We start from the raw sequence: 144,179 nt of genomic DNA on the forward strand, positions 1-144,179 counted from the left end.
TAAGGCGGAATGTCAGACGCTGTACATTTGTAGGAGTCTTTGCTGGCCTCTGAGGAGACTTTGCAGAAGTTTATATTTAGAGTCATGGGTACTTTGCGCTTGGTAACTCTGCCGCCTGTGTCTTGGAGACTGGGTGTCCAGCTGCAGAAACACCCCAGAGCCGTGAGCGCAGAGCACTGCAGCCTGGCCGCAGCGGGCTCCCGTAGTTCTCGCGAGGCCCCTGAGGCCTTGTCCTCCCGGACACTCACTCGGCAGGGACAGGTTCCTGTGGTTACTGTGGGCGTCCTTTCCTCGAGAAGAGGGAGCCGGGAGGGGAAGCTGGGCTCCAGCAAAGGCTGCTGTGACCCCAGGCTTTTCTGTGGGAGCTGTGCCCGCCGCAGAAGCAGGCCGGGCTACTAGAGGGCGGGTGGGAGAGCGGTGGAGGAGCGAGGCCGTCCCCGCTGGGGCGCCGGGGTGCGCGCTGCGGCAGCCCAGCGGGGAACAACCCCAGGAGCCTCCTTACTGTGCGTTTCAGGACCTCAGGGGACGTGATAAAATATTTAAGGGCGGACGAAGGAGCCGCAGGGGCAGGCCCGACATGACTCTGGAGGCCCTGTTTCAGCACATCATCCTAACGGAGCACCAGGCGGAGGAGAGCCGCAGAGTGATGCGGCAAGGTCAGGGGGCCCAGCCGAGGGGCATTCTGTCTCTGGGAGCTGTCTCGGAGCTGGGTGTTTGGACCAGAGAAGGGAGAGGGAGGGGAGGATTGTGAGCGGAGTTGGCGACCTGGAGGGAAAGACAGCTGAAAACTCACCGACTGCTTCTGAGGTGGAGGCTTGAGGAAGATGGATGCGAGTGAAGGCTTTGTGTTACAGTGAGGGCAGAAATAACCAGATACCGTGGAAAAATTAAGAAAGCAACAGAGGATCTGGATGAAGAGAAAATCAAGTTGGAATCCAAGGTATTGATGCATAGCGCATGCTAACTTACTTGAGAAAGTGTCTGAACTTGGCTCCGGGGAGTAACTTACTGTTTATCCTTCAGCTAGGAAACTCAAGACTTCTATACCGTAGTTCTGTGTTGTCTAATATTTAACGTTCTGAATCCAGTGATATTTTTAGCTTTTAATATGAGGTGGCCCCAAGGAATCCAGACTTAAATAACAAATTCATTGTCCATTTTGTGGGATGGTTAATGTTGATAAAACAATACAATATCATTGAAAGAGTAATTGTTCAGTAAGTAGTTTGTGCGGCATATAAAATTTAAATACTAAATAATTTAAGCGTGCTGTGTGGATGTAATGGATTGAATGCATCTTTCAAACGAGTCTTGGCTTTCTGCTTTTCAATTCACTACCACACTTTAGGACATACCTCATTCAAATGTGTCTTTTACCCACTCTCATTTCTCTCTTCTGCTAATGTGTAAAGTTCTGCATTTAAAAAGTAAGAGGGAGGGTAGGATCGGCAAGGGAGGAGGGAAGGGCTTATGGGGGGATACAAAGTGAATAAAGTGTAATTAATAAAAATAAAAAAATTAAAAAAAAATAAGACCAAGGGAGTCTGATGGCTTCAATGAAGATTTTGAACTATGGATAGAATTTTGAAGAAGAAAAGAAATTTAGTAGGTGAAATTTAGAGGGAGCAGATCTGCCCCAGGCACATTGAGAAGAGGCCCCCAGACCCCAGCAGAGGGCTGGTGAGTGGAGTAGGAGGTAAATGTTGCTAGATTTGATCCAGGAGGGGCAATAAAAGTGCTTTTAGGAGTCACTCTGCACTCTGATCACAAAGGTGGGGACAGATGGTGAGACCACATTGGAGACCTCATTCTGTTTCAGAAGACACAGGTGTCCAAGAATAACAATGAGCTAAGTAGGCAGTGTGCATAGGTAGCCTCTTTACTTGATTGCTTATATTTTTGTTTATGAATTTTCCATTTTATTATATATTAAATATAAATGACAACTTATTTATAAACTATTGTTCTATTAATTTAGCTTATACTTGTGAGGACATTTCAGTTTCCTATGGATAAAACAATTCATGATCGTCACAAGCTGGTGACCAGTCTTTCCACATCTTGTACATCATAAAGCCTTCCCTAAATAGCTCTGTAAATTTTCTTTACTAAATGTCAGCACATACTCATGTTTGTAGCCCCTACTGCTTTGAGAAGAACGTACTTAGAATTTTCTGTTCATCTTTATTCTCTTGTGTTTGTTGCTTAGCAAACATTTACATGCGTGTGTTTACCATGAAGAGTAGAAAACAAGGAAAGAGCTATGTTGATAACTTGACCAGTAAAAATTGTGCATGTGTTGTAAGTGACAATTAATATTTACTATTGATCTATCTTTTAAAAAGCTGCTGTTAATCCTAAACAGCTGTATAACCAAATTACCACACAGAGACTGGGATTTATTTAATTAACCTAGAACACAATGCTGGGCAAAGTTACTCCATCCTAAACCTCCAAGCCCTCATAGTTTCCTAACATTTAGATTTCCCACATTATACTTGCTTTTAGTGATATGTTAGGTCCAGTCCATCTCACCACCTCGTTCCAAGATCTCTTCTCCTGCTTCTGTTCTCCCAGCCTCTGCCTCCCACTGCTTCCTGTCCTCTGGCTCCTCCCTCTCTTCCTGCTTCCTTTCCCTTGCTCAACATTGTGGCTAGTTGCTTTATTTTGGCACATTTACACAAAGTTGAGACAGGTGATGCTTAGAATAAGTATCACAATGCAATGTCCAGATTGAAACCAGGTAGTGAGAGAGAGAAATCAGTATTTGAATGAACAAGAGTAAGGTGTATACATTCCAAAAGAACATTATACCAACATGCATATTTGTGAATTCCATGTTATTTTTCATACATTTTGTAATGCTAAAATCCAGGTTAATGTATTTGAGCCAACATCCTGTCTTTGTGGTGAGAATATCACAAATCTTTGAAGTTTTAGTATATGCTCTTAACTATAGTCACTGTGCTGTGCAGTAGAGTGCGGCAGCATTTACTCCTCCTGCACACCCACCAACCAGCCTTTCCTATCTGCCCCTTTCAGTGAAAGATACTGGCTACCTTTTAAAGCAGAATTTGGGCTAGTATAATCTTTCCTAGAGTAAAAGAAAAAGTAGCCCCTACTGACAGTGCAGAACACTAGTGGGATGGTCAGAGAGACCAGTGGCATGATACTTTGAAAGTTGGCAAATAGAAGCCAACAGAAGAAAAGACACACACACACACACGTGCATGAGAAAAAGAGATAGAGACAGACATAGACATCAGCCCCTCCCCCTCCCAGGGTCTCCACAGCTAACAGTGCTCTGAAGCTGGGTGCTTTTCAAAGGCTGGATTAACTCCTTTAGTTCTGGCAGGAACTCTGAGAGGAGCCATCATTCCTCATTTACAGGCAGAGAGATGAGAGTTTAAATGACTTGCTCATGGTGTATAATATAAAACCAAATAACTACTGTAATAAAAGTAACAATTGATTGAGAAAAACAACTCTATTAAAACGATTCTTGGGCTCATCTGGAACACTTTTCTCATGACATGCAATAATGCCTGTGAAGCTTTGCATCTGGGTAATAGTCCTTAAAGGTCAAATACAGGTAAGTTTTTACTTGTGTCAAGTGCATTTTTCTGGGATTGGTGAAGATACTGATCTGAGATATAATGTTTTCTTTTAAGTGAAATACTTTTTCTCTGTCATGTTTTCTAAGACAAATCATTCTTTGTAATAGTTTTTGTTAGCCTGTTTTACCTGCAGATAGAAATGTTCTGTTGATATCTATACATACATATGTTATATCTGCACATATATAAAGAAAATATTGATTTAATTGTTTGTGCTAGAGAAAACCAGCAAATCTTGAATAGTGTTTAAAAGCATTCATTAAAATTACTAATTAATATAGGCTCATAAATGTGCGTTGTTTTTAATCAGCTCATATGCATGGGTAATAATATAATTGTATCTTACTAATAAAACCAGCATATGAGGGTCACAGTGCATACAACACTAATTTGTAATTGAGGTAATTTGATTTATAATGAGAGTCAAGATGGTATGTGTGTATAAAGATTTAAAAGTGGAACTAAGATTATAATGTAAATGAGTAATGGGAAGAGCAAAAGAAGTAATCATAAATTGATTCTCTGTTTCTTTTGTCTCAGAGTTAATTATATGTCTGCCAATAACAATGAAAATATATTTACTTGAATATTTGACTTGGTGTTTATTGACCCATTTATCAAACAGAAGCAGCATGGAGGGAAGCTAGCACATAATTTGAATAGAGCAGTACTTGAGCTATTGTATATTCACATGGTCAAAATATATTTGGGCATATATTTAGGAAATTGCTTGTGGTCAAAAACAAGCAATTTAGGAAGCACAGTATTCTTTTTCTCCCTAGTCTATAGAACCTAGGTAGCATGTGATTAGATCTTGAATGATAACAATTCTGTTTCAAGACTGGATGAGTCCTTTAAAATAGATGGTTGCAAAAAGTCTCTGATGGCCAGAGTGCTCTGCCTGCCTGGTTAAGCGCGTCGTGTGACAGCAGAAGGGGGGGAGTGTGTGGTGTGCATAGGCTCACTGGAACACAGAGTGCCTAAAGCCGCCAGTTCTCCCTGTGAGGCTGTGTGATACTGCTTTCAGAGAGATCAACGTGAAGCCTTAGAGAATTATTATAGTTTCTTGGAAGGAACCCATTGAGTTTCTTATATGTAAAAATGGGCATGTAATTATAATTTGGGTAGTTTTTATAAATATGTAAAAACCAGTACTGGGCCATATTTCTGTAAGAGGGATAAATGGAGGAAAAGATTAGGCTAGAGTAGCATATTTTACATATTTTCCCCATTTAAGCTTATTGGATAAATATCTTTTACCTTTTAAATTTGTAGATTATAATATAATTACAACATTCCCCTTCCTCTTTCTTCCTCTGAACAATCCAATGTACCCCTCCCTGTTCTCCTCAAAGTCACGGCCTACTTTTCTATTACATGCTTGTGTGTATATGTATATGCATTTTTGTGTTCCTAAATAAACCTGCTCAGTCTGATTAATGTTGCTTTATGTATGCAGAAGTATCTTAAGAACAATAAAATGTTCTATGATTTTAAAAGAAAATGTTAGAATGAAGTAACAAAATGGCTCCATTTACATTTTTAAAAATGTAGACGTTCTGCTTTCTAATTGATAATGTCAGCCACACTCTCGGGACTTGAGAAGCCATCTTTTGGTACTAAATTACTAAGTCAAGGAGGTACTAAATTACTAAGTCAAGGAGAGAATAAGACCATGAATTATTATTATTTATAATATTAAAATGGAAGCTTTAGCAGAGGTGTTTGTTTGTTTTAAAATTTATTTATTAAAGAAAAATTTCTATCCTGCTTACACTTAGTTAAAATTTACTTAAAAACAGAAGACTGTCAGCTTATGTCACAACAAAATTCTGCATAAATAGCATTGGGATGTTGCTGACTCACAGCATGAAACCCAACACTTGATTCATGGCTTTATCCGTCATTATAGGAAAAACCTTGCCTTTGTGGCCTCATTGAATAATTGTTAGGGTTTTTTGTTTGTTTGTTTGTTTGCTTTTGCTTTTTGTTTTTTTCTTCTCATGTAATACAAAGCTGAAAGAAGAGTTACCGGGGGCCGTGTATTAAAGTGGCTCAAGGAAGTCCTAGAACCTGAGCTCATACTGTGTTTGTTGTCACTGTGGCTGGCTGGCTCCGTCCAGCCTCCCTGAGCGCTGTTCAGTTCCTAGGCAGCTGGTAAACCCAGCTTGGAAGGGGGAAGACTGAGGCTGAAAGTCAGTTCTCCATCATGTAGCCTGGGATTTCGCTGTATCAGGAAGGAAAGTCCTCAGAAACGTGAACCTGCAGCTCCCCAATTACAGTTCTGTAGTAGGCATTGGCCGGTGAGTCTAGGATTTTGTTGCTGTTGTTTGGCTGGTTCCTTTTTGGAGATAGGCTTTTAATCTGTAGTAGAGGCTGGCCTTAAAATCGGCATCTGTCCTAGGCTGAACTTGAGCCCTTGACAGTCCACTTGTCTCGGCCTCCTGGGTTCCGACATGAACTCCCAGAATACCTGGTTCAGGAGTGAATTGTTGGCACCAAGCAGAACTGGACATGTTTTAGTCAGGTAGAACAGTAGAATCTGTGACTGCCCTTGAGTCCCCACGTAAGTACAAGTAACCTTAAGCTCATGTGCTTCTCTGCTCAGAATCAAAGGGAAAAGGTCTGTTCCCACCGTCCATCAACCAGTAATGGTCTTCAGGGTCAGTGAGGATGGCCCAGCTTTCAGGAAAATATTAACCATTTAGTAAGAAAATGAAGAATGTGTGTCAGGGAGGCAGCGTCATATCTGCAGAAAAGGTTTTAGTAGTAAAGTCAGAATGGCCCTGCAGAAACCCCTGCAGCTGTCTGAAATGGTCCAGCTTAATTATGGATAATATTTATCAGTAATAATTTGTATGTAGTGAAACATTCTGCAAGATTCTCCCCTGCCCCGAATTACCTGTTGGCTGAGAATGGATTACTCTGTGCTCACACCTTCAAGAGACTTTCAAGGTCTAAAATGCTCTTTCGTTCTGAATAAATATTAATGGCAGTTTGGGATACCCACAGAAAGCCCACAAGTGAACTGGTGAACTGAGGGCGGAGACCAGCTTAGTTTCTGTTACAGAGATTATGGCCTTAGAGCCCCAGGTGTCAGGTGCTGCTTTAGAAAGCCACCTAGTGACGTGAGACGGTTCATCTCCAGAACATAATGTGCTAGAAAGCGACCTGGAGAAGCTGTGCAGGAGTGAAAGCACCAGCTCTACACAGCTAAGTTTGTCCTGTGAGAGTATGCAAACTTAGCCAAGGTGTAATGATGCTCATGGGATGATAAGTATTAAAGCACAGTCGTGCTGTCTCTCTGTAGGGGCAGCAGATGACGGTAATCAGGGGAGGGGGAACAGGGCTCAGGAGCTAGATGTAAAGTTGTTGTTTGTTTGCTTGTTTGTATTTCTTAAGATGAGGATGGAGCACCTAGGTCACTTTGCCAAAAAAACAAAACACATTTTTAAAGGTTAGAAAGCAGTGATTCATAATTTTTCCACAAGGTTGTGTTGTGATCATTAATTTTAGAACATCATCTTCCCATGAAGAAAAACCGTATCCACTAGCAGTCACTCCGCATCCACTAGCAGTCACTCCGCATTCCCTAGGCCCCAAGCTCCGCCGGGTCCGAGCCCCAGGCAGTGCTCTTCTTTCGCAGCTGGTCGTGCTGTGAAGGTGGAGGCGCACAGTACGAGCATTTGTGTCTCGTCTCTGTCTTATCCATGTCCTGCCTCTTCCCCACTGCAGCATCGTAGCCATGTTTGGTTTCCTCTCTTGGTTGCACAAAAGCCCTTTTTTTTTTTTTTTTTGAGTTCCTAGTATCCATGAACTGTGTCTTGTGTCAGTTGGACCACTCAGAATATTTAGTTGTTTTGAATACCATTGCCATGAATATTTGTACACAACTGTTTGTACAAACATACTTTCAGATCTTTTGAGTACTCATAAGAATGGAATTGTAGGTCATGTGGGTTGTTTGTTTTTTCTTTTCAGAAAATGTCAGATGGTTTTTCACAGTGATTGCACACTTTTGTGTTTGCACCAGTGTGTGTGTGTGTGTGTGTGTGTGTGTGTGTGTGAGGCTTTGTGCTTTGTCCTTGCCAACACTTGCTACTTTGTGTTTCATGGGTGTGTAGTAGTGCCATATTGTGGATTGTATTTCTGATTCCTTAATGACATTTACTGAAAACTCTTCCAGATGCTTTTTGACATTTGGCACACTCACTCTTAATATTGGTTCCTGATAAATGTATTCTTGTGACTGGTTCTTTTGTGAGAAGGCCTGCTCTCTACGGAGTTGCACCTTTTCTTCGTGGTCACAGAGCTAAAAAGATTACCTCCAAATTAAATAAAATACCTCCACAGCCTTTATTGGACTCTCTTACCTCAGTGCTCTCTTCATGACTATTGGAAAATCCAAACCTTGTTTGAAATAACATTTAGATCTGACTGTAACAATACACACAGTGGCCCTTCCGATGCAGGGGATTGTACATCACTCAGGTGCAGAGCTTCATGGCTTGTATCCACAGAGTAGAAACCCACTCAGCTCTTCCTAATTATACAACTCAGGATTCCACTTTCCTTTCTGTTTTCAAGAGAGGTCATCTAAGTAAATTGTAAACCACAAAACTTCAGAAACGCTTACACAGAAAAAACGATCTCCTGGAACCAAGAAGAAAATACTTTTAGAGACAATGAGTTTTACCTTAATTTACAGAAAGTGTGAGACTTGATTGCAGTTTTCAGCCCCATAAGCTACAGCTTAGAAGAAAACTGTTACAGGTTTGCTGTGTGATACATATACATACATACATATAAATATATATATAGACACACATACATATACATATATACATATGTATATATATGGAAATCAGTTAATTATGATTCTCACTTCTCCTAAATGCCTCTAGTCCTTCAGTAAATGTTCACTGTACAACATCTAAGTTACACTATAATAAATATATTAATTACCTTTAAAATAATAGTAGGGTTTTTTCCTACACCTGTTGTAGCTCCCAGATAATGACATGGAAACGTATTACATTTGTTATAAGCTTTAAAGCACTAACATGGCAGATTCATCTATTCTTAGCTGTGCACACTGGTCTGGACTGTTTCCCAGCCATGTGCCCCATTATCTGCCATCTGGTCTTTCCCTGGCTGCTCCCACTCCATCTTTGTCCTCATAGCGACTCCCCTCCTTCTCCTACATCTTCCTCTAGTCCCTCTGAGGTCCCCTCTCTGGGAGCAGAAGTCCCAGCCCTAACTCTCCTGCCCAACTATTGGCTGTTCAGCTCTTTATTAACCAATCAGAGATGATGGTGAACAATTTTTACACAACCTTGAGACAGGTGATTCTTCATAGAAATGACAATGCCCCTGTCCTTGGAGCTGCAGCTAAGTCTCAGGGCACATCAGTCAGCACCTGAACACACAGTGCCTGCCTGCCTTCCTCCTTCTTCCCCCCTCTTGCTACTGTGTGTAGACATGTGCTGTGGAAGCCAGGGGCACGAGGTGGAGCTGGAGTTACAAGTATATGTGACCAACCCGAGTTGGGTCCTGATAAAGAAGCTGGTCCTCTTAAAGAGCAGCAAGTGCTCTTACCAGTCATCTCTCCATTCCTGTGATACCTTTCTTAGTACAGGAACTGACACCAGACAGCTTCAGCTATATAACACTAAATGTAAATTCAAGATTTCTGAGGTTCTCAAGAAATGTAACTCATAATTTTAAATCTTCCTATAAGTCTTTAAAGAAAGCTTTATCCTGCTCATCAAGAGAATTATACAAGACTTGGGAATAGGCAAGAGAAGTGGGTTCTGAACTGAAATCAGATCTAAAACAGATCTACTGTTCTACTAAAAGAACAGTATTTAGTTTTAGCTTCTGACATTGCTCTATCCTCCTGCATTTATTTTTTTCCAATTTTTTTAATTCCTCCTTATTTTTTCCTCAAATAATTTGCATTTTTATTATACTTAGGGTCTCTCCATGAATATAGATCTAAAGCAATTTTTTATAGCTGCATAGTGTTCTAATAAATACTTTGCCATATTTTAGTTAGATAATTTCCTAGGGACAAGTATTCAGTCTTACATCATTTATTACTGCCATTACATAGCTATGAAGGTAGTCCTACACATACATTAGTCTTTTGCACACATTCTGGCTGTTTTCATAGGATAACACAACTCAAATTATTGTAACAGTGGGGACATATTTTTAAGGGTTTTAAGAATTTCTCCCAGAAGGATTATTTCAGTGTAAACTGTTAAAACATCATCATTTATACTCTAGAAATTCATAAGTATTTACAGATGAAGGAATATTTTTAAGACTCCGGTGTTTTATGCTACCTTTTTTCATTCATTACAAATTTTATTATTTAAATCTTGATTTATGATCTATTTTCTCAATCAAAATGTAATTTGTATGCTGTTAGACTTTTTGATAGTACTTATGTATTTGCTTAATTATTTATTTGCTTCTGAGCTCATTTCAGTCTCTCTACAGGATTTTAAACTTATTTTTTTCTGGTACCCTGAAGGACCTTGGAGAAGACTGTAGAGGTGTAGAGGGAGGGGCTGTGCAAAGGAGAGTGGAGGGAGTGGTTCTGTGGAACAGCCAGGAGAGCCGTGGGGTGGGGCAGGGACAGTGAAGAGGTGGGGAAGGAGGAGTGTGCAGACACACTAAAGACTAAGACGTGGCAAGGACTATGGCTGCCTGTGTTGAACCTGTCTTGCTTTCCACGTGAGGGTTACTGTGCTATAAAGGGACAACTGTGGTGCAGAAACACACTAGTACCTGTTTTTTAAAAAGCTAAAGCTTGCTGGGTATAGGAATACACACCTTTACTCTCAGCACTGGGGAGACAGAGGCAGGTGGATCTCTATAAGTTTGAGGCCAGCCTGGTCTACACAGGGAGATGCTGGTCAGCCCAGGCTGCATCTCAGGACCTTCTCTCTAAATAACTAAATGAATAGAAAGCTAAGGCCTTCCTGTCTTCTGCAGACTACTCACTGATGCACTCTGGTGCTGAAGTCTCTCTTGTCATGGTTGCCATCGCCTAGACTTTCTCCTTAGTCCTTAGTCTGATGTTAGGAATGTGAAATCTCTGTATCTCCCGTGGCTCTTGAGGAACGTTGCCTCGTGTGTGGTCGGCAGTCATCTGACCAGCAAAGTGCTGCTGTCTGAGGCTGAGCTGTCTTTAATAGCGTTGGCTGCGGGAAGGGTGACTGCTCTCTTGGACCGAGGGTTAGTCTGCAGCGTGCTGGTCAGTTTCTGAGAATCTGAAGGCTTGTAGGCAGCAAGGACAGTGAAGAGCCACAGACCACAGCTCTGGTGAACACAGACTAGCCCCCAGATACCTCAGCACAGTGCCCAACAGGAATGAGCAGGAAAGAGGGGGAACCTTAGTGCTGAGAGAGGCAGAGTTAACGGGGATGGCAGTACTCTAAGTTAACTTCACCAAACCAGGGGCATCTTCCCACAGAGCTTGGCCATTTGAGTCTAGAATGTAACAGCAAAGCTTTAGGTAAATTTTCCACTTTCAGTCAGAAGACAGAGATGAGAAAGAGCACTTGGCACTGCTGCCGTCAGGAACCTCCCGCCTCTTTCTTTGTATTGTGTGTTGTCTTTTGAGATGGTGGGCAATTTAGGAATCAGTCAGTAATGTCTTCAGTTTCTGTTTACTGTAAATTAAGTGGTTCAAGCTGCCAAGGGCATATCAGTGACTCAGTTCAGACCTGGTGTGTTTGGAAGCATTTGTGACAGCCCAGTCTGTTTTTTACGTCTTCCCATCAGATCCCTCCCTGTCAGTTACGCTGTAACGGAAGTGAGGAGTCTCCACAGCAGCCTCACCTTTTATCCCATCAGTGTAGTCATGTGTATGTGGAGAAGAGCAACTAAGGTTGTACCAATGGAAGGCCTGATTTGCAAGCGCAGCTTAAGAAAGTAGTTGGGATAACAGAAAACAGAAGGAATAATCGATGGCTTCCTGCAGAGAGGCAGTGAGAGCTGTTCCTCTGAAGACAAGCCTTAGCCACGGTAAAGAGCCGGGCAGAGCTGGCCACTAGTCCCCTCAGTTCTGGTAACGTGTGGGAAAGGCCACCAGGCTTCAGTCTCAGCTGCATCTGCAACCTTGGCCAACTGATGACTTCAGCACTGTGAGGCAGTGACCTTCCACCCTCTCCCTCTTTCTCTATTGAACTTTTTCTCACTTGCTGTGAGCATTTAAAAATTGTGTGTTTGTGTGTGTGTGAAAGAGAGAGAGAGAGAAGTGAGGGAAAGGGAGGGAGAGAGAGTGCGTGTAGGGGTGAGTGTGAGTATGTGGAGGTCCATTGGTTCTCTCCTTCCACTCTGTGGATTCTGGGAATCAACGTCAGAAAGAGAAGTCCGGAATCTCGATTTTGGAGGGAATACTGTCCAAAGTGTGTTAGCGCACTGAGGCAGAGCTTACTGGCCAGCCTGTGGCCTGGGGCTACATGCAAGCCCTAGGGTACTTAGTGAAACATGGTATTCATCTGCAGGGTTTCTTAAAGTAACACAGTTGCATGGTTTTTAAATGTGATCTCTGTAAGGGATACACTATGTCCCTGTGTCACAGGCTGGACATACTGATGACTGTGTCTGAAGCATTTTGTGGGCGACCGTGTTCCTGTCCACAGTGGAGTTCTAAGCGCTTGGTGTGCATTGAATGCAGGTACACCTAGTGTGTGATACTATTTCTAACCGTCTCTAGAACCTACGTGCTTTTAACTATTACTACTGTGGCACTGAAGTTCTTTTTTATTGCCAGAATTGCTTTGAAATAGCTTCAGCATTTCCATTTTGATGCCATGGTTTAGCAAGGAGGATCTCAGGAGATGAGGATTTTAACCCATGCTTACCCCTAACTAAGTACCCGTTCTTTATAATGTCTTAAACTGCTACACTTTCTTTTATTCTCATCTGTACAATAATGAGTTAGTCCTAAGTATCATGTTTTTACACCAAACGTGGAGAAGTTATGCACCTACCCTAGCCTGCCCTGTGGCTTCCTCAAGATGCTCAAGTCTGGGAAATGCATTTTCTGATTCTGTATCACAGACGCGAGATAGTCTCTCATCGTAGTCCTAACGACCTTCATACCGTTAGTCGTGCAAAGTAGACAGCTCCGTCTTTCTCTCTTGATGGCTTTCTTAAATGACAGTTGGTGAAAACTGTGCCTAGGACTGTAGATTGGGTCATGTGTGCTGCAGCCTTATAAAAATGGCAGATAGTGTTTATATTTTACTTCAGCCATTTTTCTCTAAATGCCAGTATTCCTAGGACTTAGTAGCCGTAATATTTCAAAATGTCTCTGAAGCCAACCCTTTGCCTCTGGAATGCACCATTCCCAGGCTCTTCACTATTCAATATCTTCTGGGACACAGATTTCACAGTCTGTCTCTCACCTTGAGGAAGTTCTTATAACTAACATAAATCTTGCTTTCTGCAGTTTAAGTTGAATTTTATCATTTTTCTTTTCTCTGTAGAGATGAGAACAGCCTCAGACTGGAGGTGATACATTTCTCATGAGGACCAGTACTGAACGCTGTAGAAAAATTGTTTCAGCCCAGCTTCCATTTCTCTGACTTTGATTCTGATACTTGTGTCTCAGAAAGTGCTGTTTCTAAAGTCTAAGTGAATTAATGGTTTCTACCTAATCATTTGCTCTTTAGAATAAAATGGGGTACAAAAATTAAAAAGTGAGTTCTTACAGGGAGAAGGGGAAATGTCGGTCTCTGATCCTGTTGGTAGAAATGTGTTGGGGGAGTGGCTGGAAGAGCACGGGTGGGACCTGCTCTGTGTCCTTCAGCGACTGCCAGTGCTGGCCCTGTCATCCAGCTGCTGAGGTCCTGAAAGCATGAGAGTCCCCCAGAGGGGATAACTAAAACTTCAAGACTATGTTCTCAAAATGATTTGGGATATTTAACTAAATTTATGTCTTCATGTAGTTACATCATAAGCCTGTGTCTGGGCTGTAGATTTTATCCCATTGTTTAGTGGTTAGAGTAAGTGATTCCTTCATTATAAATCATGAGAGTAGAAGCCAGTTCCTTGAAGCAAGGTGTCCAGAAGTGGATTTCAATGTGTGTGGTCAGATGGTTTCACTACTCAGCTAAGAATTGTGCTGAATGAGCTGAGGAAAAATAACCGTGCCATGAGGAGCCCGTGGTTCTGGGTGGAAGGACACTGTGATCTTATGCTGGGAGTCCCTGTAACAGTGCATACAGGAAAACGGTGAGTGGAAATTTGATTGTGTCTTAAAGATTTTACAGGAAGAGCCTTATACATGTGATTGCTACCTGTTCAGTTTACTGAACCCCTAAAATTTGTATTCATTTGCTTCATTCTGATGCCTTTATTTTTCTTTTGAAGGTTCAGCAATTTTCTGAAAAGTATTTCCTCTCGGAGCTTTTGAAAACCCATGAAAATGCATTACAGAGACAGTGCAGTGAGATGATGAACCAAAGGGATACCCTGCTCCAAGCCTTCGTAAGTCTCCTGCCACCTAGAAACATCTCAGTCAGGAACCGTGTCAAAGGCGTTTAAGCACACGCAGCTTCACTTTGAGAAGATTATCTGTATGCATATCGCTGACAGAACTACTCAAATAAAAAGTATTACAAGCTGTTTAAAGCTGACTGGGAGAGGAATACAGGTGGAAAGCGTTGTGCCAGCAAGGATGTAGTGCAGGAATTACTTGCAGTTGTGAGCCTAAGAGGAAGGAGGCCTCTGCTGTGAGCTGCTGTGGTGCTGAGACCAGTGTTAATGCTGCTGATAATCAGAGGGTGTTTTCCTGTCAGGTGTTTATTTTTGTGGGCCCGGGTGAAGAGGTACTGTTTTCCTTCACCTTTTACCATACTCAGAGCACACAAGCTGAGCAGGAGTTATGATTACAGGCCAGCTTGAAGATGTGACTAGTCATGAGTTGACATTTCAAAGAAAATACACTTGGGCCAGCAAAGGCCTCAGTGGGTAAAGGTGCTTTGCACCAAGTCTGGTGACCTTTCAATCCTTGGGACCAAAATGGTGGAAGGAGAAAACTGACTCCCACAGATTGTCCTCTGACCTTGGCACGTATTCCATGGCTCATGCACACCCACTCCACCCCACCCCCACACTGAATAAATAAATGGAAAAATTACATAAAACATATTTAATAATAAAAATACAGCTTATGACATGACCTGCTTTTGAATGTGAGTTCACATAGTTGGCATGCAGCCAATAATAAAATCTAAATTTAAAAAAAAGAGGAAGTCTAGTGCTGTAAGGAAATTAGATTTTTGCACCATCCAGAGATTTTTTTTTTAATTCATACTTTAATGTTCTGTGGATATTTCATTCACAACATAAAAGCTTACTTAGGACTAACTTTGAAATGATTGCATAATTTGGCTTCAGATTGTCCTTTTTTCCCCCCCTGCAAAGCAGCCATTGTTTTTTTTCTTTTTTTTTTTTTTTTGAGTAAAGGTTATAATTTTCACATTTTGTTATTACACCTCCATCAAATTATACATTATATTGACAAAGTATTATATACTACTATGAAGTAAATTCAAATACAAGCATAATGGTAAATGTCAGAGTTTCTGTTTCACTGATTCCTCCCAAGCTGTGAGGATAAAACTTCATATGAAGGTTTATCTGAAGGCTAACGCATGTGCTTGGGCAGCATGGCGTGCTTGTGCTGATTCAGAAAACGGCTGCTGACACTTTCTGCTCATCACTGGAGGATAGTATAGCCAGTGTGTACATTGGAGATTTATTTCTGTTTTTCAGGAGGCTACAAAGAAAAAAGCCACAGAGGAAGCGGAAAAATTTATTAAGGAAATTACAGACTTTAATGATAATTATGGAATAACCAAGAAAAGAGATATTTTGATGAAAGAAGATATCAAGATGGAAATTGCTGACTTAGAAAACCAGGCAAATGTTTTGAGAGGAGGTATGAATGCAGAGTTGGCTCATTAGTCTGTTGCTAATGAAAGTAAAGTATTGTTTGCTTGTTTGTTTTTCAGACAGTGCCTCACTGGGTAGCACAAACTAGCTTGGAACTTCATAGATAGCCAGGCTGGCCTCAGACTTGTGATCCTCCTGTCTCAGCTCTCCAAGTGCTGAGGTTTACAAGCATGCACCCAGTTAAAGTGAGTTATTTTGAATGAATGTGTTTTGTATGAAGGTAAAAACCATGAGTTGTTTTTAACAAAGTCTCAGTCGTTAGGTTTTACCAATTAAGGCTCAGGAGCCAGATGCTGGGTTGGAAGAGAAAACACCCAGCTGACCTTCCTTCTCAGCCGATGTCCCGGGAGGAACGAGGTCTCTCTCCTCCACGCTGTCTCAAAACTCTCAAATGCAGGGACCCTCCCTTCCACTTCCTGTGCATCTCTCTATCCTTTCTCCTGACTTCCTGTTACTTGCTCTTGTTTTTTTTTTTTTTTCTGTGTTCACTTCCTATCAGCTGGTTTCTTGCTCTGCCTCTTGACCTGTGGTTGACTTTATTTAATCCTGTTTACAGTACTCACACATGAAGCTCTTGGATTAAAGGTCTGTGCTAGGGCTGAGCCACACCACAACTAGAAACAGGTTTTTCCAGTAAACAACACAATCATGGGGCTCACAGTGTGATCAAATATCCTGCAACATTTCCCAGTTTTTGTCTATAAAAAGGAAATGTTCTAACTGTAACACTGTATGACTATTTACAATAATGAAGCTATTTCTGCCAACATTTCCAGAATGTCCAGCTTGGTTGTATTTGGCAGTCTTACGATTAACTGTTTTTTATTTCAAAGTTCTGTTCATATCAGTCTCCTGTGAACTCAGGAGTTTGAATGTCATGAGTAGTTTGTAGTCTGAAGCTGATCTTTGGGTGGTGTTTGTCAGCTTAGTGGAAATCCTGGCTAGGTAGAACACAGCTGTCAACCCAAAGGTGTCCACTGTTGGCGTAGAACCTGGTGGTAGAAGAGGCCTGGGGCAGTTTTTCCCAGTGGTTAGCGTTACCACAATACAGATTGATTCATTGTTGCAGGACTCCATCATCTTGGAGATCTCAGAGGTAATGTTAGGAATGATGATGGTTTATTGTTTTAAATGCCATATTCAGCAGATCTCTGAAAGATTGGAGGACAGCAATCTATTAATTACATCCAAGGGATACAAATGTTCCTAGTTACCTGATTCAGACTCAAACCTGAAATCACATACAGGAAGCTAGATGAAGCTTATTTCTAGAATTAGTACTTTCTATGACTACTAGTATCATAACAGAAAGTTTATATATACATAATAATCTTATAGATTTTGAGATATTTAAAGAGTCAAATGAAAACCAAAAGATTATGAGATTAGCAGCAATAGAAGAGTCGAGTCCCTTATTTTTTATTCTTCTCTGTCCCATACCAGGTGGCTCTTCTGATAGGAGACAGAGATTTTGGATTTTTCTTTAACAAGCATGTGTGGTTTAGAGAAGGAGACAGCCATGTTCTAACCCCAAAACCTGCTTTATTTTTATTTAAGATTTATTTATTTATTATTTATACAGCATTGTGCCTGCATTTCAGAAGAAGGCACTAAATCTCACTGTGAATGGTTGTGAGCCACCATGTGGTTGCTGGGAATTGAACTCAGGACCTTTGCAAGAGCAGCCAATATTCTTAACCTTTGAGCCACCCCTCCAGCCCTCCAGCTTTACTTTTTAATTGAATTGGGACCACAAGAAGACCATGTACGACTTACTTATATCTGCAGAGGGCCACAGGGCGGCCATGCCACTTGGCCAATTTACTCTTTTTTTTGGGATATATTCTTTTGATGATCCATCCTTTTTCTTCACATGTTTCACTTGTCCAGTGGTCTCTGGACAAGTTTTTGTGCTTTTATTCTCCTGGAAAGATAGAAACAAAACCCTGCCCCAACCCTAACTCTGGGGGGTTCCTTTTTGGGCAGGCTTTATCTTTCCTAGGGAAAAATGGTTTTTGGTGACAGAAAAAGTGTTATCTTTTGATTGAAATTAAAAAAATTACTTTGAAAATTTGAAAGGAACTATACCTTAGTATGTGTGGATAACATGCCTATCCTCCCCTTTCTCTAAATATAGAAATAGAAGGTTTAGGTGTGTTTACCTTTAGATCACAAAGGACATTGAGTTGGAGTTTCAGCTGCCTTCTATGAGCAGCTTTTAAAGTTAAGCCCCTGTAGTTCTGTGTGCCTGCCTTTGCCTCCCAAGTGCTGGGCCTGCACGTGTGAACCTGGGCCTGGCTACGGGGTCCTCATAATAGTATTCTCACAGGGTTGTCCTGGTTTAATTTGCTTTTCATTTACCCATGGTTTCCAGTGTTAGGAATAAACTTTCCAGTTTTTCACACGGGTAACCCATCATTCTTGCTGATTTATTCTGAATTTGTTCCCTGGCAAAATTTAATATTATAGTCTGAATTAAATCTGATGCAGATTTGTCCACTATTTCATTATTTTTCAGGTGCTTTGTCTGTCTTGCCTGTATGAACTACATAAAATTTGATGTCTTTGCCATTTATCTGCCAGCTAGTGTTTTTTGTTTGTTTGTTTGTTTTTTGGAAGACCAAAGCTCTACCATTGTAAACGCACCACGAATTGGAGAAAATACTTTCCTGTGGCTTTCCTCATTGTCTGTTGTATAGGCGACAGTGCTGTGCTGATTTTGTGGTCTCTTCCTCAGTATTGGCCATTCCATCCCCTGGTCTATAGGCAGCCATTTTCCCCTTAGTTTGTGTACTATCAGTAAACCATGCACTAGCCAAATGTTGTGACCATTTTGTTGGTTCCAGAGTTTAATAGGTGTCTTTTGGGGGAGGGGTGAGTAATTTAGGGAAGGGAATTATAGGCAGCTGAGCTATTTCCTCAGCATGGGAAGGCACAAGCCCCTTTGCTACCACGTCCTGTTCCTAGATGAAGTCACAAAGGTGCCAGTTCCACTCTTAAGACCTTTCCTTTTGTGGCTAAGCTGCCAAGGGTTCTGCCTTCCAGTGGATCCAGTCCATCACGGCGAGGGCCGCCCATATGACCATAGCGTGGTTGCAGTGACTATAAAGTTCTCCATGCAGTAGAAGCCAATACAAGTACAGGCAGATGTTAGCGGGCTCCTCTTTGCTCTATGAAAAGCCCTCAGTTGCCAGTTCACCAATAAATATGATATCCATAATTAGGGAATCATCTGGAAATTCTGGTCGGGTTTGCATGAACAGAGGAGTTCACCGGCAGGCACAGAAGCTGCTCTTACTTCCTGTTTCCATTGGAAATCAGCTGCTTTCTAGGAACCATGTAGAGGGTTTTTATAATAATCTATAAATATAGTATGTGGTTTCTCCAGCTTGCAAACATACTAATTAGGAGCTGTATCTGAGATTTTTGTCCCTGGGTGAGGATTCAAGGCATGCACCACCACCTCCTTGTTCACTGTAACTCTGTGTTACTCTGTGTTTTCCATCATATCCCCATAAATTCATGGCTCTCTTAACCACATATGGCTTTAATTTTTCTATTTGTCCTTCTGGCTCTATATGCTTGACCCATCTTGCACTTTGTTTTACCTGAGATAAAGTTCTGATCCCTAGAAGCTGAGTATTCATCCCCTGAAGACACCAATCTGGATGTCAAGATTTTGGTGACATTATTATAATCATGTGTCTACTAAACTTCAATTTCAGTGCCATTTCTTTGAATTTTTAGCTTTGATCTGTGATGGTTTATAGCAGTTTGCCAAAATACTTGCTGTCTGGTCTCCCCTGATTTTTTTTTTTTTTTTTTTTATCTACTGAAGCTGTTCTGTCCTTGATTCCATCCAGAGCAGTGTTGTTTTTAACAACGGGCATTAAATCTTTTAATTGTTCTGTGGATGAGTCTCTCTGACACTGATGTGGAATGATTGAATCAAATAAGATATTGGGGCCTTCGGTAGGTGTCATAGGGTATCCCCAATGGCAAAGGGTTTCCCTACCTGTCCCTTGTCGATTTTGCCTCTAGAGACTCAGGAACCAGATGCTGGGCTGAAAGCCTGCCATTTTGGTGAGGCAGAGAAAGCACTCAGCTCACCTTCCTCCACAGCCAAAGTCCCAGAAGGAAAAGGGCCTCTCTGCTTCTCCACGCTGTCTCAAAACCCCTCCAACTCACTGTCTGCCCTTCTACTTCCTATGTGTCTTTCTATCCTCCTGACTTTCTCTTACTCTGTTTTTTTCCCTTTGTTCACTTCCTGTCAACGAGTTGCTTGCCCTGCCTTTTTGACTTAGAGCTGACGTTATTTAATCCTGTTTACAGTTCTCAAGTAGAATGGTCTTGGACTAATGGTGTGCGCTAGGGCTGCGCCACACGGCGACTGGAAACGGGCCTTTCCAGTAAAGAGAGGGTTCACAGTGACTGCTAACCTGCGCCACCCATCACTGCAGGGTGAATGTACACTGTCCTTAGGAAAGATGATTTGGTTATGAGCAGGCTCAGATTCTACAGAAGTGCACTTGAACATGTGATTATAAATACAGTGTAAATAACTGTTCAGTATGTTATGTGAAAAATAGGCATGGTTCTGGGCCCCAGCGATAGGAAACACCGCTGTTCCCAGGCTCCAGAGGCTCTATTCCAGCATGAAGTTTGGTGTCTTCCTCTGAAGCAGGCCCATTTGCAGTTGGGACTCCTTGGTTACCACCCTTTCTCTTTGCAGTGTGTCCTCTTCATCTGAAAACCTCACAGTAAAGCAGTGAGTAGCTTTGCAGAGGTCAGTGTGCTGGGATGAGAACGGGAAGGAGGAGGGAAACCACGGTGCCACTGCCCCAGAGCAGTGCGGAAGTGCAGTACCGACATGGCCACTCCTGATCGGGACGAGGTCCTCCTCTGCGATTGTGGGGACCATGCTGTTTGTTGGTTCCTCCCTGCTTTCCTGCTTCCGTCTGAGTCACTCCTTTTCTGTGAACAAGGTCTTGGGCTTGCAACTACTCCTTGTAAAGGCTTGCTGCTGTTCTACAGGAGTTTGGGCATTCAAGGGCTTTCTTGACAGGTTACCATCACTGGGCTTTTGGAAATACAGTTCTCTTACAGACTTTGTGACTCTCACATGAATCATACTGAGCTTTTCTACTGGGAAAAACATCTGTAGCTACAAATCTTTCCGAGATCAGACTTTTTGTTTTGGCTTTTGCCGAAACACTGAAAAACAATATTCGTAAGTGCCCCCCTCATTGAAACTAGATTCTTTTCTTATACACTATATCTTGATTACATTTTCCTTCCCTGCTGCTCCTGGCCCACAGCTTGACTGAGTGATATTCTGAGACATCTTGGTGGATTTATATCGGATCGAAACCAGCAGTCTGAAATGTATGCACTGTGTTTCATCTGTAGATGGAGATTTCCCAGCGGTGCTGTCGGTGCATCGTCATAGAGGGGTTATTCTAACTCCTGAAACAACTAGGAAGGAAATGCAAAGATGCACTGCTAGAACAGCATATAAATTAAAGGTAATCTGAAAGTATAGTGTAGTTAGTCTAAATAAAATTCGAAAGGAGCAAACCAAAAAACAGTCACACAAGACTTAGGTTTATCTGTATTAATAATTAACACTAAATGTTAGTGAGCTCATCACTGCAGTTACGAGACAGAGCTGATCAGAGCGATTCACGTACTCCTATGTACCATGTAGGAGAGAGGGCAAAGAAAATCTCAAATGCAGCATGACTAAAAACTAGTGGAGGGGCCAGGAGAGACGGCTCAGCAGTGACAGGCATGCAGCATTCTTGATGAACACCTGAGTTCCAATCCCAGCCCCACATGAGGCAGATCCCAATTGCTTGTAACTCCAGCTCTGTGGGGCCTGTGATGCCTCTGGCCTTGACCATAGGCACATATGCAGACACACACATACGTACATAAGTAAACAGTAAGTATCTTTAAAAGAAAGCTAATGAGTACAGATTAACTTGTGTATAACAACCATAAGTTAACAGTTGTATTGTTATCAGATACAAATTTAATAAAAGATGTCACTGATGGTAGAGGAGAATTTTATATTAAAAAGTTTAATTTTCAGTCGGTTAAGAATATTGAAATAATACATAGTGTATTTCTTCAGCATAAGTTAATAATTAAAAAAATTAACAAGCAAAATAAAAGATAACTAGCAAAACCTAAACATTTGGAATTTAAATGGCACACTTAGAAATAACTCACTGAATAAAATAACTAATTGGGTTATAATATAAATAAATAAAATAAATAATTTTATAATATAAATTTATAATATAATAAATTTATAATATAAATAAATAAAAATAACTAATTGGGTTATAATATAAATCCAACATGCTAAATTTTGTAGTTCAGGTGGTATTTATTTGGAGGTATATAAGTAACTTTAATGCTTATATTAGTGTAACTATAAGAGCGTCCTAAGATTGGCAGGTTTTACTTGGTGAAGATGCCCAAATGAAGTGCATAAACCCATATGAAGAGGGAAGCATGCATTTGAAAATTAGGGCAGAAATGAAGGAAAAACTGAAAAAGAAGAAGAAAGTATGTCTTCCCGCATGCTGTGACACACCAAGCCTTAGGAAGCATGTGGTCAGCTTACCAGCGTCCACTGGGAAATGGTTCTTGGCGCGATGGGCTGGTAGTTCCACACGGGAAACAATGGCTCCTCGCTGTGTGTGCACAGCATGTGGAAAGCTGCTGTGGCAGTGGCCCGCTGGCCTGCTCCACACCACCTTACAAACTGACTTGCGGGCGGAAGCAGTGTCCACGCACGGGCAGCGCCGGTTTCCAGAGGCGAGATGTAGCGAACAGCACCGTGCTGGGCAGCTGGCAGCGACGGTGACCCAGCCCCAGGCGCCTCACCCTGGTCGGGCCTCCCGGAGAAAACAGGGGAGAATGTGAGGGCTGGAGGGAGGGCTGCGCAGGCAGGACCCGAGTTTGGTTCTCAGCACCACGTCGGGTGGTTCCCAGCTGCCTGTCGCTCAGGTTCAGCTGACCTGTGCCCTGTCTTGGTCTCTGTGCGCCTATAGCATGCAGTGCTCATAGCACGCACAGGCACAGAGACACATAATAGATAAATACCTAAACTATTTTCACTGTTTTCAAATACACGGATTTCTTTGAAGGAAATAAGAAATGTGAATCGTAAAAGGAAAGATACTCAGTGGGAGTAGCCAAATTGAAAAGAAAACCCTGGCAAGATGAAGACTGGCTAGCCTTGGAGAAAACGTGTGTGATACATGTACGTGAGCTGCTCCTCAGAAAATAGTGAACTCTAGGAAATTGAAAAGAGAAGGCAGCCAGGCCAGTTACAGCAGAGGAGACTGAAACGTCACAGCTCAGTACCGATGAGCTGCGCACATGTGGGAAAGCTGTCATTAAGAAGACTTAAGTTAAAATACAGCAAGCAATCATTAATAAAACACACTGACCAAATCAAGTGTTTCCAAGAAACGAAGCATATTTGAAACCCATGCAGTAGTAATAAAAAGGAAAATAAATGGTAAAATCGCTTTGGAGAATTGCTTGGCAATTTCTTTTTTTTAATATTTATTTTTTATTGATTTTTTATTTTTTTACTATTAATTACTCTTTATTCATTTTGTATTCCCCTATAAGCCGCTCCCTCCTCCACCCCCGATCCCACCCTCCCTCTCCCTTCCTCATGCATGCCCCTCCCCAAGTCCACTGATAGGGGAGGTCCTCCTCTCCTTCCTTCTGATCTTAGTCTATCAGATCACATCAGGAGTGGCTGCATTGTCATCTTCTGTGGCCTGGTAAGGCTGCTCCCCCCTCAGGGGGAGGTGATCAAAGAGCAGGCCAGTCAGATTGTGTTGGAGGCAGTCCCTCTTCCCATTACTATGTAACCCATAGTTATAGACTATGTAGACACTAAACTGCCATGGATTACATCTGTGCAGGGGTTCTAGGTTGTCTCCATGCCTGGTACTTGGTTGGAGTATGGGTCTCTGGGAAGACCCCTGTGTTCAAATTTTCTGGTTCTGTTGCTCTCCTTGTGGGGTTCCTGTTCTCTCCATAAGCTACTATTTCCCACTTCTTACATAAGATACCATTCACTCTGCCCAACCGTTGGCCATAAAGTCTCAGCATCTGCTTTGATAGTCTGAAGGGCAGAGTCTTTCAGAGGCCCTCTGTGGCAGGTTCCTAGGTTGTTTCCTGCTTTCTTCTTCTTCTGATGTCCATCCTGTTTGCCTTTCGGGATGGGGATTGAGCGTTTTAGCCAGGGTACTCTCTCTTGATTAGTTTCTTTAGATGTACAGATTTTAGTAGGTTTATCCTATAAGTCTATATGAGTGAGTATATACCATGTGTGTCATTCTGCTTCTGGGACAGCTCACTCAGGATGATCCTTTCTAGGTCCCACCATTTACCTACAAATTTCATGATTTCCTTATTTTTCATTGCTGAGAAATACTCCATTGTGTAGATGTACCACAATTTCTGCATCCATTTTTCAGTTGAGGGGCATCTGGGCTGTTTCCAGCTTCTGGCTATTACAAATAAAGTTGCTACAAACATGGTTGAGCAAATGTCCTTATTGTGTACTTGAGGCTCTTTTGGATATATGCCTTGAGGAAGCGCTATTCCTAGTTGTCTGAGAAAACACCAGATTGCTTTCCAGAGTGGTTGTACCAGTTTACATTCCCACCAGCAGTGGAGGAGGGTTCCCCTTTCTCCACAACCTCACTAGCCTGTGTTGTCACTTGAGTTTTTCATCTTGGCCATTCTGATGGGTGTAAGGTGAAATCTCAGGGTCGTTTTGATTTGCATTTCCCTAATGGCTAATGAGGTTGAGCAGTTCTTTAAGTGTTTCTCTGCCATTTGATATTCCTCTACAGAGAGTTGTCTGTTTATCTCTGTTCCGCATTTTTTAATTGGATTACTTGGTTTGCTGCTTTTCAGCTTCTTTAGTTCTTTATATATACTGGATATTAGTCCTTTATCAGATAGAGGGTTGGTGAAGATTCTTTCCCAATCTGTAGGCAGTCGTTTTGTTTTGATGACATTATACTTTGATTTACAGAAGCTTTTCAGCTTCATGAGGTCCCATTTATTGATTGTTGCTCTTAGAGCCTGTGCTGTTGGTGTTCTGTTCAGGAAGTTGTCTCCTGTGCCAATGAGTTCAAGGGCATTCCCCACTTTTTTTTCTAACCGATTTAATGTGTCTGGTTTTATGCTGAGGTCTTTGATCCACTTGGACTTTAGTTTTGTGCAGGGTGATAAGTATGGATCTATTTTCATTTTTCTACATGTAGACATCCAGTTAGACCAGCACCATTTGTTGACGATGCTGTCTTTTCTCCATTGTATGGTTTTGGCATCTTTGTCAAAGATCAGGTGTCCAAAAGTGTGTGGATTCATTTCTGGGTCCTCTGATTGGTTCCCTTGATCCACCATTCTGTTTCTATGCCAGTACCATGCAGTTTTTATTACTGTTGCTCTATAGAACAGCTTAAGGTCAGGGATGGAGATACCCCCAGAAGATCTTTTATTGTAGAGGATTGTTTTAGCAATTCTGGGTTTCTTGTTATTCCATATGAAGTTGAGAATTTTTCTTTCTAGGTCTGTAAAGAATTGTGTTGGTAATTTTATGGGAATTGCATTGAATCTGTAGATTGCTTTTGGTAAGATGGCCATTTTTACTATGTTAATCCTGCCAAGCCATGAGCATGGGAGATCTTTCCATCTTCTGATATCTTCTTCTAATTCTTTCTTCAGAGACTTGAAATTTTTTTCAAGTCTTTGATTTGCTTGGTTAGGGTTACTCCAAGGTACTTTATGTCCTTTGTGGCTATTGTAAAGGGTGTTGTTTCCCTAATTTCTCTCTCAGCCCTTTTGTCTTTTGTATATAGGAGGGCTACTGATTGTTTTGAATTAATTTTATATCGGACACATTGCTGAAGGTGTTTATCAGCTGTAGGAGTTCCCTGGTAGAGTTTTTGGGGTCACTCACGTATACTATCATATCATCTGCAAATAGTGATAATTTGACTTCTTCTTTTCCAATTTGAAGAAGATCCCTTGATCTTCTTCAACTGTCTTATTGCTCTAGCCAGGACTTCCAGAACTATGTTGAAGAGATATGAAGAGAGTGGGCATATCTTGTCCCTGATTTCAGTGGGATTGCTTTAAGTTTCTTTCCGTTCAGTTTGATGTTGGCTATCAGCTTGCTGTTTATCGCCTTTACTATGTTTAGATATGTGCCTTGTATCCCTGATCTCTCCAATACTTTAAACATGAATGGATGTTGGATTTTGTGAAATGCTTTTTCAGCATCTAGGGAGATTATCATGTGGTTTTTTTTTTTCTTTCAGTTTGTTAATATGGTGGATTACATTGATGGATTTCCATATATTGACCCACCCCTGCATACCTGGGATGAAGCCTACTTGGTCATAGTGGATGATACCTTTGATGTATTCTTGTATTCGGTTTGCAAGTATTTTGTTGAGTATTTTTACATCAATGTTCATAAGGGAGATTGGCCTGAAATTCTCTTTCTTTGTTGAGTCTTTGTGTGGTTTAGGTACCAAGGTGACTGTGGCTTCATAGAATGAGTTTGGTAATGTTCCTTCTGTTTCTATTTTGTAGAATAGTTTGAAGAGAAATGGAGTTAGCTCTTCTTTGAAGGTCTGGTAAAATTCTGCACTGAAACCATCTGGTCCTGGGCTTTTTTTGGAAGGGAGACTTTTGATGACCGCTTCTATTTCTTTGGAGGATATAGGACTATTTAGTTGATTTACCTGGTCCTGATTCAGCTTTGGTAAGTCGAATCGATCAAGAAAATTGTCCATTTCATTTAGGTTTTCAAATTTTGTGGCATATAGACTTTTGAAGTAAGTCCTAATGATTGTTTGGATTTTCTCAGTGTCTGTAGTTATGTCCCCCTTTTCATTTCTGATTTTGTTGATTTGGGTGGTGTCTCTCTGCCTTTTAGTTAGCCTGGCTAAGGGTTTGTCGATCTTGTTGATTTTCTCAAAGAACCAGCTCTTGGTTTCATTGATTCTTTGAATTGTTTTATTTGTTTCCAATTGATTGATTTCAGCCCTGAGTTTGATTATTTCCAGCCGTCTACTCCTTCTTGGTGTGTCTGCTTCTTCTTTTTCTAGGGTTTTTAGGTGAGCCATTAAGTTGCTTGAATGCGCTGTCTCGAATTTCTTCTTGAAGGCACTTAGTGCTATAAACTTTCCTCTTAGCACTGCTTTCATTGTGTCCCACAAGTTTGGGTATGTTGTGTCTTCATTTTCATTGAGTTCTAGGAAGACTTTAATTTCTTTCTTTATTTCTTCCCTGGCCCAGCTGTCATTTAGTAGCAAGTTGTTCAGTTTCCATGTGTGTGTAGGCTTTTTGCTATTTCTGTTGTTGTTGAGGTCCAGCTTTATTCCATGGTGATCAGACAGGATACAGGGGATCATTTCAATCTTCTTATATCTGTTGAGGCTCTCTTTATGACCAACTATATGGTCTATTTTGGAAAAGGTTCCATGAGGTGCTGAGAAGAAGGTAAATTCTTTTGTGTTTGGGTGTAAGGTTCAGTAAATGTCTGTCAGGTCCATTTGATTCATGACCTCAGTTAGAGACATTGTTTCTTTGTTTAATTTCTGTTTTGTTGACCTGTCCTTTGTTTGGAGTGGGGTGTTGAAGTCTCCTACTATTAAAGTGTGGGGATCTATGTGTGGTTTAAATTTTATCAATGTCTTATTTTACAAATGTGGATGCCCTTGTATTTGGGGCATAGATGTTCAGGATTGTGATGTCTTCTTGTTGGAGTTTTCCCTTGATGAGTATGAAGTGTCCTTCCCCATCTCTTTTGATTAATTTTGGTTGAAAGTCTATTTTATCAGCTATTAGAATGGCTACTCCTGCTTGCTTCTTGGGTCCATTTGCTTGGAAAAAAAAAAGATTTATTTTTTATTTATACAGTGTTCGGCCTGCATGTGTGACAGCAGGCCAGAAGAGGGCATCAGATCTCATTCTAGATGGTCATGAGCCACTATGTGGTTGGTGGGAATTGAACTCCAGAACTTTGGAAGAGCCATCGGTACTCTTTAACCTCTGAGCCATCTCTCCAGCCCTGGCAATTTCTTAAAAGTTAAATATACATTTATCATATAACTCACCACAACTATATTGTTCAGAAAAATTAACCCTGTGTCTACAACAGATGTTTTTCAGAAGTCTGATTCACAGTAGCCAAAGGCCGCTCATAATTTTCACGTCTATTATGAGGTGACTTGCTAGACAGCAGCTGCTGCACACATGTGATAGGTCGCTCAGCAGTGGAAGTGCTGAGGCGGGTAGTAGACAGCACGGAGAGGCCTCCTGAGACGGGAGCATGCGTCACGGTGAGGCCAGGTGCAGCCCGTGTGTGCACACCTGTCATCCGTGTGCATCGGGCGGAGGAAGGGCAGACATGCTCACATGATCCTGTGCTGTTGATGGAAACTGGGTTCCTGTTTCTGGGGTGGCCTCACAGGGTGAAGACTCCCACAGCGTCTGGGGACGCTCCCTGAAACAAACTGAAAAGAAGTTCATGGAGCCCCAGATCCTGGCAGAACCCTCCCCCGGTGTCTTCTCCCAGAAACGCAGATTGGCTTGGTGTGCCTGGCGATGCCGATACTCTCGCTTCTGCTCTCAGAGTGTCTGTGATCTGGTCTTGCAGGTTATGCTGAGGATCTGCTCCGTACCGGCAGGAACTCTGTTCTGCTCACACTGCTCTATCTCCAGCAGCATTCCAGGCCTTGTCTAAGGCAAGGCTGCCATGCATCACACTGTCTCTTGCTTTACTGTAACTACTTTGTGTAACTACGTAATTGGGAGGGGGTTGGGAACAGGCAGAAACTAGTTTTACAGTAACCGGAGCCCATCCTTTCCTGGCTGCCTTCTTCCTTCTTTCCCGCTTAGACACTGAATTTATCACTTAGGCTATTTTCTGTTCATTTTTTTATTTTAAAAGTTATAATTGTAGCTGGGCGTGGTGGCGTATGTGTATAATCCCAGCACTCAGGAAGGCAGGCACAGGCAGATCACTGTGAGTTTGAGGCCATCCTGGTCTACAAAGCGAGTCCAGGACAGCCAGGGCTACACAGAGAAACCCTGTCTTGAAAAACTAAACACAAGGTGATAATTCTACTTTATTTTATGTGGTGTGTATGTGTGTGCAGTGTGTCTGTAAACGGGCATGCGCAGAGCAGGGCGTGTACAGGTCAGAGGACAGTTGGCAGGAGCTGGATCTCTCCACTGTGCTCAGCTTGCCTGCCACCATCTTGCTGGTCCTTTTTCATTTTTACTGTTTGTCCTTTACATATATCTAGAACTTACTTTGCTGCAAGAAGTGAGGGATTCAACTTCAACCTTTTCCAAATGACTGGGTAACTGGCTAACGCTGTTTGTTATATGGTGCATCTGTTTCCAGACATTTTAAATGTTACATTTGTTACACTTTAAATGGGTATTATTTATGTATTTGTGTATTGTGACTCTTTCCTTATTTGTTTTTGTCTATTTTACTTTCATATTATAATTTAATAGCTAGTGAAACAATCCTCTCTTCCTGTGTTTCATATTGATTATTTTGTACATATTTTCTTAGGTAAGAGTTAAGTTTTATAAAGTTCAAAGGTGTCTTGTATTTTAACTTGAGTTGCATTAAGTTTATTAATGAACTGGGAGGAACTGATATCTTCCTGAGCTTGAGTCTTCCTATCAAAGATAAACATGGGCAGCAGGACGCCTCAGCACCTGAGGTGCTTGTTGCTAAGCCTGAGGGCCTGGCTTTGATGTCGGGGACCTGCATGGCAGCAGTAAGAACTAACTCCTGCCAGGGTCTTCTGACTACCGTGTGCATGCACCTGTGCACACGGGCACTCACGCACGCAATGTAAAAGGTGTTTGAGTTGTAGTGACTCGTTGATACCCTTTCAAGTGTATTTTAAGTAGGTTTCCCCATTGAATACCTTCTTCTACATTCAGATTTCCTAACATAATTGAACTTGACTTGGTTGTTTCTAGTATGTAACTGTGTGGCTCTAATGATAGCTCTCTTGGTTTTCTAGTATTCGTTCCATCTTTAAAATATGGTTTTATTGTTGGGTGTGTAATGCTGTTGAGTGCTAGAGGCTTCCTTCGAGAGCTTTATTACAAATCATGATGCCAGACTAAAGTGTTTGCTCTTTTGCGTTCTCCTTCTCTGTATTTCCTCCCCACATGTATTAGAGTAATGACTTTTTTTCCCCCCAGGCTCCAATTACTATTACTTTTTTTTTTTTGAGACAGCTCTGGCTAGCTTAGAACTCACTGCATTGAAAAATGAAAATAGATCTATATTTATCACCCTGCACAAAACAGAAGTCCAAGTGGATCAAAGACCTCAGAATAAAACCAGATACTCTAAATCTGTTAGAAGAAAAAGTGGGGAACAGCCTAGAACTCATTGGCACAGGAGACAACTTCCTGAACAGAACACCAACAGCACAGGCTCTAAAAGCAACAATCAATAAATGGGACCTCATGAAACTGAAAAGCTTCTGTAAAGCAAAGGACACCATCATCAAAACAAAACGACTGCCTACAGATTGGGAAAGAATCTTCACCAACCCTTTATCTGACAGAGGACTAATATCCAATATATACAAAGAACTAAAGAAGCTGAAAAGCAGCAAACCAAGTAACCCAATTAAAAAATGCGGAACAGAGATAAACAGAGAATTCTTGACAGAGGAATATTGAATGGCAGAGAAACACTTAAAGAACTGCTCAACCTCATTAGCCATCAGGGAAATGCAAATCAAAATGACTCTGAAATATCACCCTACACCCATAAGAATGGCCAAGATGAAAAACTCAAGTGACAACACAGGCTAGTGAGGTTGTGGAGAAAGGGGAACCCTCCTCCACTGCTGGTGGGAATGTAAACTGGTACAACCACTCTGGAAAGCTATCTGGCGCTTTCTAAGACAATTAGGAATAGTGCTTCCTCAAGACCCAGCTATACCACTGCTAGGTATATACCCAAAGCTTGCCCAAGTACACAAAAGGGATACTTGCTCAACCATGTTTATAGCAGCTTTATTTGTAATAGCCAGAACCTGGAAACAACCCAGATGTCCTTCAATGGAGGAATGGGTACAGAAATTGTGGTATTTTTACACAATGGAATACTACTCAGCAATCAAAAAGGAGGAAATCATGAAATTTGCAGGCAAATGGTGGGATCTAGAAAAGATCATTCTGAGTGAAATATCCCAGAAGGAGAAAGACAAACACGGTATATACTCACTTATATAGACCTATAAGATATGATAAACATAATGAAATCTATACACCTAAAAAAGATAATCAAGAGAGCAGACATGGGGTAAGATGATCAATCCTCGTTTAGAAAGACAGATGGGATGTGCATTGAACATATGACAGGAGTCTACTGAGCGCATCTGAAAGACTCTAACTAGCATTGTTTTCAAAGCAAAGACTCATGACCAAACCTTCGGGAGAGTACAGGGAATCATATGAAAGAAGGGGAGTTAGTCTGATGGGGAAAGGATAGGAGCTCCACAAGGACCAAATATATCTAGGCACAGGGTCTTTTCTGAGACTGAAACTCAACCAAAGACCATGTATGGATATAACCTAGAACCTCCACTCAGATGTAGCCTGTGGTAGCTCAGTAACCAATTGGTTTCCCAAAGTGAGGGGAACAAGGATTATTTCTAACAGGAACTGAATGACTGGCTCTTTGGCCTCCCCACCCCCCAAGGGAGGAGCAGTCCTGTTAGGCCACAGAGGAGGGCTTTGCAGCCAGTCCTGAAGATACCTGATAAAACAGGATCAGATGGAAGGGGAGGAGGTCCTCCCCTATCAGTGGACTTGGAAAGGGGCAGGGAGGAGATGAGGGAGGGAGGGTGGGATTGGGAGGGAATGAGGGAGCGGGACACAGCTGGGATACAGAGTTAACAAAATGTAACTGATAAGAAAAAATTAAAATTAAAAAAAAAAAAAAAGAAGAACTCACTGCATTGACCAGGCTGGTCCAGAACACACAGAGAACCGCCTACTTCTGTCTCCCAAGAGCTGGTGTTGACAGTGTGTGCTACCACACCTGGCCCGAGTAATGACTTAATAATAAATCTCTTGTCATTAGCCTTGCTACAATCTCTCGTAGTCTTCTGTCTATTCTATCCGGCATTATTTTACTTAAACTTTTTGAATCTTTATAAGTGAGATTAATGCGTGTGTGTGCCTGTAAACACTACCCTGATTCATCAGAAGCTGTGGACAGTACTTTTTCCAGTTGTTCTCTGGTCTCAATGCACATCACACATACGTGGACACACATATCTGTGTGCATATACAGAGAATAATAAACCAGGGAAGATGTCGGCAGAGAAAGGAGACATTGACTGCTAACAGCCGGGAAGAGTGAAAACTGGTTTATTCAAAACACAGTGCACTTATCTGGCTCATCACTGTTAGAGGATAAAAGTAAGATGAAGAGGGGAAGCCAGGGTGGAGAGAAGGGGACACAGTGTCAGGGGATAACAGATGTGGTGGCACAGATGAAAAGCAGGAGTGGTGGAGCGAGCCCTGACAGGCGCAAAGACGAGGCACAAAGATGAGAGCAGCTGCCACCAGGGTGTCCTGCTCAGAGTTGGGCTGCTCCCTCCTGTTTCCACTGCCTCATCACAGTCTCTGGAAACATCCTCTCCTTGAGTCTGTCTAAATCTGGAAGGACGTAACCACCGTCACTCTAGTTCCAGCCTCTGAGGACATGTGTGCATACACATACATATTTGTGAAGTAGCAAGAATGCTTACTGCAAATATTTGGGAATTGGTAGATTGAAGGTTTGTCATTTGGCTTCAGAAGAATAACTTCCTTGGTTGTCATACATTTTCTCAGAGTATTTCTTGTGTTAATTTCTCTCAGTTGTGAATCAGTTCTTTCTGGGTAGGAAATGAAATATATTTTACTTTCACTTCACTTAATAATTAATTCATTATTAATTAGTGTACTAATGATTTGCAGTGAATAGGAAAACTCTCTCATTAAGAGATGAGAATGAGTTTTACTTATCTTAGTTTGGTTTAATATTTATAGCTATAAAGCCTAATTATTAGCCTGGCCTGGTGGTATACATTTTTAACTCCAGTACTCAGCAGACAGAGGCAGGCAGAACTTTGTGTGTTTGAGTTTGAGACCGGCTTGGTCTACACAGCTAGTTTCAGGCTAGCCAATACTGCATAACGAGAATCTGTTTCAAACAAACAAACAGCCAGAACCAGGAAAACGAAAAATATCATAATTATTGATGGAAGCCTAGGAAGAAACGAAAAGCAATTACTTTGTCATTGGTAGCCCAGCAAATCTGTAAATTAAAACATAAACAAGGCAGTGGAAAAATAGAAGTGCTTACCCTAAAACAGTCAGTCTTCAAGAGAGGAGCCATGGCTAAGTGTAGTTGGGAGCTGTCAGGATGGCCAGGTTTTTCCTTACCCTTCTGAACGGAGACTGAAGCCAAGCAGGCTTTTCCTCCTCACATTGGTTCCCCGCCTGTGGACCTGGTGGACACGTTTACAGCAAAGTGGACCTATCGTCCACTCTGTTTGCTTTCAAAGCGACCCACCCAGAATGTGGGGGGAACCTTCTCAAGGACCATTAAAATCCCCATCAGTCAAGGAAAGTCTGGGTTTCAGCCTGTCAAGGTCTCCTGCATTATACCAGATCTTTTTTCTCTTTTCTTCTGTGTGCCTTGTTGTGTATATTTCTCTACACCTAATTCTTTTACTGGGAAATAAGATAGATACATTGATTGATAGATACATAGATACATAAATAGGTAGATGATAGATACATAGGTAGATGATAGGTAGATAGATGATAGATACATAGATACATAGATGATTGATAGATTGATGATACATCTATAGATAAATCTTCAAATTATTTAGCCTAGAGAGCAAGGACTTGCAAACCTGTACCTACATGGAAAAGTGGTAGGGAATGAGGTGAGTAGTTCTGAGAAGTGGCTTGGAATAAGGAGGTGCTGATGTGCCAGGTTCATCATAGGACATTTCTGTTAAATAGAAGAGCACTGCCTTAACCAAGTCAGATGATGTTAGCTGGTGATGGCTCAGTGGTTACAAGCTCTTCCTTCAGTTCCTAATACCTACATGGTGCCCTACAATGAAAAATGATTCAAACTTCCAAGTTACAAACTTCCCAAGAGAACTAATAAAGATAATATGGCATTGGTTAAAAAAAAAAATGTTTATGTGGATCAATTAAATGTACTTAAGGCCAAGAAACAATTTCATCTCTGGTCAGTTGATTGGTGATGATAATGTTAACATAATTCAGCAGGTAAGAATGTTTTCTCAGTGTTGGCACTGGCAGCCACGTGCTAAACAGTGAACAGTAGCTGCTGATTCTGCCTACAGGGTCCCTCCTGATGGACCAAGGCCTAAACATGGAACACTTAGAGCACAGCACAGGTGTAGCTCCATAGCCTTGCGTGAGGGCACTCTTACAATATATGCACCAAGGATAGATAATTTAGACTTCTTCAAAGGATGCTGTACACAGGGAAAAGACCCACAAAGTAGGAGAAATTATTTATTAATCATACAGCTGATGAGACTAGTAGCCAGAATATGGTAACTCTTACCAATATTGGAAAAAATAACCTAATTTTTAAAAGGGCAAAATATTCCCCCCCCAAAAAAAAACAAAAAACCGGAACAGCCAAATGAAAGTCAACATCATGAGTCATCAAGGAAGTGCAAACAGGAACTAATGAACCAGCCCAGGTGTGGCTGTCACAGACCACGGCAGTGCTGGCAATGATACAAAGGTCCTGAAAACATGATGCGTTGCTAGAGGAAGGTGGTGTGGGCAAACTGCTTCAGGAAACAGGTGATTCCTCAAAACATGCATCCTAAAATAGATGAACTCACAATTTTACATGTAGGTAATCAAACAGGAGCCACTTAAGAACTTGTACAAATGTGTCCACAGGAACAGCAATCCAAGTGGCCCCAAGCTAAAAGCTGTAATGTCAGCTACTGAATGCCAGACAAGGTAGACCTACGGAATAGATCTGAGAGGCGCCTTAAAAAGAGAATTAAAACAGACACGTGAACAGCACTGACCTTAAAACTACTGTGTGTGAAATGACCCAGACACAGAAGTGTGCGTATTGTGATTCTTCTTCGGTTCAGTGACCAGGACAGGCAAACCCATACAAACAGAAAATGCAGACATGGAGGAAGAACATCTGGGGAAACTGAGGTGCAGGCTAATAGAAACAGGATGACAGTAGTCCAAGATAATGGGAGCAGATTCAGGATCTGTTAATACCCTACACTGCTAAATAATGTGTTAAAGGGTTAATTATACAGTAGTTGAGATATCTCAATAAAAGATGTTTTATGAAAGCGAAAAAGAACACTGGGAATTCACAGTATGTGATGAGGACAGTATCCTAGAAGGTATTAACAGCCAACCAGAGAGCACAGAAGCAGGGGAAATAAGACTTAAAAATTCAGAGACCTATACATATGTGATTGGGGCCCCCAGATCTATGGCCGAAAAAGAAAATTGGAAAACCAGGAGTCAAGTCTTAAGGATGATTGGTGGGGTAAAAAGGGCGGTAGGCAGGGGCCCCAGCAGAACTGCGGAAGCTCTTCGTCATGTCCTGGCACTCTGTGGCTGTCACCCTGAATAAGCTTCAGTCAGAGTGCGCCTTTCTTACCATGTAAGACATTGTGAAGTTTGTCTTTGACTTGGTATTTTCGTTCCTTTTTGTTAGCCTGCCATAGTGCTAATCAGTACGTGCTCGTATTTTACTGAAGACAGCTCCTTAGGTGATCATGGGAGGCTAAGTTGAGACTTAAAATTGACCACATGCTGCCTAGATTTTTATTGAAGGACAAAAGATTAATCATGATGACATATTTAAATACACCAAATCCTAAATGCTTTCTTCTGCTTGTTTCTTTGCATTTTTTGTGTTTTCTGTTTCTGTGAACAGTGAATGGCGTTAGAGTTTTAGAGGGATGGCCCTGCATGTGTACTTCGCTTTGGTCGAACAGTATCCGTTCTAACTCCTGAGTAGGGGCTGTTTATATTTAGTCCTGTCTTTATTGTTTTTTTATCAGTGATAGTTTTCAGTGTGTAGATTGTTCACCTCTCTGATTACATGTATTCCTAGGTAACGTTTTGACGGTGACTGTCTTTTTTTCTAGAAATGAAGTCGGTGGAATATAACAGTGGCCAGTTACTGGAACTTCAAACACTGAAGAGCCAACTGCTGCAAGAATTACTGACTCTCCAGGAAAAGCTCAAAGGTACCAGCTTCACAAGGCCTTTCACTCTGCTGACGGATACGGTGTTTTTGTGTTCTGTCAGTGTCTAAAACTCCGCTGTCATGGTGAAGGTGCTTCTGTCTTTCTATAGGTAACAGTTGAATTGGCCAGTGTTGGAGCTGTTTGCTTTGTGTCTATTGTGTATTGTTTTTCCAGATGTGAGGATGGGCCTCTGGCCTTACACAAGCTGCACAGCCACTGTACCACTGAGCTACACCCTCAACTCTCTACTGTTGTTTTTGTTTCAAGAAAGGCTTAGGTTGCCCATGCTAGCCTTGAACTTGCACCTTCTGTGCCTTGGCTTCTTAAATAGCGGGGATTACAGGCCTGCACCACCAGGCAGGTGAGAGCTGTCCAAATCCCGTGACGACCTTTTATGCCTTTAACTGCTATGTTAGATTAGAAAATAAAATGATCCTTATGTATGTTTGATATACCACACAAAAAACAGTTTCATAAGTGACTAAACCTCTGTTGAATTCCTAAATGATTATAGGAATGTTCTTAATTGTTTAGTTCTTAAAGATGAAGAGACTGAAGCCATTTGTACCACAAAATACCTACAAGAAGAAAAAGTAAAAATCAAAGAAAAGCCTCAACATGATGCTGAATGCTTGCGGTAAGTGTCTGCTATAATGTTAATACATAAAATCTAACAGTGTTTTAAAGTTGACTTCACATTTTAGTGTATGTTAACTTAGATTTCAGTGTAAAGCTGAGAGTATGTTTTAAAGCCCCAGATAGAGACGTCTGTGTAGAGCCTGAAACGTGCTGATAGGCGGCTCTCCCCTGGCCAGAACATTCTGTGTGCCAGTTCACAGTGCACAGGGGTGAGAGTGGGATCAGCCTCATTCTCTGTCTCGGGACTGTTACTCATCTCAGTAGACAATGCGACTCCCCTTCCCGTCATATTTACCATTATATTTAATGCTTCCACAGTCAGAATAAAGTCACAGCTTACTGTTTGCCTTAGGATGTGTCACTCTGGTACGGTTCCTAAAAACAGCAGTGTTTTCTGTGAGGAGTACATTCATGGTTTTTACCCTTTCCGTACAGGGTAATAGTGACTGGTGTTGGAAAGTACAGTGTCATCAATGCAAGGAGAAAAGACCTTAATTTTTTTTTATTTGGTGATTATTTATTGACATTCCATGGTCATGTTTGCTGGTGTTGTTTAAAAGAAGCTCCCACACTTCCCCGGGTTTACAGAGAAGACAACCACATTACTGAATCTATAGAGAAGTCAATGGAGCTTGCTTCCACGTAAATCACACAGGAAATATGTCCACCAGAGCTGAACAAACGCTTCCTGTTAGCAGATTGTTGCCCCTGGCCACCATTGTGAGACCGTGAGAAAATATTTGCAATTTAATTTTGTGTTAAGTTTTATAAGCATAAACTATTAGGCTCTTGGGGCAGTGTGTGTGATGGGTGAGTTTCTGTGGTGACAGATGCTCACTAGTTTCTTCCGCTTGTTAAGTGGCAGAGCCCACTGCTGTCATTGCTCCTGACTGTGGACTGGCTTCCAGTATGAACCCCAGCTTTGTCCCTTGGTTACAAGAACTTCTTCTCAGTCAACACAAGCCCCGGAATCTGCGAAAGAATGTTTTTTTCTTCGCAAATTATAACAGGAAGTTTGGAAAAGAAACAGCCTCTTCCATTTCTTATCTTAGTACTTATAATGATATGTTAATCTTCATCAGTTTACATTTTAAATCTTTTCGTATGTATACTTACTTTCTCTATTATTGTATTTCATAAAAAAGCTCTAAGTGTAAATAAAATAAAAGTGTTGAACATTAGGATTTTGGGGAAAAAAAGACTGATATTTCATTAGTAAGCAAGGAGCTAATGACAAATGATATTAGACTTATTGAACTTCATCAGTAATTTATCAATCATCCAAAACTAAGCTAATTATATTTTAATTTGGATTATAACACTTTTTGTGTATGTTTAAAAGCATATTGAATTCTGTATTAGTTGTGTTTTTCTTAAATTTTCAGATTTGCCCTCTTTTTGGGGTAGATGTGCTGTTGACAGCAGGATTTCGGAGATTTGACACTATTTAAAATTTAGGCCAGATTATTTTTGTTTGAGGTGTTTGTCCTGTGCACTGTAAGGTGGTAGCTGCTGTGTGCCCAGAGCACTCCTCAGTTCTGACCACACAAATGAGCTTCCTGTGTCAGGGATAGGAGTGTAGAAAAATTACTCCTTGCTGTAATTATGATTTTAGTATTACTAGAGCGCACTAATAAGTTTGTCTATTTCTTCAGTAGTCCCCTCCTTACCTACTTTAATTTCTTTGGTTCCAGGTGCCTATGGCAACTGTTAATCTGAAACTTTTTTACAAGTAGCTTTGCATAGCCGGTGACGTGTGTACCCTCTTCATGCACTCGAGGAGACATTCCAAGATCCCAGTGGCCGCCTGGAGCCACAGTCCTAAATTTGTAAGACTGTTGTTTTAGAAACATACATTCCTGTGAGTGCTCAACCCATAAGCTAGGCACAGTAAGTGATAATAACTAATAAGTGGAACAATTATCGGGGCTGGAAAGTGGCTCAGCAGTTAAGAGCACTATTTGCTCTTCCAAACGATCCGGGTTCATATCCCCAGCACCCACATGGCAGCTCACAGCTGTCTATAACTGTTCCTGGGGACCCCACCCCCTTGCACCAGTGTACATAAAAATAAAAATTAAAAAATAGAACAATTATCATGAGGTTCAACAATACCTTTATTTATTTCTGAAATTTTCTATTTGATATTTTCATACTGAGGTTGAATGAGAAGTTTTGACTCTAGTTAACTAAAACCCTAGACAAAGAGGCAGGGGGTGTGTGTGTGTGTGTACGTGTATGTAAAACTTGTAAGTATTATGGTTTCTGTTTTTGGGAGTTACTCTGTTTTTCAGGGGGTTTGATGCCGTCTTTATTATCAGCCTTATTATCTTGCAATAGCAATAGCATAACGGAACCTTCTGTGGGAATATTTTCCTACGTAGAAATACCACAATACTTACTTATTTCAGAGGTCCTGTTTTGAATAGGGTGGGATGAGTTAACACGTGGAGACAGAGCCGAGGCATCCTTGAGTGACCTGCGAAGGTGGGTTAGGTCCCGAGTGAGTGTGGGTCGTTGACATGGGCAAGGCCCTGTCAGGACACAGTGTCCAGACCCATGGGGACTGGCAGAGCGTCCTCCTGGCGAGGCTCAGAGGCCGTGACAGAGCCTTCCCCTGGGCCATGTACAGTGGTTGATTTATGAACGTTTGACCAGTGTGTGCAAGAACGAACACCTGCAGCTTCTTCTTCCTCCCTGAGGACCACGGGCTGCACTGCAAAGACCTCCCACTGGGACCCGAGACCGGCTCGCCCTCCTGTGCTTTGCCTGGAGGTTTTGCTTACGTAGTTTGTGTTGTTCAGCAGAGGAGGTACAACCCACCCAGTGCCATCGTCTCTGGAGGTGTGTCTGTCTGTCCATCAGTCCTCTCTTTATTCCTCGTTGCCCAGTCAGCTCTCTAGGACCAAGCTGTGCAGGACAACGTGGTTGGAGAAGGTTGCTGGGTTTGTCATGTAACCCAGAAACTGGGCTACTCCAGAAGCTGCTCGAAGGTTTGTGTGCATGAGAAGGTACTCTGGATGCAGCAGGTCTTGGGGGCCAGAATTTAGCATTTGTACGTACAGCATTAGACCAACCCCCCTTTTGTCTAAATAAAAGGCTCTTTCTCCTACAATAATGAACTACAAACAGTAAGAACAATTATGAAAGAGTTATGAAAACTATCACGTGATAATTACACGCACAGTGTCCAGTCCATTCGTATTTGACAATGTAGGAGAAAGTGCTCTACTATCTCTCCTATCTTGGGGAGTTCAAACTTCTATATCCAAATCATTTTATATCATAGTCTGAATTTGACAACATAAAAATTCTACTTAGACCTAAAATAACTTTTTTTTTAACAAATAGATCATTTTTTATTTTGTCTTTTTTATTTTTCCAGGGCTGAGGACTGCCGAACCCAGGGCCTTGTGCTTGCTAGGCAAGCGCTCTACCACTGAGCTAAATCCCCAACCCCTAAAAATAACTTTTAAAAGCATTTTTAATTCTAAAGAACCTAAGCTCGATTGTGACACTATAACTATCTCGTCCTCAACCCCATCTAGACCTGAGAAGGAGTGACTAGTGCCAAAGTTTGTAGGAAGCACAGAGCAGGCAGCTTCCAAAATTATAGAAAGGACAGAGGCAGCTGGCTACCTGACCACCCAAGTTTCCCAGCAGCTGTTAAGCATCGTCTTCAGCCCTTTGGCTCAGACTACCTGACAGACATTCCTGTGAAGCAGGAACTGGGAAGGGCCACCTGCCTTGTCCTCATAAGCGTGGCAGGAGTTGTGTGTTGTTCTTTGTATCCTCTTTGAGAAGGGTCAGAATGGAGCTCTCCTCACTTTTCAGCTAGGTAGATGGCGTTTCTTTGTTTGTTTTTGTACAGTGGAGGTTGGAGGGCATTTTTCACAAACCATTCTCCCTTTCCCTCTTCACAAAGGTTCCTGAATGTGGGTTGTCAGATTCTACCGAAAGATATCCACAGTTCTTCCTCCTTCTTTCCTTCCTTTCTCCTCCTTCCTTTCTCCTTCTTCCTTCCTCTTTCCTTCCTTTCTCCCTCTTTCTTTTCTCCTTCCTTCCTTCCTTCCTTCCTTTCCTTCCTTCCTTCCTTCCTTCCTTCCTTCCTTCCTTCCTTTCCTTCCTTCCTTCCCTCCCTCCCTCCCTCCCTCCCTCCCTCCTTCCTTCCTTCCTTCCTTCCTTCCTTCCTTCCTGTTTTTTGTGACAGGGTCTTATTATATTGCCAAAGTTGACTGTAAACTCATGATTCTCCTGCCTCCACCTCCCAATTATTTGGGGTTATATGTGTACTGCTGGGCCAGTGTTTTGTTTTGTTTCTTCTTATTCAGTCTAATTAGTACAAGTAACAAAACAGACCATTTAAAATTTTTCGGGTGTGACCCTATCTGTGAGGACAGATATAAAAAACGGCAAGCAAGCAATGACCTTCACTCAGCAAAAAAAAGGACCAGACCCTTGTCTTTGAGATAGCATTTCTTAGCAATGAACCCAGACTTCTTCTGACTAGCTTTTGACCTCCAGCCAAAAGTCTGTAGCCCCTAATCTTCAAGGATGAGCTAATCACCCCCACCTTAAATTGCAGCTGCATCCACACTTGGCAGGACTGGCCAAGCTTGAGCACCTAAGACTAACCAATTATCTTACTTTATAGCTTCCTCATCCAATCCTAAATTGCCAAGACTGCAACTTCAAATCTCCCGCAATTTTTCTTTTAAAAACCTAAAGGCCTTTGTCTCCCGGTGCCACTGTTTGCTGACCGGCAGGGATAACCCCATTGCGCAATGGTTAATAAACCTCTTGCTTTTGCAACAAGTCTTGGTCTGGGGGAGTTTCTGGGAAGGGTGCGATCTTAAACCCCTGAGCTGTGAGACCCCAGGTCTTACATCGGGCATTTTTCTTTTACTAATAAAACTTCTTTCCTGGGTGACTGTACATTTTGTGTAACCAGTTTTTGCATGTTTGATACAACAAGAAGCTTATGTTAAACATCTAGAAAGTCAACATGAGATGTTTTACTCTGAACATTTAAAAGATAATGTCTATTTCTGAAGAGTGTTTGCAATGGAAAATACAAAAAAACTAATCTGCATCTGCTAAAGATGTAGGCCCATTTCCAGGCAGTAGTAAAGGCATTCAGTAGCCCCTTCTAGGAAAGTCATCCAGCTCAACCGGTCGGAGAGGGCGCAGTGATGGTCCTGGGCTTCTAAGACACACAAACAATACTCGCAACCTTTCTAACAGATGCACTGGTACGTATTCATTTTACATATATGTTTTACCCACATACGTACCCATATTTAAATTACGAGAGCAGGCTATTTTGGCTGAATGAGAGCTCAGGCACTGCTGGAATGTGAAGGGTCACTCCGATGCAGAAGGCATGACAACTTTCAAAAGTTTTCTGAGCATGGTGTTGGGGTTATGAGTTTTTCTGTCTGCGTGCACGTGTGTAAGTATGGATGTGTGTGTTCGTGTGTAGTTAGGGCAGTACATGGTGGGGTCACATCTCCTGCATGGTAGCTTGTTTCACTGTTTGAAAAGGTGCTGTAGGCCTTCTCTGCACTCAATTGAATTGATGAGCCTCATTGTTTTTAAATGGCATTGTCTGTTTTTAAACTGTCATGGCTATGTTTGTTTATGAACGTCTTTAACTGCTTGCAGGAATATTCCCGACAGTACTTAGAGTAAGTAGCACTGTAATGGGAAGTATTATTTAGCTGTGCTGGCTAATTTTATGTCAGCTTGACTCAGGCTAGACTCATCTACAGAGGGAGCCCCAATTGAGAAGATGCCTCTGTAAGACTGGGCTGTAGACAAGCCTGTAGAGCATTTTCTTAATTAGTGGTTGATGGGGGAGGGCCAGCACATTGTGAGTGAATCCATCCCTGGGTGGTGGTCCTGCCTGCTACAAGAAGATAAGATGAGCAGGACTGGAAGGCAGGCCAGGAAGCAGGCCTCTCTGCCGCCCTCAGTGCAGGGTCCTGCCCTGCTGAGTCCTGGCCCTGATGCTTTTGATGACGAGCCCTTTCTTGACAAGCTGCTTTTGGTCATGGTCTTTCATAACAGCAGAAGTAACCCTGACTAAGACCTCCGCCTTCGTTTAGAAATACAGTGCGTGTTCACTGTTGCTTGTTTATAATAAGAATCAGCTCAGAGGTGGCAAGTGCAAAAGAAAGTCTGTGCTCAGATGTTTCTGTAGAATTCTAGCCAAATAGTTATATCCTAACCCAGGCCACATTGTCTTTTAAAAACGTGTAATAGATGAAAATTTTCCTTTAATTCCAGGGTCATTTGTAGCTGTTTTTAAAAATATTTCTGCCAACTCTGCGCCCTTTCTGGTAGTTTCATTATTTATTCACTAACAGAAGTGTCTCCACAGCACGGCGAAGTCACGGCACCTGCTGTAGTTACTAAGGCTGCTGCTTAAGGACAGGGGAAGTTTGGTGTAGACTCATTTGACTTCACAATTACGTTCTGATATAAATGTACCCATTTACCCATGAAATTAAAAAAGTAGTATTTACAAGGGATATGGAACATTGCAGTGATCTTGTGTTCATATACTTATTGTTAAGTAAATCAAAGGATTTGTGTTTTGGTGTGTGGTTGGGGACGATGAAAGAAAAATACGTATTAGCCATTAATTCCAGTGCTCAGGAGGCAGAGGCAGATGGATCTCTTGAGTTCAAGGACAACCTGGTCTGCAGAGTGAGTTTCAGGCCAGCCAGAGCTATCTACCAACACCCTGTTTCAAAAAACACAGGAAGGTGCTATGGAGGCCACCCCAGGGCCAAGAGGAAGAGAAAGCCTGGCTAGCTCAGCTCCTCAGCAGGCTTCCATGGCCTGAGTGAGGGGACCCCACCCGTCAGTGCAGCCCAGACTAATCGAAGCACAGATGGCTGACCGTACCTCTTTCATGCACTTAGCTTTCTATGCCCACTTTCATAAGTAAGTCACATAGGAAATAGGAACCCCTTCTTTAGCATTTAAAAGTAAAAGGGCACTAGAATAGTCTCCAAATGAATAAATACAAAGAAATATATTAAGAAAGTCAGGCCACAGAAGACTCATAGAAAGTAGAAAAGTCACCCTGGGGCCTGGGAGATGGCTCAGTAATTGCCCCACAGCATTAGGACCTGAGCTGGGGCCTCTGGCTCAGTGTAGGGAGCTGGCATGGCGGCTCACATCTAACCCCGGTGTTGTGCAGACTGACGCCAGGGCTGTCCAGTCTTGAAGTGTGGAAATCAACAGAGAAACACATGGTTCTGTTCTCATCTCAGTACTGTGATAAAACACTGATGGAAAGCAGCTTAGGGAGGAAAAGACTTACGTCCTGGTAACAGTCTGTCTTTGAGGGGAGGAGGGGCAGGAACTTGAGGCAGAAAGCATGGAGGAGGGCTGCTTGCCAGGCTCATGCCCAGCCAGGACCATCTCCTCTGCTCAGCACTGCCTCTGCTCTCGAGGGCTGGAATTAAGGGTATGCACTACCATGCACTGTGTAGGCACTGGCCTGCAGTGAATTTTAAAATTTGATTTATGGAGGTTTGCCGTACTAAATGGTTTTCTTCAGAACCTCTGTTTGTACTGAATTTTTGCCCATGTCTTGAACTAGTTTCTTTGCTTTATTAATCTGTCTCGGGTCTTGTTTGTCTTCTCAGTAGGGCTTAGGGTATAGGACAGGGCCCTGCTTGTACCAGGTGTGTGCTCCACCGCTGAGCCACAGCCTCTAATCAGGTGTGATCCTAGGTGGAGCACCAGTGGCTCTTCGCCTTAGCTGTGTTGGTTGAACTTTACGTGATGGATATTGAAAACATCAGCCTACTTCAAAAGTTAAAGCAGTGTGAAAAGAGACAGAGGGTCTCCTTCATTCCCTTCTTTCCATCCATTCTGCTCACTGTTACATACCACCATTTTCATGAGCTTCTGGTTTATCCTTCTGTGTTTCCTTTACAGGCATAAATGGGTAAACAAAGACTACCACAGTTTCGTAATCTTTTCCATCTCACTGCCTGTCGTTTAATACTGCATGCTAGAATTTCATGTTTGTTGAAAGAGCTCGTCTTCATTCTTTGGCTGTGTAATACTCAGTTGTCACAAATGCTGTGGCTTCTTTAACCAGTGCATATGAACGGACAGGAAGAGTGTGTTTTGATTTGGTATTCAAATCGAAGAACTTGATTTGGCTTGTACTTTGTATTATTAGATGGGAACAAGCCAGGCTAAAGGGAATAGACAAATGAGTTGCATTAGATACTGCTTCATTCTTCCCCTCTACGTTTGTATCATTTTGAATCCTATTAGCTGATATTTAAGCACATTGATTCTTGATGACCTCACCAAAAGTAGTTGTAGTCAAGCGTGTAAAGCTCCGTCCAACCAAAGGGCGCCGGCACCCCTGGGTGGAGCACGTGCGAGTTTGCCCTGGATCAACACTGGGTGGTGTTGCATGAACAGCCTCTTCAGCAACCCCACCTTTCTCCTGAGGGTTGGCCTCCCTAGTTTAGAACATGTCTTGTCTTTAGAGAGAGCTGGTCTTTATTTGTGATGTATGCATACAGATACTTCTCGACTGCCATCTCCTTTTAGTCCTTGTAATATGGTTTCTGCTGTAGAAAATTTTAAACAGTTTAATTGTTCTTTTCTTTTAAATTAAATTTGAACCAGAGTAGAAGCTGTATCCACACCTGTCACATAAAGCAGTTTACCCACACCTTTCCCCAGTCTTACATGGTTTTATTTTTGTTTACACGTAAATATTTGAACCATTTAAAATGAATATGCTGCGAAATATAGATCCAGGTCTGCCTCTGAGATCCATTTAGTTTTGCATCCGTTTGCAAGTTGTTGTCCAGTTGTCCCGACGTGATTTATTGAAAAGCGTCTTCTTCCCCAGGGCCCTGAGATGCCGCCGCATCACACTAACTGTCCACTTGCTCAGTCCCTGTCTGTCCAGCGTGCGTAATCACCAAAGGTTAACAGGAGGATACAAGAGTTGGCATTTGTTTTTAAGACTTCAAGAGAATTTTGAATATTTACTTTTTTCTACATGAACCTAAAGATCAATTTGCTTCATACCAAGAGGGATAAAACATGTTTGTGTTTTTATTGTGATTGCATACAGTGGATTTAACTTAGGATTATTAACATTTTTATGACTTCCTATCTGAGAAAAAGTCATCTTCACCATTGTTGATGATAATAAAGTCTATTTATTTGGATATGCTTATTTTATATTTTGCCAACTTCCTAAATTATTTTTGAGCTTATTTTCATTGACTCTGCATATATACGGTTGTATCATCTGAAAATTGAAGTTTTTTCTATTTTCTTCCATCTCTTATGCCTTTAGTTATTTTTTAGATAATTTTTTAATATTTTAGTACATACAATTAAAATTACTATAGAAAACATAACTAAAGGCATAGGATCTGGAAGTGAAAATGAAGAAATATTAAAAACTAAAGTTGATCAACAAATGTCTCTCTCCCTGACCTCAGCCAGCAAGTAAGGTTCTTAGGGCTGGACATAGATGCCTGCTGTATGAAAATGTGTCTGTCAACTTCAGTATCCTAATGTCTTTATGAGGAGTAAATTTGTGTATTTCAGACGTGGTTGCAGCACCTTAAAAATAATAATATTTGTTTCAAATAATTAAAGTTTTCTCCAGGTTCAGTAGAGACATGCACTGAGGATCTCACATGAAATACAGTTTAATAGTGGACACTGGCACTGCGGGAAACTGGCATTGGAGATCCCACAACCCAAGGACTCAAGGGGCTTTCTTACACTGGGATGCTGTCTGGATGAGTAGGACAGGGTGTCCTGTGTCTCAGGTTAGTGAGTGTCTGAAGTAGGAAAGGGCCGTAACTGAGGAAGCAAATCTGCGGACTCACAGCCTGAAGGAAGGACTGGTGGACACAGTGTGTGCGCCAGCAGAAGCGGCTCTGTGCTCTCCATGTGTTCTTGCTCTTTGGAACTCGCTCCTGGAATAAGTGAACTAAGTGATGCCAGGAAGTAAAAATAAAAACACCTTTCCACTCGTGGCAATAAACAAGCCATCGACTCTTAGCGCCTCTTTCAACTCTGCGGAGTTGGTCTGTCCAGCTGTGAGGCCCAGAACTGTGGAGAGTGTTCCCACACAGGGTGGGGGAGGGTACCTTCCTTCACATCCTGGGGGACTTGTGGCCTGTGTTTCATCTTCTCTGCTCCTTTGTCATCTTCCTGACTGTTACTCAACTTCCCACTGAGGCAGGCCTACAGGCTGAGTGTATGTGTTTGTATGTGACACTACACATGTAACTTTTTGTTCCATCCTTAGTGTGTTGTACTGAAGTCTAGTTGTAGTTAGCAAAATCCCCCTTTTTATTACATGTGTCTGTGAGTGGGAAAACAGCCATGTCACTAGCGCAAAACTCAAGATACAGAATCCTTGTTTGATCAGCCTCAGATGTTCTCTTTTGCTCCTTTATGGTTAGTGCCTGCTTCCACCACTCTGTTTTCTAATACAGTATGTAAACAGGATGATAATGCCATGTAGCCTCCAGGGTCTGCTTTTTAAAGTTAAGCATGCTGCATTTGAAATTTCTTCATAATGTTGCATATGTGAGAGACGATAGCAGAACATTTTATAAAAACAATGAAATACTTCTAAACATAATACAAAGAGCTCAGACAGCACCAAGGAGCATCGTAAGAAATCCAACTTCTATACATATATTTTAATCTCTGGAAAACAGACATAAAGAGAAAATGATGCAGGAAAAAAGAGACAAAAAGACACAATGGCTAAAAGAAGAAAGAATGAGACCTGTTATCCAAAATGATGTAACCAGAAACAAGCAATGACATCTCACACTGAAGGGGAGAGCTACTGAATTGATACAGTGTCAGACTAAATGAGTTCACCCAGTCCTTGCCAGTACAAATCACACTGAAAAAGAAGGCTGCAGTAAAGTTTCCAAGAGGAAGGGAGGGATTTCAAATGGAAGGTGGAGTTAGTCCAGAAACAACTGGGCTTAGGTAAGTTTAAAAGCCTGTTGTGATTGTGGGTCACTTATAAAAGAAATAGCAAAGAAAAGTATTAGCACTATATTTTAGATTCATAATATATGGGAAATGTGTGATGATGATAATAAAATACAAATATTTGAAGGAAAGCTTGAGAGTACATTGCTGTGACATTGTTCCCGTAAGAGCAGCGGTGTTGTATCACTTCCCCCTGGGAAGTGTTAGAAAGGCCAGCCTAAGCTGTGTACACATTTTTCAAGTGGTATAATTTTAAAAAGTGGGTAGAGGAGATAATAACCCCATTATAGACTGAAAGGAATGGAGACCCTACAAGATAAACAGAAAGCAACCAGAAAAAAAACCTGTATTCTGATTTCCACCATCTAAGGAACTACACACCAGCCAAAAAATAAGAGATTTTCCTATTAAAGAGTAATACAGCAGTTTATTATGGTTCCTACCAACACCCCCCATCGCCCCAAACATTAAGTGTGAAGATGAGTTAAAAATAAAAGAAAGGAGTGACCCATTCTGCACCAGGACACTAGAATTCCACTGCTCTTCTCCCCTTCCTCCCCACCTCTCCTTTTTCTTCCTCTCCCCTCTTCCTCCCTTCTCTTCTTTCCCCTTCTGTGTTGAGCTGGCATCACTGTGTAGCCAGTCTAGCATGGCACTCTTGAGAGCTCCACCTGTCCCTGCCTCCCAAGGGTCATGGCCTTTAGCCTCCCTTCTGCCTGTCCCTTGTGTTTTCCTTGCTGTGTCCCTAGTCACTGATGCAGGTGACACTATTTCGTATCTATTTTTTTAATTCACTTTACATCCTGGTTGTAGCCCCTTCCCTACTTCCCTCTCAGTCCCACTCCCCCTTCTTCCCTATCCCTCTCCCTCCCTCTTCCCCCTTTCCTCAGCAAAGGGGAGCTCCCATCCACCCCAGCTCATCAAGTTGCATCAGGTCTGAGCATGTCCTCTTCCCCTGTGTCCTGTCAAGGCAGTCCTGGCAGGGGAAAGTGATCATAAAGTTTGGAAGTGAGTCCGTGTTTGATGCAGTCCCCATTTCCCTTACCAGAGGACCCATATGAGGCCTACACTGCCCATCTGCTACATCTTTGTAGGACCTAGGTCTGGTTCATGCATGGTCCCTGTTTGATGCTTCAGGCTCAGCAAGTCCCTCTGGGCCCTGGTTAGTTGGCACTGTTGGTCTTGTGGGGCTCCTGTCACCTCCAGGTCCTTTTCTCTTCCCTCCCACTTTTCCACAAGATTCCCTGTGCATCTCCCAGTGTTTGGCTGTGTGTCTTGGCATCTGTTTTGAGGCGCTTCTGGGTAGAGCTTCTCAGAGGAGCACTGTGTGCCTTTCCAGAGGTCCTGAGTTCAGTTCCCAGCAACCACATGGTAGCTCACAACCATCTATACTGGGATCTGATGCCTCTTCTGGCCTGCAGGTGTACATTCAGATAGAGCACTCATAATAATAAAAGTAATAAAAAGTATTTCATATCTTTATTAGACACTGGACAGGTTTTATAAATCTATAAAGAGTTTGAAGTTTCGTTATGCTTGTTTTGTGCTTGTTTTTCATGTTTTCCTGTAGATTTGTACTTCTGTGAGATGTGGCTATCATCTGATTCTTACTCTGCTGACTTGTACTGAGTTTTCTTGCTGGTGTGCTTGGTGGTGTTTATTGCTAGCTTGTTATTTTCTCTCCATCTGTGGAAGGCCTGTGCGTCTGACAGTGGAGATGCTGCCCTCAAAGAGGACTTTCTGTGGCTGTTGTTGGCCTGCAGAGAGGAGAGCTGATTTAAGCCCTTTCCCCTTTGGGGCTCAGCCCAGGGTAAGGGGACATGCCTGTCATCTTGCTGCTGCTGTGTTGCTTAGTTCGTGAGGTGACCCTTGCTTGTCCTCAGCTTGTCCTCATCCTTGCTGCTGCCCTCAGCGTCACACAAGCCTGGCTGGGCAGGTCCTTGTGTCCTACCTCTTGCCACAACACAGGGCATATACCATTAGTCATTATTCTTAAGATGGAAGAGAGCTTCATCCCTATTTTCCAAACTGAGTTCAGGTAAAAAAAAATAATAATAATAATCTTTTTAAATAAATTATTCAAAAATTTAAGGGCACAGTTGGTAAAAATACTTTCATTTCAGTCTCATATCTTCATCATGTATGTGTTATGTTCTCCTTAATTTGAGAGCAAAAACGTGTCACAAGTAATTTTTTAACTTAAATTTTGGGTTAGGATCAGTGTTGCCAAATGGCTTGCCCATGAGGTCAGCCTCTCGGGGGAGAAATGAGCAGAAGTCCCTAGGCAGAGTCCTGCACTCGGCATGTTGACCCACCAGGACTTTTAAATCATTGTGATTTATTTGTCACTTTTTAAGTTTATCTGTAATTTATTTTCTACTTTACTTTTTCTATGGAAGTTTTTCTCTCAATTTTCATGTACTTCATATAGAGTCACAGAGTTAAATTTTCTAAATACTTTCCGTTTTTAACTTGAAATTCTGATATTTTCTAGGCTACATACCTGCCATTCTGTATGTAATAAAATTATTGCAAAAGCTTAATATCAAACTAATGAAGTGATTTTTTCTTACAGACTTAAAAAGGAGCTAGACCTTTATAAAGAAGAGGATATGGAAAGCATCTGCAAAGCACTCCAAACAGAAATAGAACTTCTGGAGACGGTAAGCCCAGGCTGCTCATTCGATTCTGTCCAGCGCTCTCTTACGTGGTGTGAAGCCGAGCTCTGCTGACTTGCATAGCCGGGAACTAGGGCTTTGCAGCTCTGCAAAACCCCATAAGCAAATGAGCGAAGGGAATGTCAGGATATAAGCCACGAGGTGTTCTAAGCTCCTATAGGGCTGGCTCCATCAGGCCTGTCACCAGTGGGAGCAGGACAGCTGCACAGCGCACTGCAATCTTCCATCCTTCACTGAAGCAGTTCTGCTGGTGCAGGGTGGCAGCTGTCCTGGAGTCTGTCTAAAGTGTGGCCACCTAGGCTACTATCAGGCATGAGCCGCACTGACTCCCTGTAATGCTGTGCTCCATACTGCAGACCCTCCATTTCAGGCTGTGAGAGCACTGCCTCAGCTAACTTAGACCTGAGCACAGTATTTGCTACAGTGAACCTTTTTAAACCAATTAATGTTTTTATTAATTAAAGTTTATTCACTTTGTATTCCAGCTGTAGCCCCCTCCCTCAGCTGTACCCTCCCTCATCTTCTCCTCCCTTGCCCCTCCCTCAGCCCACTGATAGGGGAGGTCCTCCTCCTCTTCCCTCTGACCCTAGCCTATCTGGTCTCATCAGGACTGTCTGCATTGTCTTCCTCTGTAGCCCGATAAGTCTGCTTCCTCTTCAGGGGGACGTGACCAAAGAGCCAGCCCCTGAGTTCATGTCAGAGACAGCCCCTGTTCCCATTACTAGGGAACCCACTTGGATACTGAGCTGCCACGGGCTACATCTATGCAGGGGTTCTAGGTTATCTCCATGCATGGTCCTTGGTTGGAGTATCAGTCTTAGAAAAGACCAAAAAGATTTTTAGTTCTGTTGCTCTGCTTGGAGATCTCCTGTCCCCTCCAGGTCTTTCTATCCCCCCCTTCTTTCCTAAGATTCCCTGAACTCTGCCCAAAGTTTGGCCGCAAGTCTCAGCATCTGCTTTGATACCCTGTTGCATAGAGTCTTTCAGAGGCCCTCTGTGCACTGCCTTTTGCATCATTTTTTTTTTCCTGAATGGGGTTGCTTGCTCAAACTGTTAAAATTATGTTTTGATTCATATTTTTTACAAGGGCTTTGGAAAACCTGGGTCAGGTATCCCCAGAATTATTGGTGTGCTAAATGTCGGTAGGCTTCATGAGACGCCTTTAAACAGTGCTGTTGGGCTGCATGCGGAGCTGGTGGTTTGTATGCTCATGTAGCATGTGCAGGGGCAGGGCTTGGTAACCAGCACGTCAGAGTGCACGCTCCCAGGAAAACGTGCTGCACGCTTTCTTTTCAGACTTTGGCACAGAGGGACCTGCAGGACAAGTAACTCCTCAAGGGCTGAGCCGCCCCACGCTGGGCCATGGCACCCTAGAGTCACACACGAGTGTCGCCTGAGGCACCAGGCTCAGAGCAGCGTGCTGACGTCCAGCTGGCTTCCTGTGTCTCCGCAGCATACGTTTTATCCTGCTACGTAAGAAGTGCTTATGCAGTTTCTCAGGGAAGAGAAAGAAGCCACAGCCAGGCTTCTTAAGCTGGCATCTCCTGTCGTTCCTTAATGTAGCTTACCTCAGGCCAAACACAGAAAGAAATGTGCAGGTTATTGACTCAGTTTTGTTGGTGCCAGTTCTGCCAGGAAAAGGTGCTTGCTTTCATTTTAATCTTTTTCTAATCATAAAATGTCTGTTGACAGCAATCATCTGTGGCCTTTCCTTGCTCCATGTGTCTACAGAGTGTTAAAGTCTGGGGCTTCTGCAGACATTGGCTTTCTTCTCCTTTTATGTATTTGTAAGTCAGAAAACTCTTGGAAGGAAAATTAACTGAAAGTATCTGGGTATAAGTATGTCTCAGAGTGAATAATTCCTCTAGAAGTAAGACAGTGGTAATAAAGGTAGCTTGTGAGTGTGCATTCATTAAGCAGATTCATTACTTGTTTGTGCATTTAGTCTTGGGCAAAAGGCTGCCGCCATGTAACCCCAGCAATGTACTGGCACAGCCTGGACGACACCTTTAATGACATCCTGCGTCTTTCAAAACCTATTTCTAATTTCCGCCTCCCTTCTGGGGAGTATATTAGACTGTAGGGTTTGCTGCCTGTTCTCCTGCTGGTGGAAGGAACCATTGGCTAGAGGACAGAGAGTGGGGAGCAATCCCAGTGGATGGAGCATGGCCCTCGTGGGGATCCCTTTCTTTCTTCTTATACCTCATTGCTGAAAGGGACGGAGAGGAAGAGAGAGCTGTAGGGCTGTGCAGCTCGACACGGTTGCTTTGTCATTGTTGTGTTTGGAAAAGGAAAAGATTAAAGAACACTTGCCTGCCTGCCTACGTGTATTTTATTGGAACTTGTAAGACCAGGATTTGAGTTTAAAAGCCTAAAAAAAGGTTGAGGTCATTGCATTGTACGGAGGAGATGAATTAGAACGTAGGAGACAGTAAACTGGGGCCGGGCCCTCCCCGGGGAGTAGACACCTGCTGGAGCACCGCGGAGTCTCAGACCAGATGGGCACATTGGAAGCCTGCGGCTGACAGACAGCACACACTGGACGAGCCCTGTTCCCAGCATTGGCTGAGGACAAAGTCCCTTTCTATTTTGCACCAATCAATCATAAATAACTATGTCACACTGTGATGAATAAATCGTTTATTTGCAGTCCAGAAACCAGTAGCAGCTCAGTGACATGATGAGAAATGAAGAAGACAATTTGAGTCATGGGAACACCAGGCCAAGGTGCTCTGTTTTAAACTGTCTGTTACAGGGTAACAGCCGAAATGTGCAGTTGCTCAGCATACTGAGAGCCTTTCAGCGTTTGCAGTGGATATGTTTAGATGGACTTCGAGGCTTGTTTGCTCGTTTGTTTTACCTCTTTACTCCTCTGTCACTGGAAAAACATAGGTTTGCCCCTCGAAAGAGACTGCAGAACATTTTCTGTCAAGGGGATTTTTTTTTTTCAGAATGTGAACTAAAAATGAAAAAATATTTATGGCATTAGCCTGCAGTAGGGATTAAGTCTTGGGGGTTTGTGGCCTTTTATCTTAAGACAACAGATTTTTTCCTTTTTTAATGTAAGAATAGAGCCCAAAAACAGTTGTGTCTGAGAAAGCTTGAGGAAGGATACATAGTTAGCTGAACACTGTGCTTGTAATACTGTAAAGTTAAATGCTTTGCTTTGATTTGGATTCATCTCAGGGTCAGCTTTCATACTGGGCATTAAAGCTTCTTTTTAATTCACTATGGATGTGAAACAAATGATGCTTATACAATACTAGTAATCCATGAAGGAAATTGTGCAGGACCACACCCAGCCCCTCCACACACCTTCCACAATACAGAACAATCTTCCTGTTGTTCATTGGTGGAGGCTCATGTTTATTAGACATGAGGAAGAATTGTGCAAGAAAACACGTGTTGTAAGAGCACACTTACTTTGACTGGAGGAAGAAAGAAAACACCACAGAGAAAGATGTGCCTGGTGGGTAGCTTCCCAGCTGCCGCTGTGGAAAGTCCTGAGAGCAAGGCTGTCGGAGCCGAGTGCTTATTTAAACAACTACTTCTGATACATAGCAAATTTATCTTCAAAAGGCCTTTGTAAAACCAACAGCAGCAGAATTCAGATGTCTGGGAAAATAAGGAGCGAGTGAAACATGAAATTAATAACACTGACTGACAGAGGCCAGTGGAGCAAGAGGAAATGCTGTTGTTTTTCTCTTTACGGCCAGAGAACTCCATGCCTCTCAAAACGCTCAGTTCATTATTTTCATACTTGTAATAAATTGCCATCCTAATTAGTTGGTAAATAAAATCTTGTTAAAACCCTCTTACTCTCCATCTGATGGACACGAATACAATGCTAATGAACATTTCTGGGTCTGGCTTTGTGGTTGCTGAAGCTGCTGTTGCATTGTCATTTGGAACAGTTTTTGTGAGTATCAGGTAAAAAGCACCTGTAGTGCAAGTGACATGGGGGTTGAAAAGGGTCGGTGTCGTAAACCTCTAGATCCAGTGCTGGGCACGCTTCGAGAACACCCAGGCTGTGTTCATGAATCATCAGAGCTCGCTGCTGAGCGCCCAGGGGTGCCAAGGTGGATGGCATGCTTGCAGACATGGTGGTCTGATTGGTGAGAGGTGACAAAGATTCGTGATAGACTCTTTATTTACACTTTAATTGCTCAGACTCTAGTGATAACATACCCTAAAGAATATTGGTTTTAAGTTTTTGCTTGGAATTAAAAATCTACACAACAGCTATTATCAGAGAAATTTGAAAATTGTTTAAATCAGCCTCTGATTTCAGAAACCATGGAATTAGTCACAGTCAGCAGTGTGTTCTAATGTCTTCCTGCAGTACAGAGCAGGCCTGGCTCTCCTTGGACACGCCTTCTGGGACTCTTGAAACAGCGGCTGTCCATCTCTCTGTTAGCTCTTCACATGTGTGTTTCAGCATTATTCCATGGTCGTTGATTAAGGATGGCAGGGTCTAAGGGTGGTCCTCATCTCTCCTTTCTGCCACGGCAGGCAGTGTAGACTAAGGATTTACAGAAGGGTCAGCAGACTGAAGTTTAGCATCATTCTTGCTCATTTCAACCCCCGTGAGATGGCTGCTCTAGGCTGTTCTCTTATGTGGTCGCCACTAACCCTGCGTTTTCGGAGGGCCACTGCCTTGCACACCACTTTTCCTCAGGGTACAGAGCATTGTCTGGCCTACAGGGAGTATTCAGATAAATGTGTGTTCAAATATTATTTGCATTAGTTTTTATTTCATCCACATATATTAATAAGTTAAATCCATATATAGTAATAAGTTAAATAGAATTCATTTATCTAGTTGCACTGAATTCCTTCATTGTTGGTTTTCTTGGTTTAGTTACTCTATTTTCTTATTTCTCACTATTTCTGAACCTGTTTACTTCACTGAAAGAGGGGTATGATAATCCTTGCCAATTCCAGATCTTGTATGTGTACAACAGTCTATAAAATAAACTAGAAGAAAATAATGATCCACATTCCATCATAGCAAAAGTCCATAAGGCTCTCAGTGGTCACTTAGAGATTTCCATTATCAAGCTGTTGATTGACAGATAATGGTTCTGAATGCCTGCTTTCCACCAGCTGCCGGACTAGAAAGTGATCATTGTAAGCTGCTTGCAAGCTACGAATGTGCATTTGAGTCCCTTAAAAGCATTGTTCCTCTGTGGTAATGAGGAAATTTCAAAATGTGTTTGTTTCTGTGGGTTGGTTCAGTCTTTGTGATCTGAAATACAGTTTAAGCACTTCTGTGAAGTTAGCACTGTATTTAGAAAAATGTCTGAGCGCCATCTGCTGGAATGATGTGGTACCGCATTAAACACAGTGACTGACAAGAATCAGTGGTCAGGGGTTGGTTTTGGTCCTCAAGTATGGCAAGATAAACCCATGGGAAAGTGGTTCTGGCGGGCATGCTGGTTTTGCCTTTGCTTTCTGGATGTCGAGACAGGAGGAGAAGGGTCTCGTGGTTAGCCAGGGCTGCACAGTAAAATACCCTGTCTCAAAAACAAACAGAACCCCAAAAGCCTTTTCTTCTTTCTTTCCCTCTGTCAGTTTTTCTCAAATATAAATTTTTGCTCTCTATATAACTTACACTTTCTCAGCATTGCACAATTTTCAGTATGTCTGACACTGCTTTTAAATTACTACTACATACTTTTACCACATTTGCCTACTTTAAAAGAGCTTAATAAATAAAGTTTCCTTCTAACCAACAACATGCTTTTATTGTTATTAGTTTTTACAGAAGCATTCACGAATGGCTGATTTATCAAATAAAATCTGCGCAGGGCTGCCATGGGTGTGGGGTGTGCCTGCCGAGGCGCCTGGCCCTGGACTGTGCTCATGGTCACCATCGTCATGCTGGGGAGGGAAGGTCCCCCCGTGCTCCCTCCCCGAGCTCCGCTTCCCAGCGAGTGGGGTGCCTTGGAGGCTGTGGACATGCTCAGGAGGCGGGAGCAGCTGGCAGCTGTCTGTCACTAGAGGCCAGCAGCTGTCTACACTTGTTTTCTACGACTATAATAAAACCCAGGCCCAGTCCTGCAGGGGGAAGACAGAGTTCATGTCTTACGGTTTATGTCCCGTCAGAGAGGGATACCAAGCCAAGCGCTGAGGGCAGGAACCCAGGCCAGGATGTCCTGGGAAGCCACCGTGTTGGTTCAGATGTCGCCTGCTCTTACTTAGGAGACACAGGCAGGTTCTGAACGGTGTCTGTGCCTCTGCCGTGTACATCCCTTGACCGGAGATCCCCCTGGTGACTCACAGTGCATCTGTAATAATCCTCAGTGGACTTTCTCTTAACACAAGTGAATTCGAATAGCACTTAAGAAATGCTGAAGTTTTCTGGTAGGTGCTGAATGAGCCACTAAGTGGTACAATGCATAGGAAACTTAAAGTCAGATAGTTTATATCACACTACAAAATCAGCTTGGGCTTTGAGTTCATAGACAATACATTCAAGCGTATTTATCTAATTCAAACCGATCTTGTAGCAATCCAATGAGGCAACCCCCAGTCCTGCTTGACCCCACCGTTCCCACCTGGCTGTGGCCTGTTTAACTCCCCTGAGTTCATCTTCTAGTGGTCACAAAGGAATAACATGACACCCATTCCGTGGGTTCTGTAGATTCTGCGGGACGGTATACGTAAAGCCTGCCGCATGATTCTGATGGCAGATGCTAAGTTATTTAAGCGTCCTGATTTGGTTGTTGGTCATTAGAACACAGCGGGATATACTGTGGTTAGAAGCTGACTAAGAAAGAAAGGGGTTTGGATCTAGGAGGAGTTGTGGGAGAAGTGAATTTGAACAAAACACATTGTATAAAATTCTCAAATAATAAAAATTAAGTGTAAAGAAAGACAAGAACAACGCCCCAATAGTTACAATACAGGGTATCAAGATTCACTTTATGTGACGTTTTCATGCACAGATATCATTCTCCATATCTTCTTCTTGCCTTCCTCCCCCAAATAGTCCCCATTCTGCTTTCATCCCTCTCTCTCTCTCTCTCTCTCACATACACACATACACACATTATATACACACTTTAGACATTTTTAAAAATCTAGATAACTCATGAGATTTGTCTTTCTGAGTCCTGATTTTTCTCTTAACGTTGTCTCTGGTTCCATCCATTTTCCTGCAAATAATTTTATTTTTCCTTTTTTTTTTTTTTTTTTTGAGAGAGAGAGAGGGCCTCATGCTGCCCAGGCTGACCCCTGTGTAGCTGAGGTTACTCCTGACCTTTAGCCTGCATGAAGACTGGTGAAGGATGCCCCCATTGTGCACATACTCAGCACCGTCTGCATCCTCTGATGATGGGCAGCTGGAGGCCCTTCCTTTGTGGCTGTTGTGAACAAGTGTGCTGGGTGAGCAAGTATCTCTGTGGGGGGCAGGGAGAAACAGCCTAGTAAGTGCTTGATAGTTGTTGAACAGCTGAATAAAATGCTTCTTATCAAACAGTGTTTGACGGTAAGGAGAAGTAGGAACTGACCTTCAAGACAAGGTACAGGTTGGTAAAACCTCATGAGGAGGCATCAGGGAAACGTAGGCCCCGCCTTTGAAAGGCCTCATTCCAAGTGTGTCTGGCTCTCTGGTTCCTTGTGAAACCCTCACAGCTTCCAGCCAGGTCCCTGTGGAGCATGTGAACTTTGAAGCATGTGTTCAGCCCCCTTGACAGCACGTTAGAGGGGAGCACATGCACACAGCTGAGGGAAGCCTGCTGTCGGATTGAGCTGCGAGGCAGTCCACTCAGTGCCTGTCATGTGCGGAGGCTCAATGCACCCCAGAACTCACCACTTTCATCCAGCACACATCATTTCTCAAGGCATGGAACTCGCTGAGCACAAAACTGCCTGGCGCCTGCATCGCCTTTGCTCCATGAAGGGTGTGTTGCTCCCAAGGAGGCACTGTTAGACACTGCTGCTCATCATGAAAACTGTCTTTGTGTCTTCTTACTCTGAATGACTGTGGCGTTGTTAAAAGTCAGCTGCGTTAGAAAGGTTAGGTCTAAGCGTTTTGTTATCAGCATGCAAAAGTAAGAAGTAGCTTTCAGGTAGGAGAGCCACAAGCCAGAAGCACACAGAAAGAGAAGCCCTCTCTTCTAAAGGAGCACAGATGTGCAGATGGGGCCAACCATGGCGGCAACCATGATCACCCAGGACAGCAGACAGCAGCAGACCCACATGTGGGATGTCCCTGTGGGCTGTAAACCATCACACACTGTCACCCTGACCCAGCACAGCAAAGACGCCCCACCCGACAGGTACACACACCAAGTGGGGAAATAGACTTGTAATAAGTGATAAGTACACATTAATATAGAAAATGTAAAATATTAATAAAAAGGAGATAACACACAGTGGTCAGGGATATTAATAATTAAGAGGAAAGACTCAGAAGCTAATATTCATATGAAAAATGCTCAAACTCATTTATTATTTAAAAGTACAATCAAGTACAATTTTTCAAAAAATTGGCAAAAATTTAAGTAAAAACATTATGCCAGAAATGTGCACGCACCATCTACCAGCATTTACAATTCATAGTCCCCACCCTAACAGGCCCCACCAGGTGCCAGCTCGGAATGTTGAATGTTTGTGCACGGGAATGTAACAGCACCTGTAGTCTGAAATAACTGAAATGGCCGCCGTAGGTAGTAAGACAGGGAGGCATCTCTCTTGACCATGTCACAGCGGGCAGACAAGTAGGGTCAGCTCTCCCACACTCATGCCCTCAGACTGGCTTTCCTGCAACCCTGCCACCAGGGTCAGCTCTGCTGGGTGGTACACATTTTTAATCCCAGAACTTGAGAGGCAGAGGCAAATGGATCTCAGAGTTCAAGGCCAGACAGAGCTACATGGTGAAACATACTGTCTCAAATACAAACAAACAAACAAACGAGGAGGAGGAATGGATCTGAGGAGGAGGAGAAATGGATCTCACATGATTCATATTTAGTCTGTCCCTCTGGGGCTCTAGGTGAAAGTGCATTTCCTTACCTTACCAGCCTCTCAATGCTCCTTGCATTTTTTAACTTGCGACCCAGTTTTTCCATCCTCAGAGCTTACAGTAACAAGCAGAATCTGCCTGTATTTCACTCAGTTTAACAAGTTGGTCTTTAAAGAGAATAATTCGTCTACAAGTTGTGTGCTGAAATGTATACCGAGGACTGTGACTCAGAAATGTGCAGTGTAATGTGGACGTAAGATAACAGCTCCAGACTGGTCAACAGAGACATCTTTTTCTTAAGGAATAGAGAAAAATTAGAAACAATAAGGACACAACTTCAACAAGACTGGATATCCATAGCAGAAGGAGAAAGATCTCAAGCTTCTATCATACACAAAAATATTCTCCAAATGGGAAAAAAGCAACTAGATTTGAGACCTGAAACTATTAAACTACTAGGAAAAACTACAACAGAAAGACATCATTGTAGCTGCTTTTTTATTTTATTTTATTTTATTTTTATAGTTCCCTAAAGCCCCAGACAACAAAATCAGACAATGGGATTATGACAATAAAGAATGAACAACCAGAATAATGGGAGAAAACATTTGCAAACTATTCATCCAACAAGGAGTTCATATCTGCAATGTATAAGCACCTGTCATAATCCACTGGAAACCAGACTAATGATCACCGAGGGCAGCAACCCGAGAAACAGTGGTACCATCTCACCCAGGGGAATGGCTACGGAAAAAAGGCAGAACTTGCCGGTGTCTGGGACGGTGGTGGATGTGCAGGGAAGCTCGTGAGCCCGGAAATAAGCTCACATGTCACTCCACAGTACAGTATGAAGGTCCCTCAGAGTGCTGCGATGAGAGCCGCAAAAGTCAGCACCAACAGCTCCACCCCGCAGGCAGAGATCCACAAGAAATGCACCAAGTACAATAAAATCACATACATTCCTTTGCAGTGGCAGCATGGGCGGAAAGGGAAGCTATTAAATCAAGGGAAATCAGCCACGCTCAGAAGGTGATCTTGCTGTATGTTACGCGTGTGTTCTCCCAGGGGACTGCGGTTTGCTTCTTAGCACGCATAGCGTGCGCTTAGCAGTTACTCAACACCAGCTCTGGGGACCTGATGCCTCCTTCCGGCACCTGCGCGTACATGTGCTTATGTGCACACAAACATGCCCGGATACTGCATACATAAAAATAAATATAAATTGGAAAGAAGAATAGTGTGGCTTGGGACAGAGGTAACGGTTCCAGGGTAACGCAGGAGGTGAAAACTGTCCATTCCGGGGTACTGAGCAGGGTGGCTTTAGGTCACAGCTTATGCTTTTTATAAAGAACAAAAGAGAGGAGATCAAAGGTTCCCAAAACGCAAAAGGTAGACGATGAAGATAAAATGTCAATGGCGTGCGCCTTCCACGCTGTGCCCGAGCTATTATCGGCCAAAGACACTACCAAGTCCTCCTCCAGGCTTGCTGAACACGGCAGCTACTCAGGGAGTGCTTTGGCACTAGTTTTGGTTTGCTTATTTAAAGTTCAATATTTGGGACCACAGAATGCCATAGGACAGAGAATGCCCCGGGGGGAAGAGAACTCGTGAGGCTGCCCAGGCCACGGGCTCCCAGATCCCCCCTGCTCCACGCCACCACTTGGAGCCTCGTAGAGCCAGGGGGCTGAGACCCTCACCCTGCAGGTCAACACAGCTTTGCAACGGCTCATCCGGTCAGCCTCCTTTTATTGGTTACTTCCTTCTACCTTCTACCCACACACACACCACGCGAGGGTTTGGCTTCCTTTGCACTGTTCACTCAGGCGAATCCACGCGAGGGTTTGGCTTCCTTTGCACTGTTTACTCAGGCGAATCCACTCGAGGGTTTGGCTTCCTTTGCACTGTTTACTCAGGCGAATCCACGCGAGGGTTTGGCTTCCTTTGCACTGTTCACTCAGGCGAATCCACGCGAGGGTTTGGGCACTGTTCACTCAGGCGAATCCACGCGAGGGTTTGGGCACTGTTCTCTCTGGCGAATGGCGATTGTCCGTTCCTCCGCCCAATCTCCCAGAAGGCGTTCTTTACTGGTCTCTCCGGGCACATCTCATACACTCTCCCTTACATCTTTTCTTGTTTCTTTTTTCCTTATCTCTTCTTCCTTTTACCTTTTAATTATATCTTCCATAGTTTAACAATCTCTAAATTGCAGACCTCCACAATCTCCCAGCTTTGGCCTCATAGCCTCTCTCGCTTCCAAACAAACTTCTGCCTGATGTTTATCTTTACCCACATCACCCCTCCCCCATACGCCTATCAACTGAAATCCAAGTCCGCACCCTGCTCTCCGTGCTTTTGACTCTTGACAGTTTTCGAAATCCAAGGACTCACTGCTGTTGATTGGCTCGTATGACAGCAGCATGGAAATAGCATGCAGCTGTGCTCTCCCCTTAACAGCCCACTGAGGGAATAAACAGAGCGGATACCAGACACCCAGAGCCCTTGCTGTAAGGAATCATGTTCTGAACTACACTCAACACTGCTTATCCAGTTCTCGCCTGATCATTGAAAATGCTTGAACTGGAAAAAATGTACTTATTAAAATTAAGCTAAGCAAAGAAGTAACCCAAGATGTATAGATCCCATGATATAGATTCTCATGATAGCATGAGAAACATGAAAATCTAAGACAACGTTGCTGCTTCAAAAATACTGAAACTAAAGCAGTAGCATCCCCAAGCTCATGTCATCTAGAGATGATAGTAAACCTGCAGCAATGAAGTACCAGCAATATGGCTGCCTAAGTGAAACCTGTTGACATGCTTGGATGGGGGAAATCCCGCAGGGATTTACCCTTAAATGAAGAGCTACAGGAAATTAACAGCTGCTGAGAGAGAGAGAGAGAGAGAGAGAGAGAGAGAGAGAGAGAGAGAGAACTGATCTTCCCCAGGGGTGAGGCCCCTAGATGGCTGTGGAATAGAAGTGGTCAGCCCTGAAATCATGTACGTACAAGCAACGCTAACCAGACTTAGCAGGTTGTACGTATATACTCATCCACAAATGCAGGCAATGATAATAATAAAAAGGAGGCTTCGAACCTGAGGCGTGGGGGCAGTGCCACATAGGAGGCTCTGGACGGAGGAGGAGGAAGGAGGTGATGCATTGATATTTAACTCAAACTAGGCTGTGGAAAATTATGACCACTAGCCCAGTGCTATGGAAGTCACTTGAAGGATTTCTTACAGACCAGAAAGAAAAGTCCATCCACAAGGCAGGTTATGTGAAAGGACAAGCCATGCCAGAATAACGCTAAGCAAGAGGAGAGGGAGAAACTGAGCCAGACACTAGAAGGCCAGCAGCACAATGCGCAAGGGATCACTGGACAATATTCAGGAACAACTCTTGAATATTAGTGGTCTCAATTCTCCAATCAAAGATACAGACTAACAGGTTGGATCAAAAGGCAGGAGCCATCTATTTGTGGCCTCTTAAGAAATGAACCCCATCACAAAAGCAGACACTATATTATAGTGAAAAGATGGAAAGAGGTATGCTAATGGACAAAAGAGCACACAGATGCTAATATGAAACAAAACAGATATCTCAAAGGGACCAGAGAGAGAAGATAAAGGTGCTCACTTCATACTGATTCAAGGAATCATTAAGAGGACATCAATATTCTAAATATATGCGCCAACACAAGTATACCCCATTTCCTTAAAAGAACTCCTAAAGATAGACTCACAATTAAGCCCAGCACAATAGGAGTGGGTGATGTCAGTTCCCGACTCCCACTGACTGGCCATTCCAACAAAAAATAAACAGAAACAGCAGAATTAAATGACATCATACATCAAATGGATTTTAAGTTGAATGTTTTTATCATTTTAGGTACATGATATTTACATGGTTGTGCAGCTATGATTTGGTAAATAGTAATTTGGTAAGTGAATTACCAAATTAGATGGTAATTCTGTATTTTTCTATGAAGATCCTGCTGATTTCCATAGCACTTGCACCATTTTACATTCCTACCAGCATTTTCCATTTTCACCAGCACTTGCTATCTTCTGTTTCTGTAAACAGCCATCATAATTGGTGTGTTCAATAGGTTTTGCCAAATAATCATGTGAGCACAACGAGCTTGACAGTTTCGAGGTCCCTACTTTACCCTCTGCCCTGACACTCAGTCTCCGATTGCGCAACGCCGAGGCTTGGGTCTCTTTCTCAACTGCCTGTTTTGTTCCATGTCATCTCCCTGTCATATCTAATCATGTGTGTGTTCACACAAGAGTGCAAGTACCCCTGGAGGCTGGCGGCATCAGAGCTCCAGGAGGTTGTGAGATTCCCAGGGTCAGTGCTGGGAACTGAACTCAGGTCCCCGGGGAGAGCCGTGTGTGCTCCCAACTGCTGTTCATTCTCTCCATTCCCCTCCGCAGAAAGTTATGGAGTAAGTCTTGATATTAGCCAGCGAGATTCTACCAATTCGACCTGTGTGTCAGAGCTGTCTTAGCTTTTCTGGATCTTTACAGTCTGTTTAAAATTTAAAATCACTCTTGTTAGCATCTTCATAGTGGTTTCCTGAGTCTGTACACCAAGCTGGAGACGCTGAGCCCTAATCATGGCTTTTTGACCTGTGGATACAGTGGCTTTCTGCTTACTTCAGTGCTTTAGGACTCAGCATTTCAGGCTTTTCCATGAAGACTTTTCTTGTGTATTCTTCTAAGTTACAGATAAGATATTTTTAAAGTATTTTATGTTTTTTATGGCTTTTAACTTAGTATCCCTTTAAACTTAATTATGTAATTATTTATTGCTAGTATAAATGTAATTAATGTGTAGTATCATTTGTGGATCTTGCTGAGTTTACATCTTTGTTCTAGTAAATTTAGAGTCTATAGACTTTTTCACATTCTAGCATCTGTAAATATATTTTTCAATTTGGATGCTTTCTTTCTTTTTGTCTTATTGTACACTGTGTAATACAAATAATGAGTGAATGTGAGATCAAACATCCTCAGCCTGCTTTCAGTCTTATGGGTAAAGAGTTTAATGTTCTGTTATTAAGTATAATATTGGCTTTAGCTTGCTTTCCAGTGTCCTTCATCAAATTGAGACGGCTCCTGGCTCTTCCTCGTGTGCTACATCGCAGCATTCTACTGCTGAGTACCCTGCCTCTGCCTGCCACCCTTCTCCACCCCAATCCCTCTCAAGACCTCAAAACCAGTAGGAGAGACAGAAGGGGAGAGGGGAGTTGAGATCTTTTTAGACTACTTCCTACTGATTAGGGGCAAGTCCAACCTTTGTCTCTTCAGGATATCTCCAACTTCTTGTTTCTTTTCTCTCTGCCACCTGACAAACCAGCAGCAGGAGGAGGAGCAGGAGGAGCAGCAGCAGCCGGAGGAGCAGGAGGAACAGCCACTCCTCCTTTCTTGAGGCTCTGGTCTTTATACTCCTTCCCTTTATACACCCTCCAGAATTAGTCTTCAGCTGGCATAATCATGCCCCTGCCGGAGCACTCACGAGGCAAAGACTGTGCTATCGTGGACAGTCTGAAGCAGCCCATAGCCCACTCCAAAGCTCAGGTACCACTGAGTTTGCTGGGACAAAGATTTTTCAGTTGGCCAATCCTGACCAGAGCCACCTGTCTATAATAGACAGACATTGTCTATTAAGACAGGACGTGACAGGCAAGCGGAGCCCTGGGGACACTGACTGTGACCTTCAGGGCGATGACTTTGGCTGATGACTTTTGGCTGGAGACAATTGGGCGGTGGCTCTGATAACCCCTGACTCATAGACTGCCCGGTGTCAGCCAGGACAAGCTGCTTGTCCTCTTGGGCTCAGTTCATACGCCGCTGTACCCCGCAGTCTGTCAGCTGTCAGCAACTACAGTGTTATTGTTCAGAAAGTCTGTCCTGGTAGCTCAGGGCCAGAGATAATCCTTCTGTTTTCCACATCCTTGGTCACACTCTTGTGAGCCATTGTGGAAATCAGGGAGGCGTGCATCAACTGGTGGGTCTCTGTCAGCCGCTCTTTTATGAAGTGTGTTTTATTTTTGTAACTTGTGAGTGCTTGGTTCTTTGTCCCTTTTCTTTGTGGGCGGGGCGCTCGCCTGATCATTCTCCTCTGCAGCTTCGTGCACAGACTGATCTGCAACTCCACTCAAGTACAGCTGAGTTCTCTTTATTGTTCCTGTTCACCCAGCCACACCCGTCACGGGCAGCTGTTCTCATCAAACCTCTCACTACTGCTTCTCTCTGTGCACAATATGAACACATACTTATTCCTCCAGAGGCCAGAATGCAGCTGAGGACTCAGGTGCATGGTGGACTTCCGTGGCCCTCACTGCAGACTTGTCCCGGGGTGGACACTGCCCGGTGTGTGGCTGGTCTCTGTGCAGCTGGTGGCTGGCTGGGAGTGGGAGAACGTTCAGCCACAGACTCCGAATTCAGTGTCTGCTTGAATCTAATAGCCAGGAGCAACTTGTTCTCAAGGACCGAGACATAATTCAGCAGTAGTCCGCGCTTACCGGAAGTAATCTTATCGAACCCGGTCAGCTTGTGAGCACTAAATATGGTGCCCATGTTCACATTCACCGGCCACTGTTGGTCTCACGGACGTTCCTGTGACCTTAGCTGTGAGACCTTTCGGAAGGGCTTAATGCAGCCCATGGGAGCTATCTCACTAGGGGCCTTCTTTGCTCTTTGTCAGTGTTCTGCTTTATAACAAGGGACACACTTAGACTTTTAAAAAACACTTGGTTTGGCATCTAAGTCCAGGTAGAATTGGAATGGTTTCTGTGTACTAACCCCTTAACGTATGCTAACGTATGGTATGTATGCTAATGTGCGTGTGCTAATGAGCTTCTCATACTACACTGTGAGACTCTTAACAACTTCCTGAGACCATGTTATCAATATTGACGCTGGCTCTCTTTGTGGATTTATTGTTTGTATGTTTGTGTGTACCAAGTGCGTGCAAGGTGTTTCAGAGGCCAGAAGAGGGCACTGGATCCCCTGGAGCTACAGCTGGGTGGTTGTGAGCTGTTGATATGGATGTTAGAAACCAACGCTGGGTCCTCTACCAAGGCAGGACATGCGTTTACTGACTGGTCCATCTCTCCAGCCCCAAACATGGACTATTAACGATAAAAATGGTTTCTCTAATATGATAGGTTCCTCAGCTGCCCTGCCTGGTTTGCTGCTGCTCTCTGAACCTGGCCACCTTGGGGCTCACACGGTCAGTGCTCAGACCGTGGAGAAACAGCTGCTGGCCACAGCTGCCGCTTGGCGCGGGGAGCTTCCTCCGTATCTGTCTGTCCTGAGGCCCACGTGTAAGACAGACACTCTTCTAGCCAAGACCAAATGGGTATTCACACCCATCCACTACCTAAAGTGTTACTAAGTCTTCATCAAGGCCAGGGACCCTCAGAGCAGCACTTACTGTGTGCTTGAACTGTAGAGGAAGCTTCAGCTGCTAACAGCTGGAGTCAGGTTCGCTCTTCTTGTTTCTCACGTGTTTCCTGTGTTCTGCTAACTGGGCAACAGGTTTCTGCTGCTATAATATTGAAAGACAGCAGGATATGTATAGATACAGATGTGGGGTGTGTGTGTGTGTGTGTGTGTGCGCGCGCACGCATGTGCGCGCACGCTCGCGCTTTATGTTGGGAGGCTTGGTTGTGACTCTGCCTGTTGATGTTAGGCTGGCTGAATTCAAGCTACACAGTTTTATTCCTGCTACACCTTGGCTTTTAGGTGGTCCTGGAAGTCTGGATGGGAAAGGTTTACTCATCAGGGAGGCAGAGAATCCAGTGGGAAATCTTGGGGTCACTGGGGAACTGGGGAGCCTTCTGTCTTGATTTCACTTTTCAGTCATGAGTGCTTTTGCTCTGCCACACACTCAGTGGACCAAAAGAGTCCTTGAATGAAAGCAGGTTTATTAGTTCCTGATCTCATTTCTTTGAGCCCATCTGTGGTCACTCACACACATAATCCAGTATTTCAGATGTTAGTAGAGGGATGACAGCTGGAGGGTTGCTTCATTCGTTTTTTATAGTTAGTCATCCCTCTTACCTCTTTTTGGGGGGTTACCCTCCCATCTAGCTAATCAGATGTCTTCACATCTGAAGGAACTGAGAAGCAACGAAACTCTCTGTGGGTTTATAAAATCGGCTGTGGACAATACTGAGTTCTAGAGTGCAGAGGCCATGGAAACTCCTCCCCTCACTCTGCAGCTGGGGAAGTCTAGGGATGGACAGATGGACAGCAGAAAAAGCATACCAGCTTGCTGGTTTGTGTACGCACACAGCAGCTACATAAAACAGTAAAGCCAAAGGTGGAGCACAGCCAAGGTTAAACGCCCCTGTGTATAGAAGAATCAGTGGCTCTGAGGGTTTGTGGACAGGAAAGGCTCTTTGCGAGAGAAAGGTGGGCGGTGCGGCTCTAGACTGTTACTCTGCTTACTACTCATTCATCCCTCCAGCTCCATGAGATTTCATAGTTGGAGTCCTAGAAAGAAGTCTTACTGAGGCAGAGGAACCTCTTTCTGGTCTTTGGGGAACAGGGATGGAGAACAAAAGAAAGGGGGAGGGGGAGAAAGATGAGGAGAAAGTGAATCAAGGATGACCAAGAAACAGGGAAGAGGAAGGGCAGAAGGCAGAGAGCCCCCATTGTGAGGTCTCTGTTCTTGCCAAAGCATCACACTTCTGGCTGTCTTTCTCCAAGCCCCAGCAAGAATAGTAGAGGAAAGAATACTCAATTTTAGGACTATCCTTGATTTTATGTAACCAAAAGAGATAATTGGAGTGATTAGCGCTAGATATTTCTCAAACAATGGAATGTTTCCTCCCATTTTCTAAGGGATCGTTACCTTTGCTTCTCATTACACAATTCATTTCCACAGAAATAGTTCAAATATAGAGATTCATGCAGAACTGGAGAGAGGAGCTGCCTGGCTGCCAGAACCCCAGACTTCACATCTGAAAGACTTTACAGTTTGAAACACAATGTAGGCATTTAAGACAATTTCAGGTCTCGCCAATTCTATGCATAATAATTTAAGACAAAGCTATGTCTTGTAGATTTTCAGTTTTATATAGAAGTTAAAGTAAGAAAAGGTGAGCCCACAGATTATATGACATGATATTCCTTTTCAAGAAAGATAAAATTTTAAATAGCTTAGCAACAGTCACCAGGCAACACATTAGCAAGAATATTGATTTTGTAGAGAGAGACATGTTCATTGTTGGAAGAGGCCAGAGTACTGTTATCTAAGATGGCTGTGTTGGGTATTGATGAAACATGGATGTTTTATTCTTCGGTGCTGACGTTAACTAAAGGTCCCTTGTTTATCCTCTAGGTTTGTGAAAGATAAAAAGATTCTGTTAGAATAAAATATAATTTAAAAAAAATGCTTACAAAATTTGTTTCTCTAAAGTAAAATATCCCCAAAATGTAAGTTTTCACATTTCTCAGTTTAAATCAGCTGAATTCTTGTTCTACCAGTTAAACCAGTATCATTTTTATTTGCACACACTAACAGTTTTAAATTAGCTCAATATGGAATTATCACTTATGAAAAACGATGTGGAAATTGTCAGGATCCTTTGAGCTGATTAGTTTTTATTTTAACATGAAAATTTTCCTTATATTGACTGCACGTAAACTCAGCATGGTCTGCTCTGTAAAACAGATCGGCTCACAACCATTACGCATTTGGATCATTTTAACAATCAAAGTCTTCATTCATAATGCTCAAGTTCAAAAGCAATTTCAAGAGCTGTGTCCTGTGTTGTCACTGTTTCACGGGATTCTTTAGAGGGAACAAGAACCTCACAAGAAGACCAGCAGAGACAACTAACCCAGTCGCATGAGGGCTTACAGAGACTGAGACATCACTAAGGAGCAGGCTTGGTCTGGACCTGGGATGGGCGCCTGACAAGCTGAGTGGGCGGAGGGAGGGGCTGTTTCTAACATGGACTCTCTTGTCTGCTTCTTGATCACTCCCCTGGCAGGGCTGCCTGGCCTGGTTTCAGGGGATGAGGATGTGCTCAGTCCTGATGTGACTTGATGTGCTGGGGAAGGTTGATATGGGAACAGCGGGGGGGGGGGCGGGGGGGGGCTGTCCCCTTTTCTGGGGGGAAAGGGAGAGGAGAGGGAATAGGAGAGGAAGTGGGGGCCTGGGAGAAGAGGAGGGAGGGGCACCTTCAGGGTGTAAAGTAAATTAATATAAAATTTTTAAAAAAGAAAAAAATGAAGTTTTTCCACTGCTGATACATTCTCCATTTTATGTGTGAACAAAGCAAACCAAGCAGTTAGGTCGGCGCCTCGCACTGCTACCTAAGGGTCTGTGGAGGCGCACCTGGGAGCTGCTGGCTCGGCCTGTGGTGCAGCCTTTGGTCTCCGAGGTTTATGTGAGTCGGTCTGCGGGCAGGCGGTACAGGCAGGACGATCGGCACCGACGAGGAAGGCCAGCGAGAGCTCCAGGACAGTTCAGGGGAGAGCTGAGAAGACGAGGGGGACAGCGGAGACGCCAGGGCCGCAGAGAGGAGCCACGCTGTCTCCTGCTCCGTAGACAATGCTCCGCCAGACAGTGCTCCGCCAGACAGTGCTCCACCAGACAGGACAGTGCTCCACCAGACAGGACAGTGCTCCACCAAACAGGACAGTGCTCCACCAGACAGTGCTCCACCAGACAGTGCTCCACCAGCTCCGCAGTGATCGCTGGCTCGGATTGTCTGTGCGCAAAACTGTCACGTTTTTCCATGATCTTGGTTTTCCTTGAGTCCCCGTTTGTCCGCTCAGTAACGGCCATGCGGTTAGTGACAGGCCGTGACAGAGGAGACTTTTTCTTATGGGGTTATACTTGTTAGGACGCCTTCTGAGAGGGAGTGATCACTGGACTAAAAGCGCTGCTGAGTCACTGCAGATGTGAGCAAGGACAAGTGGGAGGTTTCCCAGCGACCAGCAGCACAGCAGTGCGGAATATGTCCGAGTGAGCCAAGAGCAGGGACTACTTTCTTAATCCACACTTTTACAAGGAAACGTGCTGTTCACACTGACGGGACGCTGGCTACCGCCGGCAGAAGCGGATAACGTAAGGTGGGGAAAGGGAGGGCATCCACAATCCCGCTTCTCAGTTGATTGGGCTAATTTTCTAGTCTGGGATCATATGTTTTAACTCGTATGTGAGTGTGTGCGTGTGTGTGTGTGTGTGTGTGTGTGTGTGTGTGTGTATGACTATATGAGCGTGTGAAAGTGAGTGTGTGTGTGTATGATTGTGTGTGTTGTGTGTGTGTGTATGATTGTGTGTGTTGTGTGTGTATGATTGTGTGTGTTGTGTGTGTGTATGACTGTATGAGCGTGTGTGAGTGTGTGTGTGTGAGTGTGTGTGTTCGCATGCATGTGCACAAGCTCCAGGTCAACATCGAGTATCTTTCAGTCACTTTCCTCGTTCTTCTGAGAGGGTCGGTCTCTCACTGACCTCACTCCAGTCCCCATTTTGCACAGCCAGCATTCGACCGCCTCTGCAGCCCTTAGGTCAGGTTTGAAGGTCACTCCTGCAGGTGGAACACGGAGTCCAGCTGATGGCAATTAACTTCTCTCCCCTGCCTCCATCCAGCCAGGATTCGTGATTAACTCTGGACTATCACGCTGTCTCTTACAATCTGCTGTGGGCCAGTAAACCACAGCTACCCTCCAAATACACCCACAAGCTAGCCATGCTTTCTGACTATTTACAAAAATTCAAAAGAAGATTTCACCATGTAAAAACTGTATGAAATTCAGATTCCAGTTTGGGTCTGGCGGGTCGCTGCTGGAATGGCAGAGCAGAGTCGGGGACGCGAGAATCTGGCTGGCCGCAGGCTACACCATCACCACGTGGCCCTTCATCACAGAGACAGACATTCAGGCCGGGCAGGTGAGATCCGGGTCCAAGAAGAGACCACGATTACGTAAATTACCCAGGGCAAAATCCTACATGATAGGTGAAAGAAATGTCACACGTCGGGTGACGTTAGTTAGTTACGCATAGAGCATCGGAACCCTGATCTCCACAGAGCGGCCTCATAAAGGAGGGCAGCCCAGCACCTACGGCGGCTGGTTTGGGCCCTGGGCTTCCTCTGTTCTCAAACGTTCTGGACCCCATCCTCCCTAAGGCAGGAAGTCAGTTTCTCTGCTGCTGTGAAAAGGCAGCGTAAGGAGGGTTTCGGTTCACAGTTCCAGGACACAGTCTGTGAGGACAGGTCACGGCTGCACACGGCTCGCTCCCCACTCATCCGCAGTGCTGAAGCACAGTGAGGGCTTCCTGTGCGCGGCTCCCAGATCCCTTCTGCATACTCCCGGATGCTGTCCCACAGCGGGTAGGTGTTGTAATTGACGATTAATATTTACTATTGGTTTATCTTTTAGTAAAGCTGCTGTTAGTGCTAAGCAGCTGTCTAACCAAATCACCACACAGAGACCGGGATTTATTTAGTTAACCTAGAACTCAATGCTGGGCAATAGTTACACCTTCTTAAACCTCCAAGCCCTCATAGTTTCCTAACATTTAGATTTCCCACATTATACTTGCTTTTTGTGAAATCTTAGGTCTGGTTCGTTCTCTACGTAGTTCCAAGATCTGTCCTCCAGCTCTGCTCCAAGCTCTGTCCTCACCCTTTTGCCTCCCACTCTTTTCCTGTCCTCTGGCTCCTCCCCTCTCCTTGCTCAACATTGTGGCTAGTTGCTTTATTTTGGCCTGTTTACACAAAGTTGAGACAGGATGCTTAGAATAAGTATCACAATGCAATATCCTGATTGAAACCAGAGAGTGGGGGACAGGGGGAGAAATCAGCATTTGAATGAACTAGGGTAAGCTGTACACATTTCAAAAGAATATTATACTAACAGGCAGGTCTGTGTCTCTGTTAGCTTAACCCAGAAAAGCCACCCAAACCTGGCAGGAAGCCCACCTCCCACGAGATTCCACCCATCACAGGGAGATACCGGAGGGTCTGTGACATCATTGTGAACCCTCACGTGGCATCCTCTTCAGCCACGTGAACATGGGCTGTGCTCAGCAGGGAGAGGCCATTGGGAGTGAGGCTCCAACTGTGAAGTCTAGAAACACCTCGACCAACATTTTAGGGGTGCATCCCAGTGTTCTCAAGGAGATCTTTCTGACTTCAGAGGAGTAGAGTCCTATGAAAATATTAAATATGTGGCAGGCATAAAAATGCTGATTTTGGATAACCTAGCTTCCGTGGGAGTTCTCTCTGACCAGCTGGCTTGTTCTAGTATTGTTTTTCAGCTTTTCTTTGAAATTAAAAAGAAAAAAGTCAGTTCTGAGGATACTGGGCCTGCATCCCTATGTTGCATAGGGACGTAGCCCCTTATACAGAGTGCCAGGCTTTGCCTCTGGACCAGCAGTTCCCAACCTTCCTGACACTGCCACCCTGTAATCCAGCTCCTCATGCTGTGGCGACCCTGACCCGGAAACTGTTTTCATTGCTACTTCATAATGGTAATTTTGCTGCTGTCATGAAGCATAGTGTCTTTTCCCATGGCTTCAGGTGACCCATGTGAAAGGGTCGTCACCCCCAGGAGGGCCACGACTCACAGGTTGAGAACGGCTGCTCTGGACGGGGCAGCGCTCCCTGTTAGCCATGAGCGTCAGTCCTTGTGCCTGGTGCTGAGGCTGGTTTCACCGGCGGTGCCTTCGTGTCTGCCATCGTGAGCACTGACTGCCGTGGGATGCCCGCAGAGACACTGAATACAGGAAAATGAAGTTTGACTTGGGCACAATGGGAAAGATCATATTTGATAAGTGAAGAATATTTCTCCATGAGTAATAATGCAAATAATGGGAAACTTTTGAAAGAACCATAATTTAGGAGGTCAGACCTCTGTGTGATATATGGAGAAGATGAAGATGAAGACTTTCAACTGAAAGAAAGCACTGAACTTTCCACAGGCAATTTCTTCAGTATGAATAAGATATCTGATGCTGTTACAAAGGACGTTAAATATTCAGTTAAAAAATTGCCCAGACACCAAAAGCTTTTACAGATGCGATGTTTGTCAAAGAGCACAGGAGGAAGCAGCGAGAGTGTGTCTCACAGTGAGGCAGCATTTGTAAGGGTGACCTTTACTCGACGTTCTGTTGACCAAGTTCTGTCTGAGCAATTCCAGAAAAGCCATACAAGCACATACATCAGTTACAGATTTCTACTGCAGATGGTTATCATAGGGATAAAAATATACTGCCTGATTGTGGAGATTTAATTGGTAATATTGACAAGATTTCAGTGTCAGAAGATGAGATAGCAGATTGGGACTCAGAGCAGAGCAAAGTCGGCTGATGGCCTCCTGCAATGGAGGAACATTTTTTTTCTTCTTTCTTCCTCTCTTTTCTCTTTCTTTTGTCTTTCTTTTTTTTATTTTTTGGCTTTTTCTCAAGACAAGGTTTCTCTGTGTAGCCTTGGCTGTCCTGGACTTGATTTGTAGACCAGGCTGTCCTTGAACTCAGAGAGATCTGCGTCCGAGTGCTGGGATTACAGGCGTGAGCCTCTGAGACCATAGAAGAACATCTTTCAAGAGAGAGAAGAATTTACATTTTCTGATTATGTAATTTGCTAAGAGTTTGTTTGTGTCAAAGAATTTTTAAATATTTAAAAACTGACCACAGTTGTGTAGCAATTGCTATGACAAATCAGAAAAACAAAAACAAACAACAACAAAAAGAAAACCTGGCTAAAACCCAGACACCCCAGAGCTTCCTCGCATGACTTAGACGGGCAGCTCGTGGCATGCTGGTGGAGAGTTCAGAGCTATTTCTGGACATGCTTGTTTGTCTTTCAGGAGACAGGCCATATGGTGACAGCAGAGCTGACGGTTTTGAAAAACATTTGTAAACAGCTACACACAGCTGATTTGATTTGTTCAAACGTAGTGAAATCGTCTTTGAGAAACTAGTATGGCCCAGTGGATATGCAAGAACCAGTCTCCCAAAATTTGAGTCAGAGCATGAACCACATCCCCAAAAACAGAGTTGGAAAGAGAAAACAAAACAAAACAAAAAATTTAACTTTATGAAAATAAACCAATGCTGCCTATACTTGCCTTCTTAGTTTAATTTTGATAATATGAAGACTTACAAATTGGAGTTTTTAAACTGCAAACAGTGAGGCATTGAACACCAAATCATTGTCAGCGATGTTGAAATGGCAGCTCTATTTACATCACCTTAGATAGTCGCTGTTGTATAAGGAGAGTCAAGGCACACACCAATGCTTGGTGTGTGAAGCTGAAAGAGTTCATTGCTCTTAGCTGAAGAACCTACGGCTTTGGTTTTACTGCCTGTCAGTGGTATCTTACAGGAACTTACAATGACAAGCCAAGTGGTAACTAATTATAAAGAAAACTTCAGCAATGAAGTGACCTCAAGGCCTTGGGTATTTGGACACTTAGCCCCAGCTGGCGGTGCTGTTTGGGGAAGGAGTCCCTGGAGGTGTGCTTTGGGGGTTTGGCCTCTCTCTCTCTCTCTCTCTGTTCTTTTACTTCCCTGTTTCCCCACCATGTGTTTTATTTATCACAGCAACAAAATGTAAGAAATATATTAAATACTTTTTAAATGTTCTTTATTTTAAAATTTCAAACATTTCTAACATCATGTATTCTCCTTGGCATCTTGTTACGTGTTCATATCATCCTTCAGGACATACAGTTTAGGTTCTTCTCTTCTTGATTAGATCAGCATCTAATCTTCTCTGCCTGTTGGAGAGATAGCTTCTGGGGGCTGCTGGAACTGCACTAATGACAGGCTTCACGACGATAAAATAATTAAAGTGGTGTACATTCTTAGAGGAAAGCAGGCATCCTCTGACAAGCAGGCATGAATATGTTATGACAGCATTTTAATTGTATGTCATGCCACATGAGGCTTCTTAGCTTGTTCCACATCTGTGGCCATTTGGATGAATAACCTTGATCCTGAGTTACGTTTCTGTGTGATGTTTATGTGAAAGATCATGTGTAACTGTCAGATGGTTACGAAACTGGACTGGAAAGACTAATCTGTACTGTAATGTTTACAAACAGGGAGTCCAGAGAGCAGGAATCTGCCAGAGAGGACAAAATGTGTCCAGTGCAGTGACTTCAAGAATACTGTCACTGTGAACATGGACACATCATATTTTCCTATTGTTAACAGGTTACAATTATCATTCCGCTGCTGTCGTTAATTGGATGTGGTGAGCACCAGGGAATGGGTACGTCATTGAGCTGGTTAAGGGAACAACCATAGTTAGTGGCTGCAGACAATCTCACTTCTTCAGCAGTGATTTTTTTTCTCTTCATTGTTCTATTTACATTCTAGTTCCCATAGCAGCCTCTTGTGGTTTGGGCAGGAAATCAGCTAGAAAGGCCGTACCGCATTTGGGCAGCCTGGAAGTCTGTTGATCAGTCCCTGATACCTGCTTGCTCATCACTCAGCCACAGCACACCCATCACCGTTCAGCTGACTCTGCACACGAGTATGTGGCCATAACAGAGAGAGGCCCCTCGCCACCACAGTTTAGAAGTAAATACCGCTCCTTTGGAACTCACAAAAATGGATGAACATGGTTACTGGTGAACACGTTAGAGAAATCTGGAGAGTCAACATGCTACTGGATAGTTCCACGAATCGGGTATTAATCTACTTGATCAGACTTTGCATTAAACAAAACATTTACTCAGTGGCTTAATTAAATATGAATTTTGTGTAAAGAGAAGTCATACATCAGGCCCAGCTTACAGAATTTTCAACTGTGCCCAGGGGCTGCCTGCACATTACTGTATGGGGCAAAGTGGCCAATGACCCTGATAGTCTGGACCACAGTAAATTAATTCATGTGGGTGTACATTCTTCTTAGAGGGAAGCAGGCATCCTCTGACATGCAGGCATTAATATAAATTATGAGACAAAGTATTTTAATTATATAGCATGCCACATGGGCTTTATAACTTGTACCAAGTCTGTCAATATTGAAGTCAATAAAAGTTGAGTGACTGTGAAATAAGATTCTGAACAATTAATCTCAAAGCTAAAGTAGTATGAAGAATAAATTGAAATCATAGATATATATGAGTTTATTATATAAACCCGTTTTTTCTGGTTTGCCTCATATATAGTAATTAAGCTTTCATTTATAAAAGTCAATCATAATTAGATTGAAAAAATGTTTCATTCTGCATTTTGGAAATAATTTTAAATATGCCCAATTGGCTTTTTCTGAATGTTTAGGTTCTCAGGTGAGTACAAGTAAATTACCTAACGATGTCTGTTCTGATGCTAGAAACAGCATAAAATAAACATGCCTTTCAGAGGACAGAGCAACGCCTAACCAAAATGTACATGGAGAAAAAAAATCCAATAATCCTGCTTTTCAAGATCCTTATTTGTGGTATGATAGACTTAATAAAACCACAGAGCATTTGCTGGAGACGATCTTGAAGGTCATAGAGTTTAACTTCCAACCAGACATATAAATCACCCCACATAGCCCCGTTCCTTGCCAATGACATTGGATTTACTACCATTCTGCTTGGCTCATAAATTTTACCTTCCATCTGTCTTTGGGTTTCTTTATGTATACACCATACAGAGTCTTGGAGAGTCAACAGCTAAGCCCACAAAGCCTGCTGAAAAGCAGCGCTTCTCTGTAATAATGTTCTAGAGCATGTTATTGAAGGAATCAGTGATTTCTAACTAGGGAACATTCCACCGCCCAGGAGGCTCAGCCTTAAGCAGAACCCTTTGCCTTTCCTTAAGTCTGTCTTCTTCCCTTTTCTTTCTTCTTCTTTCTTCTCTTCTTCTCATTTTAGCATGCGTGAGTGCTTTGCCTGTGTATGTCTGTGTACCACATGCATGCCCAGTGCCCACGGAGGCCATAAGAGGGTGTCAGAGCTGCTAGAAGTGGAGTCACAGACTGTTGTGAGCCACTGCGTTGGTGCTGGGATCTGAGCCCAGGTCCTCTGTAACCAGCACGTGGCCCTTCTTAGGTACCGGGACGGGGCTTCGTCCAGTGGAGCTGGAGAGCTGGGCCGTGTGTCTGTTTGTTATCTTCCCACAGTGGAAGGCACAGTGTCATCAGTCCTGCTCTTTCAGAATAACACATCTGTGAGTCCACGGGTGTGTGATGCATGTATGCTAAAGTACGTGTACAATGAGTGCGCAGCGTCACCGCTCTCTACCTCATCCCCTTGAGCCTGGGCCTTTCCCTAAGCCAGAAGCTAGGCTGGCCATCAGCGATCTTCTGCCCCCGCCTCCAGCCCCGTGCTGGAGTTACAGGAACGTGTGCAGCTATGCCTGGCTTTCTGCGTGGGTCTGGAGGGGCATTCTCGCCCACTCAGCCGTCTCCCCAGCTGCCAAGACCGCAGACCTTCCTGGACTTAAATCCCTTTACTCAGCAAGAAACACCGAGTCTTCCACCATTTCAGTCTCCATTCTGAAAGTCACTTAAGGATATCCTGCTGCAAGACAGGTACTCTTCTGTGGACGGGAACAGCTCGGAGAGAGTGCAGGTGCAGAGAAATCACTGCACCCCAGGCCTAGGGCGGGAAGTCCCGTCCGCCAGGAGAACTTACTCGGGTATCTGTGAAAACAGTCCTTAAATCCAAGGTGAAGATCACTGTAGAGCCACAAAGACTCACATCGCAACGTCGCTGTCTCCATTGGACAAGAACATCATGTCCAGGAGGCTCTCAGCTGTCTAGTGCGCATGTCAGAGGCGGAGGACACCCTGCGCTCCCGGCTTCCCTCTCCAGGCCACTGCTCCTCCTTTCTCCACTCTCTCTAGGTGTGAGATTAGGTTCTATTCTCTGTATCATGTCCTGTTGAGAAAAACGTGAAGATGAATTCTTTCCGAAGAGACAAGTCCTTCGGCTGAAATGCGTTTTGTGTTTTCTGGCACCAGGCTTGTGGGGGCGGTGTGCTCTCCACAGCCTGGGAAGGCGGTGAGTCCTCGTCTGCAGCTGTCTAGCACCGCCTCTATCTGTCATGCGCGAAGAGAGCCCGCTGGTCCTCGTGTTACTCTAAGTCATCTTTTCCTAAGTGAATTTCAATTCATAAGAAACTAACTAGCCACCCGGGGAAATGGATAGAAGAGCATCGAACTAGCTGAAGAGGCTACGTAGCTTCTAGCTTTGTTGGGGTAAATGCTTAGTAACTGTCATGGCAATGCGTATTGGTTATATTTCACACATAGGTCTCTTTTCCTTTCTTTGTTAGTGTGTGTACAGGCATGTTCGTGGATGCCAGAGGCCAGCCTTGAGAGAGCTCCTCAGGCGCCTTCGGCTTTTTGAATGGGCTTTCTCATTGGGCTGGAGTTTTCCTAGCAGACTGTGCTGCCTAGCCAAGCAGGCCCCAGGGTTGTGGCCGTCACTGCCTCCCCAGGGCCGGGGTGAGCGCACTAAGCTGCATTGCCTATTTACTTATTTATTAAAATGTAAGTGTGTGGGCCGTGAAAGGGTAGCAAGTTCTCTTCACCACGGAGCCATCTCTCCAGCTTTTCCTTTTCTTTTTATTTATTCCCCTCTCATACAACTCAAAATCCTGACTGCATTCTCCCCTCTCTCCACTCCCTCAAGTTCCCCGCCATCTCCCCTCTCCCCCAGATCCACTGTTCCCTTCAGAAAGGAGCAGGTCTAACTGAACAGCATAACAAGATGCAATAAGACTAAACACAGAACCTCATATCAAGGCTGGACAGGGAAACTCAGTAGGAGAAAATGGGTCCCAAGAGCAGGCAAAGGAGTCACACAAGAACACCAAGCTAGACAACATGTTTACAGAGGACCCAGCACAGAGCCGTGCAGAGCCGTGATCACTGCTTCAGTCTCTAGGAGCCTGTGGGCTCTGTTCTTCTGGGGTCCTCTACTCCTCTGGCTCCTCCAATCCTTCCTCCTCCTCTTCCATGGAGGTCCTTGAGCTCTGGCTAATGTTTGGCTTGTGGTCTCTGCCTCTGCTCCTATCAGCTGCCAGAGTAAACCCCTCTGATGGTGTTTGGGCTAGGCACTTATCTCTGAGTACAGCAGAATATCATTATGAATAATTTAATTGACTTTTTTTCCTTTGCCAGTCATGGTTGGTTCTACCCTCGGTCTCTAGCATCCAGTTCTTCGCCATCCAGGCAGTGTTGTCGTGGGCTCCCTCTCCTGGCATTGGCCTCAAGTTAGACCAGTCCCACAAGCTCGGAGCCACCATTTCCCGAGCACATCTTGCAGGCAGGCCTGGTTGTAGGTTGAAGGTTTGTGCCTGGCTTGCTGTCCTAGTCCCACCACGGGAAGAGTTGCCTGCTCATGGAAGACGGCCAGTTCAAGCTTCACACCCTTAATCACTAAGAGTCCTGGCTAGGGTCACCCTCATATGTTACAGTTCACATTACTCTAGGTTTCAACATCACTCCCCAAATGCCCTCAGTTCTAGCTGTCTCTTTCTCTACTCCCCCCACCAGCGGCTGACCCTCCTATTTCCATTCCCACCTGCCCCTAGTCTACCCACAAAATTTTTATTCCCCTTTCCAGGATATAACCCATGTGGCCCTTCTAGAGCCATCCTTGTTACCTAGCCTTTCTGGGTCTGTGGATTGAAGCTTAATTATCATTTGCTTAACAACTAATGTCTACTTATAAGTGAGTACACACCATGTTTATCTTTTTGGGTCTGCATTACCTCACTTAGAATGATGTTTTTTTCTAGTTCTGTAGCTGTGGTTGGATACTTTGTGGGTTCCTCTTCCTTCCGCCCTTCTCGACTTCTTTTCCCCCAACCCTTTCAACCTCCTAACACCAGATAAGATAGAGAAAAGGATAGATCTTCCTACTTATTAGGGGCAGTGAGTATCTTGGGACAAGTTTGACCTTCACCATTAGGATATCTAATTTCTTCTTCTTCTTCTTCTTCTTCTTCTTCTGCTGCTGCTGCTGCTGCTGCTGCTGCTGCTGCTGCTTTTCTTCTTCCTGCTTCTTCTTTTTACAGGACTACTTAACAAACTGCAATCAACAGGAACCAACCAACAATCCTCCAAAAACCCACCATGCCTCTGGGGGCCCTAACATTAATATACCCTCTAAAAATTCTTCAGAATTTCAAACATAATTCCAGGGTGGCCTGGGGTTACAGAATCATCACCATCAGCTCTCTACCATCTTACCACCAGCAGTCATACAGCATATACCTGCTAATGTTAGGGAACACAGTTATGACAAGACAGGATGGCATCCTATAGAAATGATAGATGTAAGGTCTTTTAAAGAGGCTGTGATTTCATATGGGATGCACTCACCTTAAATGAAACAAATTCTAAATAACTGGGCTACTCAGAATTACTCCCCAAGACTGGAAGGGATTGGTGCCAGCTATATGATGGTCTGAAGCTGCAATGGTTAACATGGCGGAGGGAAGAAGTCATATTAAACAGCAAATAGAATGACGGGAATGAATATAGTAAAAGATGAGTTGCTAGATGAAGGGCAGTACTCCAGTATGTAAAAGCAGATTCAGTCTGATGATGCTACTATAGAGCAATGTTGGTTAGAGGCTTTAAGGGCTTGGGATAAAGTTAAAGAGTCGAGGAAAAGGTCCACCTTGTTTACAAAGATTATACAAGGCTCTGGAAAAGCTTTCATTGATTTTTTTCAAACAAATATTAGTCTCAGCTGTGAACAAAGCTGTATCAAACCCTGATGCAAGCCAGGTATTGATAGAGATCTAGATAGATTGATAGATTCGATAAATACTGAATATAAAAAAGTTATTAGACTATTAAAAGCACAGGCAGCACCTATGGACAAGTGGATAAGGGATATGACCAATATCAGTTCTAATGTTTACCATGCTATTACAAAGGTCAAGCTGTAGCTAGAGGTATCCAATATCAAAATACCTGGTGCTTCAATTGTGGGAACTATAATCATTTGCAAAGAGACTGTGATCAAGCTCCTAAAGGTCTCAAATCTGAAAATGCCCAGTGCTTTAATTGTGGGAAATTTGGTTATTTGCAATAAAATGTGAACAAGGCATTTCTAAGGGCAGCCGTTTTTCTAAATATAAACGAGAAAAAAAAGACCTAGGTGTGGGCAGGGTGTGGAGGGAGTGTGGTAAGGGTTGCCACTGGACCAATGAGTGTAGATCCAAAGGAGATATTCAAGGTAACGTCTCGCCATCTGGAAACAGCCTTGAGGGTCTAGCCCAAGGCCCCACAGCAAAAAGTGCGAGCTTCCATTCCAGCCAAGGGGTGACAAGCTACCTGAAAAGGCTTCATCTGCAATGGAGACTTGGCCACTGACCTGAAAAGTGCTTTGTTCATTGCAAACATCTCAGTTTATAATTTCCTGCTACACACAGCACAATAAATGGCTTAAAACAGAAAATGGAAAATGTAGTGAGAAATTTGGTTTCTTTTAAAAACATAGAAATGTTATAAGAATATCTTTTCATTTTAATCCCAAGTGTGGGTATATGGGGCTGCTTTGCAGCAGCTGGCTGTGATTTGCCTTGTGCTCTAGAAGAGTAGTTTTTCCAGCTGCAGACAGTTTTTGCGATTATGTGATGCTTGGAACTCTGGGGACTTTTTATATGGTATATAAATGCTAGCTAGAGTCATGGTAGGTGTGTTGCTGGTGATTGCTGGAGGGCTGTTGTTGTAGTTTACTAAGCAATGATGAACAAAGAAGAAACAACAATAAGAAGAAATTAGACGTCCTGACAGCAAAGCTCAAACTTGCCCCATGGAGCCTGACACTTCAGGAAGTAGTCTAAGGATAACATGTTGTGGTTTAGTAATATTTACTATTGATTTATCTTTTAGTTAGTCAGCGGTTATTCCTAAACCAGCTATATACCCAAATCACCACAGAGACTAGGATTTATTTAACTCTCCTAGAGCATAATGCTGGGCAATAGTTAGTCCATCCTAAACCTCCAGGCCCGCATAGTTTCCTACCATTCAGATTTCACCCATTATACTTGCTTTTAGTCTTATCTTAGGTCCAGTTCTTCTCTGCTCATGGTTCGAAGTCCTCTCCTGCCAACATCTGCTCCCCTCTCCCCCTCACTTCCTTCTCCTCCCCTCCGACCAGGATGTCCCACCCTATTCTCACAGTTTCACAGCACTGGGTGGTTGTTTTATTGACAACACAGAGAACAAATAGTCGCATATTTACACAAATTTGAGACAGGTGATGCTTAGAATAAGATAAGCATCACAATGCAATGTCTGGATTGAAACCAGAGAGTGGGATAGAGAAATCAGAATTTGAATGAACAAGGGCAAACTGTATACATTGCACAGGAGCATTATACCAACAATAACATTACCTACTTTGCAGCCCCTGACTTTATTCAGGGGTCTCTTTCCTTTCCTCTTTATTTTTTCTCTTTTATCTAGTGTTAGGGATTTGAAAGGAAGGAAGGAAGGGTGAGGAGAAGGCAACAGTAGCGATTTTAGCTCAAGGTCTGATGAACAAAAGGTAGAGCCAGAATTTGAACCCAGCAATTGGATGGCACAGGCCATGATGATAACCAAACTGTTACATGGCCACACGTAACAGGTCAGGGGGTCAGATTAGAAGTGCCCATTTTCTGAGCCGGGGACATCCTTTATCACAGTCTACTCATATTAAGTGTGCGCTTACACTAAGAAATGCATTCGGGACAAAAACCCCAAAACAGAAATTCATGAAAGTATCTGATTCTGGTTTGGAAAACTACCTTTTTATTGCTTCTTGCCTTACACCTTAAATCTTTACTATAACTTTACAGATTGAATCAGTTTGTCTTTAATTTCTAATTATGAAGTTGTGAAACCTTGGGTGTTCGTCATCAGTCATCGAATTTAGACACCCTGCTTACATCTAAAGAGTATGCTGAATGTCTGAAGTATTGGCACTTTCCATTTGTCTATCACCCTGAGATGGCTAAGGAAACACAATTTTCTTCTTGCTGCATAAATCTGGTGAGCACATGGGAAGTATGCAGGTTTCCAGGGAGTCCTAGACCTGGCCCTCAGCTCTGCTTTCTCTTGGTCTTATAGTCATGGCTGTAATTTACCTATTAAAATCTCAGCTTTTTCCCTTCAAAGATGCATATGTAGCAGTGAATAAGAAAATATAATCAACTTTCCCATTTCAGTTTTTGACTCAACATTAATGTGTCATAAATGTTCAGCTAGATAAAAACAAATTATTATTGTGGTTTTTGAAAGTATATAGAGTAATTTGGCTCAGTATTCACTGACAGGTGCTCTCTATTATGTGGGGTCCTTGTGTATTACCAGCTTTGTAGGTACTGGTTTCCTCTGTTGCTACCACATTAGTTCAATAATGTATCTATAAGTATTAATTGCTTAGTTGAAAATAGAATTTTAAAATTCAGTCTTGACAGTTCAGACCCATTTCTCTGAAGGTGCATCATAGCAGGCCAACATAGACGGTAGGAAGAAGACACACATTCACTATCAGCATGGCTTGGGGATGAACCCTGGTTCTGCTGCTTGAGAGTTGCTCAAGCTCTGAAGCTTCCTAGAACTCCATTTCTTTATCTATAAAACCAGGACAGTAATAAAATAAATAAATAAAAATAAAACAAACCCCAGAGCTTGTATAAATTTAAGAAGGTGATTCATGTAGAATGTTGCCTTGATATCTAAGACGTTAATAGCATCTCTTTTCACAGAGAAAGAAAGGCAAAGACAGACGAGTTAATTGTACAAGGTCATGGTGTCAGCTGATGGTGGTGGCCAGTCTCTGACTTTTAGCTACCCTCTGCTGAACAAGTGCCATTAGTTTCATTTATCCCAGGAATTTGCTCTACTTTGATGCTTTCTCCTCCCTTAAGACAGTTCTCTCCATGAATGCCGAAAGCAGTTAGACTGGTGAGGGCAGAAATAAAAACAGTTTTTCTTGGTCTGCCGTGGTTTGTTAGTTAAAGCTGTGAATAACAGATGGTTGTGGAGGGAATGACAGCAGAGAGAGAAGCATGAAAGTCCTAGGACTCAATCCTCTGTACATTCCCTCATTAGGAAATCGGGAAGATGACTGGGAAGTGACAAAGAAGACTGATAGGGTTCCAGTGAAACAGGAAACATGGGATTGTGGTTCCCTAAAGCTCAGAACTAGGCAGCAGGGAGAAAGGAAATCGTCAAAGCAGAGGAAATGGAAGCACTGTTGAGCATCATCGTTTAGTGTCTGACAGAAGATGGGGTCTAACACAAAAGGATTGGCCTTTGTGAGGGCAAGGTTTGAAGAAAAAGCGGATGTGTGAGGCAATCCGGAGACTGGGTGCTCGAGGATTGTGGGAAGATGCTTCTCTTGGTTTGTTTCTTCTTGACACAAAAAGCAGAGTCATCAGTCAAGAGGATTGGTGGAAAGGGTTTGAGTGGGAAGGGAAAGCGTGAAGTGTGGAGCCCGGGGAAATGAATTCCCACTGGACGCCTTTAGCGCCTCTTTAGTTTGGTAATCGCACTCCTAGCTGAGCCAGCTCGTGGACTTTCCAGGCACAGGAGCCAGCTGGAGCTTAACTAGAGTGCTAAGCCAAGAGCAGCAGAGAAGCAGAGAAGCACGGCCCCCACAAAGGCACAGTGTGAGTGACCCAGGGATTTAAACTGGGAGCCAAATGAGAAAGGGATTTAAAAGTTAACAGAACAGTCACATATGTAACTTAGGTAATAAATATGTTATTATTTGCACATACACATCATTATATAGCTGCCATAAATTAAATGGTTAGGTCTATTTCCTGGGAATCCACAGGCCACTATGGCCAGGGAAGCAAGCGAGTGCCTTGCTCAGCCATCACCAGAGAAGCTTCATGCAGCAGCAGATGGGAACAAGTAGAGACCCACAGCCTGCTATTATGCAGAGGGAGAGACCTTGGAACACTCAGCCCTAGATGTGATACCTCCATCAAATCCCTCTCCGTCCCTCTCCGTCCCTCTCCGTGGGACTCGGGAAGTCTGTGGAAAAGGAGGCAGAAAGAGTGTAAAAGCCAGAGGCAATGGAGGACACCATTCTAACCCTGATTGCTGAATATAGAAACTCGCAGAAACCTGGTCAGCGTGCACACGTCTGCACTAGTTGGGTTCTAGAGATGAACGAAGAAGTGGACACATCCCCCATTTCCTAACCTGGAAGTTATCTCCAATTGATAACCACCTGCAAAAGAAAATCTACTTTCCTCCAAGAAGTCTGACTGGGGAAATGAGCTACTAAAGTGTAGGCTGCACACCCAGCACTAGAAGGCCAGGGACAGTGAACTTCGCTGAATCTTTGGAGAGTCCTCATCTCATGATGTCATGTCAAGACTTGTCCTTTTTAGAAAAATCATATTTTTAATTTAATTTTTATATTGTTTTTCTCTCTTTTTACCCTACAGGTCCCTTATGTGTGTTTCTTCAGTTTAGTATTTTTACGGGATTCCTGAGTATATGAACGAGTGAGTTTCTATCTCTAGTGTCCTTCTTTTGGCCTATTCTTTTTCTGTTTGTTTATTTTGTCCAACTCCAATGTGCTATTTTTGTTTTATATTATATTTTATTATTATCCCATAGAAGCCTCTTTGCTTCCTTAAGAGAATAGAAACGAAGTAAATCAGGAGGGAGCTGGGGAGGAGTAGTGGGAGGGGAACCATAATTAGAATATATGTGAGAAAATGACTATTTTCAATTAAAAGGAAAATAATTATGTCTATATCGTATTTGTATTATCACGCTTATCACATCAGTTATATTAAATCTGGGTCCCTCTTCATTCAGTCTTCTGGTTCTCCATATTTATGCTAAAGATTTGCATAGCACACAGCTACTTCAGTTGGATTTCAGATCACCCATGCAACTAACTACCTGTGACATCTCCATTCCAGTATCCGATTCACCTCAGATCTGCACATGCAAAACTTAAGTCTCAGTGTCAACTCCAAATGCATTTCTCTTCCAAATCTCCCCCCATCCTAATCAAAGGTATTTAAAGTCTTCCAGGTGTCCTGGCCTGGAAGGCCTTGGTGTTGAAAGACCAAAAAATTAACAATTAGGTTTTTTGGGGTTATTGAATTAAAGTTTAAAGCACAAGCCTGAGTGAAGGCCAGCCAGGTGGAGACATGTCCAGCCACCTGCAGGGAGGAACCAGCCTTAGTGTATTTTTTTCCTGCCACTAGAGATACAGTTGCTAGGAAACTGGCCCAGATGGCCTAGCTGGAACCCTTCTAGAGATACCATCTCCTGGCAACCCACCCAGATGGCCAGGCCAGAACTGTTTATGGACTTGGAGCCTAAAGTAAACCAATCATTTCAAAAGTCAACTTCCCTTACCCAATCTTGTAACACACACTTGTGGTTTTATCCTTTAAAAACCTTGCTCTTCTAGACCACCTCACCACATGCCTCTCTGTTTCCATAGGGGGCTTGCAACCCAGGCTTGAGCTTGTATCAAATAAACCCTCATGTGTTTCGCAGTGGAGTGGATTCCTGATGGTCTTTAGGGATCTCACTAACTGGGCATAACAGTGTCATCTGTTGTAGTAAATAAAAAGTGGAAAAAAAGTGGAGTGTTGGTTATATAATGTTTATTATTAGCCCTAAGATTATCATGGTGGTATTATTTAACCCGCTATCACAAATAATAAGACACAGACACCTGTTAGATTTCAAATTTGGTCCAGACAGACATTTCACTTACACTGGCTCACTAACCTCACCTCTCATCCCAGCCCCCATCCAATGCCATCCTCCTTAATCCTCCTCATCTGGTCTACCTTCCATCCATAATCCCATGACACTTGCTTGTGTTCTTCATCTGGGCCTTTCACACCATTCTTGGAGTCCTTGCTCTCAGCCCACGTGGTTTTTCCTCCACACTAACCCATGGTGCTGTCCTCCTTCCTCTTCTCTTCTTGTCTGTCTGATTCTTGTGATTCTCTCTTGAACCGAAAAGCCAGGATCCTTAGCCACACCTACCTCATTCTGCCCTGCCCAGGTATAAGCTGTTGAATCAACCATCAGGTAAAATGTCTTAGACAGGTTTACACAACAAGGATAGGTATAACCAGATCTTGAGGGCCAGTAACAGGATTCAGACCAATTTCCAACAGTCATCCTTGACTTTTTTTTTTTTTTCTTGAGCTTTCACTGCCAATGAATAGTTTGGGACCTTCCCCCCTTCAAACATTTCAGTACCTGGTCACCCCCAAACACCTCTGCTGCTGCTACCTATGTCTCAGCCTCCACTGTGTTACCCTTGCCTCACCCTAGTCCATGCTCAGTGCTGAAGCCAACCTGGGTCAGTCACTTTTCTCTCTTCCCATGTTACTTCAGAGTAAAAGCAGAGGCTGTCATCTACCATGATCTGCCGTGTGCTGAACACATTAGCCCTTGGCTGCCTCTCCAGCAACGTCTCCTTGATATTTCTCTTCCTCCTGCTTTTCAAACTCTTTAGGTCTAACTGTCTTCCACAACTCAGATTTGGGGGAAGTTTTAGAAAATTACTATGTTAAATGCACTATATAATACACAGAAGAATCTAGGGCATCCCCATGACTGGTCCTATAAGAGCATTTATGTAGTGAAATGTATGACCATCTTCACAGTGAGACAAAAACTATCAATGACATCAGGCCACTTACGGCGGCTAAGTGAGTTATGGAGAACTATAAAACCAATGAATGTATAAACCAAAAGCCATTTTCCCCTGAGATTTTTAAATTATATTATACAGTGCGGAGCTGTCTCTTCCCTCCTCCATTCCCCGTGTGCCTGTCAGGGTGACTTCACACAATGCTTTAACCACAGGCTCCATATGTCCCTAAAGAGGAAATGTATGCTTTTCCTTCTGTCTCACTGGCATTAGGCTCTGCCCAGTTATCCATTTACTTTGCTACTTGCCCTCTAAGATCTTAATTTAAATACTATCAGCAATGACTAATATTGTCAATGTGAGTGGATTTAGAGGAAGCTATAGGACACATCTCTATGAGGCTGTTTCCAGAAAAGTTTAACTGATGAGAGGAAATACACTCAGAATGTGAGTGGGACTACCATCCTAGGAGCTGGGTTCTCAGATTGAATGAGAAGGAAGAAACAGCCTTCATCATGCTCTTCCTCCTGAAAACAGACCTGCTATGCCATTCTCCTATCGCCATGCCTCCCCAATGATGATGGACTGTCTCTCTTATTAAGCCACAAACTAACACAAATCCTTCTTCATGTTAGGTATTAGTCACAGAAATAAGAACAGTGGGTATTAATAATATAGCACCTGGTGCCATGGAGTGGGGCTTTTGCTGTGGTAACCATATGTGGTTCTGAGACTTTTTGAACTTGTTTTCAGAATGTACATGGAAGAGATTATGGCTGTGGGGTGGTGAGGCCCTAGAATATTGAAAGCAGAGCTTACTGGTAGGATTATTTTGATGGACATTTAAAAGACCAGAATACAGAAAAAAAAAATGTGGACAGTGAAATCTTGGCTCATGAGGTTTCACAAAGCAAAGGGACTAACAGGAACTAGACTAAAGGCCGTCTGTGTTACATTGTGGCAAAAACCCTGGCTATGTTTTACCCATGTCCTGAGAACTTCTGTGAGGCTTAAAAGAAAAGAAGTGAGACAATTTGTTTGGTAGAGGAAATTTCAAGATGGGATATTTTTTAGGCTGCTCACCTCTCTTTACCAAGTCCACAGTGGGAAAATGTAACAAGTACAGAAGAATGACACTGTGAAGCAATTTCCCCTGAGATAAAATGTCTAAATTCAGGGAAGCGCCTTAAGACACTGGATGTTTATATGGAGGCAAAGCACTTCATCCTCCATTCCTTAAGCTCAAGGAGTAAACAATACGATGCCTTCAGGAAGTCCCTGAAATCTACCAGATTCACCAGGCTTCTTCCTTTCCCAAGAACATATACTGTAAGGACTGATTGGAGTCACTCTGAGACAAACTGAACTCCCTGGAAGAAGCAGACAGCAGCTGAGCTGAGAGGAGGGGCGCTCTCCAATCTGTTGAGCTTTCATAAACTATCTTGCTTTCATAAACTATCACACGCTGGAGAGCCTTTGGGTCGTGTCTGCTTTTGTAAGGAGCCCCACCCCAATTCCTGTAAGTAAATCTGACAAAATCCACATGGTTCACTATGATTGGTTCCCTTTCTGGAGTGAGTGTTTGTTCATGTCTTCTCTGGTGACAAATGTGCAGTTTGGTGAGGAAAGGTGCAGGAGCAAGTTACAGTCAAGGAAAATGCAATAGCAGCTGTCACTGTTAAATAGATTAGTGCTCTGGCCCGGGACAATAAGAGAGGTAACTTAAAGGCCAGATCACACCTACCAAAGACACCAGCTTACAGAAGCACAGGCTCATTGGAAAGGAGCAACCCTGCCCTGAGAGTGTCCCAGAGGCCCCTCTGCTCAAACACAGCCACACAGGAAACGTCTTCTTAAACTCAGCTTTCAAGATGTGCAGAACAGGGGTCCAAGCTACAGCATGAGCTCACAGCAGAACTTGGTACTGCTGTTTATGTGATACCAGCCTTGCCGGCATAAAAGATGAAAGATTGAAGGGTCATGGAAACTTGTGTCAGGGTTTCAGAAAGCTGCGGATGCTGGACAACTTGTGGCAGTCAGATTTCCTCCAGTGGTGTGTCAGCTGAGTTAGGCTGATGGCCAGCTTTTTGCTTAAAAGTTTATAATCTGTGTTTAGGAGAACTATAAAGCAAAATTAGATCTCTAAATGTTAAGGGCTGCTGAGGGTTAAATGTTTGCTGCTGTTTCTGCTTCTGTTAACAGCTTGCTTTGTCAGGAGGACCTTCTGCTTACAGGAGAGGAGTTGGAGCTCTGTGTGCTTTACCGTTGTAAAGCCCTGACGGAGATAGCTGGGTGCTGCATTCAAGTCCTGGTATCTGACTAAAAGTGTTTTCTTTTATATATATATATATATATTTCATTCACTTTATATCTTTGTTGCAGCCCCATCCCACCTCCCTTTCCAGCCCTACCCTCCCTACATCCCCCCTCTCCTTTACCTGAGTGAAAGGGAGCTCCCTTTCCTATCCAGCCCAGCTTATCAAGCTGTGTCAGGAATGAGCTTATCCTCTTCCCCTGTGGCCTGGCAAGGAAGTCCTGCCAGGGGAAAGTCATCAGAAAACTGACAAGTGAGTCTGTGTCTGATGGAGAGATGGCTCAGTGGTTAAGAGCAGTGTCTACCCTTCCAAAGGTTCTGAGTTCGATTCCCAGCAACCACATGGTGGCTCACAACCATCTACAGTGAGACCTGGTGCCTGGTGCAGGCAGAGTACTGTGTAAATAATAAATAATTAAATCTTGGTTCCATACTGTAATGCTGGACTCTAACAGTGTTTTCTGTTAAAATTCATTAGTGGTTAGACTGGCAAGTATCTGAAAACCCATAACAGAAGCTCCAAGAGAGACCACTGCAGAAATCTAGGAAGGGGAAACCTAAATTGCAATAAAGATTCTAGGACGTTGGAGGTGCCAGGATGTCTTCCAGGTGCAGGTGTGGAGGGTAGCTGGCCCAAGGCAGGAGCTATGAGGACTGCATGCAGCAACATTTATTTCATGGCTTTGTATATTAATAGCATACAGCTTGTTTTGTGATTTTACAGGGCTTCACAATTAAAAGATTTTTTTTTTTTTTTTTTTTTTTTTTTGCCTGAGAAGAGACTTTGGGTTTTTAAAAACTGTTATGACTGTTAATGGTTATGGCCTTAAGAGATGGAGTAAATGCATTTTGAATTATGAAATGAAACGGGCCTCTGGGGTCTGGAGATGGTATGATTTATAGTGATGCAGTTGGATCAGCTTGACAAGGAATTGAATTGTAACAGCTAGTCTTCATCATTTAGAATTACTATGGAAACACACCTCTCTGTGTCCAGGAGGGATGTTTCCAGAAAGGTTTAACTGAGGAAAGAAGATGAGTCCTGAAAGAACAACACCTTCAACAGACTGAGGTCGGAGGATGGATTAAAGGGAGAAACACCAACTCCAGCATCCACCTCCCTCAGCTTATGATGGTTTAAATGTGACCGGCCGTGATGCTTGGAGAGGTGGAGCCCTCTGGAAGTACCTCACCCGGAGCCTCCCTCATGCCTGCCCCTTTCTGCTTCCGGCGTTTGGATGACCACATGATCAGCGCCTTCCGGTTCCAGCGCCACGCTTTCTTCCCTCGGCGCCAAGCGCTTGCCACTCTGGACTCTATTCATTTGGAACCAAGGGAAACCCCGTCTCCCCAAGTTGCTTTTAGTCCTGGCGTTTTATCCCAGCAACAGAAAAGGAACTGCCACCGCGTCTTCACACATGGCTGGCTGCCTCACGCCTGCTGTTTCACGCCTCCGTGGACCACATCTCTCCTTAAACCAGGGGAAACCAACCTCTCCCCTCCGGTTGCTTCTTGTCAGATCTGTAACATACCTCCTTTTCACTGAGGGCCACACGTGTCCCCAACTAAATCCGTCCGTGCCGCTGCCCTGCCGTGATCTGAGCTCCTCCCAGCACTGGTCACTGTTGCCCCCCGCCCTGCCAGGTCATACACTTCAGAGCCCAGGTCGGAAGCAGGGCCCGGCTCACCCCACAGCGCCAGGTGCTGCCCCTCGTCTGCCTCGTAGCTTTCTTGTGCTCTTAGAAAAGGCTGCTCCTGGCACGCAGAGAATTCGCCCACTCAGGTGAGAGCCGCACAGTAGGAAACGGTTGCCCAGGATTTCTGAACCAGTGCTTCTTGTAGTGCACGGGATTTCAAATGTCTCCTTAAAGAATACCTGGGTCAAAGAGGAAATGAATATTTTAATTGCAAAATGTACTGAAGCAGACTATATTGAAAGCAGAAAAAGAACAGGTAAAGTTGAAGGAAGAATTTAATTAATAAAAATTAAAGTCAAAGTGAATACAATATGAGCAGAAAATATAGATATATAAGTTTCTGTGGCAGTTGCTTTATAAAACTAATAAAATAGGGAGTCTGATAGCCAATATAAATAAACACGGGAAATAAGCTGAGATGCGGAGGAAATTAAAGATTGTACTGGGCATGAATGCGTACTAAGAGTACTGACACTCTGCCTGAAATTTCTAGTTTTAGTGCAAAATAAATTCCAGATGGGTGAACGTTTAAGAGTAAAAATGAAACAAAAGAAGTATGTGAAGAAAACAGGAAATTCCTAATGTTGGAGTGTGGGAGGCTTTTCTAAGTAAGACAAAACCCAAAGCCGCTGGTAAGAAGACTGGGGGTTTTGAGTGAATAAAGTGTACAATTCTTACATGGCAAACAGGAGCCCGGGCAAAAATATAAAAAAACAAACTGCAATAGGTTTGCCAAGTAAGTGGAAAACTTACTTGAAAAGAGCAAAATTCTCCACTATTACAGGAATTTGTATAAATGAAACAAGAAACGAACCTTTAGAAAATATTCTTTCAAATCTCATCTACAGAAAGTGTACAGCCAGCCAAAAGTGCACCAACGGCTAGTCAGACTTTTTGGTAGTTAATGAATAAGAGCAAATAAGAATAATGAAGCCCCTCCCGTGTGTGTGTGTGTGTGTGTGTGTGTGTGTGTGTGTGTGCTCGTGCGAGCGTGTGTACTTGTGGAAGCCAGGGGTCAACTCAGGGGCTGCCCCTTGCAATACTTTCTGCTTTGTTTTGAGACATGGCCCCCCCACCCGACATGGACTAAACTGGGCTGGTTGGCCAGCAAGCCCCAGGTTTGCCTACCAGCCCTCCACAGCTGATTGTAAACACACAACACCATTCCTGCCTGGGATGTATGTGGGTTCTGGAGATCAAATCCAGGACCCAGTGTTTGTGCAGCAAGCACTTTAACAACTCAGTTGTCTCCCTAGTGATGAAGGGACAGAACATACCCATGCCCTTCCCTGTAAAGCCTACCTCTGACCGCATGGCACCGAAGAGCACACTTTAATGTCTGACCACACTGAGAAAACTATACTTGTTGTAAATTACACGGCTGCTGGGGAGCGACACGCTCACCGCCCGTCCCGTTCCTTCAGCCAGGATCCTGCATGAGAAAGGCCATGGATCCTGGCAGGGCCGTGCTGCTGCCAGTGTGGCCAGACCACGCTGTGAGCAACAGACACCTCCACTTCTGTAGGCCAAGGCTATGCAAGGGCTATTTGTTATCAACACATCCCTCAGTAAAAGGTTGATTGCTGTACCTCAGATGCCACTACAGAGCAACCCACACAGTGGCCGTATTCTGCCACTTGACAGCAAGATAATATTTCACTCAAATCATTACATTTTTGTCTATATTTTTCCTATTAATATGTGTAATATAAGGCTCAGTCCACTTTCACTTCTAGAATTGTAGTTAATAAGACAAAGAAGTCAAATTGGGCATCATTTGATAAAGAAACATACTTTCCTTTTCTGTTTTTTCTTATTACAATAAAAGTAATTTGTACTTACCTATGAAGATTTGAAATCACAGGTATGCATGAAGAAGATAAAAGCCATTTATGAATATTCCATTGTTGCTCTTTAGGTAGACTTCCTTTGAATTTTATGGTCCTCTATTACAAATAACATTGTAAATTCTCCATAGACATTTTCAATGGCTGCATAATATTCGAAAGTGTCATAATTTCAGGGCCATATCCTTTATAATTGCTACACAAGTTACTCACGTTATAAATTTTATAGCAAGCATGTTAGTTTCAGAAAAGTATTAATTGCCCCATTTTCCCATGAAGCAGCTTTAACATCTCACCCTGTGGCTCAGCCTGCTTTGTTGGATTTCGCTTCCTCTGAGTTTATGTTCTTTTTATCATTATTTCTTTATGGAAAAGTGAAAAATGCCAGTAACCCCGGTAAGTTACTGTAATGGCTTAAATGAGAAATGTCCCCCAGGCTCATTTGAACACTTGCTTTAGTTGGAGCAGGTCGTGGGACCTTTAGGGGTGGAGTCTTGGGAGAGGAAGTGCTTCCACGGGGCAGGCTTTGAGGGCTTTTCCACTTCCTCTTCTCTCTCTCTCTCTCTCTCTCTCTCTCTCTCTCTCTCTCTCTCTCTCTCGGCTTCCTGTGCGGGGATGGAAATAAGATCAGCCAGCCAGGACAGTGCTCCAGTTTCCATGCCTTCCTGTTATGGTGGCCTCTATCTCTTTGGAACCATAAGCTTAAATAAACTCTTTCTTCCTTAAGTGTTTTTGATTATGGTATTTTTATCACAGTAACATAAAAGAAACCGATATAGTTAAAAATGTAGAAAATTTGGAACAGTTAATAAATGCTGCATTCCTAAATCTAAACTCTTCTTCACAGAGGGATTAATGTGTGGGAGAAGCTAGAGCAGAAAAGCCACAGAATGCAAATGATTAAGGCAGCTGAGCATTTGGGGGAAAACAGAAGGTGGTATTAAAAAGCTATGATTCGAGTATGAAATCCTTGGTCCAAATTAGAACCAGAAGAGCAGAATGGCCAGCCGGCAGGAGGAATATTTAAAAGCCATGATCCACTGGGGATGTTCTGAGGAAGGCGTGTTCATAGCTCTAGCAGCAGAAAAGCAATTTAAAATGGCAGCTGGAAGACCAGGAAAACAGAAGCAGTAAAAAAACATGGTCCAAAGATGCAGTAAATGCAAGGCTAGGCTTGAGCCGGCCAGGTGTTAAAAAGGAGGATTGGCTTAAACAGTCTCCTTAAAGAGCTTTTGACCAATGGAAGTACAAAACAGAAGTATAATTACATCATGCTGATCAGCTCTCAAAGCAAAAATGTTTCTCTGTTTATGATAAAATTCTGTTACTGGTTTTCAGCTTTGTGGAGTCAGCTACAAACAAGAGCAAAGCCCCACAATTAAGGAGCACAGCCTGCTGTTTCCCATCTTGACAGTAGGAAATTGCATACAGTTGACAGACTGGGGACAGAGGGAAGAAAACCAATCTTAGAAACCTCTTATGAAGGCGGGGAGTGTTGTACCCAAATCGCCATACCCCAAAAGACCACCACCAAGAGTCGAGTCCATTGCAAACCACATGAGGATCTTTTTATTACAAATCATTACAAGCTGCAGCTTGGGCTCACACCCCCCACCACCGAAGTAGTGAGAGCGGAGATCCCCGGGCTCAGGTTAGTTGGGTGATTTAAAGATTCTGGTCCCTCCCAGCACTCCCAAAGCAGGGGCTATTCCTACCTGGCAAGCATCTATTGTTTGAAACGCTATAAGGGATGTTGCATTTTGAATTGATTGGCTATAGGAAGGTCCCCAAGCCATTAATGATCTGGTGTCCCTCCCTAGAGGGATGGGCCAGTTTCCTAGCAACTGTATCTCTAGTGGGGGGGAAAGAATGCAGTAAGGCAGGTTCTTCCCCTCAGGGCATTGCTGGACTTCTCCACCCAGCTAGCCTTAGATCAGGCCTTAAACATTAAAATAATAGCTACTGATTTTTAATCTTTTGGTCTCTCACCAGTCAAGTTATAAGGATTCAGAGGTCTGGTCAGATAAACAAGGTCAAAGTAAGTTTGTAGCCTGGGCTTCGTAGTTCCAGTCAGGAAGGACTACAGCAGGGGACCCTGGCTGGAGCTTAGGGGGACAAAAGGAAAATTGCAGTTTAAATTACAGTGGAAGCCAGTGCATGAGCTGAAAGAGGGACAAACTGAGGAGTGGGACACTGGGTCAGTGAGCTGTGGAAGCCCACTCTGGTGTGGGCTGCAGCCAGCGTAGAGCTAAGCGGCCTACCCTGTTCCTATCTCTGGTCCACATCACTACCACAGAACAGGCTGATGCCTAGCTGTTGACACACATGCACACAAATTCATGCATGTGATTATTTGCTGAAACCTGCCGCCTCCTGTCAAGAACAGGAAGTATGGTTTATTACTGTGCAGACACACAAAGATCTTTTCTTCAAAAGTCCATGGGGATTGGAAAGAAAGACACATCACTTAGCTTGAAAATAAGTAACATTGGATATGTAGTATCATATGAACGAACCTTAAAGCATGTTGCCATAAGCAAGACACAAAGGGGAACACATGGAATCATTCCACTTACGTGAGGTGCCTGTGCCAGCTAGCTTGTGCCAACTTGACACAGGCGGAGGAGTCTTGTGAAAGGAGGGACCCTCAATTAAAGAAACCTTAGAGTGCTCACGCTCACTCTCCCTCTCAATCTTTATCCCTCTAGCTCTCTCTTGGAAGGACGTTTCACACTGAACAGATAATGTGCTGTGGTGCAATAGCTTTTTGCAAGTCACCCCCCCCACGCACAGTCCCAAGCAGGGGGTGCCTGCACCAGTCTGGGATGCAAGCTTGCAGCACACCCAGCTGCCGCACGCTCCTTCTGTACTGGAAACGAAAGAGGCAGGATGCAATCTTGGGAGGAGTTGATCTGACGAGTTAGGTGCCGTCTCTTCTCTGTCAAGGAGTGTTAGAGAAAGATCAGTCAAGCAAACATACTTTAATTAGCCCTCCTGGTCTGTAAGAGGCTGATGTCTTAAAACAACCACAAACCCTTGGATACCAGAGTCCACGCATTCTGCTCCCGGCACGGATTCTCTAGAATGTCTCACAATTATTTTGATATACTACTTGAGGTGGGTATACCAAACTGGATGTAAAGTGCACACAAATACTTTTTCTCCTCATTCTTCTTTGCAAAACTCTCCCGGCTTTTGCGACACTGTAGAAGCGTGGATCCTGTAATGCCTGTCAGATTGCCATTTTGAAGCTTGATTGGGGCCTCTCTGCTTGTAGCTGTTCTCGTGATAGGAATAAATAAACATTTTCTTCTAAAGTCCCTCTCCAAAATTTTTTCTTGATGTCAAGCAGGACTGCAGCCAGTGTTGGAGGGCCCCTGTGGAACCTGAAAGAGGTGGTGGATGAAGAGGCATCTGGATTCGTTTAGATACACGTCAGTTATGCTTTGTACTTGGATTGTGTTATTTAGTAGAAAAGTGCTTCAGAAACCCTGAACACAATTGATTTTACTTCCTGCCTCAGCAAATCCTCCTTTTGCTTTTGCTCTCTTAGTAGGAATGCTATGATCAGAGTACAGGTGGATTGCTTAGTGTTCCCACACTTAGCTTGAAAGCCATGTGGGCTTGGCCCCAGCCTTGCCTAGTTCCTGGACCCATTGGCGCCCACAGACACACGGAGACTGACCACCAACCCAAATCATGACAAATTAATTAAAGTGAGTTTTTTAGTTCAGGTACACTGGCTGTCTCTGAAGAGATCAGCACAGGACATGGAGAACATCAGGGTTTCTACAGCTCGGGAGTAGAGGGTTTCCCAGGGGCAAACAGGCTGCCTACACAGAACACCAGCAGGAAGTGGTCCTAACAACCTCCTCAAACAAAGGCCTGGGGTTGTAGTCATAGTTTTGGTTTCTTTTAAAACTCAGTTATGTTAGGTAAATATGGCGTTTTGTTTGTTTTTAAGAGACAGGTTTTCCCATGTAGCCTTGCCTGTCCTGGACTGTAGGCCACTCAGACTCCAGAGATCCTTCTGCCCCTGCCTCCCCGAGTGCTGGATTACAGCCATGGCCCACCATGAACAGCTGCATGTTTTTGTTTTACTCTCAGGTGTGGGATTGTCCACAGCAGCAGCCTGTTTGCTCGTGTGGGCTCTGAGAAGTGTGTGATTTTTGCCAACTGCAGATAGTTTAAGTCTGGGGACTCTGAGAGGGAATAAATGTCAGAGCCAGGGCCAGGGCCGGGGTGGGGGGATCCCAAGGAAGAGGCAGCTGCTCCCCACCTCCACCCCGCTGCTCCTGGTTGCTGTTGTCAAAATTTGATAAAAAGAAAAGGTTGGAGATATCCATACTATGAAGATTAGACTTGCCCCAAGGAACCTGAGGTCCCTAACCAGCAGGAAGTAGTTAAAAAAAAACTATGCCCCTCTCTCCACTAATCTTTCTCTCCTCCTTGGTGTTGGAAGGGATTAGAGAGAAGGGAAATAGAGGTTTAAGAAACCCAGATAAAATAACACCAACAAGGTGGCCATGACAAGGTGGTCATAACAACCTTCTGAAATAAAGGCATGGTTGCCATTTCCTGCAGCAGGCAGTACAGACCCATTTGTGTTAAGGTTTCAGGTGGGACATAGCCCAATCTTTGATTACAAGCAAGGATGAGCCTAGTTGGACTTTTCTAAGAGATGGCTTTCAAGCCCAAGATGGAGGCAGGCTGGTTTTCAATGCTCGGGAGAAATGCTAATTATTGTAAAGCAGTTTTCTTCCCAGAAGACCCTCAGAGCGGCCACAGCAGAGCCTCCGTCAGTCAGCACTGAAGCACCCCCATGCCAGCTTTCCTGAGGCACTTTCCTTTCAGATACTGACCTGCCTGGGCACACTCTCCCTTACATTCTGGTCCCTCCCAGCCCCTCGCTGGAGCTCTGCTACCCTCTACTCTTTACCTCTGTGTGGCAACCTCCACTGACCCCGCGGGAGCTACGACTTCCCTTCCTCTCCTCCAGCTCCTCGATAACACAACAGAATTGACCTTGAGCTTTCTCTCACAGCTGTGTCTAAATTCTTTTATTAACAGTAAGAATGCTTGAACAACTGCTTAACACTATTAACACAGCTGCACACCTGAACCCTGCTAGCAGGCACGCCAGGGCAGGGAGTTTATTTAATTTTTTATCTAATTCAAGTGGTGACTCTATTTTCCTCTTTGGCTAGGGTCCAACCTCACAATCTTTTGCAACTGGCTACTTTAAAAAGAATAAACACAGGAGAAATGAAGTAGAAGGTGAGGTAAAGGGGCCGGCAAAATGAGGCCATCAGTTCCTGGGAATTCAGTGGGGCCTTTGTGGAAATAGAAGTTTTACCAGATAGGGGAAATTAAAAGGTCTGAATTCCTTTGCATAAAAGTTTCACAAGGTCAGGAAGACTTGTGGAATGTTGGCTGTGACAGCCAGAGATCTTTGGTAGAAAAAAATTACCCCACACTAAAAGGCTCTTCAAGTTTCCTAAGAATCTAAATGTGTTCTTCCTTAATTTTGGGAATTTATTATTCAAATTATTTGTTAAGTTTTCCTCAACAGAAATGCTTGTATTTGTACCTTTCATTTTTGTTTGTTTGTTTGTTTTAATAAGACCTACAGTCTATAGTGGCACACGCCTGCGATCCCAGAGCTCTGGAGGCCGAGGCAGGGCATGGGAATTTGTAAGGAGGGTCATTCAAATAGCATTGCAGTGGGTTGGTGTGTGCCAGGCACTCGTGGGCATGGAAGTGAAGAGAGGCAAACAGCTCCTGTAGTACCCACTATAGCAGACAGCAGTGCGAACAGGTGAGTAGGTGAGCAGGCCCATTCCAGCCAGGGACCAGCGCCGTGAAGAAAAGGCCGCCTGCTCACGAAGAGTGCGCTGTGAAGAAAAGGCCGCCTGCTCACGAAGAGTGCGCTGTGAAGAAAAGGCCGCCTGCTCACGAAGAGTGCGCTGTGAAGAAAAGGCCGCCTGCTCACGAAGAGTGCCTGGAGTGTTCCAGCACTCGCAGAGGTCAGCCTGGCTATGTGTGTGCCTCTCGCCTTCTGCCCACTCTGTCAGGGGAGGCTGGGAGTCCTGGCAGCGAGCTGGTGGAGGATGGGTGGAGTGGGGTCTACCTCTTGTCTGAAGGGGGAGCGGCTCGGTTTCTCTACTGACCCCAGGGGCTGGGCAGAGAGGTCACCTGAGACAAGGAAAGTCCTAAGAAGCTGCCAGTGTTAGCGTGTTTCTTAACTCTTGACTACACCACCCTGCCGTCCTGGCCAGGATGGGGAGTTTTGACTTAAAGAGGACCAGGAACCCCTTGGAAATTTGCTCACATCTGTTTTTCTACAGTGTCAAGATTTCATTTTCCCTGTGGCTACATAGAATCCCACTGTGTTACTGCATTTTCTTGATCCATTCATCTATTGAGGTATACCCAGGCTGGTTCTGTATCAGAGTCCCTAACGTATATACCCAGGAGGGTGTAGTAACATAAACTGAGGCTCAGTTCCCCCCCAGCCAAGGGCTTTCATCAAGAAAACAACAAGAGCTGGTAAGGACATGGGAAAGATGAACCCTCATGGTGTTGGTGGGGCTATTACCTGATGCGGCCACTGTGGACATCATTTCAGAGGCTCCACAAAAGCTGAGGAGGAGTGAGCATAATAGAGCTCCAGCATTTCTGAGCACACACTTAAAGGACGCCGCTGCAGCAGAGACACCTCAGTGTCCATGTTTATGGTTGCAGTGTCTACAACAGCTGAAATACTCAACCAGTCTCAACTGTCCATCAGTAGATGAATGGGTATAGGAAGAGACTGTGTCTATTGTGTACATATGTGCCACTGTAAATATATATAATATATACCACTGTAAATATACACACAACAGAATTTTATTCAGTGGTAAAGAAGGAAAAATGATGTCATTCACAGGAAGAGAGATGGAACTGGAAATCACTATGTTAAGTGAAGTAAGCCAGACTCACAAGGGCAGATACAACATTCTTTCCCTGTGGAATGTGGGTTCATATGTACCCATATTACAGATGTGTGCAAGGGGAAACAAAAGCAGAAAGGGGACTATAGGAGGAGACAAAGAAGTACAAAGAAAGGATAAAGATGCACATGTGTGGACATATGTGTATTTGCTGTGAACATAGACGGTACTGTTTGAGAGGAGGGACCAGCAAGAGCAGAGAGAGGAGTACAGTAATGAGAGTGGCGTGTGTGTGTGGAGCAGAGAGAGGAGTACAGTAATGAGAGTGGCGTGTGTGTGTGTGGAGCAGAGAGAGGAGTACAGTAATGAGAGTGGCGTTTGTGTGTGTGTGACATCAAGATATATATATATATATATATATATAATTATGGAATGTAATAATAAACCAATTTTGTGAAATAGCACAGATTTCATAAACAACCGCCCTGTTTGATCGTCAGGGGTCACACATGGGCTGTGCCTGCTCATGGTGCCCTAGCTCCTCCTGGCCCTGCTGGTGCTGTCTACATCAGGAAGGGAGCCCATCGTGGTGCTTTGTAGGTTATCACTTAACCTCAGCAGTTTTTTATTGTGATAAATGTCTTTCAGACTGCACTGGCCTGGAACGGGCTTTAAGTGTGCAGTTCAGTGGGTGCCAGTTCCTGGCTCTGTACGGCTGTCAGTCTTCAGAGTTTTGTTATTGCCCCAAACTGAAATCCTGACCCGCTGAACACTTGACTCCCTCTCTGCCCTCCTTCCCTGGGAGCTTCCCTTGCTCTCCTTCTGCGTTTTTGTGCTTAGGACCTCTTACAGGGGGAGTTGCACATACAGTTGAGTATGCATGGCTTGTTTCACCTATCACAACGTCCTCAGAGTTCATCTAAACTATAGCAATATGCCAGAAATTGTTCTTCTTTAATGGAGAATGATATTCCATTTTGCACACCATTCTTCTGGTGACGAACTTTTGGGATGTTTCCCTTTTTTTTTAAATAATGATGCTGGGAAGGTGGGTATATAAATATTTCTTCAAGTTTCTGCTTTGGTTTTTTTTTTTTTTTTCTTTGCTGTTTTAGTTTTTACGACAGGTTTCTTTGGGTTAACCTGAGTCCTGGAACTCACTCTGTAGAGCAAACTGGCTTTGAACTCAAAGATCTACCTGCCTCTGCCTCTTGAGTGCTGGGACTAAAGGTGGGCACTGCCCAGCTAAGTTTTTACATTGGCTTCTCTTGTGTGTACCCTTTGATAAGTTTGCTGAATCAAATGGTAATTCTATTTTTAAAGTTTTGAAGACCTGCACATGTCTAATGATTGTACCATTTCCATCCCTACCAACAGCACCCAGGAATGCAAATTCTCCAGTTTTGCCAACATTTCTTGATTTAAAAAACAAAACAAAATAAATACACATCAGTCTAATGAAAAAAATGGAAAAATAAATAAAACCACAACTGGAGACTCTGCCCATACTCATATGAAAGCAAGATGATTCTGTACAGTGTCAGGTTGACACAATCCTAGAGTCACTGGGAAGTGGGAGCCTTGAGAATATTGTCCCTTGGCCTTCCTGTGGGGCATTTTTTTTGTTCACTGGTTGATGTGGGAAGGAACTTTCCTTTGGGAAGTGCCTTCCACGGGCAGATGGCTGTGTAAAGGGCAGCTGATTCAGCCGGTGAGCTGCACTGCTCAGCTGTCTCTGCTTCAGTCCCTGCCTTGAGTCCTGCCTCAGTGTCTTCCCTCAGCAATGGGCTGTGACATATTGTGTATTTTTATACACTATATTTTTATACTGTGGCTTAAACTCCTTTCAGTGTGGGTCAGATATCAAGTACAAGACTTTTGTACATAATTATGTTAAGAAGTACGCAGCGGTCTTTTGAAATCCTATGACGGATTAATTCAGAGGAAGGCCATTTCCACAGGCTCTCGCCAGCAGACGAGCTCCTGCTTCCCCACATTAAAAGCGTGTCCATCGCTCACGCCAAGTCTTCAGGTGAATGTTAAGACTTCAGGACACTGTTTTACATATTTGTGACTAAGAATCCACTACTTTGAAAAATTAGTAGTTCACTGTACAGTGCGAAACTATTTTGTCTAAGTTACATATACACGTGTGTCTAATATAAGAGAATCCAGGCTTAAGTGTAGACTTAGATTTTTCAAAAACCTACTTAATTTAGGGTTCTTAAGCTCTTGTACTTCCCTCCGTCCCCTGACCAGAGGTAGGGGAGAAAGAAGGTTATGAGGTGAAGGGGAGGGGGACCTTTTTAGATGTAGTTCCTTGGGTGAGTCCACTCTTCGCTGTCTGGACACCAGCAGTCCAGTCCAGAGGCCAACCCCAAGCAGCAGCATGATTCAGCACGATTCAGCAGGAAGAGGAAGACTCTGCTGACTCTGAACATCAGCGGGTTGGATCACCCCAGGAAATTCTCTGGAATGTTTTTGTTTACAAAGTGAAATATCAAAGAATGAAGACCAGCAAAGCAATGTAGATCCAAACAGTGTTCTCACTGTCTGTGGGCATCTATATATCTCCTCTCCTCAGAGTCCACCCTGATGTTTTCAGCTACCCAAAGTCACGCCCCTCGCACAAGACAGCTCACAGCAAAACATCACATGACTCAACTGAATCTTCAAAGAAACCAGAAACTTCCACTTCACATAGGGGTCTGAAAAGATAGTTCAGTGGTCAAGAGCGCTTGCTGCAATTCCAGAGGACACAGGTTTGGATCCCAGCTCCCAGGTCCAGTGGCTCAGATCCACCTGTAACTGCAGTCAGGGGATCTGATGCCCTCTTTTGGCCTTCACTGGAGCCCACACTCACAAGGAATATGCACACACACAAATAATAAATATTAAATATAGAGAAATTCATGCTTAATAAAAGAACATATTGTTTTTTTAAAATCACGGTGCAATTCTGAAATCATAGTGCCCAGTTGTGTATAATTACTGGCTGAAAACTGCAGCGTTTTAATGATTGTGGTTCTGAGAGGGAGCATTCTGGCAGAGTTATGTGGGACACGCTGAGTTGTGTAGGCTGAGCTGGGTGCCAGGGGTCACACAGCCGTCCATGTTGGGGGCCCGTGGGCTGTAAGAGATCTACTCGCTCATGATTTCTCTCACTATACAGTACAGACTGGCACTGAACTCACAGTAATCCTTCTGCCTCAGTTTCCCAAGTGCTGGTATTATCCAGATAAGTCAGCACTTCTGGCCAGTATGGGTTTATTTACAGGGAGACTGGTTCTCTTTTTAATTATTTTCATTTGTGGGTGTGTGTGTGTTTAATTATTTTTCGTGTATGTATATGTGTGTCTGTATGAATGTATGCGTCTTGGGCACAGGGTTCCCTGGAGGCCACAGGTGCATCCAATCCCCTGGAGCTAAAGTTACAGGCAGCTGTTAGCTGCCTGAGGTGGGTCTTGGGAAGCAAACTCTCCTCTTAACCGCTGAGCCATCTCCCCATCCGGGAGCACCTGGTCCTAAGAGGGAGGCTGGTGGTACAAACAAAAGTATTTCCAAAAAGGCAGTGCCCAGCACACACTAGCTGTCCCAGGCAGGGCTGGGCAGAGACAGGCAGATCTCTGAGGCTGTGGGGCTTCCAACCCAGCCTACTCAGCAAATTCTAGGACAGGGAGAAAGCCTGTTTCGAAACGCTTGAAGCCGTCCTGTGACCTCCGTGTGAATACATACTACGCAGTGCCAGCATGCGCATGCGTGCACACAAACACACACACACACACACACACACACACACACACACACCCTTAGAACCTGCACAGGGCCATCCCTTCTAGCATCTTTTAATCAGAGCAAGTTACAAGATCAGACTTTCAGCCAAGAGGGATACAAAACAAAGTAGTTCCCTTCTCTTGTCAGGAGAAAACAGCAACATGGCAGGGACCACAGGAATGATTGATTTCCTGGTGGCCAGTATGGAACCACAACGACCTACTACATAAACTCAACTCAAACCCAGCTCCTCAAGGCTCCTCAGTGATCAGGAGCTCACGCTGCTTATACAGTAAAGCAGCGAACGCACAGAACTCTTGGCTAATCTGGCATGCACAGATGCTATTAGGTCTGTCATATCATCAATTCCAATTATTGATCCTGCTTGACAGTGTCAGAACTGATTTGCTTCCAGCATTCATACCTTGTAGTGCCCAAAATACTCATTTTGTGAGTGGGCAGGGAGGGGCTAGGGTGAGGTGAGCAGAGACGGAGCATTAACAGGTATGTGTGCACAGAAATTGTGTGCACAGGAAATGGGTGCAACAGGCATGCCTGTGTCAGAGAGCCCAGGAAGTGTTTGGGGATATACATGCCAAAGCACAGTTATCCACGTGTGGTTTTGCTTATTTATTCGGCATGAAAGTCTTTAGAGTCTTGGCACAAAGCAACTGACAGCTCTTACTGATTAATGTGCAATATTTAAGCATAGACATGGAGCTCTGGCCCCAAGTCCAGAAGCTCCGGTGTAAGGGTGTGCAGCGGTTGAGGGCGCTTGGCACTCCTGCCGAGGGCCGGACCGTGGTTCTCGGTCCATGTCAGGGTCTGTGGCTGCTTGTCTCCAGCGCCAGGGAGCCCATGTCCTCTTCCGGCCTCCGTGCGTATTCATACACATATGCCCACACGTAAATAAAAACAGGGTACCTTTTAGATGTATGTATTTATTTACATGTGTGAATGTGTGTGGGTAGACGTGCACCGTGCCTGTGCAGAAGCCAGAGATGGACCCCGGGAGCTGGAGATGCAAGCAGTTCAGAGCTGCGGTGCTCGGGAAACGAGCTCCGGTCTTTCTGAAGAAGCAGGAAGTGTTGGAAACTACTGAGGCAGCTCTCCAGGCCCCAAAGAAACCCTTGGAAAAACAGAAGTGCTCTTTGTAGGCAATGGTGAGTGCTCTTGGGCACAGTTGGTTTGTACTAATTACTTAGCGGTCACTTCACTAAGCGGCTTGGTCCTGGCAATGGGAACCTGGAGCGACATCACGGTTCCGCAGGAGGCATGTCCGGCCGGAAGTTCCCTGAGCTCGGGTCGTAGGCCGTACAAATGCTCTAAAGCAGCACAGAAAGCATTTTTTCTGGGGAATTTAATCAGAAAGTAATTTTTTTTTTTGAAACATGATCAGCCAGTTAAAAATTAGGGCCGTGAGCATGTGGCAAAAAAGTGCTTCTGCCATTCCGGAAATAATAGATTACTTCTGCGCTGAGCCCTGCACAGCAGCTAGGATGGCCGAAGGGCTGAAGTAACTAAACCAGCTCTGTATTCTGGTCGTTTCAGCTCTTTTGAACATTATATCCAAATTTGCTTTTGGCAGCATTTGTTATGCAGTGATTAGATGCTACAGTGTAGCAGGCCTAGGTCCAGGGGAAACGCTTTTGCTGATGTATTTTAAATGCCTCAAAAAAGCTCCGAGAAGGCTAAACCAGTCAATAGCTGCAACCAAACATATTACTATATACTTGGGACATAGAAATTATTTTATTAAAATTTAATTTTTTATATGGAGCAGAACGAAGTCACAGGTAGCTCATGAGATTTTCATACAGATCAATATGTGACAAAATTCTAAATCTTATTTTGTTGGATTCATAAAGCACTTGGTGCCAGATCTGAGCTAAATGTATTTTTCATTTGGTTATCACTATGAAAAGGAGAAAGAAAATCTATTTTATAGTAGAGAGTGGGAAAGGTTTTCATTTTTAAGCCTTCAGGACTTAATCGTGTTTGGTCAGGGTAGAGAGCTCGGGCTTTGCTGCTGAAATGGGCCGTAAGAGCGCTTTGTGGTACATGCAGATACACAGAGAACTTTTCCTACCCCAGAGCATGACAGGTCCTGGCTCTAGGCCTGTCCCCCTTTCCTGGTAAACCACCAAAAGCCTTGTACCAGCATTTCCTCTCACACTTCTATTCCATCGCCCCCTGTCTGCCAGGATGCTGCCTTCTGTGGCCAAGGTCAATGGCATTTAGCACAGTGAGGTGTGGAAACGAGGTTAGGGCTAGAGCTAACCTATTGAACTGGAGTTCTGGTTTATGGCATGTGTTTGATTATTTTGGCTTCATATTTTCTTTTTAACATGAAACATTTTATTTTTCATAATTTATTCAATTTATATCCCAATTATAGCCCCCTTTCTCATCTCCTTCCAGGCCTACCTCCCTCCCTCTTCCCCTGTCCCAGTCCTCAGAAACGGGGAGCTCTTCTCCCCTACCATCTGACCCCAGCCTATCCAGTCTCATCAGGACTGCTTGCATCCTCTTCCTCTGGGCTGGCAAGGCTGCCCACCATGGGAACATGATCAAAGAGCAGGCAACCAAGTCCATGTCAGAGACAGCCCCTGCTCCCCTTGACCCATATGGAGACTGAGCTGTCTATGGGCTACATCTGAACAGGGGGTCTATGTCCTCTCCATGCATGGGCCTTGGTTGATGCATCAGGACCAGCAGCACCTGGGCCCAGATTTGTTGGCTTTGGTGGTCTCTTTGTGAAACCCAGAATAGTTAAAACAACCCTGTGCAATAAAAGATCCCCCAGAGGTATCTCCATCCCTGATCTCAAGCTATACTACAGATCAACAGTAATAAAAACTGAATAGTACTGGCATAGAAACAGAATGGTGGATCAATGGAATCAAATACAAGACCCAGAAATAAACCCACACACCTATGGACACTTGATTTTTGACAAAGGAGCCAAAACCATACAATGGAAAAAAAAAAGACAGAATCTTCAACAAATGGTCCTAGTCTAGCTGGATGTCTACATGTAGAAAAATTCAAATAGATTCATATTTATCACCCTACACAAAACTGAAGTCCAAGTGGATCAAAGACTTCAACATAAAGCCATACACACTAAACCCGTTAGAAGAAAAAACTGGGGAAGAGCCTTGAACTCATTGGCATAGAAGACAACTTCCTGAACAGAACACCAACAGCACAGGCTCTAAGATCAACACTCAAAAAAAAGGGACCTCATGAAACTGAAAAGCTTCTGTAAAGCAAAGAACACTGTCATCAGAACCAAATCACAGTCTACAGATTGGGAAAAGGTCTTCACTAACCTTATATCTGACAGAGGGTTAATATCCAGAATATATAAAAAACTCAAGAAGTTAAACACCAATAAACCAAATAATCCAGCTAAAAATGGGGTACAGAGCTAAACAGAGAATTCTCAACAGAGAAACATTGAATGGCAGAGAAACACTTGAAGAAATACTCAACATCCTTAGTCATCAGGGAAATGCTAATCAAAATGACCCTGAGATTCCATCTTACACCTATCAGAATGGCTAAGATAAAAAACTCAAGTGACAGCACATGCTTGTGAGGATGTGGACAAGGGAACCCTCCTCCATTGCTGGTGGGAGTGCAAACTTGTACAACCACTTTGGAAATTGTCCCCATCTTATGGTGCTGATTTTGGAAGGTCGTGGGACTTTGGGGAGATGTTGCTTACATAGGGAAAGTGGATCTGAGGATGGGGTGGGGCTGGAGTTTAAGCTTTTTATCCTTACCCCACTACCTCTCCTGTCTATCTCCTGGTCTAGAGGGGTGTGAACAAGTAAAATCCTGTCCCTGTCACCACAGCTCTGGCCTGTAATGTTATGGTAGCCCTGGCTAACATACCAGACCCTCAAACTCTGTGCCAAATAAATTCTTATTCCTTCAGGTATGTTTGTATGATCTTTGGTCACAGCTCCATAAACAATTTCTTTTTTAAAAAATTCTTTTAAATTTAATTTTATTTATATATATTTATTACAATTTACTCACTTTATATCCCTGCTGTAGCCCCCTCCCTCATCTCTTCCCAGTCCCACCCTCCCTCCCTCTTCTCCCACTATGCCCCTCCCCTAGTCCACTGATAGGGGAGGTACTCCTCCTCTTCCATGTAACCCTAGTCTATCAGGTCTCAAAAGACACATATGACATATACTTACTTATAAGTAGATATTGGCCACATAATATAGGATAAACATACTAAAATCTATAGTCATAAGGAAGCTAAACAACAAGGAAGACCCTAGGGAAGATGCTCAATCCTCATTCAGAAAGACAAACACAATAGACATCGGAAGCAGGAGAAGACAGGGAACAGGACAGGAGCCTTTCACAGAGGACCTCTGAAAGACTCTACCTGCCAGGGTGTGGAAGAATACAAACAGTTTCTTAAACACCTCTCCACACCCATATTTTAAATTCCATTAATACTATTTAATCCTTTATATAGTTTGATATTTTCATCCAGCAGAAAAATTAATAGACTTTGATAGTTGCCATTAAAGAAAGAAAAATTATTCAAAGGAGCAACACTATAATTATAAGAGCATTTGGGAGTAATCACTTACTAAATTAGAAGGCCTACTGTGGAGCCTCTCAAATCAATGTCCTCTTCTCTTCCCTTTAAGATGGTCAGATCAACCCTCTACGCAGGCTATTGTGGACAAGGGACAAGCACTGCCCAGGTGCTGACATATGGCCAATCCCTGTACACCCTTGATGGGTTTGTTTAGCAGAGGCTGTGAGGATGGAGCCCCCATCTTCCCAGAGCAGCTGTGCCCCTTATAACACGAGACAGAAAAAGCAGTTTGTTGTTTCTGTGTTGACCGTCTTTATTAATAAATTCCCTTGTGTGCTCTGGAGCAGACAGTGTCCAGGACTGTATCCAGGCCTGTGATGGATTGAGATTTCACTGACAGGAGAGGGCTGTGTGGAATTGTCTCTGAGGAAGAGATCAGTGATTTAAAAGTATGGGATGTAAACTCAGTGAGCCAAGGGGGCCCCTCCATCTGGCTGAGGTTTAGAAGCACATTCAGAATATTTCCTGGTTAAAAAGGAAACCATTGTTCTAAAATAACTTAAGCATATTTATTGCATGGTTAAATATGGAGAGACAATTTATGGCCACGGTGCTACGTTATCACCTTATGGGTCACTGTGTCTACCTGCTGCTGATGGCAACCAATGAGAGAGCATGCTTGTGTTTCTCAGAGAAGGCTTGGTCATCAGGGTATGCCCGAAGCAGCAGCCAGCCCTCATCATCGCCCTCGGTGGTTACAGGGCAGTGGTGGTGTTCTCTTTGAATCGACCAGCCTCCTGGCCTCCTCCTCTGAAGCAGATCCCAGTGTTTTCCTAAAAGGGATCCTACCCACTAACTGCCTCCCATCTCCCCAAGTTTATTTTTAAATCATTGTTACCTACAACACATTTTCTGGTTGTATTAACTAAGGGCATTTGCGGATATGCACGGAAGTATACATGGTAGGAGTCACCTTCCACCCCCACTGTTGTGGGGTGGGGCCAGGGGGCCAGGGGTGCTTGCTGGTCACCTGCCTAACTCCAGCTTCAGCACGAGGCCCTGACAGAGGGCTGGTGTGGCACCTGATGTCCTCCTGTGGCCTCTGCAAAGGATACTGAAGTGTCTGCCACATTCATACATGAGCCACACACTCACAGAAAAATACACAGTAAGCTTAAGAGCAACTCAAACTTTAACTATTTCACTCCTTATTATCTTTCTCCATTCAGATTTTATTTCAATCAAGAAAGCCTTTCAGCAGTTAATTTATTTTAACTCAAATCATCCACGCAAAGCACTTGATTGTCCTGGCCAGAGGTCACCTTTAATCTGTAATAGTTAGTCCCTCTTCCACACCTCTTGTTAGGTGAACCAGCTCCCATGTCCTGTGAAAACGTTCCCATCCAGCCATGGATTCCTCCTTTAGGTTGATAGACTTGAGATTCCTCCCTCCATATATGGTGTCCACATTTGGCTTAAGCTGCCGAGCTAGCTTTTAGGGTTCTGTATATAATAACATTTTAGGGATTTGAAGGGGTCATATGTAGATTAGATACTGGCTGGAGTGGAACCTGCCACTGGGTGGCAGGGTAGGAGGGGGACCCCAGGAAGGAGGTTCGAGCTCTGTGGGGACTTGAGCAAGCAGCAGCTGGTCCAGGGAAGCACTGGTCCCTGTACTTGGGGATGAGGGCCTACAGAGCCTTCTCCCTGTGCAAAGCAGAGGAGGAGCCTGTCCAGAAGCAGCTGCAGCTCTGCGGTCCTCTCCCCAGGCTCCTCCTTCAAGAGAACAATAGAAATCCCCTAGCATAGAGGCGCAGGGTTCATGGAGTCTGCAGCTCTTCCAGAAGAGGCAGGGGCTCCAGTAACAGAAGAGTAATTTATGCCAAGCTATTGCTTTACAGCTTTTTAAAACACTGGCTCATGTCAGATCAAGGTAAAAATCTCACATCCCACTTGGGAGTTTCCTTGTCATCTTTGGAAAATTCTCTTCTTTCTCATAGAACCTTTGGCCAAGAGATTTTGTAAATCCTTACTTTCTGAAGATTGTGCAATAAAAACGACAGGTGTGGTTTCTGTCATGCCGTTTTGTGTCTTTCCCCCCAAACTCATGCTTGCATTCCAGTCCCAGATGGGCTCTTTATTTTGTGCATGCTTTCCTCGTTACACGGTGAAGGGGGGTGCTCAGCACCGACTTCTAGATTTTGTTCCAATAAAGAATATTCAAAGTCTGTATAAACTGAGCCAAATATTTTTGGCAATTTTGCTCTTTAAATACGTGGAGTTTTGCATTCAGCCTTCACATAGTGATGTATTTACCTTTTCTTTTCCAGGCTTAAAAAAAAATCTACTCATTTAATAAACAGTGCCAGGCATGCGAAGGAGTGAGGTGACGGGAAAACAAGACGCAGGCTCTGTGTTGGGATGGGAACAGAGGCACCCTTGCTCGTGGCTCAGTGGAGGAAAGCTGTATTGAAGCACACGTTGGGTAAGGAAGCATCTCAAGAACCAAGCTCTCCCACTGCTCTTAAGACCTTTATCCCTGACTCACTGATCTCCTGAGCATGCCATGAACGAAGGCGGGGAAACAAATGTTTCCATTTACCAGTGCTTGGCTTCCACACATATCTTGTCATGAGCAATTGCATCTTGGAATTCAGTTTTTGTCTTGCCAGTGAGCTCAGTCCTGATGGAATAGAATCAGCATTCACTCAGCCATGCACAGGAGCATCTATCCATCAGTGCTGCACTGACTGTCATCTGTGGCTGCAGGAGCAGTCATTTCTTGAGAGCCCTAGACCAATGGAGCGAAGACCACGCTCAGAAGATTTAGGAGGAAGCTGACCAAAGCATGACCTTGGGCTTCTCTCCAGCGGCCCAGCGACTCCCGAATCAACTGCAGAGCTGTGAGCATTAAGCATGAGCATAGGAGCACGTCCCAAATGTTAATTCTTCATTAGGGAAAGCCACAGAAACTCAACATAGAATAGTGAGGCCAGGGAGCTGAGTGGAGAAAAACATCACTTGAACAGTCTAGAAGACAATTTCCTTCCCCGATTCTCTCACAAAATGTGTGGGCAGCAGATCACGGCTCTGAATTGTTTATCTGAGCGAGGTGAGATTCTGAAGTTCTTAATTTCCTTTTTTCCCCCTTTTTCCAGTTCCATATGTGTATGTGGTTTGTTCTTGTATATGCGCACATTTTGCACGTGCGTGTATAGGAGTATGCTTGCGCATCGATGTGCAGCACAGGGCTGATTCTGGGCACCTTCCTCCTCCTCCCGGACGTGTCGGCTAGCTGCTTGCTGTGGGGCCCTCTGGTCTTTGCCTCCTGAGGCCTGGTTACATTCACAGGCCAGCCACATTCACCTGGAACTTCTGTGTTTGGGGATTTGAACTTCTCAAGCTAGTGGGGCACATGCTTGGTTCACTAAGCCGTCTCTCCAGCATTAGCGCTTCGTTTAAATAGGAACTATATCTGAGTACTACACCAAAGTGTGAGGCAGGAAGCAAGGCTAGTGGCCCTCTGGCTTAGTGTGGACTGTGACATCAATGTCCAGCATCCGGGGGCTCTAGCTTCTAGTGCTTACAGCACCGTGTTCTTACACACAATGCCATCTTGCTTCCCCCAAAGCTGCAGGGGCAAACTCAACCATTTCTCTGTTTTATTTATAGAAAGTTCTTTCACCATCACTTAGAAAGGCCTACAGATTTTCAAGACCAAACACTAACATTCTACGTTTTTTCATAGTGAGATCCAAGGTCCTGGGTCCAATACATAGACTTTAGACGAAGAAAAGTAATAATAATAGTAAAACAATTGTAATTAATAATAACAGGACAAGGGCAGTGTACAAATTTGTGCCAAACGATACAAATGGTGGGTCCAAGGTCTCAGAAGCTGAAGTCTCCTTCTGCACCTCCACAGAACCTTCAAATGCGATGCCGACAGTGGACACTGTGCGGGGGACGTTGCTCAGCCAGCACGGGGCAGGGGGTGGGGTGCAGAGTGGACGCTGGCACTGCGCAGCCGGCACGGGGCAGGGGGTGGGGTGCAGAGTGGACGCTGGCACTGCGCAGCCGGCACGGAGATGCAGAGAGTGGGCACTGCGCAGCCGGCTCGGGGTCTGGTTCTTACCCCAGTTACTGAAGTGGGCTTGGGAAACCCACTTCCTTCCCAGAGCCTCAGTGTCCACATTTTCTGGGGGGACTTTTCCTTCATCGCAGGAATTAGGCCAGGGTGTGTGCAGGGCTGTGTCAATCAATACAAAAAGAACATCGAGTTCTATGCTGTGGCTCCCAACCAGACATGGGTGTCGTGAGATATTTTTATTTTTATTTTTATTATTAATTATTTTAAATACGCTTGTGTTTTCCACAAGTTTCTCTTTTTGTTGTGGAAAGCATTGCTTATGTTTAACATGTTAGGGAGCCCTCTAGTGGACAAACGAATTCATCATGCTGCCTAGTGAGACCTCAAACTTGACCACCAAAATTCCGGTTTGGCAGATACCTAGACATGTAAAATTAGCATCTGTAAAAATGCCAATTTGTTGGTGTGTCAAGGTCCACAGTGGGTGTTGTCCTCTGTCACTTCCCGCCTTGTTCTTGACTGGGTTTCTCACTGGGGTTAATTGCATCAGTTCAGCTAGACTGGCCAGCCAGCGTGTTCCTGAGAGGCCCCTCTCTCTGCCCAGCAGCCCTGGGGTCACAAACCAGCCCTCCCATCTGGCTTTCGTGTGGCTGTTGCGAATCTGAACTCAAGTCCTCATGCTTTTTGGGAGTGCACTCTTCCAGTCTGGTCATTGCCGCAGCGCTGGTTATCTGCTAATTACTTGGTTATCATGCTCAGAACGGCAGCATGAATTACAAAACATGAAGACATTTTACTGTGGTCACTAAGCACATGGTTGCACTGGGTGAGGAAAGGAAGGCTCCGGGCTCGCCCCTCCCTGCTGTGTGTGTTCTCACTGCATGTCTGGACAGGGGCAACCCCTGCCTGGCAGAGAAGGGGCACGACTCTAGCAGGGGTGAGGACAGCACAGAGCAAGCAGCTGTAGGGGCAGGAATGGCGCCCTCTGGGGCGGGTCACCAGCTTCAGGGGCCATGCCCACACTCATCCATTTCCATGGGCTCGCTGCTGCCTGCCCATCCATAAAGACGTTTCTCCAGAGTGAGCAGCCCCGCGCCTGAGCAGACACTAAAGCGTGTGAGAGCAGTGTTTGGGTGGTCTTCAGGCCAATTTAACACTATTAGTGGGTCAATTTTGTTTAAAAAGCAACAAAAGTAGCTAAGAACGATGCTGGCTTCTGAAAACAGTCTTTCCAGCCGTTGGTTTTGACACATCAGTACACGGCTCCATCCAATAAATGCTTCACAGTGGTGTACACACCGGACATGCTGCCGAGCCAACAGGGAGCTGGAAGATGCTGTCGGCAGCTCAGATCCCTGGGGTTGACTGATTGTTTTGATTAATACTTTGTAGGGCTGCTTTGACAGGCTAAGTTTCTTCTCTAAGATTTGTTTCTGTCTGTATGTGCACATGTATGTGTACATGTATGAGCCACATCAGTGCCCAGGCCACTGCGAGCCAGGAAGCTGGCATTGCAGGTGGTTGCCAGCTGCCTGATGGGCTCCTCAGGGAGCAGCATTAAGAGCATCGCTCCAAGTCCCCAATGTGGCAGGTTCCTGTCCCTCTCCAAACTCAGTCTGCTGCCTCTCATAGCAGACATACCACGGAGAGTTCTAGGACAGCTTTTTTAATGGATTTCTGTGTTTCAGTTTTAATTTTACTTAATTTTACTTCTAATTAGCATGTAGTTGGACATGCGTGAGGCACAGCAACATTCAGCACATATTTATGCTGTACAATGACTAGTTAGTTGGCATCTCCCATCAACTCAAATATTTATCACCTCTTTGTTCTGAGGATATTTAGAATCTCCTCTCCTGGCTTGGGGCTGTTTTCATCCCGGCAATCAGGAGGCAGGGCAGGTGGGTTTCCGAGAGTTTGAGACAACCTCATCTCCATAGCACGCCCAGGCTGACCAGGCGGTGAGACAGGAGTGCCAGAAGCAACAGCATTGTGCTGTGAACACAATTGTAAAAGCGTGTTGTGAAGGTGAGAACATGTGTGGTTGCTCCATTGTACCCGGTCTCCTTAGCACCACGTCCTCCAGGCTCAGGTGTGATGCCATGAACTGCATGATTCCGTGTTTAAACTGTCTTTACTCTTTTAATTGTGTGTGTGTGTGTATGCACATGCATGTGTGTGCGTGTGGTGTGTTTGTGTACATGTGTGTGCGTGTGTGTGCATGTGTGTGCGCGCACACGTGCGTGGTGGGTAATCTGCATATACACTTGCAGGGCCAGGAGATGGCGCTGGCTCCCTTGGAGCTGCAGGGTCAGGCAGTGATGCCTGTCTGACCTGGGAGCTGAACCGGGGTCCTCTGGGAGAGCAGCACACACTCTAGGACACTGCGCCACCTCTCCAGCCCCAGGATCCATGATCCACTCTCCTGTGGCTGAATAGCCGCCCTCCTCGTAGCTCCGTCTCCTCTCTGCTGTCCCTGGAGCCGCCCTCCTCGTAGCTCCGTCTCCTCTCTGCTGTCCCTGGAGACTCGCTCTTCAGCTGTGTATGCTCATGCTCTTCATGTTTCCCAGTTGATGGGATCTCGGGTTGTTTCCACATCTTGGCTTTTGTGTGTAGAGCAGCAGCAGATATGGGTGTGCGAATGTCTCTTACATAGCCTGATTTCAGTTTCCTTGGCAATGGACCTTTCAGTGGAATTGTTGGGTCCTGTGGTCATTCTACTTCTAGTTCTTTGAGAGGCTTCCGTATCGTCTCTCACAGCAGTTGTACTAATTTACACTCTCACCAACAGTGGAAGAAGGGTGAGAGGTCCTCTGTCTGCGTCCATGACAGCACTTGTCATTTTTTACGACAATCATTTAACTGGGTTGATTTATAATTTGTGATGACCACTGATGTTTAGAGTTTTGGGGGCCTTGCTCTTTTAAATACTCAGTACCCATTTGTGTGTCTTTGAAAATTACATACTTACATCATTGCCTATTTTAAAATTAACTGCTTTTTCCTATACACACACACACACACACACACACACAGGAAAGATGTAGCCTCTTTGTCTAATGCGACATAGACCTTTCCTATCATCCAGCTTTCCTCTTCTCTGCCTTATAACAAGACTCTTTTGTCCCACCTGTCTTCTGATTCTCCAGTGTTTCCTCCTGTTTCTCACAGGCCGATAAACCTGTCTATTAGCCCCATGCTTTTTGTTAGTGTCATTTTTATTCTTGACTTTTTTGCTTGGTTCCTTTTTATAAATTCAAATTTTCTCCCTTCTTTCTTAAACACCATAATTATAATTTCTTTAAATACCAATTTTATAATTATCTTAATTACACCGTTGCTTACTGATCAGCCAGTGCAGCTGAAATGTGCTTTTATAAGGCTATCTAGAAGCAGCCTATTTTCAATAAGTTTCTCTCTTAAACAGAACCATCTTGAAAACTTCCCTTGTTTGGAATCTTATTCGTAAGTTTTTGGGAATAAGAATTTGTTGCCAGGTGTGGTGGTGCATACCTTTGATCCCAGCACACAGGAGGCAGAGGCATCACTCATCTCTGTGAGTTCAAGGTCAGCCTGGTCTACCTAGAGAGTTCTGAGACAGCCAGAGCTACACAGAGAAACCCTGTCTCAAAAGAAGAATTTGATATTTACATGAAAAATAAACATATTAGCATATTTATAATTTATAGAAGTTAGCCAGCCACATTTGAAGCAAACTCCCTGTGGACAGTCTTCGATGGCAGTCCCTGATGTAGAATGGGGCTTGTCAGGAGCCAACCTGTCTCACGGTCAAGACAGCCTTCTGTTAATATACATCTATAAACGCCACATTCTGAGAATCTCTGAGGTTTTGGAAGACTGTCTATTTGTCTATAGTTTATCGACATGGCAAACATTGCTCATTTCTAGCTACTTTTTATCTCAGGCAATCTTCGTTCCTTCCCAGGTCTCTGAAGGGTTGAAGATTAGATAGTTATAGTCTCATAGTTAAGCTTGAGTTGTTTAGGATTTAAGAGAATGTTTTTAAAAGATATTTTTAGGTCTGAGTAGATTTTTAGGCTGATAAATTCAGACTATGATAGCAAATAATTTAAGTACAGAAGTCTGAACTCACCAAGACAGGATAGATAATAGATATTGGACTCTGTGAACGTAATTTTTATGTGATAGTTTCATAATTGCTCTTACTGAATACAGTTCATTACTGAAAGAGAAAGAGCCTTTTGTTAGAGAACAGGGGAAATGCTGGGTGCTGGTAGTGCTAGGCAAATGCAGATCTCTGCGCTCTGAGGTCGGGCTGCAGTCTGGGTGTGGGCGCTGTCACATACAGTGATCAATGTCGTGTGAACTTTGCTCCCTAGTTATCTCTGATAAAGTTGCTGACTGTCAAAACTAACTAACGAAACTTATTTTAAGTATAGAATTATTTCATATAATATCAAAATGAAATGTTGATTTTGTGACTTTTTAAAATATTTTTAATCTGAGGCTTTGCAGTATGTTAGTTTAATCAATAGACTGCCGGGCCACTTGGTGAATTGGTGATATTGGTCAGGTCAGATGCATCAGAAAGTTACTGGTCTTAATCAGTATAAGCAAAAATAAATTTCTATAGGAAATCTAAGAAAGTTAAGATAGTCTGACGCTACCTCATACAGGAGTAATTTAGGGGTTAGCAGAACAGTAGGAAGATGAAAATGTGTCAAGTATGCCCTGTATGCTAGGCAGTTCTAACAAGCTTTACACATGTCCTGGCCCGTCTTTGTGAGAGCCTATTGATGACTGCCTCAGATACTGTTACAGTGCCTTGGAGACCACTGAGACTTTGGACCCACCCTAGTTTCTCTGGTACTGCTTGAAAGGTAAACAGAATAGTCAGGACCTTGGTGGAGACGCCTCCATCCATTCTGCTCCTTGGGACATTTCATTCTGTGTCCTCCTTGAAGATTTAATCCAATTGAGCGCAGTAGCCACCTGGCAGAGACCCCTCCTCAGGGGCCCGGCAGTCCTGGAAAGCCTGCCTGCAGCAGCCACCTGGCAGAGCCCCTCCTCAGGGGCCCCGCAGTAATGGAAAGCCTGCCTGCTCTAAGCCTGCCTGCTCTAAGCCTGCCTGCTCTTCTTGCTGGTTCTTTTTTCCTAACAGTTTAGGGCTCCCTGTTCTTGCTCTGCAGGCTCCCCACCTCCGGCTGTGGCAGCCTTTCTGCAATGTGCCTGCTTCCTCCCCTCAAGATTTGCTGCTTGTCTACCCTGTTGGTTCTCTCTGTGTCTCTCTTTCCCTCCCCCACTCTCTTTGGCTTGTTTTGAGACAGGATCTCTCTATGCAGCCCTGGCTAGCCTTGAACGCACAGAAATCCAGAGGGCTGGTACTGAAGGCATGCACCACCATACCTAATCTTCTTTTTCTCTTAAATGCTAAGAAAAATGGCTTCAAGCTTCTTTCTGAATCTGATTTGAGAATGCAAGGAGTGGACCCTAATTTCCCTGGTAACAAGACTGCGTGTGGATGAGAGTAGCCAAAGATTGGAGTCTATGACAGAAGCAAGACCCTGTCCCAGCAGTCCAGCTTCACAGCCAGGAGAGAGATGGGAATGAGGAAATCCTTGGAACCTGACTAGATAACCCTCAAGGTCTGAGCTGGAAACAAAAGCTTGCCAGTTTTTTTTTTTTTTTTTTTTTTTTTCAGTTTCCCTGGCAATGATTCACATTAATAACAATGAAGCCTAAGTCAGGAGGAGATGGATTAAATGAAATCAGTGGTGGAGACACAGGAGAGAAGGAAACCACGCCACGCTGGTGTCTGGGAAAGAGTGCAGCCTGCTCAGCCTGGCACACAGAGCTGCAGAGGGCTGCCAGCATGGCAGCTAACAGGTGCCGCCATGCTGCAGAGCTCTTATTTGATTTTAGTAACCCCATCTGCGTGGCTCTCTGCAGTGGGGCTCCACACTCTGGCTGTAAACACCACCGTGTGACAAGGGTGGAGACATACACGCCTTTTGCACTGATTGTCACTTCTAACACCTCACTAACAAGGGAAGATACAAAGACCTAGAGGGAACAGGAGCCCCACAAAGAGAGCAACAGAACCAAGAAATCTGGGCACAGGTGTCTTTTCTGAGACTGATAATCCAACCAAGGACCATTCATGGAGATAACCTAGAACCTCTGCACAGATGTAGCCCATAGGCAGCTCAGTATCCAAGTGGGTTCTCTAGTAATGGAACAGGGACTGTCTCTGACATGAACTCAGTGGCTGGCTCTTTGATCACCTCCCCCTAAGGGGGGAGCAATCTTACCAGGCCACAGAAGAAGACAATGCAGCCAATCCTGTTGAGACCTGATAGGCTAGGGTCAGATGGAAGGGGAAGAGGACCTTCCCTCTTAGTGGACTGGGGGAGGGGCATGGGAGGAGATGAGGGAGGGAGAATGGGATTGGGAGGAGATGAGGGAGGGGGCTACAGCTGGGATACAAAGTGAATAAACTGTAATTAATATTATATATATTTTTCCCTTTAAAAATCCTGGAGATAATAACTGGCTCAATAGTGTTGAATTGCCAAGTACTTAGAAATGCTGACCACAGGGAAGATGCTGAAACGCCTTCATACACCTGCAAACAGGGTGACTACCGAGGAGTCCAAGGGCTGAGCCCAGGGCCCAAGGTGCGAGTGCTGATCCCTGTTTCCTCTGGACACTGTGAACAACTGTTCAGGGCAGCCGAAATGGATTGAAACAGTGTCAATATGTTCTTATCTGTGAGTTCAAATGATTCTAAGGAACAGAACCGAAATCCTATTGATCACCTTTGAAGGATGTGAAACTACTTTGGACTTTGACAAATAAATGGGAAATCAATCATTGATCGCGCATTTCTATACAAAGTATAACTCAGAGTCATTAGTTATTAGAAAGGCAGATTTCCTCTGCAGAAGCACCTCAGCTGACATGGGAAGAAGAGAGGAGATGGTTAGAAGCCATTACTTTTAAACACTGAGGGATTAGAGTGTCTGGGCAATGGTTATGGATGGCTTCTAACAGAGATGTCAGATACACGGAAATCTACTGGCTAGCTTTAGCTGTGCGGGACCACCAAGGGCCACTATGACAGCCAGCCCCATCGTCATCTGCACGGGAGGAGACCAGTTCCAGCTCCCATGCTCCGACCCCCTTGGATTTTGACCAGTGTTGTCTAAGTTCTGTGCCTCCAGGTCAGCAAAGGACACGCAGTTTTGAGAAGCACAACTCCAAATCCCAACCTCGAGCCTATGAGTCAACACGTGTTCAATAGGGACTTGGTCTAACCAAAGTCCCGATGCCTGTGCCGTGCCACCATGCCTGGGAGCCATTGGCTGGCCCGTTATTGTCCCCAAGGCCTGACTGCGACACCCTGAGCAGAGCTCCAGCCGGGCGAGTCCTTGGGATGCTCTGGAGAAATCCATCAGAGGCTGAGATCCTCAATCACTCCCTCACCTTAGTGCTGGAACCTTCAATTTCCCCGCCCAATAAACAGCGTCTGGCTTTTCATTGTCAAGAATAACTAACCAGAGGGAGGGAAGAGGCATAGCCCGGGCGAGAGCGTTTTTCACTCCCTCCTGCCGCCCGTTACTCACTGATGGCCATCTTCTCCACTGGGATCACCTGTGACCTCAGAATCCTTCTCACTCCAGCGCTCTGGGCTCTCAGCACAGTTAATTATGTTGACACACAAATCAAAAGCAGTTCGTCATCCTCAGCCCTGGCACTGCCATTGCCCCTGTGCACTTCAAGCGGGCAGAAAAATACGATGTGTCTGCTTCTGCTGCTAACACAGATGGGGTCTGAGGGTGTGGGTGGTGACAGTGAGCGAAGTTGCGAGCCTTCCTGTCACAGGGGCAGATGGTGGAGTCACTTATCTAACAGGGATTTCATGTAGATGTGTTCCTATGCACACATACATGAGTTCACGTGTGTGTGTGGGGGGCATCTTCCTCAATCATTTTCCCTCTTGTTTTTGAAAGAGGGCCTCTCACTGAACGTGGACACCGCTGAGCTGGGAATAAAGCTTGTCTCTGTCCCCCGGCAGCTGGATCCTCAGGCCTGCCCCACCACGCCCAGCTTCCACCTGGGTCCTGGAGACTGAAGTTGGATCTTGACGCGTGCACAGAAGGCACGTGGACCACTTTACTCCCCCGCTGGCCAACAAGTAGCCCAAGCTTACTCCTGTCCCGAATGGCCCAGACGGTGGTCCAGACGGAGTCTGTGGGGACGGTCCCTCGCCTCATGGGCCTCTCTGCTCTGTCAGGGTCGCTGTGTGTTGTGATGAACACCGTGGCCGACGGCAGCCGGGGAGGAGCCGGTTTACTTGGTTTACACTTCCTCATCCCTGTTCGCTGTTGAGGTAGCGCAGGAAGCCAGGCTGAGGGCAGGAGCTGGTGCTGAGACTGGGGGGGGGGGGGTGCTCGCTGGCCTGCTCCCCTCCCCCCCCGGCTGCTCAGCCTGCTCCCCCCCCCCCCCCCCGGCTGCTCAGCCTGCTCTTACAAACGCCAGGACCGCCAGCCTGGGGACGGCACCACCCACAATGTAGACTGTGCTCTCCCTCATCAATCACCAGTTAGCAAAGTGCCCTGTGGGCACTTACAGGTACCACCTACAGCTGGTACCAGAGGGGCGTTCTCCCAGCTGAGGCGCTCCCCTCTCTAATGACTCTAGCTTGTGTAGGGCTGACCTAAAACCAGCCGGCTCACATTCTCTACTGACTTCAGAGAGTAGAAGGACAAGCAGCATTCACATACAGGACACACACAGGCCACTGTCTTCCAGGGACCCCCATTCCCTGCTCCCGGCGAGCAGTGGCCTGTGCGGTGAGCTCAGCCACCGTCAGCCTCAGCAGCACCTTGTTCCGCCGTGATCTTTCCATGCTAATGTATGCTCATGCCATTTGTGGATTGATTCTTCAACTGAGCTCGTTAATTTGCTCAATTTGGCTGTTATTCTCCTGTTTGTTGCATCGCCAATTCCACTAAAAAGGATCAATGATCACAGCATTGTTCACTGAGCCGGGAAATGAGAGCTGACAATAGCAGTGTGAGTACCACGGCGCAGAATGAGAGAGCAAACCCAAGACCAGCCCCGGATCTCGTAAGTCTGGGTGGAGAAGAGGAAAACTGAAAACTGAACGGCAAATCCTTCCTTCTCTTATGTCAGGTTCCTGCTATGTGAATATTTTTGCAGAAGTGGAATAAAGTGTTTGACATTCTCATGACATTTTAATAAAAATGTGATGACTTAAATATACTAGTATTTTTAAATGTGTGCCTGTGTGTGTGTGTGTGTGTGTGTGTGTGTGTGTGTGAGTGCTTGTATATGTGAATGCCTTTGTGGGCCAGAGGTCAACCTCCGGTGCTCCTTGGGAGCCGTCCACCTTTTCTTGAGCCCGGCTCTCGCTGGAACCCCAGGCTTGTGTCACGTGGCAAGGATGGCTAGTGAGTCCCAGGGATCCTTCTGTCTTCCCCAACCGAAGCACTGGGATTACAAGTGTGCCCAGCCTTTTACACGGGTGCTGGCAGTAAAGTTCAGGTCCTCACGCTGACACGAAGCTGCCTCTTTGCCCCATGATGTATATATATTTAAAGAGCAAACCGGTCCTTTCTGAAACGAGGCTTGTTAGGAGGCGAGCTGGAGTGCACGCTTCCCACATGGGAGGAGCCCACATGGCCAGACTCAGTCATGAGAAATGCTGTAGAGAAAACCCAGGATAAACTCTGCGTTAGGTTCCTGTGTCAGAACGTGGCTGCATGTTGCATCATGTTAGAAGCATGTTGCCTGCAAATGCAATTGTTGTGTTCACTGGTGGGTTTCAGCTGTGCAAGGCCGTGTCGGCCATAGCACGGGGTCCTGCACATTCTGAGGAGGGCATACCCTGGGAAAAGGAAGAAGAGTTTCACTGCCTGTTTCTAGCAGCTTGGGTGACATTTTCTCCATGACATCAAATGAAAGGTCCCAGCAATAACTTCATCTCTGAGAACAGCTTGAATTTCTCCCTAGTAGGGAAAAGCACAATATTTAAATTATACAAATTGTCTCAAGGGGGTTAGATGCAGCTCAGTTGGCAGAACACTTGTCCAGCGTGGTAGAGGCCCTAAGTTTGGCTGCCAGCATACGTGAACTGTGGTGGCTCAAGCGCTGAGTCCCAGCCCCAGGGAAGCAGAGACAGGAGGACCAGGACTTGAAGGTCCTCTTCTGCTACAAAGGGAATTCAAGGGCAGCCGGGACACATCTGAAACCCTACATTAAGAAAAAACAAACAAGTGGGTTTTTTTGTTTTTTTGTTTGTTTTTTAATTGTAAGAAAAAGGAGATATGTGGGAAGATGAGGTGATGTGAGGGGAAATGACAAACAGGAAGAGCTTTAGCTGGGGCAAGGAATGAAGTTAATACAGGAGAGGGAAGGGAGAAGATAGACAGCCCTAGGACATTTGAAAATCCACGAGGAGTCATGTTGGTTTACATTCACCTGTAATTATACATAATTCAAATAAGTACTGGTGTATATCTGCGTATATAGTTTCAATTAAGTTATGTTATTTGGGGGTAATGCTCCCCCCCCCGCTCCAAGAGCCATAGACTATCTAACAAAAACAATACCAAGCATGGAAAACCTTTCAGTTGGTCAGGAGAGTTCAGACACTCCCAAACAGCACAGGTGTTACTAATGCCCTTGCATGCCTCCCACAACTTGACGGAAAGACCTTATTGCTGAAGACACCATGCACTTTTAACGTCAAGGAATAGACTGATTTAGCCCGGAATCCTTCTCCCAGAGGCCTGGCTTTGAGAGTACAGGAAGGTGCTGTGCGAGCAGCCAACAGAGTAATCACTGGTCCTGTTCACAACAATGGCAGCAGGACAAGATGAAGGTGCAGTAGTGGCACTGACGACTTGGTGGTAACCAACAGCTGTGTAACGGGACAGGAAGAGAATCATGCTTGGTATCACAGACTAGCCTACTCCATGGCTAGTGAGCCATGGACCTCTGAGGAGACCTCATGCTGCAGCTTTAGTGAAGCAGTGCAACTCTTAACCATAGTCTAAAGGCCCATCTTGTACCCACAGACAATCGAGGCTCCGCCCTCCATTAGAGCAGCTTCTCTCTGCTGCAGGCCAGCAGACTGGGGCCGCTACAGGAAACTGAAGAAGTCTAAATGGGAGATTCGACAAGATGGCGGCACCAGGAGAACACTGCCTCTGAGGAGCAGGACAACATTTTCCACACAGCGACCAAGAGACTGAACTCTGGGCCCTAAAACAACAGCAATTGTGTTTCCCAGGTGAGAGGAAACCCCCACAATGTTGGAATCAGTTGGGTCCACTCTCAGGTCACCCAGACAGAACCCAGAAGAGATCCCGGGTCACGCAGGCACTAGGTCGCCAGACCAGAGCCACACGCCTGCGTGTCCCAATCACCTTCCCAGGCTGAACGGTGGGCACAAAAACACCAGAGACTGGGAGTCCCAGTAGTGAGAAAAACCCACATTGAAGGAAGGAAACGGGACTGGCCTTGGGTCACCCAGTCTTTCCCTGGAAAAAGTCTTGCAGAATGGCGGGTGTGCACCGCCATCACTGAACTGGGCTCCAGCTAGGAGCACAGAGACTTGCTGTGCCCCCAGCTCTCCGTCACAGACCGAGCTGTGCACCCCAGAGCATCAGAGACTGGGAGTCCCTGTCTGGAGAAAACCCCACAGGGAAGGAAGCAAATGGGGATGGACTTAGGTCACGCAGTATATCCCTGGAGAAGGTCCCACAGACCAGCGCACCTGCCAACCCAGGCACCTGCCGTGCACCAACAGCCTGCTGCTCCCAGGAGAGCAGTACTCACCCGCCACTGATTACCGCTTGGTTATTGGGTCACAGAGCTCCAACCTCAGACCTACAGAAGCCTGGGATCCCTGAGATCATCCCCCAGATACTGCTCCAAGGGGCAACCAGTTATCCCTAACAAAACCGACCAAACCAGGGGGCACCCAGGTTATAGCAGCAGCTCACTAATTTACAGCAAGAAACCTAGAAGCAGGGCAGCTGTCTCCAGGACTTCTATGGGTGAGAGGAGAACCTTCTTGACTAACAAGGACCACAAGTTACCACTCAGGTCCTTATGCCTGAATTGAGCTATGGCAATTCCTGAAAAACACTGGCCACTCAGTGACCATACCAAAAAAGCTGAGGAGGCTTCCTTCAGGAAAAACTATCTTCCTGCCAAGGGGATTCTCTCCACCACATGATTCCAGGAAACATCAGAAACTAACACCCAGCACCCAAGATAGCCCAATGGGTAGAAGCCAGCATAAAAGCTCAACCAATAAAAGACAGTGCAATATGGCATCTCCAGAACCCAGTTGTCCAGGGGCAAGTAGCCCTGAACACCCAGCATAACTGAAATTCAAGAAGATGACCTAACATCTATACTTATGAAGAGGATAACAGAGGAAACAAATAAAATGCATAAAGAACTAGGGGGTGATAAAGCCAAACAGATTATGGCCATCCATAAAGAAATACAGGAAGATAAAGACAAACAGATTATGGCCATTTGTAAAGAAATACAGGAAGTTGCAGCCAAAAAGTTTGTGGCCTTTAGAGAGGAAATACTTAAATCACGTATCACGGAAAGAAATAAAAGAAACAGAGGATTGTTAAAACAAACAGCCGAAGGAATTGAAGGAAAAACAGGAAAATACAGTCAGACAGGTGAAGGAAATCAACAAAATGGCTCAAGATCTGAAGATAGAATTGGAAAAATGAAAGAAAACACAAATGGAGGAAATTGTGGAGAGAAAGAACTTAGGGAAGAAAACAGGAACTACAGAGGTAAGTATAACCAACAGACTACAAGAGATGGAAGAAAGAATCTCAGGTGTGGAAGATACAATGGAAGAAATCGATGTATCTGTCAAAGAAAATTATAAATCTAAAAAATTCATGACACAGACTGTCCAAGAAATTCAAGACAACATAAAAAGACAAAACCTAAGTATAATAGGAATAGAGGAAAAAGAAGATTTTCTCCTCCAAGGCCCAGAAAATATTTTCAACAAAATCATTGAAGGAATTTTCCTCAACTTAAAGGAGAGGCCAATAAGAATACAAGAGGCCTACAGAAGACCCAATAAATTAGACCAGAAAAGAAAATCCTCCCGCCACATAAAAATCAAAACAGTAAGTATACAGAACAAAGAAAAAATACTAAAAGCTGCAAGGGAAAAAGGCCAAGTAACATATAATGGCAAACCCATCAGAGTCACACCTGACTTCTCAACAGAGACTATGAAAGTCAGAAGGGCCTGGACAGATATCATGCAGGCCCTAAGAGAACACAGATGTCAGCCCAGGCTACTATACCCAGCAAAACTCTCAGTCATCATAGATGGAGAAAACAAGATATTCAATGACAAAAACAAATTTCAACAATACCTACACACAAATCCAGCATTACGGAAGATACTAGAAGGAAAAATACAACCCAAGAAAACTAGCTACTTTCAAGAAAACACAGGAAATAATTAACCTCTACAGTAAAACAAAAAGCAACCAAGCACACAACTTTATGACCACAGCCAACATCAAAGTCAAAGGATCTAACAGCCACTGGTCATTAATCTCCCTCAACATCAATGGACTCAATTCTCCAATAAAAAGACACAGAATAACAGAATGGATGCGTAAACAAGACCCAGCAATCTGTTGCATACAAGAAACACACCTAAGTCACAAAGATAGACATTACCTGAGGGTAAAGGGCTGGAAGACAGTTTTCCTAGCAAATGGAACCAAGAAGCAAGCAGGAGTAGCCATTCTAATATCTGATAAAATGGACTTTCACCTAAAATTAATCAAAAGAGATGGGGAAGGACACTTCATACTCATCAAGGGAAAATTCCACCAGGAAGACATCACAATCCTGAACATCTATGCCCCAAATACAAGGGCATCCACATTTGTAAAAGAAACATTGGTAAAACTGAAACCACACATAGATCCCCACACATTAATAGTGGGAGACTTCAACACCCCACTCTCAACAAAGGACAGGTCAACAAAACAGAAATTAAACAAAGAAATAATGTCTCTGACAGAGGTCATGGATCAAATGGACCCAACAGACATTTATAGAACCTTAGACCCAAACACACCTCAGCACCTCATGGAACCTTCTCCAAAGAAGAAGTCTGAATGGAAATACTGATTGGGGGCGCCCCAACACAACCCCCTTCCCACGGCTAAGGGAACTTCATGGAAGATGTGAGGAGGAACAGAAGGTCTGCCGGGAGAGGGTGTCTCCTCGAAACCCTGCTCTCCTCAGCAGGGTGAGGATTTTGACAAGGTCTGACCACGTCTCCGTAGAAACGTGATGTGGAAGCGGAGAGCCGCACAGGCCCCGAAGGTGGGCAGGAGCTACAGGCTCAATGAGCTAAAAGAGGGCAATTAGATGCCCTAGGTGTGGCCTGGGCTGCTGTGAGTAAGGATGGCCCCTGTGGACTCTTACTGGAAGGGGTAGTAGCAGTAGGAGGTGTGGCCTTGTTGGAGACAGTGTGTCACTAGGGGAACGGCGCTTTAGCTCTCTGGCTTCAGATAACAGCAGCTGATTTTTTCCTTTCTGATACTGGGAAAGAAAGGCCTTCCCTCTGCCCACCCCATACCCATGGAAGGTGTAGGCAATGACGTCATGGCCCAGTCAGCACAACGTCCTAAACAGAAACTGGAGGAGAAACTGGGCACCAAGGAGCTGGGTTTGGGAACACTGCCACGCTGTGGCGTGAGACTCCATGTACAGGCCAGAGCTGTTAGGGGTGAGCAGGCTGCAGGGAGAGCTGCTGTGTGGACCTTCCCATCCTACCCCCAACTACAACAGAGAGCTGCTGTGCGGACCTTCCCATCCTACCCCCAACAACAACAACAGAGAGCTGCTGTGCGGACCTTCCCATCCTACCCCCAACTACAACAACAGAGAGCTGCTGTGTGGACCTTCCCATCCTACCCCCAACAACAACAACAGAGAGCTGCTGTGCGGACCTTCCCATCCTACCCCCAACTACAATAACAACAGAGAGCTGCTGTGCGGACCTTCCCATCCTACCCCCAACAACAACAACAGAGAGCTGCTGTGTGGACCTTCCCATCCTACCCCCAACAACAACAACAACAACAGAGAGCTGCTGTGCGGACCTTCCCATCCACCCCCAACAACAACAACAGAGAGCTGCTGTGTGGACCTTCCCATCCTACCCCCAACTACAACAGAGAGCTGCTGTGCGGACCTTCCCATCCTACACCCAACTACAACAACAACAACAGAGAGCTGCTGTGCGGACCTTCCCATCCTACCCCCGAACTACAACAGAGAGCTGCTGTGTGGACCTTCCCATCCTACCCCCGAACTACAACAGAGAGCTGCTGTGTGGACCTTCCCATCCTACCCCCAACTACAACAACAGAGAGCTGCTGTGTGGACCTTCCCATCCTACCCCCAACAACAACAACAACAACAGAGAGCTGCTGTGCGGACCTTCCCATCCACCCCCAACAACAACAACAGAGAGCTGCTGTGCGGACCTTCCCATCCTACCCCCAACTACAACAGAGAGCTGCTGTGCGGACCTTCCCATCCTACCCCCAACAACAGAGAGCTGCTGTGCGGACCTTCCCATCCTACCCCCAACAACAACAACAGAGAGCTGCTGTGCGGACCTTCCCATCCTACACCCAACTACAACAGAGAGCTGCTGTGCGGACCTTCCCATCCTACACCCAACTACAACAACAACAACAGAGAGCTGCTGTGCGGACCTTCCCATCCTACACCCAACTACAACAACAACAACAGAGAGCTGCTGTGCGGACCTTCCCATCCTACACCCAACTACAACAACAACAACAGAGAGCTGCTGTGCGGACCTTCCCATCCACCCCCAACAACAACAACAGAGAGCTGCTGTGTGGACCTTCCCATCCTACCCCCAACTACAACAGAGAGCTGCTGTGCGGACCTTCCCATCCTACACCCAACTACAACAACAACAACAGAGAGCTGCTGTGCGGACCTTCCCATCCTACACCCAACTACAACAACAACAACAGAGAGCTGCTGTGTGGACCTTCCCATCCTACCCCCAACTACAACAGAGAGCTGCTGTGCGGACCTTCCCATCCTACACCCAACTACAACAACAACAACAGAGAGCTGCTGTGTGGACCTTCCCATCCTACCCCCAACTACAACAGAGAGCTGCTGTGCGGACCTTCCCATCCTACCCCCAACTACAACAACAGAGAGCTGCTGTGCGGACCTTCCCATCCACCCCCAACAACAACAACAGAGAGCTGCTGTGTGGACCTTCCCATCCTACCCCCAACTACAACAGAGAGCTGCTGTGCGGACCTTCCCATCCTACACCCAACTACAACAACAACAACAGAGAGCTGCTGTGCGGACCTTCCCATCCTACCCCCAACAACAACAACAACAACAGAGAGCTGCTGTGCGGACCTTCCCATCCTACCCCCAACTACAACAGAGAGCTGCTGTGCGGACCTTCCCATCCTACACCCAAATACAACAACAACAACAGAGAGCTGCTGTGTGGACCTTCCCATCCTACCCCCAACTACAACAGAGAGCTGCTGTGCGGACCTTCCCATCCTACCCCCAACTACAACAGAGAGCTGCTGTGCGGACCTTCCCATCCTACACCCAACTACAACAACAACAACAGAGAGCTGCTGTGCGGACCTTCCCATCCTACCCCCAACTACAACAACAGAGAGCTGCTGTGTGGACCTTCCCATCCTACCCCCAACTACAACAACAACAACAGAGAGCTGCTGTGCGGACCTTCCCATCCTACACCCAACTACAACAACAACAACAGAGAGCTGCTGTGCGGACCTTCCCATCCTACACCCAACTACAACAACAACAACAGAGAGCTGCTGTGCGGACCTTCCCATCCTACCCCCAACAACAACAACAGAGAGCTGCTGTGCGGACCTTCCCATCCACCCCCAACAACAACAACAGAGAGCTGCTGTGCGGACCTTCCCATCCACCCCCCAACAACAACAGAGAGCTGCTGTGCGGACCTTCCCATCCTACCCCCAACAACAACAACAGAGAGCTGCTGTGCGGACCTTCCCATCCTACCCCCAACAACAGAGAGCTGCTGTGCGGACCTTCCCATCCTACCCCCAACAACAACAACAGAGAGCTGCTGTGCGGACCTTCCCATCCACCCCCAACAACAACAACAGAGAGCTGCTGTGCGGACCTTCCCATCCTACCCCCAACAACAACAACAGAGAGCTGCTGTGCGGACCTTCCCATCCTACCCCCAACTACAACAACAGAGAGCTGCTGTGCGGACCTTCCCATCCTACCCCCAACAACAGAGAGCTGCTGTGCGGACCTTCCCATCCTACCCCCAACAACAGAGAGCTGCTGTGCGGACCTTCCCATCCTACCCCCAACAACAACAACAACAACAGAGAGCTGCTGTGCGGACCTTCCCATCCACCCCCAACAACAACAACAGAGAGCTGCTGTGCGGACCTTCCCATCCTACCCCCAACAACAGAGAGCTGCTGTGCGGACCTTCCCATCCTACCCCCAACAACAACAACAGAGAGCTGCTGTGCGGACCTTCCCATCCTACCCCCAACAACAACAACAGAGAGCTGCTGTGTGGACCTTCCCATCCTACCCCCAACAACAGAGAGCTGCTGTGCGGACCTTCCCATCCTACCCCCCCCCCCCAACAACAACAAAGCAGGAAGCCGGAGGGGCTTGCAGAGACACCAGATGACTTGACTGTAAAAATTTAGCAACTTGTGGCCAACTTCCGGGTTCTTCCACTCAGACACCAAGTTTGACAGCTCGTCTCTGATTGGTCTCATTTTTTCCACCTTATTTGCATACCACTTTCAGGACTGCAAAGCCAACTGCTGCTGGAGCTGATGGAGGCTGGAGAGAAGGAAGACTGCCTTCAAGATTCATAGGGGATAGAGTGGACAGAGTCGGGGGCGGTTCCCGAGGCTTCTCCCCTGAGCAGAGAGCTTGCAGAGCAGGCTCCTGGACTTGGCTTGCGGTCAGAGGAACTCCTTCCCAGCTGACCCGCTAGGATTCCCCACTCAGCTGGGCTGCGCCCGGGAATTTATTCCTGCAGCTGCTTCCAGCCTTTGAGACCTGCTGCTCTGGAGACCTGCAGGGCCAGAAGGTGTCTGGAGCCCGAAGACTCCTCGGGGCTGTAATGGCTCTTTAGCTAGCATCCCGCTAGAGTCAAACCCCTCTCCTTACCCTCTTGGCAAATGATTTAAAGTTTTATCCCACTTAAATTTGTTCATCTGGAATTGACAAGTACGTGTCTCCTCGTTGTGCCTCCCTGTCTGCTCACTCCGTTCTTGGGGGAGAAAGGGACAAGGACTGGTTCAGAGACAGGAGGCAGCCTCAGAATGGCCAAGTGACTAGCCGCGTAGCTGAACTGCGCAGAGCAAGCAGAGCACCGGTGCTGGCAAGACACACCCACTGTGTGTGTGGCAAAAGCCAGGTGAGCGGAGAGTGCAGCAACTGTCCCAGCTGAGGCTTCAGGCACCGGGAACTCCCTCCCCTCCAGCTCTGCTGAGCATGGCTCTTTGATTCGCCCCATTGGGGTCTCTCCCGTGTGGATGGCAAGACAGACATGGGGACAGTCTCTGGGTCCTTGTTTCTCTGACTTCCAAACCAGGGTCATTTATTCTTTCATAGAGTATTGTGTGAAGTTGGAGCCTGCGGGTTTTGTTTGAAAACCAGGCCGTTTGCCCAGAGCTGAAGTATGATGTGGTTAGAGGAGACAGCAGCAGGGAGCAGAGACAGCCTTGTAAGATGTGGTAAGGAACTTACCAAGGGAAGTAGGGGGAGCCGGGGACACTGGGCAGCCTTCAGTTCCGTAGAAGAGCAGCCTGACTCTTCGCCTCACAAGGCCCCTGGCCGATGAAGTACCCGTCCATGTGTGTGACCATGGCTTCCTGGTAAACCTAGGATTCTCCTGTAATATAGAGAGGTCTTTTATTAAACGAGGAGTCCTGGGAAATGACATCTTTCTTTGCAACTTCGGACTTCCCAGCAAGGAAAAGCCTTTTCTTTCCTAAATGCTAAGATGCTTTTTGCGTGTGTTTCTATGCGTGCTGCTCCTATTTGAATGTGTGAGCCCGTGTGTGCATGTGAGGCCTGGAGTTGATGAGGGATCATTTTGAAGTATCGAGCTCCTGACTTTGTTTATTGAGGCAGAGTCTCAGAGTTGAAGCCAGCGTCTGTCCCTCAGCTAGCTAGCCAGCTTGTCCCAGGGTTCCTGTCCCTGCCTCTTAGGGCTGAGATTGTTGGAGACTGCTGTGCCCCTCCAGATTGACCTGGAGATCAGAACCCAGGTCCTCACACCTGCCTAGGGAGGGTCGTGTGCCCTGAGCATCTGATGCCCTCTGACTCATTGCTGTGACAGCCGCAGCTCTCGGGGAGTCAGGGAGGCCTGCCTGCCTCCCTGCTAACACCCCCAGCAGAGCCCCCCCAGCCCCGCAGAGCCCCCCCAGCCTGCTGAGCCCTGGGTGTCATGGTTGGGTTATCTTGAGATCTGAGTTGCAGGGACGAGGGGAGGGAACCGGTTTTTGAGTTATGGTGGCAAGTACGTGTGGTCCTCGAGCGTGTGGACGGCCACTGGAAATCTTCACCCTCAGCAGAAGCTGCCTGGGGCCCACACAGCCCTGACTGTATTCTGGTTCTGCCCTGGGTCACCTGGGAATCTCAGTCCCCATAGATAAGATGAATATTCTCAGTTTTACTGAAACACTTTGCTGAAGCCAGAATCTGGCGTAATTTGGGGGTAAAAATAGGAGGAGAGTGCCTTTTCCCCTGATAAGGCAAGGCTCCCTTCAGGATGTTTGTATTATACACAAAAATTATTTCTTCAGAAATATTCATGAGCACAACCCAAGCCATTAAGATGTTTTCAGGCCAGTAGGAGCGTTATTTTCCTTTTTTAAATACTTGAACTTTTAATGGACTTCAGGGGGAAATTGGTGAATAATGAAATACTGAAATACTCTAAACTATTTTTCTAGTGGGAAATAATGGCACTCTAGAGAGCTGGGTAAATCATTATGGCTGATAAAATTCCCTGACACTGCCTCCAGGGAATTTGTACCAAGAAGAGTGGATTCCTATAGATTTATACACAGAAGGTCAGTCTACAGGAGGGGAAGCTGTTTAGCCAACATTTGGGCAACACAAATGTAGACCATTCATCACAGAGCCCCGTGCACCCACTGTGGGAGAACAGATAGCGCAGAGGCACTGCAGGATGTATTCCTGCTGCCCACAGAGCCCTGCAGGGGCCGCTCCTGAGCCTCGACCAAGCAGTGGCCGCTGCAGGGCGAGGCTTACCAAGGTAAGAAAGTCAGCTAATCTCACCTTTTCATTTCTATATTGAAGTATTTATATGTAACTTTAATTATTGCTTTATGTATTTTTCTTTATGAGATTTCTATATCTGTTGTCACCTGTTTTATCCAGATAGCTTTTGTTTTCTTTGTTGAGTTTTAATACTCTTTGCATGTCAAGAATATTGGTCTTTTTCTTTGATACTATGTATTGTCCCCAGATTGTGGTCTATATTTTGTTTCTAACGCTATGTTTTTGTTCATTTTTATGCATTTGTGTGTGTGTGATAAATGAGATTAGGATTATCTTTTATTTCCTTCCATGAGTCTATAACATTCCAGTGACTGCCTGATGCCTTTGCATTAGATGATATTTGTATAGATAGTTGGGTCTGATGCAGAGATTGGCTCTGTTCACTTGTCTGTTTTAAGAAGTTTCTCCACTTTGATATCATCGACATTTGGGGACACGATGACTTTTTGTTGTTGGACTGGCATTGGGCACATTCCTGTGAACTAGTGTGGAGTGTTCGCAGCTTGTCTGCCCTCCACCTTGGTTGCAGTGGTACCCAGGTCCTCAGATGCAATCACCCAAAACGCCTCTAGACATATCCAAGTACCTTTAAGGCCCAGAATGTCACTACTTGAGAACCCCGTCTGTTTCCCAGTATGTCACTATTTTAATGATTTTTGTTTTCTAGTGTATTTTAGTATCAGCCGAGAAAATTCTTCTTTGGAATTTCCGTTCCTTGACTTCTAGAGTTTGGAATCATTTGACTAATTAAGAAACAAATCCCTGGTGTGGATTATATATCAATAAAGTGTAGACATAAGCTGCTAGAATTCTGTCTGGTTTGCATTAGTTCTAGTGCATCTGGGTAAGAGCGGGCACCCTTTGGGATGCCCTCCTGTTCCACAGGGTGTTCACTGAGCCCAGGGTTTTCTCTGTAAGCAGGAAGTGGCAGACCCCATTGATGAAGAACATAAACTTTGGTTCGGACCCTGACTCTGCCATCTTCTGTGTATGACCTGGGCCATTGGTTGAGCATTTCTGAAGCTCAGTGTTGTCAATTACAAACTGTCTTACTGATATCCCAACCAATTGGTTTGACTCTGACATGTACCCCACAGGCTCAAGGTTGCTATGATGCCCCCCAGCTGGTGGCTGTTCTGGGAGTCTGCGGGACCTTTGAAAGATGGGGCCCCACTGGTGAAAAGACGCCTCTGGGAGCAGGTTACCCCACCCACTTCCTGTCTTGCTCTCTGCTTCCTGCTCCCCATACTGTGAAATGAACAGCCCCTCCACAGCTTCACCACCACAGTGGACCGAAAGCTTGAACCCACGCAAGTGCTTTCTCTTGGTTGCTTCTGTCAAGTATTATCATCCCAGAAATGCAAATGTAAACAATATAGACAGGAAAAACAAAACAAAACAAAAACCAAAACACTCCAACTTCAAGGTGTGGACGCGATTATCCATTATTTTAGTTCTGAGATATTTTGTGTCTTATCCGGTTTTGTAGATTCTCTTCTTTCACAAGATAAAGTATTTCTTTGAAATGAAATCTGTTTATTTTCACATATAAATTCAACAAGTAACTGCCTCATAAAACCCCCACATTGTCTTTCATGGTTTTTATTTATTAATATATTTATGTCAGGTGAAGGAATAGGAAATACTGTTTTCTTCACATATGGCATACTGTTGCTATTACAAACAATTATAAAAAATTAATTAAAAAGTTACAAATGTATAGCACAAAGAAAAAGTAATATGTTCAGCTATATTACATCACCAACTTCTATTCCAGGAAAGAAAAACAGACCTGTGATAATCCTACAGCTGGGAGAATATATTGTAACATATATCACTTATCGATAATTTTTAGCCAAATAGTTAAGAGAAAACAGTCACAACTAGAAACAGTCAAAGCAATTTACAGAGAAAGAAACCTAAAGAAACATAGAAGAGAACTCAGTATGTTTGGCTATCAGGCAAGTGTGACTCAGGCTGCCGGGCGGCATTACTACCAAAAGACGGGGGTGGGGGGAGGTAGTCTTTAAATGTCTGGTAGCAGTAAGCTGCTGTGAGGGCTGGGTGAACTGGATCAGGCATGCTGTGCTCACACAAAGACCGAAAGCATCTTTAGAAATCAGCTGATGCTATCTAGCACAGACTAATCTCAAGCTGTCAGGACCCTACAATTCATTGTACTCCTAGACCCGCAATCTAAAAAACTTCACAGTTGCACAGGATCATGAACATCCATAGCAGCGAATTTTGTAACCCGAATACCATAAATAATCCAATGTCTACATACGTGAAACCAGCAAAAAAGAGCTAAATTAAAAATGGCATGATCCTGCAATAGGATGCCATATTGAAACAAACTCGGAATCAAAGTTACATATAACATGGATAAGCGTTAGAAATACAACATTGAGTGAAAAAGCCAAACCACAAAGAACTTTCATATACATACATACACATATAATATGTTTATGAGTCTTTTTTCCGTCAACACTACTCAGAACTAGGTGGCTAGGAGATGGGACAGTTGATGAACTGCTTTCCACAAAAGAAATCATGAACATGAACGTAAAACCTACAGCCCAGTGCTGGGGAGGCAGAGGCCAAGAAGACAGTCCCTGGGACTTGATGGCCAGCCAATCTGGCTAAACTGGAGAGTCCAGAATCAATGAAAGACTCTGTCTCAAAAAAACGAAAGGGGAAGTTGCAGAGACAGCTCAGTGGGTACAAGCATGAGGACCTCAAATCCTCAGAACCCATGTAAAAAAAAGCTGCATGTTCTCTCTCTGTCCCTTTCCCTCTCCCCCTCTTTCTCCCTTCCCTCCCTCTCTCTCTTTTACACACATACACACACATGCATGCATGCATGCACACACATACACACACACACACACACACGATCTGAGCTATAAGGATAGGTGATGAAGTGGATCATGGGCTTGCTGGCTATCAGCCTAATTCCATGTTCAGTAGAGATTCTGTTTCAAGAGTTTAAGGGGTGTGTGTGATAGAACATGATACTTAATGTCCTCCTCTGGCCTATGTAGGCATGCACACTTGTACGTACGCACACAAGATAAGGTGGAGAGTGACTGAGAAAGGCACCTGACAATGACCCCTGGATTCTACATGCACACAAGTACATACACATACAGACAAAACTGTTTTAGAGGGCAAACACATTGTGTATCAAAGCATGAAGGAAGGATGGAGCAAGGACATGCTGAGCCATCTCCAGCTGGGAGGGAAGAGGCAAGAGAAGAGCAGGGTCATCTCGGGCTTTTCTTTGTTCCTTCAGCTGCAGCGTGGATCTGTGGGTCCTTGTCCCTGAATGTTCAGCAGGTGTTTGCAGTGCCTCCCTCTGTCAGGAAAGACAAAAGATGTCATGCCCAGGAGAGCTGGCTTCTGGTGCAGAGATTTAAACAGCAAATATGACTCTATGCATGCTCTCTATTGATGCACGCTAAGAATTCTTTTAAGGAAGTGAAGAAGAGGAAGTGTTAAGTCAAAATGGGTTTTGAAGTTTAGTACATGGTGGCCAAGGAAGGGCTGGCTGTAGGGGTAGCCTTTGAGAAATCCTGGGGGAAGTGAGGCTCAAGCCAGTGGGTGTAAGAAAACTGCAGGCAGAGGAAGATCAGGGCAAAGAACAGGAGCTGGATGGCATGTACTCTAGGAATGTGTGAAGCCTGATGAGAGTTGCCAGAGAAGGCTTTCCCTCTGAGGAGAATGTGACTCCTGAGAGGTGCGGAGGAAAAGACTCAAGCTGAAAAATCCTAACTCCCAGACAATGCTACCAGGAGGCGGGGCCTCCAGAGGTGGTTGGCAGAGCCCTCACTGATGATTTTCATGTCCTTGAAGAGTGGTCCCAGAGAGATTGTACGTTCTTTCTCCATGTGAAGGCACAGGAAAAAAATCGATGCACAGAAGCAAAACCTGCGGTGCCGTCCAGCTTCCACAGCCCTAGCGAATTTCCATGTTTATAGTCACCCAGTTACCGCAGTTTTTCATACCATCCCCCGTGGGCTAAGTTCTCTTTCCTGACAATATTATATATTTTGGAAAAACAATTTAACGGGCTAAAATAGGTTTTTCCCTCCCCTCCTTCTCTTTGCTTTATTCCCGTGTGTTTGGGGAGACATTGGTAAGTACTGTGCAACGCTATGATCGGGAACCAGCTCAGCACACAGCTGCCGACATCAAGGCTGTAGTCGTCCGGGTTCGGGTATCACTGCAGGAGCTGCTGGGAAGACTTGGTCTGTCTTTGTGACCCAAGGGTTGACTTGAAACTTACAGAAACAAATGGTTCTAAGATATCCTTCTGTTCCCTGGTATCCCCGCCCCAGATAATGAGAGCTCATTAAAATCCAAGAGTAAGATCTCACAGTCAGAAGATGTCCAACGTCCTGTGGACAAGGACAGTCGTGCTTTTCCAGCCATGACTGACTGACTCAGCATCAGAAGTATCTTGTTTGTCGGTGCTTTGGTTTACAAGACGCATCATGCAGCTGACCCTGATCTGAGAACTGGCCTCTGCCTTCTCATTCCTCTTCCTTTCTGCCACTTTTACCTGTTATCTAGAGACACCCAGCAGGCTTCAATGGCACCCATCTCTTCTCTCCTGTGTACCCCGAGGCCACATGCTCCTGTCCTCTTGCTGCTGGTGAGCTGATGGGCAGGACAGAGCCATCCACGTAGATGCCTGTTCCCCCAAGGAGACACTTTCTGACATGTTTCTGTTGGAATTTCCCAAGTTGAATCCTGGCTTCCTGGTTTGGCCTTCTTCGTCTGGCAGCCTGGAACTAATTCTTTCTTGCTTCTTTAGCCACAGGTGCTGTTTCTTCTACATTCAAACTTTATTCTAAGCCAAAATCACACCCACAGTTTTGAATGGTCCTGTTGGATTAGGAGTAAAGAATTATCATTTGTTTTCTAAGTTTCATTTTTCTGTAGGTTAGAAAAATTATTCATAGAAAAAGTGTGTAGGTGGTAATTATTTTATATATTTCTTTACTAAATTCCCCCAGTAAGCTCTGTAGTAACAAATCCCTTTCCACCATAAACACATACACACTCAGAACTGTGTCATCAAAAAGAATCACAGTGAAAAAGTAACCTGTGGACACAGATGATCAGACTCACACGTAAACCTTCAGTGTGCATTAAGATTCCCTGTGACAGTACTGCTGCAAACCTTTCGGTGCTTAAAACTGGAAGCACGTTTCTGGAATCACCTCTCATTTGTTGTCCCTTTTCTTTGTCATCACAGCAAACAGAACTAACCAAGCTTTTATGTTCTGCCATGATATACAGAACCCTTTGGAAATGCCTTGGATGCAGGTCAGAAATAGGCTAAGTCACATATGGGAAGAGAAAAAATATAGGAACCTTAAGTTCAACATAAAAGTGAGTTAAATGATTAAATGGCCAGGGGTACCAGCCTGGAGCAGGAGAAATAAGTTTCATGCCAGCAGGCCCAAGAACTGGCAGGTGAGGGTCTGGCTTGCTCCAGAGGAGCGATAAGCCTTACGGAGTAGGGGGTGAGGCTGGCTCTTGAGGTTGGGTGTGAGCCTCTGGATGAGAAGGCTTGGTGAGAAGGAGGCCTGTCCTGGGCCTTAGTTAGCGTTATCACCTGATCACTTAACAATGGCAAATTCTCAGCTCACACTGTGGATTGTCTTTTATACCCCTGAATTCTGGCAGGCTTCCCACACATTTTCCACACTGATTCTCCTGGGAGAAAGCAGCAGCATACACCTGTGTCATGGTAACTAAGGCAATGTTCAAGCAAGGCTGTTTATTAAAGCTTTATGTGTTTTATCAGGTAAAAATAAACTGAACATATGAACTTGTTCTGAACTTACGGCCCTGAAGTTCTGGACTTTGGACGCATCAGCCAGGAAGCATGTTCATAGTGGAGGCAGGGAGACGGCTCGTCTGTTAAACATGAGACCCTGAGGTCGCATCCTCAGAACACAAGTAGAATTTCAGGTGGGCACAGTGGCCCAGCTGCGATGCTCGCCCTGGACGGAGGGACAGGGGCTTCCTGCAGCAAGCCAGCTAGCAAGGCTGAGCTGTGTTGATAGCTCTGGGTTTGATTGAGGGAGCCTGGGCCATTGAAGACGGTAGAAGAGCAACTGAGGATGATTCCCAAGGTCAATATCAGACTTTTACATGCATGTGTGCCCCCAAGCGCACCCACACGCATGCACACTCATACACACATTTGCACACACACACTGAAAAAGGAAAAATGTTCCTGTTAGCGGTATCACAACAGCCCAAAAGCGACAGGCTGGTTAAGTGGATTGTGCTGGACTCAGGGTGACACGCGCAACCCACAGGATGTCAGGTGCTTGGTGAAACATCAAGGGATTCTACAGCATGGAGTTCAAACCAGGCGACAGTGAACATCACGTGACCTGGCTGGGGAGAGCGGCCTCTGTACCTCGGAGCTTCCACACCGCGTGGAGGTCCCCACTACAACCAGGCTCCTCACGGAGCCAGCGTCCGCCACCCTGAGGGATCTGGGGATTCCCGGGGTCAGACGGCCCTCCCACACTGGCAGCAGCTGCCTTTTGCTGGGTATTCAGTGATGTGCCAGGAGTGAGCCTAAGGGAGCTTGGCTGCTAGAATGTTGCATGTCTTGTTTGGATCAATGGCTTCATGGGTGTATATTTTATAAAATTAATCAAGTGATGCATTTAATGCCTGTGTACTTTACTAAACACAAGCCCTTGGCTCTAAGGTATGTATTAAAATGTTTAAATGTGGTGACTGGGGAGCTGGCGTCCTAGGTTCCATGCCTGCCAAGTAAGCCTGAAGACCGAGTTCACTGCCAGGAGGTCCCCACGTCTAACCCCGGAACTGCAGAGGCGGAGCGTCCGTGAGGCTCGCTAGCGGTCAGTGATCTCCAGGGACTGACCTCCGGTCTCCATGTACACACACACACACACACACACACACACACACACTGCAGAAGGGGCAGAGAGAGAGAGAGAGAGAGAGAGAGAGAGAGAGAGAGAGATCGATCAGGTTGGCTTCAAACAGGAACATTTATATATTTTCAAATCTTTGGAATCAATAATCTCAAGAAATGAGCCAGGCATGGTGGCACACTCCTTCAATCCCAGCATTCAGAGAGGCAGAAGCAGGCAGATCTCTGTGAATTCAAGGCCAGCCTGGTCTAGAAAGTGAGTCCAAGGCTACACAGAGAAACCCTGTCACCAAAAGAACAAAGAAGCATTGTATAATTTAATTTTAATTTATATGTGTTTACATCATTCTTGTCCTCCCATTTAATAACTATCTCTTCTATAGACTGAGGATTTTAATAGTGTCTGTCTCATTGGTGTTACTGTGTGTACATGTATTTGCCTGTGGGTATCTGTGTGTATACACACAGAAGTGAGAGGGGACCGTCAGAGCTCCCTCAGCTGAAGTTGCCTTATGAACGATAGTGTGGCTGGTGGGAACTGAACCTGGGTCCTCTGCAAGAGCAGCGAGTGCTTTTAACCATCGAGCCATCTTTCCAGCCTTTACTTTTAAATTTAATTTTGTTATTAAAATTATTTAATGCTGCTGTTGTGGAAATTGTACACTTGTGTAAGTTCTGACAGGTGTATACACTTACGGAAACACTGCCATCATTACAGTATCTAGACTTTTCTGTTCAACCATTGCCCCCTTTTCTTCCTGAACCTTAATTTTTTCACAGCCATGGATTCATTTTTCCTTTTGCCTCAGCCCCAAGAAACCACTTATTTTCCTTTTGTGCATTTTCTAGATAAATTGAATCAGCCTGAGAAATTCATGTATCTATCCTCCTTGATTCAATGAGATGATTTTGAGATTTCTTAGTATTACTCAACTGCATTTATCAGTAAAAACAGGTTTTTAAATGAATAAGGATCGTCCTGTTGTATGGATATGGTCTAGTTACTAATCCATTTACCAACTGAAGGGCATTTGAAGAAACCTGGGACACAATTTGAGGTCAGAGGTCAGAGGTCAGAGGAGTGTGGTGTGAGCCTGACAAGGGAGGCAGAAGCCCAACAATTTGCCCTAAAACTTAATTCAAACTCCAGGCATTTTAGAAACTTTCCTTTAGGAATCAGAATTATCTACAGAACTAGAAGAACAGAACAGAATAAAATAGAGTAAGTTAGATGACAGGTGGATAGATAGATAATAAATGGATGGATAGATGGATAATGGATGGATGGATGAATGGATAGATAGATGGATGAATGGATAGATGCATAGATGGATGGATACATAGATGGATAGATGGACAGATAGATAGATGGATAGGTGGCTGATAAGAGAATGCTGTCACACTGGGGGTTAGTGATCAGGCATGGAACTGGAATGGGGGAATTTAGATGTTGTAAGCCTCAGCTTCTTCATTTATGATGGAAAGAATGCTTAAGATTATTTCTAAAATTATTGTCTTTTAAGAGGAATACTAGCCAGTGAGATCATTTGCTATTCTTTTCAAAATTTCTGCATGTCACTAAGAGACGAGTCTGTCTTCATTGTTTGCCTGACTTTGTTGCCTGACAGTGTCTACCCCAAAAGCCCTGACTGTTGACGTTCTTGTTTCCATGTGAAATGGCTTCTGCTGACAAACGATAGTGCAATAGACACCAAACCTTTTGATTCTGAAAATATTTTTGGTTTTCTTTCTTTTTCAACTTTTTTATTTTTATTAATTACACTTTATTCACTTTGTATCCCCCCATAAACCCCTCCCTCCTCCCCTCCCAGTCCCACCCCTTCCTCATGCATGCCCCTCCCCAAGTCCACTGATAGGGGAGGTCCTCCTCTCCTTCCTTCTGATCTTAGTCTATCAGATCTCATCAGGAGTGGCTGCACTGTCATCTTCTGTGGCCTGGTAAGGCTGCTCCCCCCTCAGGGGGAGGTGATCAAAGAGCAGGCCAATCAGATTATGTCAGAGGCAGTCCCTCTTCCCATTACTATGTAACCCACTTGGACACTAAACTGCCATGGACTACATCTGTGCAGGGGTTCTAGGTTATCTCCATGCCTGGTACTTGGTTGGAGTATGAGTCTCTGGGAAGACCCCTGTGTTCAAATTTTCTGGTTCTGTTGCTCCCCTTGTGGGATTCCTGTCCTCTCCAGCTCTTACTATTTCCCACTTCTTACATAAGATTCCATGCACTCTGCCCAGGAAAACGGTTGGAGTTTTCTTCACTGTACTTAGTTGAGGGCCCTCTAGTGGAAACGTTTGCACACTGCCTAGAACTGCTTCCACACTGAGTAGCTGCTGAATCTATACTCTTCATTAAACAGTAAAGACCCATTTCCATGTTACAATAGAATTCTCAAGATTCAGGTTCTCACTCAGGTTAAATCATAATTTTCATTTACTATTAAAGCGTATGAGGGAATACTCATGTCGGATTCTCACATTTAAATTTCTATGGCTGCTCGCTATCAGCTTTGACTTGCAATGCCAACTTTGTAGATTTGAATCACACAGATGCTGTCTTCACAGCTCCCCCTCCCTGTCCTCTGCTTCCCCAAAGTCTCCCACTCTTCAGGAACTTTGTTGTCCCAGGCATCCTAGAAGAGAAAGGTCTTTGGCCTTCAGTGTGTCCAGGTTTATGCCCTGCCAAAGAGCTGCTAATCACAGTTAAGCTGCCTTAGGGAAGCAGCCATGCTCTCCCCTGCAGGGTCCTAGTCAGCCCCTAGCAGCTCCTGACCCTCATGGTCAGACACACTCCCCACAGTCAGTCAGACACACTCCCCACAGTCAGTCAGACACACTCCCCACAGTCAGTCAGACACACTCCCCACAATCAGTCAGACAGACTCCCCACAGTCAGACACACTCCCCACAGTCAGACACACTCCCCACAGTCAGTCAGACACACTCCCCACAGTCAGATAGACTCCCCACAGTCAGTCAGACACACTCCCCACAGTCAGACACACTCCCCACAGTCATCCAGACACACTCCCCACAGTCAGTCAGACACACTCCCCACAGTCAGTCAGACACACTCCCCACAGTCAGTCAGACACACTCCTCACAGTCAGACACACTTCCCACAATTAGTCAGACATATTCCTCACAGTCAGACACACTCCCCACAGTCAGTCAGACATACTCCCCACAGTCAGACACACTCCTCACAGTCAGACACACTCCCCACAGTCAGTCAGACACACTCCCACAGTCAGTCAGACACACTCCCCACAGTCAGACACACTCCCCACAGTCAGACACACTCCCCACAGTCAGACAGACACACTCCCCACAGTCAGACAGACACACTCCCCACAGTCAGACACACTTCCCACAATTAGTCAGACAGATTCCCTACAGTCAGACAGACACACTCCCCACAGTCAGACAGACACACTCCCCACAGTCAGACACACTTCCCACAATTAGTCAGACAGATTCCCTACAGTCAGACAGACACACTCCCCACAGTCAGAAGTACTTCCTTATGGTCATACATACTTCCTTACAGACACACTCCCTCACGGTCAGACACACTCCCTCACGGTCAGACACACTCCCTCACGGTCAGACATGCTCACTCTCATATTTGCAG

At 44.6% G+C, this 144,179-nt stretch overlaps 1 protein-coding gene across 1 annotated transcript; it reads left to right on the forward strand.

The window, feature by feature from the left end:
* The first annotated feature begins 577 nt into the window (after positions 1-577).
* Ccdc172 (coiled-coil domain containing 172) lies at positions 578-51,672 on the forward strand. The gene is made up of 8 exons (XM_021639197.1): positions 578-656; positions 855-940; positions 14,013-14,129; positions 15,420-15,585; positions 35,897-35,998; positions 36,533-36,635; positions 50,241-50,328; positions 51,640-51,672. Exons 1-8 carry the CDS (start codon positions 578-580, stop codon positions 51,670-51,672), a joined length of 774 nt encoding a protein of 257 aa, XP_021494872.1.
* Positions 51,673-144,179: the final 92,507 nt, after the last annotated feature.

Source organism: Meriones unguiculatus, chromosome 1, assembly GCF_030254825.1.
Source record: "Meriones unguiculatus strain TT.TT164.6M chromosome 1, Bangor_MerUng_6.1, whole genome shotgun sequence".
Classification (NCBI taxonomy): Eukaryota; Metazoa; Chordata; class Mammalia; order Rodentia; family Muridae; genus Meriones; species Meriones unguiculatus.

Coding starts and splice junctions, on each gene's coding strand:
- Ccdc172 (XM_021639197.1), top strand. CDS start 578: ATGACTCTGGAGGCCCTGTTTCAGCACATCATCCTAACGGAGCACCAG. Junction 941..14,012: donor AAATCAAGTTGGAATCCAAG/GTATTGATGCAT, acceptor TTTCTTTTGAAG/GTTCAGCAATTTTCTGAAAA. Junction 15,586..35,896: donor GGCAAATGTTTTGAGAGGAG/GTATGAATGCAG, acceptor CTTTTTTTCTAG/AAATGAAGTCGGTGGAATAT.